The sequence below is a fragment of the Pleuronectes platessa genome, chromosome 18 (assembly GCF_947347685.1).
Source record: "Pleuronectes platessa chromosome 18, fPlePla1.1, whole genome shotgun sequence".
Lineage (NCBI taxonomy): Eukaryota > Metazoa > Chordata > Actinopteri > Pleuronectiformes > Pleuronectidae > Pleuronectes > Pleuronectes platessa.
The window spans coordinates 16229486-16351381 of record NC_070643.1 but is presented as its reverse complement, the minus strand read 5'-3'; the positions used below and the strand labels follow the sequence as shown (position 1 = coordinate 16351381).

Sequence of the window (121896 nt, the reverse complement as noted above, 5' to 3'; positions counted from 1 at the left end):
TTATCATAGTTTATTGTGTTTACATTGTCTTTATTTTTACGTATTTATTACTTTTACTGAGCATTTATTTTTTATCTCATTTTTATCAATACTCTCCAAATCGAAATCATGGCCTAGAATATTTTCTTTCTTATTCTACACAGTTCCACCTGTCAACATTTTTGGGATAGAACACGTTGATTGTGTTTTTCCCACTCACAACTTCAAAAAGCATGAAGACAGAAGTCTGAAGAAAATAACTTCCAGGGAGTGAATGGCCTATAATGTCAGTGACGAGGGGGAGGGGCTGAAACTTATATAATATGTGTGAATTATGGTCTTCATCCTAAATGGTCAGCCGTGATCGTATAGTGGTCACTACTCTGCGTTGTGGCCGCAGCAACCCCGGTTCGATTCCGGGTCACGGCAACATTTTCGTTCATGTCGTCCTGGCAGGACTTCAACCACCTAGTCATTGAACATATCTTTAATGTTAATTAAAAAATAAATAATAATAAAAACAGTAAATATAATAAAAAATGAATGAATTAAATAAATATAATAATAATAAAAAAAAAATAGGGTGAAATGAAATTAATCATGTGCAGTTCACTTCTGCACAGGAGAGGCGCAGTTCGCTTCTGCGCAGGAGGTACATTTTCACCACTTTCAAATTTTCTGCAAATTTTGGTAAGAATTTGAGCATGGTAAAGACCTCAAAAAGACAATTAATTTGCCTGAATAATAATCCTTACAATTTCAAAAGGGCCTCACTGTCTGTCTGTGCCTGTCAGTGCTTGGGCCCTAATAGCACATTTCAAGCAATGTTTTTTTTCCACTGATTTATGATGATACTGCTATTGAAAGTTTGACTGCATGACTTCAACTTGTAATTCATCAAAGTTCTGAGTATATTTCCTCCATCACGTGTTTTTATCTAATCGAGACGAGAGTACAATTTGTCTAAATGTTGTATAATTAAGTTGTTATAGTTTGTGAAGTGTAACCACGTCCATTCATTCATGGGTTTCCTGCTGCAAGGAGCTTCAGGGAGTGTGTGTGTGTATGTGTGTCCCTGCAGCAGCCATATTGGAATGCTGGATAGGGAGAGAGAGAGAGTGAGAGAGGGAGAGATAGAGAGAGGGAGGAGAAGCAGGAACAGTCGACGGGAGAGAGGGTGAGAGGAGGCGGGGAGAGGGTGAGCCAGACGGGGCGAAGTAAAAAAACTCGGACCGTAACCAACCCCAGCCCCCGCGGCCCTTCTAACGGACTATCCAACGACTGTTCGCCGCTTCCCGAGTCGCCAAAGTCGGCAGGAAGCTGCCCGGACGTCCCCCCTCCCCACCTCCACTGGAACAAGTCGGCGGTGAGTGATGTGTGTGTTTTGCGGGACTATCCCACGAGCTGAACGGTGAAGAAAAGTGTGTGTGAGCCGCCGTTTCCTTCACTTTTTAAAAAAAACTAAAGAGAGCTAATTTGACCGTTCGCTCGCTTCCACGCTAACCGGGACAACATCCGGAGAAGTTAGCTCCAGCGGCGGCGGAGGGGCACTTTTCCTTTTTGGTAAGTTGTGGAGAAAAGGAGCGAGGCACCGTCACGGCCACAGTCACATGGAGTCAATGTGGAGTTAAACGAAGGGAAACCGGATAAACCCAAAGCTTCAGCCCAAATCTGCCTCCTCGGGCGTTTTGAGTTCCCTCTGGATCATAACCGGAGTTTACCTGTATGTGTCCGAGCTCTTCACCTTCTATCACAACCACCCGGTTATGTTTAGTTTTCCTCCTTTTTGAGTCAGATGTGGATGCTGCATCGACCCAGTTATGTTGGGTTATTTACCACGTGAGTGTGATAGGCAGTTCGATTTGTGTTTGTAGTTGATCAGGTGTTTTTTAACTGTACGGAATTTGACACATCTACACATTTAATCAAGCTATTGATCAAATAATCAAATGAGCCAATCTGCAGGAAGTTGATAAGCAACTTGCTTGAGTATTTATTGTTTACTTCAGAATCTTTAGTAAAGACTTGGAGATGTGGGCAAAGATAATATGGAGATAATATGGAGATGATATCGATAATGATCACGATTAATGTCACATTGTTATTTCTGTTTAATATAAATGGGGAAGATCACATGAACAGGTCTATATCAGTCTTTCTATTTGAGCAAATTATGTTGTGGTAGTTTTTGTTTTATTTGTACCGCCCATTCCTTTGTTTATTCCACCAAAAGTGCCTAATTTAGGCTTTTTCTAGGAGCCAAATGTTAATTTTATTTAATATTTGGGTGGGTTTGTACAGTTTGAAGCCCTCAAATTTGCATTTCAGAGCTTTGTTATCAACTAAGTGATTATTTTAATTAGTGAATCCATGGAGAACATAAGCATGTGATGCCTGTGATATCTGTGATAAGCCGAAATAGTCCGGGAAGTTCATTCATATTCTCTTTCATGTTGCAGGCTCCTCATGAGGTTTGGTTAAACACATTTTCTGCCTTAATGATCTTCTTTTTGTGAACAAATTTCATATATTAATAATTGGAGACAAACAAGATTCAATGTGCTTTTCAAATACTAAAGTTACTACTCAGACAAACATGATGCTTTATGTTCTGCATATTGCAAAGTGTGTTAAAGGGCTGAGGTGCGGAGCCCTTTCCCCCTCCGCTTCATATTCCACATGCAAGAAAATGCTAATGAATTGCAGTATCCTGAGGCAGCTGAAGCTTCAGACTTGCAGTGTACTAATAAGAGCACACTTATATTTGAATTCTAGGGACGTGCTGCACCTTAAAGTCAGTACACTAATGAGATCTATGATTATTTCTTTTAGACTAAACTTTCTTAGAGGAGGTGGTGTGAAATTCAGATGCACTTGTACAATTTGGTGTTTTTTAGGTAGAGTCTGAATGACAAACTGATTTTTTGGGGGCCAATTGTAATGATTTCTTAGATGTCGATATCAAACCCTTCAACAAAGGAATGGTACAAAGTCTTGCTATTTTACAGTTCAACTTTTAATTTTAGTACAAATAACTCTTAATAAAAGAAAACAGAGACAACCAAATATAGAAATTCAAATGCAAAATAATCATATTTTTAATGTAAAACTCGAACATAAATACAAATATTTTCGGAATTGTTTATTCTGAACAATCAAACATAGCCATCAATACACAATATTTCTGCGAAAGGTACTCATTGACCAGCCAAGGTATTGGACAGATGCATTACAAACACTGAATGTTTACCGACAGTTATTTGTCCTACAATCATCCAGGCCCTCATTTCCTTAAACAAGCAGAATATGATGATGATAGTAGTTAAGTAACCATTAACCGTCCAAAATGAATTCTAATCATCTGTATAACAGCTGTTCTGGTGAGAAGAACGTCTTCACCAGACCAGACATGTCTTCTAACAGCACATCAATCCAGAGTGTTAATGTCTCACATGTTGCTCGATTAAAACACAAACGCTGTAATCTGTAAAACTGAATCTTCTCGCCTATTCATTTAAATGTAATTAGCTGGAAGAGACATTCAAAGAGCTAACCAGCAAACCAGCCTTCCCCCTGCTCATCCACTTGATGAGATCGTGCTTAGTTCCACTCCGGCTGCGTTCATTAGGTCACCTCGACCGAGTGTGACGTCACATGAGAAGCAGTCTCTCTGTACGGGCGGCGATCACTTCCTGTGGATGTTTTTCTGCAGACGATCTTTGTGTTTGTAGAGATAAAGATGTTCTTATTGTGAAAAAAACTGAACTTCATCCAATTCATGTGCCATTGAGCCACATTGTGCAGCCTCAGTCTACTCATTTGACATCACAGGACCAAAATGAATGCTGTGTAATCCATTATATCTCGAGCAGAAACGTATCATTACCGAGAAAAATAAGTTGTTTTGCTTCATTTTCAGACACGCATCACATGTATCTGGGAAATTCCTCCACATGGACCCTCTGCTTTAGTTTTAGATGGAGGTCAGTTGGAAGAAATAAACAAAAGTCATAGAGAATCAATAGCTACACCTTTCTAACTCAACACTTCCTGTGGCAAGTCTAATCTGCAGGCTAATACGAGCAGTAGCAGTAGTGTGTGTGAGTTTGACTCTGCTGAGTGAGGTCTTATTTTGGGAAGGTGTGGACGTTTTGGCCGGTCGCCTCGACCTCAAATTGCTGTTTGACGGTTAAAAGCATTCAGGTTAGAGTCCGGTTAAAGGTTGGGCTTTGGCATTCGTTTATTATTATTACGGTAAAGGTAAGGGGCAAGGGCACGCATTACGTCAATGAGTGTCCTCACAAAGATAGAAGTGTGTGTGTGTGTTTGTGTGTGTAAATTGCAGAGCAGTGCAGGAGGGCTTGTATTTATAGAAACACTTGACTACACTCAGAGATCCTGCAGGAGCCGTCCATTACTTTGCAGACACCTCCACTGTTGTGCCTCTTTCATTCCTGCAAATTTCCTCTCTGTTTTAGTTCATTTGTCATTTTTATTACATGCATAACTCTGCTATGTATTGCTCTAAGGTTTTCTAGTCACTCTGGAAAGACAAGCACACAGCGACAGAGAAAACTGTGGAGAAAGACCCAAGGTTAACAAAGCCAGCAGTCTAGTGTCAGTAGATTCCAGTATGTGGTGGGACTCTAATAACTCTAACTAGTGGTAACAATCAATGCAGAAACATACTGTGTGGTGTGTGTGGAGGTATGTAGAGGGCCTGAATATGTGTGTGTGTGTGTGTTTGTCTGTGCCCGTACTTAATACGGGTGTCTGTCATGAGGAATTCATGATACCAAATCAAGTAATTTGTCCCGTGGGGGAAAGAATTTCTCTTTACTTGTTTCTTTGCAGTCTTAGCATTTTTTAAATAAGTCGCTTGCTCCTTTCCAAGCATCGAATGAAACACAGCACCACTTTTTACCTACTGTGTAAATATTTGCAGCCGTGAGGACGTCCAAGCTGTTTTCTCACATCCTGCACCGATGTATGAATGCTTTTTGCAAACTCACCTCAGGAAGGAAAATGGCATGAATGAACAGTTTGACCAGGACAACTGAGGTTCTATGTTTCGCACTGGCAACGTTATTTGGAAGAGTGGTAAGCGTGTGTGTGCGTGTTTGTGTGTGTGTGTGTGTGAGAGTTCCAGCAAGTGCTGGCATGAAGAGTGTTTGATCGTTTATGTCCTAAGCCCATAAATTTAACTTCTTTCTTCTGTAGAGCTTATTTCCTTGTATCCTCCTGCCTGTGGTTTCAGCTGTGAAGAAGCCGCAGCTGTGTGTGTGTTTGAGAGAGTGTGTGTGTGTGTGTGTGTGTGTGAGAGACAGCGTTTACCGACGGGAGGCTGAATAAGGGTCCATTCCTTTTGCTTCTGGATTGGTTGCATTCAGGAAGTAGCCCCCACACCCTCCCATGGATGCACACACACACACACACACACACACACACACACACACACACACACACACACACACACACACACACACACACACACACACAGAGAGCACTTACTGTACATCCTCAAACATGCTGCGTCCCTCAGGAGCTGAATGGAAAACGCCTTCTTCCTCTCAGAAGCAGCAGTGCTACTCAGGCCTCCTTAAGTGTTTATGTGTGTGTTTGTTGTGTACATGTCTTTCTGTGGTTGTGTCGACACATTTATTAGCCTCACCAGTTGAAAAGGCTGATAAATGGTTTAATTACTTATATGGGTTAGGTTTAGGAGTTGGGGTAGGGCAAGACATTTAGTTGTGATGGTTAAGATTAGGGCAAGGGCTCCCAACATTCTTTGCATGCTTGCTTATGTGTACTGAACTGTGATAATAACTGTGTTTACCCAAGATAACATGAGTTAACATTTTCATAGCTTTTGCCAGTTGAAAATCTTTTTGTACTCCTTAAAAGCTGGATTAGCAATATGTGTGTGTCCTTGTGGTCTTTGTTATAAACACACCTTATTGCATTAATATTTATTTTGTCACAGGGGCCTTTAATTGACAAAAAAGAGTACCGTAAAGTAAACAGATTTTAAAGTATGGGGTCTGTAATCGATATTGGCAGACACCATGATTGGATGTGTGCAGCCCATTGCCACTAACTGTGATTGTGGCACCATGTAGGTGTTTTGAAAGGGATCATTTGTCAGTATAAGGCCCAAACATACTGGATGAGTGTTTCCCAGAGGTCGAGAAGTCATTCAGTTTAGATGTGGGGAGTGTAACATGTAATTTTTCTGGAGCTACAATTTAAAGATGTCCTCCAAACGGCTCATAAGCATGATTTGGTGGACACTAGCTAGGCAGCTGCACACAGAGAAACCTAAAGTATAGTCACTGCAGTTAGTTAGTTTGAAGTAAGTGAAACAAGGCATTTTAATGCAAGATTTATCAAGGTTCAAATCAAGTTAGTTTTATCTACCAGGGTGGGGCTTGGTCTACCCTTAGAGTCTCTAATCAGACCAAACCGAGTGTTTAGAAAGGAATTCACTTCTACACACAAGCACCAGCCATTTAAGAGAGGACAGTTCTGCAGAATATTACTCGCTATTGGACATTCTTTTGGTCCTAACTTATCAGATCGGTGCCACGCTGTGTCTTTTTCTATAACCCTGAAAACATATTGAACTCAGTCGTGGCTGGATTTATTGCAAAATAGATACCAATCCTTTCAAACAGGTGGCAATGTGCTTTACAGTATTCCATTTCTTCTGTGGTCACAAAAGTTACATAACGTTTATTGGTAGGTTCTCTGGGCTTGGCTCAATGCAGTTGTTTTAGTGTGTGTGTGTATGTGTGTGTAGTTTGACCGCAGCAGCGTAGTGGCCTGTGTGCAGAAATGTTGTACAATGGAAGGAAATGACATCATAGTTAATGATTTGTCTCTCCTCTGTGCGCGCACACACACACACACACACACACACACACACACACACACACACACACACACACACAGACTCTCTCGGATTTAGTACAAGCTACCTTCCCTCATGCAGGTCACTGGTGCAGCATGTCAGCTAGTGATGAATGGAATTGGAACACAGAGATTCCCTCTGGTGTGTGGTTGTGTGTGTGTGTGTGTGTGACAACTAAAACAAGCCTACAAACTAATGAATGTTCTCTTCTCTCGCCCAATAATGTTTCTCTGAGCAAAGATTGAACTGCAGCTTATGAAAGAACAATTACAACCATCGATGTTGTAAATAAGTTATCGCTCTCTCCCCTGTGTTTGTGTGTGTGTGTGGGGGGGGTCTGCATGTGTGTGTGTGTGTGTGTGTGTGTGTGTGTGTGTGTGTGTGTGTGTGTGTGTGTGTGTGTGTGTGTGTGTGTGTGGGGCGTTTGAGCGGACATTCGCCGTAATTACATTGCAGTGAGTCAGAGCCAGAGAAAGAGAAAGAAGCACTTGTTTCAGTTCTCTCATATAGACAAAAGAGAAAAGAGGTGGTAGGAGGAGAAAGCTGCGTGGAGAGCAGAAGAGAGAGAATAACAGAAATAGTTAAAATGAGGGAAGGAGAAAGGGTCCTGAGATGCACTACATGATCATCCCTAGATCTTTAAAGTCATGGAGACGTTCTCTTTGTTCCGGTGCATATTGAAAATGTGTCATTAACCTACTGGGCATGGATAAAAAGCTTCTTTTAGCTTCAGAGGCAGGATGTTTAGCAGCTGTTGTACGGTAAAAAAGCTTGTTGCTTGGTGTCTTTTACACCCTGCTGTGTGTGTGTGTGTATATTTGTTCAGCTGTCTACCAGTTATGAAGTCTGAGGATATAACTCAGACACCACATATGCACCAAGCAATAAGAATGTATTGATGAGTGGGAGTTAAATAGGCTTCATTGCTTTCTTGTGGAGAGTTAGATCAGCGCTGTCGTGTCTGCATGGTTATAATTAGGCTGTTAGCTTAGCACATAGCCTGGAAACAATCAAAACCCAAGTGTAAAAACAAGACTTTAACTGCCTGTTAAACATTGGGGGTTGTATGCCGCTATTCCTTTCAAGGATGCTGTAACATCCTGGAGGTTTTCCTGTCTTTCTGATGTCCTGTTTCATATTTATAGTTTGTATATTGATTAGATAAATTATAACGTGTTAAATTATGAGATTGAGAGTTGCTGGTAGGTGATTTTTATTTACTTTAGGAAAGACATAAAAGCGGTGTTTATCTCTGAGCCTGCTCTATTCTTCTAATAGGACATATGTTGGCAAAACATTAAAGGTCCAGGGTGATCCACTGGCAGATATCAATTATAACATTCATGATAATATATTCATGAATGTAAAATCTCCTGAAACTAAGAATTGTGGCGTTTTCGATAACTTAGAATGAGTCCTTCAAATGTACAGGAGCAGGCCCTTTACCCGGGAATCAGCCAGGTTTCCAAAGTAGCCCAGAATGGACAAACCAAACACTGCCTCTAGAGAGAGACCTTCATGTTTTTGTATCACAGGAAAGCCTCCATAGATTTTCCTTTCGGAAGGGGGAGGATGTTCGGTTACAATGTGCAACTTCACTTTTTTAGATGCCACTAAATTCTACAAACTGAACCTTTTAAATCTCCAAAAACTCTCAAAACAACAGTAGTGAGCGTGAGTATGGAAGAAGTAGTAGTACACTGAGAGAATGAGAGCGGGGGAGAGAGCGGGCGCATCAGTGTCTGCTTGGCCAATCATATGACCTCATCTCTTCTCTCAATTCAGGCCCAGCAGCCACAGACACACAAACACTGCACCCACATAAATACACAGTCATAATAGATCACAGGGATCACACACACACACACACACACACGCTCACACAATGAAACACCTGGACACAAGCCATAGGTATGACATCACACACATGTACTCACAGACTGGTGTTGCTGAGGTCGAGAATAGTGCCACATTGTGTGTCTGTCACTGTGTGTGTGTGTGTGTGTGTGTGTGTCAATGTATATGTGTCTGTCTGTGTGATTAGTCACTAGCAGTTGTCTCTTTTAACAATGGTTCATTGAAGAATAGTCTGGAGGTTCGTCTGTCAGTCTGTCTGTTAAAGTCTGAACAAACACCAGAAAACAACGTAACCAAAGATATTTTTTTTTTTCCTGCTTAAAAAAAAAAGTTGCATTTTAAGTTGGAGCAGCAAAAATTTTTTTAACAAGTCACAGAAAAGTTTTGGTAAAAGTAAAAATGCATTTCGTGGAATTGCAGACAATCACACACCAGTTTACTCTTGGAAAGTTTGATATACGGATGTGACTATGTTGTTATTTGAAATAGGAAATATACTCTTAAGATTTCGGGTGCTCAGGTAAAGTAGACAATCATTTAAACACAGGCAGACCCAGTGACAATCACCCCAAACTGCATATCCACCAGAGGGCGATATTAACACATCAACTGATCCAGCAGGGAAATTGAGTGGTTGGGGGTGGGGGGGGGGGGGGGGGGGGGGGGGGGGGGGCAGAGCTTAGGTCTACCTTCTATATGAGAGACTGTGTGTATGTCTGTGTATGTGTAAATGTGTTAGTACTGTGTGTGACATCTTGGCCTACTAATCCAGTGGCCCATTAATCTGCTTTACTCCTGAGCAACTCTCGTCTGTTCCGGCTGTCTGTCTGTTTGTGTGTGTGTCTGTGTGTGTGTGTCTGTATGTGTGTGTTTGTGTGTGTCTGTTCCATAGACCGTATTTATGTGTGGTTATAAGAGAGACCCTGAGATAGTATGGGGGGAGATATTCTCTCGGCGATGGTTCATTTATTCTCTGTTTCCAATGTGGCCAATTCACTGTCATGGGCTGAAAGGCAGAGTCAGTGACATCATGACAGCTCACTGATTTTCATGGCACTTTTGTTGTTAACACATGAGTGGCAGCAACAGTGGAAAAGGTCACTGGGATAGTTAAAGCTCCGACAACCACACATCGCCTCAACTGCCTGACTTTTCCTCCAGCGCCACCATGAGGCTGACTTGACTGATTTGATTTATTTTCATAGTCCCCTGACTTTTAGTCTTGCACAAGCAGCAGATAAACATTTTTACTTTTCCAGTAATGTCTGTCCACAACTTGGTGGATTGGCAGTAAAAGGTGCAGGCATAACGTGGTGATTTGCCCTCTAGCGCCACCATGAGGTTAATATTTCTGGTTTGGGTGAAATGGGTCAACAGCTGTTTGATGGATTGACATGAAGTCTGGTACATGTCCCCTTAAGATAACCTCACTAAACCCTTAACTGGTCTGGTGTAGCATGGCAACAATTTGAATTTATTCAATAGTAGTGAGCTATTTTCCTAAAAAAAAAATCACAACACAATCTTTTTAAAACACAATCGCAATCCACGATGTAAGTTTCTTCCCTATTACAGTTGAGAATATCCAGACTAAACATCTTAAATTGACTCATCTATTTTGCATTAACGACGCTGGTAGATAATGATGTTCATGTTATGTGTCTATCATTGATTTCCAGTCCCCATGGTTCACAGCTCGCAGCGGCTCAGGATCCTGAGATAGAACGTGATCGCCTCGGTCCTCTCTGTCCATCGTTTGCTGTGTTTATTGAATTCTTCTACCGCTGTAATGAGTTGGCCAGAGACAACTGCCTGTTTGTGAGACACGGATGAGCGGGCTTCACACCGCCGTGAGTGAATCACTGTTCCTTCAGATGCTTCCCTTCACATTTGTAGAATAGATTTTCTGTTACCCCCAAAAGTGACAAGCATTGACCAACAAAGTTCACAGATAACGTGGAGAGTAATTTTCTTTAACCCTAACCACCTTCTCTTGTCCCATAATTTTCTTGCTAAGGGCGATTAGATACTTTAAGATTGATGTTTTTTTTATATTGTAACCCTGACTTTCTTGTTTTGTACCTGTTTACCTTGTCTGGCCCTTGAAAGAGAGATTGGTTTTATAATAAATAAATGAAAAGTAAACAAAATGAAACATCCACTTATCTTGAATAAATTTGAGGATTAGTCTGATTAGTCTGAACATTATTGGATAATGGAAGTACACAAGTCAACAAAATATATAAAACGGGTCTTTTATGAAGAAAAGCTGAACATTATCTTTCATTTCTGACAGACTCGGTTTCAATGATTAAGTCCATAGGGTGAATAAACTCCTCTGTCTGAAGACATGTGCAGAATGAGTTGAGGTGGGTTGACTCTCCCCCTGTGCCCCTGCATGGAAATTAATGATGTGCACCCCTAAGCAAAGTCAGTGGAACAACTGACTGTTCTCCCCCCCGTGTCCCTCGTTCTCTATAATTTGTGTTAGCCGTTGTGAAGATGGATGACTTCTGGGGGACAGTGATGAGTTGAGGACGTTACATTATGAATAACCGAGTCGCTCCTCAGGGGTTCATGTGTGTCGTAGAGGCAGAATAGCCAAAGGCAACACAAGCATTGTTTAAATTACCCATACTGACATAATGACCTCTTTTTACCCTGCTGTGTGCATCTGTGTGTCAGTGTAGTAGCAGCAGCAGTTGTAGTAGTAGAGGAGGGAGGAGGAGGAGGGCTTTAAGCTCATCATCATTACTGAGTTAGCTGACTGTAGTGCATCACAGCATTAGCCCCAAAGACGACAGAAGCCCGGGATTTTTGGCTTTTCCCAATTTAGCTGTCTGTCAGGAAGAGATTTTCTCTTCTCTTCTCTTCTCTTCTTCACTTTTAAATGGAAGGACTATATCATGGTAAGGATGATATCACACAGCAACCATGCTACGTGTTCAAGTATATTAATGCAGAAGTTTATTTACGACTTGTGTTCTTAAAGGAGTGTTTTCTGTCTGTAGTTTCAAAACATGAACTTGTGTTTATGCAATGCTTTTCTATGAAAGTTAACTTGTATTGTAATAATGTTTGATGAAACTGAAGAACAGTTACCACTGAAAATATACATGGACAGTAATGAGTTATGTACAGTGTCGTTGATAAATTCAGTTTTGTAAAAGCTGTAATACTAATGACGATAATGGTGGTAAAGAGCTGTAAAAAGTCGTAAATTTAATACATCATCAATGCATGTAGTTTTCCAGTTTTTACTGTAGTGATGGCGCCCAGGATGCTGATGATGAGGAGGATGAAGAAGTAGAAGAGGGTGGCAAACTTGTACAATATGCCTGCATGCAGGAGTCCCGGCTGATTGAAATGATTAGTCACTTAATCGGTTAATTCATTAAGGAAGACATTACTTAACACAACAATGATTTTGTTAAGCAAAAAATGCTCAACTTTGTTTTTGTTTCAACCATTCCATCTTTCAGTTTTGATTACCCCTGAACGAGTCGTGAGTGTGTGTGTGTGTTTGTGTGTATGAGAGAGACAAGATATATTTGGTTGCTTGTATGTAGGAGGCTTGTACTCCAAGTGTGCAGTGATGATGGCGTTACTTGTAAATGTGTATTTTTGTGTTTGGGAGGCTGTGTGTGTGTCAAATTAGTCAGTTGCATTTGAAGTGTGCATCTCCCATGTGCAGTGTGGCTGATGTTGCTCTGTGCGTTGGCGTTGGCGTGTATTTGTGTGTGTTGGATGTACAATTGTTTCATGCGTGTACATACGTGTGTGTAGTTTGTACGCATGAAGTAAAAATCCTCCCGCGGCATTTTGTTTCTGGGTTAGATCATCTATATTTCAGTGTGTTTTAATAGTTCGATCTTCGTTTATAATTGATGCTGATCTGCTAAATTAGAAGCAAAGCTAGCAGCCACACACACACCCACACACACCCACACACACCCACACACACACACACACACCCACACACGCTACATCTTTACCTGCCTTACATCCAGGCAGCTTTACTCATACTCTTTAGATGTGATATTGATCTTTTGAATGCCAGAAGGTTATACAGAGGCACATAAAAGAGCATCTATAAAAGTAAGCTCAGGTAAAATCTATTTTATAAAAAGAAAAGATGCCCAGGGGGTGTTATGATCTGTATAGTTTAAAGCCCCTTTTTTCACTGGTCAACAAACCCACTTGCACCCACTCACATCTGGCTTTTTCTCCAATGGGATTTGATACGATCAACATTCACTCCAGGGTCAAATGACTGCTGTAGACATAGGTTTTTGTGTACTTGTTGTTTTTATACATCTTGGGAGCAACAGGGACAGATGCATGACAGCAAGGTTCCCAGTGAGTTTGTGATGTTGAGCGGGACGTCGAGCGGGCTCCTAACCCTAACTAAAGGAGTCACCCTTTTATTAGGGGGATTACCTCCTTTCAGAAAACCTTCTGTACCTACTCATTGTGGTGTATGTTAGAGGTATAAAACATGCTTTAACCCAGGACCGTTAATCCAGATGAGGATGAACTCCATTAAAATACATAAAATAAAGGAATATCCTTAACGATGAAAAGCTTTCGATTTGTTTTCCATATTTAGAATAGTTAAATATACATGTTGGCATTCATTAGCATATTCTGGGACCACTCATCTAAACTCTTCCAGAGCCCAGTCTATCAGGATTTGCATTTATTGGCCAGTTAGACTCAAGGATTCCTTATTTGCCTTGTAAAACCAGTTCCCCTGTGTTTTTTCTCTCATGCAAAATCAAAGAAGCGTTCAATATTAAATGTTAAGTTAGATTTTCATGTGTAAATTTATGCTTTGACCCACAGCTGGGTCTTCACTTACATTTCTTGTTAGATGTAAGTCATGTCAGACGTGTTCTGATCTACTTATAAAACATTGAGTGGCATCATTTATAAAGATCATTTTAAGCTATCTCACCCGTTCACTCGTCCTCAATCTGTTGTGTTGAATTATACATGGTGTATCTGCACTGGGTGCGATACCTTAAAATGCGTGCTCGCTCCAGTAAGCCAGTTAGCTTCATCGCTGCACCTGAATTACAAACACACTCAAGTCAATGTGTGTGGGTGTGTGTCACAGTGTGTGTGTGCTTTTGCAGATAAATGTGTATGAGCAGTCATGCGTTTATGTGACCTTATTATGTTGTACGCATGTAGGCCTTATCTGGAGTATGCATCATCTGTGTGTGTGTCCGTGTGTGCAGAGCATTTTATCATGTGTTAGTGGTTTTGAATAATTACTTGATGTGTATCTGAATGTGCCTCTGTTTGAACACATCACCTATACAGCTGACAAGTCACTAAAAACACTGACTTGTGCCACCGTTATGTAAAAGTATATTATCTCACGGAAGGTTCAAAATTGAGCTTAAACCCTCACAAGTACAATTTCAAGGACATAACATTTTGTGTGTTTGTTTTCTGTGTGTTTGTGTGTGTGTGCGCCTGGCAGGTGTGATTGATGCCTCGGGCGTGACGTTGTTGCATCGAGGGGCAGCACGCTCCAGTAACACCCCATTGTCCAGAGGGTCAGACACACACCCCCCCACACACACATGCGCGTGTGTGCCAGCTCAGCTTGAAGGTGGGCCATTAAACACTGAGCAATGAGGCAGAACAGCTGGCTGCTCTCCTCAGGTTGAAACAGTTGCTTCTTAGAGGAGACGTGCTTTTATTTAATTTTTATTATGGGAAAAGAACATCTGCCTCAGTTTCTCCTCAGCCACTTTAGATTGTCGCCATTGAACCGAGTTTCACCATTTCTAACAAATATATCGATCCAATGGAAGCTGCCACTAAAAAATATATATAAAAAACACTTAAAATTATTGTAACCTAAATACAGTTACCACAAGTAAGTTACACTTTTAACACACTACTCCCCTTTCACACACCTTCAGCTTCACAACCGCTAAACTTCTAACTTGTAATTCCATTTGGCGTGCTTACCTCTTCTAGAAGCCTCTGCTCTCTGCTCTCCTGTTCGTTCTCTTCCATGTGAGGATAAACTCACAGAGGCTGTAAAGGCCTCCTGAATCTAAAACATTCAGAGCTGTGGTGAAGGCACTCATCCACATTTGTTTACCTTTCCTTTTTTCTGCATTGAGAGTCATGATTCTCAGAGCAGCTGTTTTGGCATGAGACAGTGTTTGTGCTTCCTGACCTCTCCTGTTTATTTAGCTTGCACTCACACACAATTGATTGTTTAGATCACAAACTCTCTGTCGGAAAACTTTTGGAGCTACAGCGAGGGCATCGTGCATCGAAATCATCTTCAGCATCTTTTAAGATAATCACAGGCTAATGCATTTATATAAAAAGTCTATGAAATGAATCTGTTCTGCTCATCCTGACTCGTTTCTGTTCTTGGGAACAGCTTGAGGAGCAGGTGTTTTGGGCTGTCTGCCAGAGTGTGTGTGTGTGTGTGTGTGTGTGTGTTTGTGTGTGTGTGTGTGTGTTTGTGTGTGTGTAAGAAGGATCCAGGTCTCTCTTTGATATATGTGCAGTGGAGGCTGTTAAACAGACTGGTATGTAATTAGCACCATGCTGGTGCTCCTGCAGGATATTCCATGGAGAAAATAAACTTATAGTGAGCTATCGCCAACACCGCTCAGCCCAGAGTTGTTCCCGGATTTACATGACATCAAAAACAATACGAGAAAATGAAAATTCAAGTCTGTTCAATAGTTTTTATAAAGACGCTCCGAAACTCCTCAGGTGCCGTTTAATCTTGTTTCTCAGACATGAGAAATATGCGAGGCTCCAGTCTTCTATGGATTTGAGTTTGCAGCGGAACCAGCATGGCTGCAGATGTCAGGCTTCACAGCACTTAACCTATAACTGCACTCTTACCAGAGAGACGGGGGAAAGACTAACTGAGTGAGCGTCCCGGAGACAGATGGTGTCTGTAGGTTTCAGGTCTATCTAGATGTCATTATGGACACTTAAAGCCTCATCATTATCCAGATCATTGTCCACTGTGGGTTAAAGCACTAGTAATGGATATAGGTTTCAATTATTATAGTGCGTATATCTGGCTTCATATTAAAGGTACGATACATTTAGATTGAGGAAATCTGATTACATTTGAAAATAGATGTGGCTGCAGATTAATGTAAAATACTGATGTGGGATATATAATGATTTATAGGGGTTTAGGACAAGGTCTCACATTATTATTACATTAAATGTCATAAGTTATTTAACCCTTCGTTGCATGTGACATAATGAGTGGATGTTGCGTTCTGATCAATGGGAGTGTTTCCCGTGTTATAGTACAGGCCAACAAAAATGTGAAATAATAACGTTAGATTTGCAGATTAAAAGTCATACGCTCTTACAGCATTTTCATTATAACAAGGTTTATCAGTTGTTCTCTTCCTATGATGATCAATCCTACACTATTCCACATACTGTGGAGCAGTAAGGTCCTTTTCTGTATTACACATGGTTTGTGTACACTCACACACACGCACACCCACACACACACACACTATGAGTCACCTTTCTGGCATTTCCTTTCTCTTTGAGGATTTTCCTCTTACCATGACATCATTTTTGTTGTCGACCCTTGCTGTCATTTCACCCCCTGTGTGTACGTGTACGTTCATGCATGTGTGTGTGGGTTTACCCAGTATGTGTGTGTACATCAGGGTGTCTTTAGCACTTAGGCACTTATCCTCCTGACCTCCTCCTACATACAGCCCCTATCGCTGCTCTAACTCGGTGTCAGATTCCCAAAAGGCTCCTCTTGTGCTTCCTGTGAGAGTTTGGGAGCGGTAGTGTAGATACAGTGTAGTGTACCTCACCACTCAATGATATGAGTATGACCATGCCAGGTTTGCTTTCAGCTTAGAAACCATGAAGCATTTTGTGCTGTATTTAGCATGCAAAGCGTGTTTTCTCCTCACAAATCTTATGTTGAGTGAGTATTCACTCGAGTTTTGCAGTCATGCAACAGAACAGTCCCCTTGCACATTCACGCAGACGTCAGATAAGCATGTTCCTACAATTTGTGCTTAATACCCTGACAGAATGTAAATTCAATATAAACCTATAATAGTACAACCACATTTCTAACATAACCGGCAGGCTTTTTCTTCTTAGCTGGAAGTCTCCTGCCCCCCCAGACTTGATCAAACCAGATGCACAGTTCAGGGCCCATTTAACAAACTTGGCACTTCTTTGTAGACTGTTGTAATTTGATGCACATTCCCAAGATCAGTAGCCCCTCACAACTCTACCATACCCCCCCATCCCTCACTCTTTCCTGTCAAATGGGTTATGCCTCCTTTTGCTTATCATGCTGTGTACGTCATGTGCAAAGTATGTAAGGTTTCTGGGATATTGTATCGTCATTATATAATTTTCTATTCCATCAAAATATCAATAAAACTATATATATATATATATATATATATATATATAAAAATAAATACTACCACCACGTGTCATGTTGTAGTTTTCGACCCAACAAATGCAGGTCAGTGTCACATCCACATCACAAAGCAGCTAAAACCCCTGAACAATAAACCATGTCCCAATGAGCTCTTTAAACAGAGGCGGACATTCAGCCATCGGGGGTGTGGGTCATTTATGTAACAATGCAGGTATTGATTATTAGGGGGGAAAACATCAATATCCTGTTTACATTTCAACAGGATATTGATTTTTAATTTGGTAATTATCACAGAGCTGCTGGCCCTGGCATTCCTCCTGCAGGTCACGTTCAGCTGCTGAAGCGTGAACACCTGCTGTGGGACCTGATACACTTCAGTCACATTTTTGTCATTTTTGATTTCCTTATGCAGCGCCTCCATAATTAAACAAACCAGCTAACCCTCATGTTTTTTCTGTGTTTGTGTTTCAGATATTTCCAGGCTTGCCTACTACACAGGTGAGTGACTGACCCTCAAACACCTATAATACACACTATCATAATTGGCTTTGTCTGACCTTACAAATACGCCTCTTTGATATTTTAAAAACAAATTCAGCTTCACCAAATGTCACATTAGCGTTTTTGCTTCACATTAGTGTGTCATAAAATTCCCTGTGTCATTGCATAACCAGTGTTTTATGTGTGTCGGGTTCATCTTACACACACTCTCACAAGCTGCTACCTCAGCCATATGGAGGACAGAATTAGAATTAAACTTTTATTCAGGCCATGATTAAATGTTAAACAACGACAGTCTGAGCTGTTGGCCATCAAGCAGAGCAGGTGCGGGGTTAAACGCCTTTCTTAAAGTAACAGTGTGTAAGAAGTCTAATTCTGGTAAAGACTTTCTAAAGATCTGTATTTAAGTGAGTCATATTTGTGTGTTCGTGTGAGATAAGTACGATAATTGAGCAGGAGAAAATTGACTGTGAGACATTTTTATCTGTGTGGGTTTGTTCTCATCAGTGCAAACAGAATAGTTTAGAATAGCTTTTATAACATGAGGGTGAAAATTAGTTTTCCTTTGTTCTACTGAGACGAGTTTAGCAGGGGAGCATATTCATGTAGCGTGGCATCATGCCCAGAAAGCTCGCCCCGCTGGCCACTTATGTTTAACTAATGAAGTTGCCAGTGACCAACATATTGTAACTCTCACAAGCAATTCCTGTTGATTTTTTCACACAATAGAGCTCGGCATTTCCAAATAAGTAACACATCTTCTGTTTTCCTGCTTTGTCACTTTACTGCATCATCATCTGTAGATGCGTTTCACAAACCTGTTGCCAGCTGCAAGGAAGCAAGACAAAAACAATGGAGGCAGGATGTGTGACACCAGTGTGTGTTCATGTGTTGTTTAGCTTATTTAAAGAACCGCTTTCCTGTAATTAAGTTTTAATTCTGAAGTTAAAATCATGTATCTGGTATCCACTGTATTTATTTAGTTGATGAGCGAGACCAGGGTTAATACTTAATACATATCCTACTGTAAAGCTTGCAAATAGTAGATTGTGTCAAACTGTAAATACCAGCAATTAATTGCCGCAGACACAGGAAGCGTGTAAATTATAGCTGCTCTCCCTTGGGTCAAAACCCTCCCACTAACACTTGCTAACATCTGGCTCGCCTGCAATGGGAATGGATACAAACGCATTCACTCCTGTGTCAGTTGATTCCATTTAATCGGCTCCGGCTCCGATCGGCCGTGAAGAAAACATGACACCAGGGTGAATGTGCTAATTTGGTAAGACAGCGAGGTGAGAGTGAGCGCCGCAGTTGTCTGTGCTTCCATGACGTCAGATATGATGTACTCCTCGACTTTTTATTCAGCAGGTTTACCCGTGTTTAAAATCCCTGCATATACCGGTTTCATATTTCTCCTATGTTGAGAAAATTGCAGCACAAGAACGTTTCATCTTGTAAATATCACTGCTACATGCATGTGTACTTGATGTATTTTTGACACACATTGGTGGTTTTTTAACATCAATGGAACCTCATCTCAGTATTACAAATTGATAAGGGAACCGTAAAATAGACTTTCAGTAGTCTTGGGGCGCTGACTCAAAAGGTCAGTAGTTCTTTGCTTATCTTCGATTTGCAAGTACACAAAATTTATATTTTAACATTTAGTTTAAACAGAAATGTAGAAATGTTGAAAAAATACTGTATTTATATGGTAAAATATGCCTTTAGTTCAAAGAGCAATTGCATTTACATTTCACAGCGTTAATGCGAATACACTGATGGTTCACTGATAAAACATCAAAGTGGCTTTTACAGTTCAGAGGGTTTCCTGAACCTTCCAGATTTTATGTACATTGTGCAGAATGTGAGTGTTTTCCTCCCCTGATAATATAACCATGTTCGTAAACACACAGCGAGAGATAGAAATAGATAAAGAGACTTTGGCTCGAGCCCCAAAAAGCGCTTCCTAGTCATGGCAACATCCGGCCTCCTGACAAAAGGCTTTCAATAGTACGCACACACACACATGCACACACACACTTCACCAAAACCCCCTGCTCCCACAAGATTTTCTTAACAATGGCCTGTGCCTGAGATGGAGCACAAACCACGTGCACACACAAACACACTGTCAGGCAGCACACACAAAACATTGCAGACAAACCACACGCTTATCTGGGACAAGATGAAACATCAGGATTTCAAGTTTCTGTCTCTGTAACATATGTTCTGGGATTTTTTTGAATACGTTTTAGTTTTTCCCTTATAATTAGATTCTAGTTGTGGTGACAGATGAGCTGCTGGTGCAGATCTACCTGGCCAGTGCTCCAAAAACAGTATTTCCACATATTCAAACATAAAACAGACGATAAAGCACATTATGCATCAGAGCATGAATACCATGTGATTGATTGACAGCTAGTACCAACCAATGATTGCAGGTCACAGGTGTAGGTGGGCGGATAGTGTCCTCAAGCTCTCAGTCAGAGTCTAACCCAAACATGGTTCCTTCTGGTTTATAGAAGCCGCAGCCCACAAACAATGGTCATGGTGGATTGCCATTTGGTTTATAGTGGTCAGTCGGGAATGTCGTTGGTCTGTCAGATTGACAGATGTTTTTCTGAAATAGATTGAAATCACATTTTTTTTGTATAGCCCAAACATGCAAATCAGAACTATGTCTACAATGTGCAGCATCCTCTTTCCTCAACCCTCAACTAGAGAGAAAAATCTAACCACAAAACAGAACACAACAGAAACAGAGAGTCACAAATGAGGGACACGTGTCCCAGGATGGACGGAGGTTTGTACATGTCCTGTGTAACAGAGGTTGCAAATATGAATTGTTGGCCTTAGACGGCCCACAGAGTGGAGAGTGTTGAGTCATAGACTTATGTCTGTTCACTCAGCTCTTCAGTTGAGGATGTGTTCAGCCGTATAAACGTCCATTTGATTGATGGCGGCTGGCATCTGGTCAGGCGTAACCGGCACACCGCTAGGCGCCACTCACTTGTAGGGTATTGTAGGTACGTTGTCCCGGAGACAAGCTCCCAGAAAGCACCTTGAGCGTTCTGGAAACAGAAAGGAAAGAAAGAAGAGCATGACCCGATGTACAATATGGAGAATGATTGATTGGGTGCTCGTGGTTTGAAAGTGGATTGGTTTGTGTTTTTCTTGCAGCTGTGAGTTTTCATACAGGACACAGTCTCCTCCTGCAGTAACAGAGGTGGGCGGGGTTTCTAATGAATGGAAGAGCCCTGATTAGCATATTAATAGCTTCTAGCTCCTCCTGCTCTTCCAGGACTCTTCTGCCCAGCTCTCTTGTTCCCCCACTCAACTTTCTGTCACTTGTTCTGCTCTGTCCTCCGTTTCCTCTCATTCAACTTGAAACAATCGCTGCATTTCTCTCCCGCTCTCTTTCTCTCCCTGCTCCGCTGTCTCTGTCTCCTTTTGTTTTTCTGGTTCCCTCTTTTCTCTCACTTTCTGTCTCTGAGAGAAGACGACAGCTTTCAGTTTTGTTTCTCACCGAGCACAGTAATTGCTCCTCTTCCTCTGTGACCGCTGACTGAGTGACAATCCATTTGGAAGAAACTCTGGAAGAAAGTTGGATTTGAACTTTTGCCGGAGAATCCGTCTTCTTACAAATCACAGGATCCCGAACCCCTTCCTAAGCAGAGTCGCTTCACGCTCCCAGGGCAACTGTGTAACTACGGAGCACAGGCATGGGGGCAGAAATCGGGCAAAAAACAAACAGAGTGTTGTCATCAGAGAGGGGCCACTGAGGAGACGTTCAGAAGTGGACAGAATCAGAGGAGCGGAGACGTTTTTGCATGAGAAACTTTACGTCTCTGGGTGGATTTTCTCATATTGTGCCACCGTGGATAACGAGAGAAGATTAAGGAGACACAACTTAAGGAGAAGAAACTCTTTGAAGGATGGGAGTCTCTTACTTTATCCCTCATTTGTTTTCGGTTGCATCTTCACACTCTTTACAAAGTGACAGCAGAGCAGAACATTGCCCTTTTTGATCTCTGCCCCTGGAGGAAACTGTCGGCTGGTGAAGCTGTTGACAAAAGTTGGAGACAAAGATTTCTGCCTTGGAGACGGAGTGTGTGTGTGTGTGTGTAGCGTGTGTGTTAGTGTTTGGGTTATGTGAAAGCATTCTCACAGTTGTGTCAGCAGCTCAGTGTGTTTATTTATGTAACTTCTGCACAAGAGAAGTTCGTCTTTTTCTGTGTGTGTGTGTGATGCGAGGTTGCGAAGCCGCGAGTTGTCTATCTGTCCTCAGCACAGACAGACACAGGGAGAGACAGACATGTGTTTCCATGGTGACCAGTGGCTGTAGCCCCTTCCCCATGTGTTGGGAAAGAGGTATGAATGACTAAAATCTCCCTCTGCACACACACACGCACACACACACACACACACGGATACACAAGAGTGACATCTGACTCCATGGGAACTGAGTTGGTGTACTGCCAACAATGCCATTACCGAGCAAGTGTGTGTGTGTGTGTGTGTGTGTCTGTGAGAGAGCTGGGAGCAAAGTGATTTGTCAATGAACGTCATTACTAATTGGAATTGGCAAAGTAAGACGGGAGCACATTTTTATGTTGCGATATATCCATCAGCAACTTTAAGGACTCTCCTCTGAGGCGAGTGTGTGTCTGTGTGTCTCCTTCTCTCTCTCTCTCAGGTGTAATTACCTGCTGGAACATATCAATTTTCCTCTAATGGAGGAGGGAGGAGAAGCACAGGAAGATAGCGAAGCAGAAAATTGCAGAGTGAAAAGAGAAATCTCAGTATCTTTCTCTACAGCAGCTCACGTGCACGTAAAAAAATACACGTCTGCAGTTCTCACATGAAGTTGCCATGAATTTCCAGGAAGTGTGTCAATGTCAGGACTTCTTATTCAGGAAAAACGTCATCCTGAGGTGCATTGTCTACAGATACGAGCGCTCACACACTGAGCCTTGACCTGGACTGCACCTCTTGTCGTTTATTAGTTCTCCCTCTGCTCTCTCATTTGTTCCTGTGGGTTCATCTTGCCAACGTATATCACATCAGGAACTTACAGTTTCTCTGCAGTACGAGAGAGAGCAGGATTCAAGTCCACAACAATACAACAGCATCAATCTGTAGCCGACAGCAGAGAGAGGAGGAGTTATGTAACTGAGCGAGCCAGAGCCGCAGCAATTAGTTGAGCGGCAGAGAACAAACTGTTTTGTAAGTTCATTGATCGAACTTCATCTGAGAGTCTTAGAAATTGGGATCAGGGCATGATCCGGGGCAAGGGGGGGGACTAGACTCAGCTTAAATCCGATTGGCCCCTGAAGTGCACTATCCCTGAAGTTGTATCTTTTTTTATTTGTTATATTCTCATCACTCACTAACAATGTATTTGGCAGTTTTTTAAAGAGGTTTCAACAGTAAAAAATCGGCAACTTACTGAACCAGGACTTGTGCGAGGATTTTTGCCATATAATTGGCTCCTCTGTGTAACATGTGGCTCTTCCTCAGCTTTCATGCTAACTAGATGTCACGACTTTATCAGTGTAGCACTTTGTCTGTGGCTACAACTGACACATGTAAATTGATTATATACATTGAAATCCCTGCGCTTAATGGTTGATTGGTTAATTGAGGAAAAGTTTCAGAGTTTCAAAGTTAAACAATCTCCTTCACTTTCCTCCTATTCATCTGTTTATTCCTCCTCATTGTTCTAACCGATTCACTTTCTCTCCTCCTCAGAATATGACAGACACCTAGCATCTGCTGTGTCGGCGAGGAAAACCATGGCGACGGCCTACCTGGACCCCAACCTGAACCACGCCCTCCTCGGAGGCGCCAAGTCGCGGCTGAGCGCGGGGGTGTCAGACCGAACCATTGCCGGCTCCGTGGACAGGGTTCTCAAAGTCTTCCACCACTTTGAGACCAACACTGAGAACAGCTGCTGGTCGTCCAATATCAGATATGGAGACGCGACTGATGTCAGGGTGAGAGGAGATGAACTCTTACTGTATGTGCAAAAAATTTGGGACACTTTATAGTTAAACGCTTAGTAGTTAAGTTTAATCCTAAACCGGTTTGATGCCAAACTGTGGCATTAAAAATTCAATCTGAAGGGTTTTAGATTATTTTCAGCCACATTTGGTGTTTAAGTGCGTAGAGAGCATTAGGACTGTGTGTGTGGGTCAACGTCAAATAAATTACACTTTTCAGACACAACTTGAGGTTTGTGGTAGTTTTTATTTTGAAACTATTAGTGGATCGAAGTCAATCACACTATAGCACCACAATTATTTGTATCTTAAACTTTATAAATGATGTATGTACATACTACGATTTTTCGGTGCACTCTTATTTTCAGACGCAATTCAAACACAGAATATTGTGAGGCTTTTTTGACTATAAGAGACCATTGCAACTCTCACGCTGGCAATCTTTTGTGCGTCATTAGATTCCATTGCATTGTGCAGAAATGTTCATGAGGCTGTCTTCACCTGCAGTATGTTTCCTCTAGCAGTGGTTTTAAAGGTGGATCTTTTTTTTTTTTTTGTCCTTGGCTCAAGGTCCCAACTGTCTGCTTTGATAAAGAACAATGAGACGTGTGAATGCATGTAACCTCAGGACACTGTGTGTGCGTGTCCCAGTGTATGTTTACATTTCAGTGCTTTAAGATCCACTCCCATAAGGCTGAAACTACTTAGTGCTGCTCAAACTTTTGTCATCAACCTCTTTTCCTCTCCTCTTCTCTACTCTCTTATTCTCTCCTCTTCTCTTCTCTCTTATTCTTTCCTCTTCTCTCTTCTCTTCTCTCCTCTCTTCTTCCTTTTCTCATCCTCCTCTCCCATCACTCCCTCCTTCAGTATCTAGGTCAGACCCCCTAGCGTTTTACAAGTCAACGCACATGGTTCTTTGAGCATTATGGGGTGTGTGTGTATGATGTCTGTCAACTTGTTTGGGTGGGAACGTCATGTTTAATGAAATGAAATCAGCAACACACACACACACACACAGACAGACAAATACACACATGGATAGACTGATGCCCTCATTGACCTGATACAAAATGCAAGACATATACTTTAGCAAAATTGGCACAATTACTTCTTGGTCAATGTTTTTGTTCACTGAGCTTCTCTGCTTTAGCACTGATATACTGAACATGTGAAGGGACACTTCAACCAGGATAGCACCACTTCAGATAAAGGGGGGGAAAGTGTTTGAAAATTTATCGCAAAATTAAATTCTTTGCTCTCTGTGTCCAGGGAATCATCCAGAAAATTCTGGACATCCACAAAGTGCGCTGGACGTCTTGTTTCGGTCTGCACCTCAGCAACAGCCAATCCAGAGACCAGGTGCACTGGCTCCACCCCGATATGGGCGTTTCCCAAGTTAGAGAGAAATACGAACAGGCACGACCAAACGAGGAGTGGAGGTAAGAGAAGACGTTGTGCAACGGGAAGATATTCAATAATTATGATAAGTATTCAATCAATGATGATAAGTGTTGTTTTTGGGATTTATTTATTTACATCCCTTGCCATTGGTATTTTAGGTATTGATTGTTCAATTGCATTAACATTGAAGAGATCAGGCAGACTCCTGAGCTCCAGGGACGACCTGTTGGAGTATAAGTTATTTGTCTTCAGATTGTTGTTCACTGTGAACTCTCTGATTTCTCTCTATTTGCCGTTTGGAGGTTAGTGAAGTTATCTAGCATGACCTTTTAAATAAATTATAATCTAGTGTCCTAGATGAGCTTTACCAGAGATTTTAGAAAGTAACTGTTGTTGAAGTTTACTTATAATCCTGATGCACGTGTTGTTTGTCCTCAACGATCTCTCTCTTGAGAACAACTGTGAGCTTACACTTTACAAACAGCCTCCTGTCTCAGTCAGACATGACTTATTTAGCCTTTTGAATTCAGTTACACTGTTTCCTCCAAAGTGCAGCCTGCTCCTTTGTACACCACAGTAGCATTAGTGATTTATATCAAACAGAGTCTTGTAAAATAGTGGGACCCCGTCTGTGGTGTAGTGATGCGAGGGCTCGTGTGTGGTGCAGTGTGTCTGTGTTGGTTCAGCAGTTTGGATGTTAATGCTCTGCTATATATTTCCCCTATTGTGGCGGCCGTGGCGCTAATGCCATTGAAAGGCGAGAGACCTTTGGCACAGGGAGAGAGAACCAGATGTCTGCTTTGTCAAACCAAGTCAACATCTCTCTCTGTTTCTGCTCTTCTCATCTTTCAGTCAGTCTGCTCATTTGCATTCTTGCATATTGTTTTTCTTCTCTCCTCCTTCTGTCGGTCTCGCTTCTTAATTTCCCTCCCTTGCAGTAGCTGACTGCCGACTGTGCTTTTTCATTATCAATTAAACTGGATTATTTTAAAACTAATTTACAACATTTAGTAGTGGTACACGTTAAAAACTTTGCCCCAACTTTCTTTTCAAGACACAATACTGTCGCTTCAAGTCTCTGCTACTGGTTGATTTAAAATGGCGTCAGTGCAGCTCTGCACAACATAACATTCACTCCCTCCTTCTTCTTTTCCACTGCAGGTATGAATTAAGGATCCGGTATCTTCCGAAGGGCTTCGTGCAGCAGTTTACAGAAGACAAACCTACACTCAGCTACTTCTACCACCAGGTACCCACACAGACACACACACTCTCAGAGGCACCCAGACGCAAAGACATATTTCATGTTGTGCCAGCAGGCAGCACCGAGACATATGGTTCTGCAGGAAGAGTGTGTGTGTGTTAGCCTGTGGGTAAACTCGGTCAGTAGGACTGTGTGTGTGTTTGTGTGAGAAATAGATGTGATGCCATTTGTCTCATGAGGAAATAAATGTTTTAAGTAATCTTTTTGGCATTTTTGGATAGTGATGGTAGAGATACAGGAAGGGGAGAGGGGTGACATGCAGTAAATGGTCCACAGCCCTTCTGCACAAGGGCTTGTTTGCCCATGTACGTGCCTTGACCATTGGGTCATCAGGTCCCAGAAATAAATGTTGTAATAAACCCACTTTGTGTAATTGTGTCCTTCAGGTGAAGAATGACTACATGACAGAGATCGGGGATCAGGTAGAACAAGATGTGGCTCTCAAACTGGGCTGTCTAGAAATCAGGTAAGACACGCTCACAGCAGTGACCAGTTAATCAAGTTCAGTACTTATGTTATAATTTGTATGTGTTCTGATATATATATATCAAATATATATATATATATATATATATATATATATAAATCAAAAGATGAAAAGGGTTCATCCCACCTGGTATCTGTTTGTCACAATGAAAGCATCAATAAGTTGGCAAATCTTTGCATTTAAAAAGACTATTTGAGCAATATACTTCTCCAGCTGAGTTGTTTTTGTGTGTTTTCCCTTCAGCTCCACTCATAATCCAAGTTTATTTATCATTTGCCAAAGCAACAGCTATGTTTTACAACAGGAAACAACAGATCTTTAATATCCCTTGGACGTGGAGGTGTATTCAGTGAACGGAGCTGACCTGGTTCTTTCTCTCTGTGTCCCTCTGCTTTCATTTCCAGGAGGTTCTTCAAAGAGATGAGAGGAAACGCCCTGGATAAGAAATCCAACTATGAACTACTGGAGTGAGTATTTTCTGCATGATCCAAATGTTACAGAGAAAACACCCAACATGGCTCCTATTCCTCCTCACATGTTAATGCCAAAAAATAACAGGGTATCTCAGTTTTCGGTGCAGAATTTTGACGGTCATAGAAAAGTTTGGGAACATTTAGAACACCCTCCTGTTTTGTTTTAGTCAAACTCTCTTTAGAAAGTCTCTTTCATTTTCAACACTGATTTAACCTCTCACTTTTGCGACGTCTTATTCCTTCATTTGTCCGCTCATGTTCATTATTGACTCTGTCGTGCTTCCCTCATCTGTCGATCCACCAACAGCTCCCCGATAGATTGATGTCGATGAAGAGCATTTACAAACTCTGTCCCTAAAGCTGCTCATCTCTAATTTGGTCTGATATTAATGAGCTGTCCTCTCCCACTGACGTCTTTCTTTCTGTCCCTCCGCCTAACGAGCGCTCCAATTAACCAAGAGGAATGCACACTGTCCTTCCATTGAGTTCTCTTTGTGTCTCTTCTTCATCCTGCGTCCATCCGTCTCTCTTCTCGATGCTCTCATCCTCTATTTTCGTCAGTTTTTCCTCCCGTGTTCTTCTTCTCTCTGCTTTGTGTCTCCGTCTCACCGCATCCCCTGCTGATTGGAAAAAGCTGTTGTATCATGACTGTTACAAACCAACGAGAAAAAGTGGAGAGAAAATGTGCTGTCGGGGTTTTGGTAAACCCAGTTGACAGTTGGCCGTGAGCTGCTGCGGGGCATGTGTTGAGCATTAGTGGAAAAAAAACAAACACTTTCTATATATTTGGGGTGGTGTCTGTCTCTGTTGGCTCCAATCAGAACTTAAATCAGATATTTCACTAATTATAAGCTTCATTGTTGGTCCTTCCTTTAGCTTTTTCCTCTTCCAAAAGCAAATGTGAACATTTTTAAAGTCCATAATTCCCTTATCATTTCCTTCAGATCTTCATAGTTCTGAACCACTTAAAGGGAAACAGAAATGTCTTTGGCAGATGCATAATTTAACCTTTAAGGAAATATGAAGTCATTATTTTGTTATCATCAGAAACTTTATTCTCTACGTATGTTGGATGTTTGCCAATCGGAGTCAATCGTGTGATAATGAACTAGCCAGTGGAGTCAAGGGCCAGTATTTTGGGGCTTCCGGTGTAGACAGCTTACACTCTTCTGTTCCCTGTACTCTGTTTACAGTCTGACTTTTTTTTAGTTACACAAGTCGAACGTTTGTCCACACAAAACCCAAACCGAGATACTATTTGCAGGTGTTTTACATCCAGTATATATACATTAGGTCAGAGATTGTATTTCTTTGCTTTATTTGCTTCAGGAATACAAACTGCTGACTAGTTGTTTCCTCTTACACAGCAACAAAACCCATGTTCCTGCTCAGCTGGCTGCAGTTGGCAGACATCCCTGTGGTTTATGAACTAATACAAATCGTTTAATCAGTCGGTTTTTCTCAGCAGTTCTTCTCTGTGATTGTAATAATAGTTCGAGACTGATATTTGACCTATGTTGGAGGAGCAGGGGGAGAAAGGATGACGTCAGCATCGCTCTCTTTCTCGGCTTCTCCATCTCCACTGGTCTTTTCTCCAGAGTAGTTTGGATCATTATCCAGCTTCCTGTTTTAGCTCCCTTCTTCCCTCTTTCTCTGTGTTCTCCCTCTTTGTGCTCTTCCCGTGCCTCTCTCTATCTCTATGTTTCTGTTTTTCCCTCGTCCCCGTCTCGTAGGAAAAGATGAGTAGCGCTCTGAAGTCAGCGCTTAGTCACAAAACTTTGTGTTTCTGCTGGTGCTCAGTCGCGGTCTGCCTCATCGTATCTGTCTGAAGCTCCTTTTAGTTATTTCTCAGCGGAGGAAAAAAATAAGATCAGATAAAGACGGCAGTGCCTGACAATTAACATTCCTCAGTGTAATTACAGTATAATAAACATTCTTTATCTCTACTTCTCTCTTTACAGGAAAGATGTTGGTTTGAGGCGTTTTTTCCCCAAAGACCTGTTGGATTCAGTCAAGGTGAGAATGATGAGACTTTCTAAGGAGATATTTTTCACTCATTCACTTTCTCCGCTTGATATATTACTGAAAGAAGTATATATAGGTAGTGCTCGCTCCACACTCAGTAGCTGCTACCATGGGGCTTCATGTAACCCCTCTGGAGTCGCTCAGTAACCACAAGAAACCAAAGCCTGTGGTTTGGACAGCAGCTCTCTGGTATAACTAAGGGTTTCTCTGATACGCTTTTTTCCCCCGAATGTATTACTTGCTGTGTCATCAGACACAGTCTGGTCTGACTGAATATGAAGTTGTCATGAGCCATTTTCAGATATGACCTGTGGGTAACACCCGGAGAATTGGCAACAGTTTACCCGTAGTCTGCCCTTCACACATGCACACCGCAGCAGATTCTCTGAACAGACACAACAAATCCTCCACATTATTCAGGCGAGAGGTGGAGCAGCCGGGTGCAGCAGGCTGAGACAGGAAGTGATGTATTAACTCAGCAGCAGGCATCACAGGATTTTCTTGATGAAACACATACATCTCTTATCAGCAGACAAAATGTAAGCTCCCTGCACTTTATAGTTTTATTCACGTTGTTGAACAGTTATGTTAAATTAAGTGAGCCAGTTTTGATTTTGGCTGAGCGTGTTTGTATGTGATGGCTGGGCATTCTTGCATAATAAACAGTGTCTGTGAGTGAGAAATTAACGGCACGCGTTGAATGGAAGGGACCATGTGTATGAGTTTGTGTGTGGCTGTGTGTTAAAGAAAGGCCTGGTGACCCGAAAAGGTCTTAATGTCAGCAGGCGGGCAGACAGATGCTCTGCAGAGGGAGCGAAACCGTGCGACCCTCGGGTCATGTATAAACCCACTTTCTCTTTACAACAATGAGGAGGGAGGGGGAGGCGACAATGTGTGTCTTCCTCAGGACTACACCCCCACTCACTCCTCCGAGCCCGACTGACTCCCCCCTCATCAGCTGCACATCTACACACTTCTTTTCTTTCTTTGGAATGAGAACACACTCTCCCCTGACGTCACAAAACACACACATGCGTAAAGTCAAGCATGTGACTTGAGGTTCCTGCTGAAATCTTCTTTTAATTTCATTATAGGTCATTTAAATATCATAGTACAAGTACGTTAAGCCAATGTGTGGAAGTATCAGTTACGTTAAAAAGTTTGTTCCTTGATTCATTTATGGAATTACTTTGATAATCTGTATATTTAATAGAGAAACGCTAAAAACAAGAAAATGTAGTAATGTTAAAGCAAATGTCAGGTTTGACACATCTGCTGCTCTTTCTGTGTCTGTATGTATGTGTGTGGAAGTGTGTGTGTGGAGAGAGGGAGAGAGAGCACAGCTGTCATTTACGTTTCAGTCGGTCACTCTGCTGAAAGAGAATGGTAGTCATTTAATGGGATTATTCCCCCTCAATGGACTCCACTTGACACACACACACACACACACACACACCAGAGCAGATGGCTGTGGTAGTAAACAGTGACTGATGTTAGCTGTTATAAAGAGTCAGAGTCTGTTCATTCATATTGACAGGCTGGACACCAGGTTTAGTAAAGCTGACTTCATGGTTGCTTTGGGGATCTGAGGTTGACCCACCGGCTCCAGCTTGAGCTGTTTCTCCTTCTTTTATAAAAATATAATACAAACAAATAAATGTACACAAAACCCACAAAAATATACAAATAGTAAAAACGATATTAAGAAGAAACTTCAAATCCACATTACAAAGTCCTTTACACTGGTGGCAAAATTGAATAGACAGATGAGCCCGAGGATCTCAAAGTACATAATGGTCAAAGATGTAAATATATTCTAGAGCTGGGAGCCACGTATGGGGGGGTTTAGCGCTCCTGAAGCAGCCACAGGTCCGGTTCCGACCCGGCGCTTTGCTGCATGTCTTCCCTAATCTCCCCCCATTTCACACATCGGGCCTGGTCACACATACGCAATTATTTTAACGTTCGCCTCCCATTCACTTCCAATCTGTGCGAGCGAGGAGGCCAATAAACATCCTCCTCCTGTGGCGTGGCAAATCGTAGCTTGGCTTTGCGTGGAGTTCAACTTTGGTGAACTCTAAACCGCCGTATTGGCTTTGCATTCACCTATGTGTGACCATAAACTTCTGCAGAGTGAGTTTTGAGGCTTCCAACGTGTACCAACCAATTTTAAATGTTTAAGTTAAAGTGAGGCCCACATTTGAATGGTTATTCAGGTTGAGTGTTATGGACTAGAAGAGGTTAGATGCGAACGTTCTGACTCCATGGGGCACACTCCGAGGACATATTAGCGGACATTTTGACATTAAAGCACATTTTCTTCTTTTCACATATTAGATGGCTCTAGTCACACCTGCAATTTTTCACTAAATGTCATTATAAAATCCAGAAAAAAGCACAGGAAGCTTTGTTTATATAGTTTAAAGAGATTTAATCCTAATTCACTGGATCTTGGTTGTGTGTAGTACTGGTTGTTTTTCAGCCAAGGACCCTGAACAAGATACAAATTATTCCCACTTATGTGAAAGAGCAACACGAGAGAAATGTCTTAGAAAGATATAAGACTTTTCATGTAGACCCTGAAAATGTGCCACAGACCCCTGAGAACCACTGCCTTAGTAGATCCCAGTTATCCAACTGACAATCATTGGGATTTATGACTCGTAGTAAAAATAAAGGAAAATAATAATAATTGAGGCTTTCACTTATGGGTATATTTTCAGAAACTAAACCAGAAGGGCCACAGTGCAACCGAGGCTCAGGCTGTCTGATGTGTAGTATCGCTCGATTCTGCAGTAAAAGCAAAAAGCAACTTGGTGACGACCGAACTCCAAATTGCTTCCAGGCACTACTGGTACAAATCACAGCAGGAGAGGAAACAGACATGTAACACACACACACACACACACACTCACACCACACACACACACGCAGGCCGACAGTTCTTCAGCCATAAACACACTAGTGGATATCACCCAAATAAAAAAAACATACTGTGTAAGTGCTGAGACTACTGAGTGGTCGGCCTGTGAGGTGATAGCCACTTGATGCACTTCCTCTCAGGAAGGGTGGACAATTGGGACTGACAATATCTGTATGTGTGCCCATGTTGGAATTCTAAGAATGAAAACCGTGATCCTATCAAGAGCACAAGCACATTATTCTCTGTAATCATGTGTATTATGAAATGTGTTGAGACGGCACACAAACACTCGCAGAGCTGAACACACAGCAAGTGTGTGTCTGTGTGTGTGCATCGTGTTAAGTTTTGAGAGTCTTCTGGCTTAGTAAGTCGACAGCTGACAATGTAATTATGAAATAAAGTATAGATATTAAGGCTTTCACTATATTTACAAATGAAGAATGCTATATAAATACACAGTGGCTGAAAAACAATAGATAATAGAAAAGAAAATTGTACTTTGCCATTATTATATGAACAATTCAGCCTCCAAAAATAAACACTGTGTTATATAGATTGAACATTCTGTGATAATTTGATTTTAAGCCTCATTAGACTCATACCAAATCAACCAATTGACTTTTTGCTACACATTTTTAGTCACTAATGCAATATAACTTATTAATTAATATAAATGCTTTGTAATAATCTGAGCTTTGAAAGTGCTGATTTATTTTGTAAGGAATGACCTTAATTTGATGCCCAAGTCTACTGTAAATCTGCACGTTTTTTTAAGCCTAGTCTGTACTGCACTAAATCCCCTCTAATCCTTATCTTAATCTATATATGGAGAGTTATTTATAGATTTGGTTCATCCGTACAGTCTGTGCGCTTGTGTGAATGTGTCTTCTCACTTTACAGATGTTTTCAAACATGAAAAAATTAGGAAATTGGGAAAATTAGGACCAGACATTTGCCAAATTTTTGCCTTTTGCATATGAAGAACTCAGCATGAGATCTGATGCCTTCACAACGAGAGGAAGATGTCCAGAACATTCAGGCGAGAGGTACAGGAGACAGGACATGAAGCATATATCCCTCTAGGGAAATCACATGTTTTTGTTGACAGCACATCAATCATGTTCCAGACATTTAACCAAGGAGCTCACAGGAAAGGTTCTGGAAATGTTTCCATCTGTAAAACTGTCCTAGTTCAGTTCATGTCTGAAAGCAGCTAATGGCTTATGTATTGGGTGTGTATTTGGGTTTTGGATCATTCGTCACCTATAAACTTTTTAATATCCCTTGTTCAGTGAATCTGTACGTGGATTTATTATAAAGGGCTGAGATGGGAAGTGGGGTGGAAAGGGTCAAAAAGGTCTTTAGTAAATCCACATATAAGCGATTGCTCTCTAGACATTCATCGGATATTGAGGATTATATTTGGCATATTGTGCGTGTGTGCGAACTGTATTGTTGTGTCTGAAGTGGTGAGGTGTGTAAATGGCAGAATAATGTTCCTAGAGTGATGTTTATTTCACATCTGTCTCCTCTGCAGTGACACAACCTGAATAAATCAGCTGTGAGCGTGTGACTGTACGTGTCACTCTGTGTTAGAGAGCACTTTGTGAGTTGTATAGCGAGCTCGATGTTTACTATAGAGATAAACAGACGGACTCTTTGCTGTTAAATCGAGTGGTAACTGATGGCACCAATGTGTCTCTGTGAGGGTATTGATCTGAACTGTGAGTGCCCCTACACTGAAGTGCTGAGGTCACTTTGAGCATAGTGGCATAGTGGCCTAATAGTCAATCAATGCCTTCCTCTCCTAGAGCGTTAGTCACTCCACCCACACAGAAAAACACCCACACTAATATCAAGAACTTTCCTCATCCAGTTGAAATTTTGCCTACGATGACTGTTTGACCTTAATTCCATTCTTCTCCTCTGTGTGTCTTCAGGCTAAAACTCTGCGTAAGTTGATCCAGCAGACCTTCAAGCAGGTGGCCAATCTCAACGATGAACAGTGCATCCTCAAGTTCTTGGAGATTCTTGCGCCGGTCTACCGCTACGACAAAGAGTGCTTCAAATGTGCCCTGGGTGTAGGTTTCTTCCATTCTTGCCTTCACTTTACTGCGTCCTCATGTACAGTAGTGTGACAGCTCGGGTTAGTTGTGCAAGGTTGACCCCTGTTGGTAGAATTAGGTGTTGCATGTATCACAGATGTGAGAGGCGTGTCTTATAAGCTGTGAATGAGCAAACAAATGAGATTTTCTTATGTGTTTCCTTGTCTTCTCTCCTCCTTATTCTTTCTTTCCAACTCTCTTTCACTCTTACCAGTCGAGCTGGGTGATTCAGGTGGAGTTAGCCATCGGGCCAGAGGAAGGGATCAGCTACCTCACAGACAAGGGATCCACGGTGAGTTTCTCCTGGGATCACGACTGATAGAGATCTGTATCCAAATAGTATTTAAGCTAAGTGTCAGCAAAGGAACTTAAGGGGAAAGTTCAGGCTTCACTCCTGAGATTAAAATAGCCACTTATAGATTATAAAATAACAGGATTACCTTTCGACATCAACTTGATTTAATTTCTTCCCTGTCTGTGTTTCTCTTCTTGTCCCCAGCCCACCCACCTAGCAAACTTTAACCAGGTCCAGTCCATCCAGTACTCGTCTATGGAGGAGAAGGACAGGAAAGGGATGTTACAGCTGAATGTAGCGGGAGCGGCTGAGGTACGGACAGTCTCTCTGTTTGCTCGCTGTCAGTTTCTCATGTCTTTTATTCAATAAAGTCAGAAACCCGAGGAAGAGTTTCTAAGCATCCACAGCTGTAGAAATATACGGATTCTGTTTCTCTTCCATTTTAAAGTATTGGATTTATTTACTTAGACACCCACTGAGAGAGAGAAGTTTTCCTCTGAAACGAGGAGCAGCTGGAAACCCCCAGTGTGCTCTGCCATGGAAGAGTATGTGTGTGTCCTCTGAGATAATGGCTCTTTGTAACAGGCCACATCTGTGTGTGCGTGTCTGTGTGTGTGTGTGTGTGTGTGTGTACATTCAGCCTCTCACAGTTACAACAGCATCACTTACCATGGCAGAGAACTTGGCTGACTTGATTGATGGCTACTGTCGACTCGTCTCCATGGACACTCATTCCTTCATCGTCCGTTATCAGAAAGGTATGAATCTGTATTTTTTTCTAGCTCCTCTGTTCCTCAGTATCAAATACTACTCACGGACACTGTGCACCAGTGTTAATTTTGGCAGCTATTTTTGATTTAGTCTTAGTCTTTTGACGAAAATGCATATTAGTTTTAGTCACAATTAGTCATTTTTATCCTTCTTAGTTTTAGTCGACGAAAACGAATTACATTTTAGTCTAGTTTTAGTCACATTTAGTAGCCACATTAAATCCTTTTCTTCTCTTCTCAGGCCCAGAGACCCTGTGTTGTGTCTAAAACTGCATAATAGTCTAGCTTGCAGTACTTAGGTTGTCCATTAGATATCCCTACCAGTATAGGTCTATAGCAGGGGTCGGCAACCTCAACTTACTTATTTTGCCCCCTCTTCCCCCAAATAAAATGTGTCTGGAGCCGTAAAACATTTTTGATAACAAAGCTAATAAAGTTTAATATAAAGTTATACTATACTAAACTATAGTTTGTTGCATTTATGAAATTATAGAACGACAATAAAGAAAACTCTTGACATTTTATTGCTATTTGTACCTGTTACAACAAAGGAAAACACAGAACACTTATGAAGAGAAGAAAATACACAGGCAAGTGTCGGCCTACTTTGAATTAAATTAAACACAGACCTTTGTAGGGTTATTTGAGTCCTCCATATATTTGTGGGAAATGTATGAAATAAGAAGAACCCTATTTTGAAATAAATAAAAACATATAGCTGCAGCCTAATAGCTTAAAAATATATATTTAGTTTTAAATGTGAAAACAAAAGTGAGAGCAGGTCAGACTGGAGGCGAACACAGAAACTGAAGCTCGGTACAAACCACCTGCAGCTTCTGCTCTGATCAAGAAGCTGCTGCGCTGATCTCTGAGCAGCAGAGACCAGAGAAACTCTGTGTTTTCACTGTTTCCACTGTTAAGAAGCAGCCGGTTCACGTGAACGAGCTCTGATCTCGTGTCTCTGAGCGAGTGAGCGGGGCGGGGGGCGGAGCCTCGGGACCGGTGCGCTATCTGGGGCGCACACACACACACACACAGACACACTCACTCGCCCGCTCCTGATACTTCATGGCGGCCTGATACGATGATGTTTAAATAAATTATTGTGACTTAGTCAACCACCAACATTTTCGTCTCGTCTCGTCAACGAAAGTTAAAGCAGATTTAGTCATAGTTTTTATTTTCAAAGATCAGTTTTCGTTACGTCTTCGTCTTCGTCATGGAAAAAAGATCGTTAACGAATATTTTTCGTCATAGTTTTCGTCAACGAAATTAACACTGCTGTGCACTAGATACAATATATATTTAACAAAATTAAACTATGAGCTCTGCCATTATCCCCAACAATAAGAATATTTCTCATTTATAACATTTGTCTTTAAAATAATCAGATATTTTTTATTTGGTTTTAAAGTGCTTCTATTTAATAAAGGCTGAACAATTCACTGAACTACAGCACAAGTCCCCTGCTACGGGCAAATTTACACCCAGTGCTGATGTAGCTGTGTAATTAATGTAGTTTATACGCAGAAGAAACTGTGTTGTCATATCCTTTGTACTGTACTGTGTGTAAGGTCTTGTCTGAGTCACGACATATTATAATGTGTGTTTTCATCCTCTAGAGGGAGAGAGAGCGCTTCCTTCCATCCCAAAGTAAGTCCAACTACTCTTAGTACTGTTACACTTAAAATAACAACTGTTTTACATGAGCTTTGTTTGATGACTGTGTGAGAACATTTTCTTTTAAGTTTACAAGACCAGAAACATAATTGTTCAAAAATTTTAAGACAAAAAAACAAACAAACAATCAATTAAATGTATTTGTATAGCCCATTTATAGCATCAGAAAGAACAGTGACAACCTTGTATTTAATATTTTTCCTACAAAATGATCCTTATTTCTGGCTCCGTGTCATTAGGCTTTAGAAAGACTTACAGAGAAAACACTGTGACCTCAGCCGGGAGCTCGTTGTGTTTGTTTATCTGCGAGTCCGTCTGGACGCAGCCCATCAGACGTACAGATTCAACCACTTTTCATTTAAACTCAAATCCCTCTCTCTCTCTTTCTCTTTTCTTTCTTCCTCTCTCTTTCCGTCTCTGGTCAAATAAGGAGATAAAGTTTAGGAGCAAAACATTTTCCACTTAGGGTTTTTTGAGACACTCTGGAAATCTCCTCCTCCTCCTCCTTCTGTCCGTCGTACACTCACTCTCTCTCCGCTCTCCGCCTTTTCTCTTTTTTCTCTCTCTCCGTCCGTTGTAGTCTGTGATGTAAAGATAGCGGAGCTCAGATGACAGAGAGAGGAACCACGGCAAAGACAGGCAGATAATTTGAGCAGTGCAGGTTTGTTTACAGATAGCGATAGCAGCGTTTACTTCTTCCATCCTACACAGCGCTCAATGTGAAAAATCCTTTCCATGGTTTTATCCTTTATTGGAAATCTGAAGCTGGAAATCGCTGATATGTTTTGAAAGGTCGTCGGTATGTTTATGTTGTGTCAACCGAGTGTTCATCTCTGATGCTGATGTGTAATCCTAATCTAATTTACCATATTCTGTTTTTCTCCAGAGTGTCAAACAATGAGAAGAAGTCGGAAGCGGTGAGGAGCGGAGTCAGAGCGATCTCCGTCTCAGGTAAGATAATTAAAAAACAACACATATTTAGAGGTGATATGAACTCCATCAGTTCGCTCTTTTCTTTGTCTTCCTGTCCTCCAACATCTGTTTCTTTTTTTCTTTTCATCTCTCATTGTTTTTCCCTCTTTAGGGACTTCCTCTCTCATCCCATCCTCTCTGTTCCTGCGTTCGTTTTTTGTTTACTTCCTCCTCTCCCCCCTTCAGTCTTTCACACATCCCTCCCCTCATCCATTCACTCTGTGTTTTTTTCTTCCTCTGTCCTCTCTCTCCCCCTCACTTCTTCATTGGCTGAAGACCTAGTGACATCGACGCCTCCTAAGCCAACCAAGGCGCGGCGTTTCCTCCTCCCCTTTGTCTTCTGTTCAGATTCGCCGCACAACGGTATCCTCGGCCCTGATTGGAAAGTTTGTAGAGGAGCGTATCCACAAAATTGTAATGTGGGGAGAATAAAAATGCCTGATTTAATCCTTGTGGTTATTGGGTAACTCGCATCATGTCCGAAAAAACATCCGTGGAAGGGATTTTAAAAGTTTAACTCAGGCTTCCTTGATTGGTTTATGAAGTAATTTGGTTCATTTGGACTTTAAAAAGAATGGCCATTAAATTATTGTCAGAGATTTGGCAACTTTTTTACATTTTTAGTGAACTCGTAATTGTTTTTGGGATCGAAACAGTTTCAGGATGCTCTCCTCTACTCAACTCTCTCTGTCCTCGCTGCGTGGTTGCTTGAACTAATTAAATCCTTCACAAAAGGACAAACAAAACTAAACCACAATAACTGGTGTCCACGTTGCTGCATATAACCAAGCTGATGTGCATTCAAACAACTGGGACACAAATAGACGACTCTGAGAGGTATCATTTGTGTGTTTTTGATGCAGTAGTGATACTTTTTCATTCGTAACTCTCCAGCTGTTTTACATTTTACCTAGGTCAACGTTTGGTTGTTTTATTTCAGTCAATTCAAAGAGGCAGAGCTTTTTTTGTGGCCAAGTAGTGACGCATCGCTCTCTTTGAGGTCTTCCACTGAGCATCTTCCCCTTCAACTAACTCATCACTATCAGCTCAAGATTGTTACTCTGTGATTAAAGAAAAAATGACAAGAACTGTCATAAAAAACGAAATAATGTTCATGATAAACACTTTAAAGTCAATAATAGATGAGTTGAATGCTTCCTGCAGTAAGGTTGACATCCTATGTGGGTCAGAAGATGCCCTTGTGTCTCCGTCTGTGGCTTTGGCAGCTGTCGTCAGTAGCTCACAGGACGACTGACAGAAAAAAAAGTGGTGGATCTGAATGGCAGCTGATTTGTTGTAGAGACGTAGAAACTTCTCCTGCTGCAGAATCTAACCCTTCTTTTCAAATCTTTAAAAGCTTAAATCTACTCTGAGTCAGTTGAGCGGTGGCATTTCTCTCAATTTCTATATTATTTAAGTTCTTCTATTCAATCTAAATTCTCAATCAAATGTAACTTAACAGGGGGCGTCTGCTTTAAAGGTAGAGAGTCAATAACAAACAAACTCATTTTCAGTTTCTAATTCAGGTTGAGATGCTTCTTTACAAGCTTTTACTTCTTAATTACATTATTTCATAATTTTTCAACCATTTCTCAAAGCATTTTAAATGATGAAGCATAAATATTCTTTTGAAAAATAGGCTCCTGATTGGAGATTCCTCTGAGTGAATTGCCCTTGACCCCTGAGTAAACCGGGGCCAATGCCAGAACTAAAGAACAAGTCACACTGCTGCTGTTTTCTTGCACTCATTCATTTCTTTGCCATGTCATCTTCACAACATTAATGGAAGCTGTTAGCTCACTGGAGATATTTGGATCTGTACTAACTGCTCGCTGAGTTTTTGGCTTTTGCAGATCCTGCGACATCTCCCAAGTTGTTTCAAAGCTTTTCATGCTCTAACATCTCTTCTCTCCTCTTCTCTCTCCTCTCTGCTATGCCTCCTGCTCTTCTCTCTTTCTCACTCCTCCTCCTCCTCTGCTGTCCCGTTTCCTGCATGCTCTCCTGGACCCTGCAGAAGATCTTAGTGGGGATGGTAAAGTTATGCTGTTGTTTATCAATCTCTCCGTTGTTCCTTCTTTCTTGTCTTGCAATACACGGCACCCGCCTGCAAAGGGTAGCGTGTTTGTATTGGGGTGTGTGTGTGGTGAGCTGATGTTTATGCATGCATTCCTTCTTCTTTAACAATAGCTGTAGTGGTCTATTGGGTAATAAATGTGTAATATGCAGTGTTGATTAGTATGTGTTGTTCGTCATGTTTCAATGACTGGAAACATGAATCAATCACCAGTAGCGTTACTGGGTTTGATCCCTTAGAAGCTACAGTGGCTCTCTACTTGAGTTTTGTGTTTTAGGACGTTTGTGTGTTCGTATCCACGTCTATTGGTGATTATTTTGAAATTGGATCGCCACTAAATTACCACTAAATTTAAAATATGTCTGCGTATAACCGCAAGAAAAAACAGAACTAGTAAATGAAGCAATATTTTCTCTGTAAGGGAACCTCTCCAAACCTTTCTCTCTGCACGCACACACACTAGCACAAAACACACACTCGTGCACACGCCCACACAACACATGCAAAATCATGCACACGTGTACTTCATTCATACACACACACACACACACACACACACACACAGTGGAGCAGGGAGAGGTTTGCTGGATCTGAGAGCGGGTGCATTCCTGACTATAATGGGCAAACTAGATCACACACACACATGCAAGCGTGCACATACACACACACACACACACACACACACACACACACTGACACACACACATACACACAGATACACACACATACACACACACACACACTCACACACTCACACACACACACACACACACACACACACACACACACACACACACACACACACACATTTCCCTCCACTGGAAGCAGAAAGAGACGGAGTTAGACCAGTCAAACTTAGAAGCAGTTTACTCTGTAGAACAGAAACCACATGAGCCTGAATATGCAGAAATACAAACAATGGACCTCACAGCACAAACGTCCACATCAGTGGGAAATTGTTTTTTCTCATTATGTGGAAGCAGAGCTGCGGATTTTAACAGCAACACAAAGGCAGAGAATAGTTTGAAATCAAAAGTTAAGCATTTCATTGACACTGATGAAACTGACTGAGAAAAACCATCTATATATGAGAGGAGAATTTTAGTATTTATCAGTAACATTGGCTAAAGTTGTTGTGATTGGCCTGATCAGTTTCAGGACGGACGGAAATCGGTCTTGGCGAGAGCAGAGTCGGGCTCTTCTGCGAGAGCCAATAAACGGGCTCTCTGATTGGTCTGATTTCCACGCTAACTCTCAGCAAGTTTGTGTGAAAAAGCATTAATGTCACACTACTTTAATTCTTCAATAATCAGCACTTTTCAGTTTCATTTGCATTAGCAAGGATTCACTGTTTTTTTAAGCCTCCTTTACATCATCATCTAATCCAGTTTATTCTACACGGCAAATTTTTGAGAAATATCTTGAGAAAATCAGCCAGGCGGCTTTAGAAAAGGATTTCTGATCAGTTTGGGGACACGTTCCTACAGAGCCTGATGAATCCCCAACCATAGCAGTGAATAGAGAGAGAGAGAGAGAGAGAGCGGGGGGTGTTCAGAACAGCAGCAGATGTTTGACTCTCGTTTCCAACAGCTGAGTCTGCACACTGATTTTATTTTAAACACCACCATCTGGTTGGGATTGACTCAGTCCATCTCTCCCTGTCTTTTTCCTGCTGCGTCTTTTTCTCTGCCTATCGCTCTGAGTCTGACACAGACCAGATCCTATACGCCACCATCTGCTTACATGACAGCCACACACACCATTTCTCCTCTTCTACCGTATGTGTGTGTGTGTGTGTGTGTGTGTGTGAGTCTCCCTCTTCCTCTTATATCCCAGTCTCTCTCTTTCTTGTTCCGTCTCTCCACCCGTCTCCTTCGAGCTCTCTCCTTTCTGTCTTTGCTTTTCCATCCCGGGCCGGCTACTCCCTGCTCCCCAGCTGCTCTCACACAGACAGATATGCACAACACATGCTCAGCTGACCTCCTCCGCCAAGTGTGTGTGGTGGTGTGTGTGTGTGTGTACCAGAGAGAGGGAGAGAGAGGGAAAGAGAGAAGCTACGTGGGTGTTGCTTCATGCAGGAGTTCTCGAAACTGAGTTTGTTTTAAGAGTTCGCTGCTTTACGTTTTAAGTGTTTTTGTGGAGTTTTATTCTTTGCTGCACATGTTTGACCGTAGTGGACGTATGGTAAATAGAGCAACATGGGCACGACTGTCTTATGTGTGTGTTTGTGTTTGACGTATATACGTGTGTGTGTGTGTTTTCTTTATTGTTTTCCTGTCCCTTCAGTTAATTTTACACCATTTGATGTTGCAGAGACTGATGACTATGCGGAGATAGTGGATGAAGAGGACACGTACACCATGCCCTCCAGTAAGTAACTTCTCCCGTCTCCACTAAAGAAACCTGTTCTTCAGTCAAATGTTTCATGCTCTCAAACAAACAAACAAACATTTTGTTCTACTATCTCTTTAAAAGGAGTGTGGTGTGAATCTCCACCTCACACAAGGAGTTAGACAGTTTGGTAGGGACTGATCAGATTCAGGCCAGTTCTGCCGTCTTAGGTAAACAGTGGAGACTCAGGCTGCAGGTCACGGAGGCTACAACTCAAACATGTGGTTCATGGAGACACGTTACATCTGTCGGATACATTCATGTGCTGGTGCGTTTGGCTTTAGCCTCCCTGCAAACACTTTCAAAGTTGATTTACTTATTTGATTGTTGGGGCAGAGAACTGTGGATTGTTCTTCTTTCCCCACACAGTCTTTTTTTTTTTCTATCGTTCTCCTTGTTGCTCTATTTGTGCAGCTTTATATCTTTTCTTTTTTTGGGTTCTCTCAGCAGACTTCCCCTAAACACACTTCTGACATATTTTCCTTCTGTGTCACTGAGTTTGTACCATCTGCTCCAAGTATAAAATAAACTGTATAACATTCGTTCCTTTTAAACCTCCTTTTATAACCTTTCTGTGGCAGCATCAGCTCAGTTTTTCATCCACTTATTTATGCACTAAACATTTAATATAGAATAAAATTGGTGGATTGTCTTTCACTGTAAATGTGTGTGTGTGTGTGTTTCCTGAGCTATTTTCAATCTTAAAGCAGCTGTCTGCCTCTCCCCTCTCTTCATCTCTCTTCATCTCTCTCCTTCTTCCTCTTTCTCCCATCGCCAACACAGTGAGCTATGGAGTAGTCGAAGGTAAAAACTGTCCGTCTCTGTCGCAGTCTGTCTTACTGAAAAGTCTTTTGATGTTTTGCAATGTTTGTCTTTGCTGGACACTCGTCTAAACTATACGGACAAATTTGCCTCAAGTAATTTTCTTAATTTAATCCTGAGTAACTGTATCAATGATATAGACAACCAGTGTAGGATGGTTTAGTTTTTTCATAACTTGTACCCAACAAGGAAAATGCTAAGATTTAAGGGGATAGAGGATTTTCGTTGACTTGTGATTGTTTTTGTAGACTGAGTTCATTCAGGTCTGGTGTTGGAAATAAAAGAGAGAGAAAGCTAATCCAGAAACAATTAAAAATGTTAAATGAGCTAAACTACCTCACAGTTAATTGCATTGTGTGTCGGCTTGGTCCATCATGTTGTGTGTGACCATTGACTGTTTATGAAGACATGACAGCCCCCCCCCAAAAGTGAAGCCAAAACATCTCATCCACCACTTAGTGGCTGGCTTCTGTGTAGGGCATAAATCCCGTCCCCCTCCATGTTGGTAGATGGGACATGGATCCAACTAAAAAGTAAAAGTACATCTCAATATGGTTTCTGTCATTTTAGGTACTTCTTATCACACTGATGTTGTTTTTCCCGGTAAGGTTGATTTCAGTTTGTACTTTGATGCTATAAAAATGGACTGAAACGCCCTGATGAACAGCTGAGACTGACACGTGATTGGTTGAGTGCTTGTATCAGTGGGAATCTGCTTCCACAGCTCCATTCCCTGATCGCCACAGTGCAGACTCTGGCTCCAAACGCTCTGAACAAGGCTTTTTGTTCGTATTTGGGATATTTAGCTTCATTTCTGGATAGTGGGAGGGAGTGGCGAGGGATCGTCCATTTTTATGCACAGTCTATGGTTGTGACATTTTTATTTCCTTATTTTGATTTGGAGTTATGATTATAGTTTGTTTTGTTTCCCTGTAAATTCCCTGTGGGTTATGTCTTTTCATTTGAAGTGGTATTTAATTTCCTGTGAGGGAATTGCCCTACGGAATAATTGCAATAAATCTCCCTGTAAAGGAATGCAATTGTGCAATGCTGCATTTGTGATTCTAGTGCATGAATCAGTTGGTTATGATTGTCTTGCGTAAACCTCTTGAACTTACTCTTAAGTCGGTTTTAAAGATGTTTGATTTGCAGCAGACGTTAATAGTCCTCTGTATATTCATTTAAATTCTTATGGACACACTCGCACTGGATCTGAAGTATGTTCAGTTTGGTCTGGGCTTGGCTGCACAATTTGTGTACACAGCAACTGTTTATATATAGTGGGGAACAAAAATCGGAGACCACTTTGAAACATTTCGACATTCAACACTTTTTTAAAACACGATGCAGACCCAGGCTCCTTCTGTGTTTTATAAATGGACTCTTGATGTTTAAATGAACAGAGGCCTCAAGGTTATTACCTCAAGTTAATAACTGTGTTTTTCTGCAGCCAGTGTCGATACAGGAATAACAGAAATCCGACTTTTGATGTGCATGTGAACACAGTGTTTATGAATCATACATTTGTCTTTGGAATGGGTTAATGTTATGTTATGAATGTTGTTGTGTTTGCAATTTTGTGTTACAGTGCGCATGGCAAGACAAAATGTGTGTATTTAGATAATTTTGTGGATGGGAATTTACTGTGGATTTACAACCCTGGGTCAATATGTATTTATACATATCAGAAATAGTTTATTTTAAATAATCCAAATACCTGTGGATGGGGCTAACCACAATAAAATTTGAAATAATATTAAGTATTTTTAAGGATGTTCATGCTTTTACTTGAAGAACCTGGTACCTGATATCATCCACTTTGTCTCGTCCTGGTAAGCTCCATCCATGTGGTCTAATAGAGAAGCATGTCAGATATGAAGGGTCTTTTTTCCTGTGCATGAATAACAGCAGGTGAATTTATCTCTGTTCCTTTCCCTCCCCTCTCTCTGCTCCTCCTCTCTCAGCGCGGGACTATGAGATCCAAAGGGACAGGATCGAGTTGGGTCGCTGTATCGGAGAGGGTCAGTTTGGAGACGTGCACCAGGGAGTCTATAACAGCTCGGTACGTACAAATCAAAACACTCTTCTTTTCTTAATGTGCCCCAATAATTAAATAACTACCTTCTTTTCTTAAAAAACGTTATTATCAAGCTAAAACAAACCATTGAAGTCAATAATTCCTCATATTCTCAAGTGTTCATCTTAATAACGAGTACAAATGAAAGATTACCTACTGATTATGATGATCCTGTACATACACCTGCTACAATAGGTCTGTGAAATTCAATAATATTGTTTATTCACTCAGTAAACTATACTGCAAATCCATCCAGGCAAATTGTAATCAAAAATAAAGTAAATTGCTTGTTTTACATGTGGGACAATTTTTAAGTGTATTCCATAAAACATGAATTTGCTGAAAATGTATTTTTATTTAGTAATGTCAGATGTTTGTTGTTAGATATGCTTCACTGCTAATCTGCTGACTTGTGTTGTTTTGTGTGTGTTGTGCAGGACAACCCGGCTCTACCTGTGGCCATTAAGACCTGTAAGAACTGTACCTCAGACAGCGTCAGAGAAAAGTTCCTACAAGAAGCATGTAAGACCACAGTGTGTCCTCTGCGTGTGACTCATTCAAAACTGTGACTCATTTCACACACACTGGGTTTGTAACGCGTCTCCTGTTCCCCCTGCAGTGACGATGCGTCAGTTCGACCACCCTCACATCGTCAAGCTAATCGGAGTGATCACAGAGAACCCGGTGTGGATCATCATGGAGCTCTGTACGCTCGGAGAGGTGCGCCTCAGGCTCTTTGTTTGGGTTTACACAAGGAGCTGTTTGACATATTATCTGTATCCACTCTGGAAACCATCGTCTCTAAATACAACATCCCTGTGTTTCTGTCCCTCGTCCCCTCTCTCTCTCTCTCTCTCTCTCCCTCTCTCCACAGTTGCGTTCGTTCCTTCAGGTGAGGAAGTACAGTCTGGACCTGGCCTCTCTCATTCTGTTTGCCCACCAGCTCAGTACGGCTCTGGCCTATCTGGAGAGCAAACGCTTCGTCCACAGGTAAACAGCATACAGAGCCCTGGTGATTAACTGTGCTCACCTCTCCTCTTCTTTGATGAAGATTTAGCATCAAACAAATGATAAATAACATACATTTTCTTTTGTGTCTCACAGGGACATTGCAGCTCGTAATGTTTTGGTCTCCTCAGTCGACTGTGTGATGCTCGGGGACTTTGGTTTGTCCCGGTACATGGAGGACAGCTCTTACTACAAAGGTAGTGAAACACCATGAGCAGATAGAGTACAAAGCAGGGATGCAGCTATATTTCAAGACAGTGTTTAACGTCCTAATGTTCCACGCTGTTATATTTTACCACCTCAACTCCACAGACTTTAGTTTGTTTCATGTTCTTCATTCATTGAAGTAGCAGCTACCCAGAGACATCAGTCTTTTCTTATTGCTTGCACTTTACCATCATCTACTGGTGACATCGGGCTACTACAGTTTACTTTGAGGGAAATCACCTATTCTACCTTTTCATTGGCGGATGCAGAATTCAACCAGTTAACTTAAAGGTTTATTGTAGCTATAAAAACCTGCTCTGTTCCATTTACTGTAGGGGATCTTAAATCTGCTGGTAGTTTGTCATCATCTGTGTCGCTCTTTGTTTCAGCTTCTAAAGGTAAACTTCCCATCAAGTGGATGGCACCTGAATCCATCAACTTCAGAAGATTCACGTCTGCCAGTGATGTCTGGATGTTTGGTAAGACGTATTAACAGTCTTTAAGAAACAGTGCTTGTCAGGCTCATCAAGTGTGTCTTTGTAAATCACTTCCTGTTATTTCCCGTGTCTGTGCAGGCGTGTGCATGTGGGAGATCCTGATGTACGGCATCAAGCCCTTCCAGGGGGTGAAGAACAACGACGTGATCGGCAGGATAGAGAACGGGGAGCGGCTGGCCATGCCTCCGCAGTGCCCCCCCACCCTCTACAGTTTGATGACCAAGTGTTGGTCGTACGACCCGAGCAAGAGGCCGCGGTTCACAGAACTCAAAACACAGCTCAAGTAAATAACAGGAATTTCAATTATCTGGTTTAAACACACATAATGCATAAATCAGATGTGATCATAGCTTTGTCCTTAATTCTGGTTTATGTCAGCAACTATTAATCAAATTAAAAAACATATAACAATATATATATATGTGTAAATGTATATATCTGACTGCTAGTGTTGTGTATATTTGTGTAGCACCATACTGGAGGAAGAGAAGCTTCAACAAGAGGAGAGACTTCGAATGGAGATGAGGAGACAAGTCACCGTGTCCTGGGACTCGGGGGGGCCTGATGAAGCTCCACCTAAAGTAAGACTCACTGACCGAAACATTTAATGCACGACCGTTTCCTCACTCTCATTATTGTGTGTCTGTGTTTGTTTGGCTGGGTGGGTGTGTGTTGGTTTGTGTGTGTGTGTTTGGAATATGTAGTAAACAGTACGAACTTATATTTGTGTCTGCAGCCCAGTCGACCAGGTTACCCCAGTCCTCGCTCCAGTGAAGGGTTTTTCACCAGCCCTCAACACAACCACTTTCCAGTAAGACGCACACAAACACACACACACACAAACACACGCACACTACTTAGGTACTACTGATATTCTTGATCTGCTCTCTATTTTATACTTAATGTGATACATAGACAGTCATCAAACAACAAATCCCAGACCAAGTTTCTTAAATCCAGTGAAGAAGCATCTAGGAAAAGTGAAGGAAAAGTATTAAATTAAATTCAGGTCTAAACTACGTTATCGGAAAAATATCTCATCTGGTTCTATAAATCAGAATGTCAACTATCGACCTGAACTCGGGTCCCTGACATTTCCAGGTTGAGCATTTCATCATAAGAAAAGACAGGACGATAAAGTCAGGATGAGGAGCGTGAGCTGCACGTGTCAAAGTCAAAGAGAGAAATGTGAAAGAGGAGAAAACGACAAGAGAGGAGACGCTCGGCGCAGTTACTCCTCTCCTCATAAACCGAGCAGACAGCAGGCATTTCCTGTGGTGTTGAAAGATACACACACGCACACACAGACACACTCACACACAAATCAAAGCCGTTCTTTCAGCTTTTATGGCAATAAGCCACTCTGTCTCCTTCTCTCGTGTCCTTATAAGGAGTGATTGTATAATTCGAGCTGCTGTTTAAGTCAAACTTGATCGTATCACAAGAAGAATAACATCTTTGTATTAATGTATCGCACACTAGACTTGTGTTGAAATACTCACAGGAATAATGGATGTTCCATATCAAATCATTACATGCTTGTCATTGAAGTTCTTACTGTTTGCTTCATTTAAGTATATAATAATATAATATTCTTATTAGCCATATTTAGTAAATACTATCATATAAAAGCTTGTCCTGTGTGTGTGTATGTGTTCCTAAACTCTGGGCTTATCTCTGTTATCTGTTGTATTGAAATCAGTTTTGACTAAACCAGGTCTGATTTGCCCAATAATCATTGAATTTGTGCAGCAGGAGTTATTTTTATTCCCCCAGACTGGAGTGAAGTGAAGGAATGTTGTTGTTCTCAAGGGAAATATCAGATAATTTCCAGACTCATAACATTGATATCAGTAATTTGATTAAATTACTTTATTTCGTCTCGTGTGCTGCTGCCACAGATGTATCCAAAAACTCAAAATATCAAACAAATAGAGAAATATCTTGTAAAGAAGGAATTATAATATATACGAAAACAGTATTTTACATTTTAGTTTTTTTTAACATGTTCTCTCTAATTGTCTGTCGCTCTCTTTTTCTCCTCCAGCCGTCAGCTCATGGTGGTGTAGGGGGAGTAGGAGGCAGCTTCCCTCCGGCTGATACCTGGAATGTACACAGACCTGAACACACTGCACTGTGGAACCCCGGGATGGAGGTACACACACACACACACACACACTTACACACACACACACACACACACACACACACACACACACACACACACACAGGAAACAGTAGGTTACATTACATAATGACGGAAAGATTTCCCAAGGTCACACTTAAATTTCATAAACTAGAATTTAATTTTCTTTTCGTCTGAACTAAACATAACAGGTTATTTTACAGCAGTGAAGCTCTGGCACTTCAACCATATGGTGAAGTTGTTTCTTCAGTGAGACCGCAGAGTGCTCTGCGCTGAGGAATAAAGTAACAGCCGTCGGGAACACGGCTACTTGATCCTCGAAATAATTTTTATTAGTCTGAGTTTTTAAGATCAAGCTCTTTCCTTAGGGCACAGTCTAATCAATCATTGGTCAGCCAATAAACATGATTAATGTGATACGTCGTGTTGCTGACATGAAACTGTTTATCCACTTTCTGCTTTTATCGACTCGTTTACTTAATTATGTAGTATGACTATATTTTAAAGAAAGCACATATTAAAGCAGAGATGTTTTCTACAGGAGGGTGGATGTGTCGGCCACGTTCTGATGGAGGAGAGGCTGATGATGCAGCAACAACAGATGGAGGATGACCAGCGGTGGCTGGAGCAGGAGGAGAGCTTCATGGTAACAATCATACACACACGCAAATATTTGTACACAAGCAAGTGGTTTGTTTGTGGACTGCTGCCAGACTGATTACCAGAAAACTGGAGCCTTACATGGAACTTCTGGGGGTTTTCAAAGTGCGTCTCAGTCAAGGGATTGTGACGAGTCTGAGAGATTTTGTGTTTGAGTTCTTGTTTTTAGAGGAGATTCAAGAAATCGTGAAAAACTGCAACAACTATTAAAAGATTGATCTTTCATTCAAATGCAGTTGTCTGTCAACATTGATCGAAATGTTGATACATTGGATTCGCGGGATTGAATAATTTGAAAATATGTGGTTCCCTCTGCAGGGATAAACTTGGAATTGTGAATAAATTGGATAAGTTGCTGCTGTTAAATATAATTGGTCATATTTCAATGTCACCAGCACAATACCTCCACCAATGAAGTTATAGTTTCACTCTTTCCTGTTTCTTTGGTTGGTTGGTTTTACACAAAACTAGGTACAAAAATTTTCATATTATATTTTGGCGTAGATCTGGGCAGATGTAGGAGATAAGCTGGCTGCTCTGATATTTATCAGTGTGTGCAATTTGGTGCAGCTCGATTGAATTTTTGGGTTATCTTTGAGTTTGCAGAAGTTTAACAGAAAAGCTGGAACCTTGAACAAACTTGATACAATATTTGCGAAAGTAAAACATCCTCTTAAAAGCAGCTGTCATAAGAAAAATTCTGAAAATCCCATTTGTTATCTATACAAACTTGTGTGTGTTGTCGGAGCTGCTGGACAACCTGAAGAATCTCTTTTTCAGATATTTGAACTGGCTGAGTCGTTGATTTTTCCCATCAGACACTGAAATATCCAGAAAACGAAGCCAAATCATTCGTCCTTTGCAAAAACAAGTCTGTTTTTCTTCTCTCTTCGCATCAGGTTGTTTTCCCTCTTGCTCTGATGGACTGTTTCTGTTTTGAGCCAGACGTAGGGAGAGCACAGATAAAGAGGGAAAACACAGATGAGGGTTGTGAAGTTAGTTTGTGTGGGGCCAGTCTGGATGCCAGGTTTGAAAGACACGTTTATTGCTTGATAAAAGACCTGACCGACTTAATCACCGAATCTCAATATGTGGTATTTGCTTGTATGACTATTTATTTCAGTTAAGTGGTGAAATGCGCTGGTGCAATACTATGTTGCTGATCCTGACTTTATTTCCCTACTGAACTGGACACATGAAAGGAAACATCCCTCATTGGATTTCATAAAATATCCCATTACATGACGTGATCTCTTTCCTCAATAAAATAAGTAATTTTCAACCACATCTAAGAGAGATTAACTTTCTTTCCACTGTCCTGAATCTACCATCCATTTAAAACCACATGTCCCTTCATACCAACAAGAGAGTCAGTGTGGTGAATTCAAAGCCTCTGATCTAATCTGATAATATCATGGTTCTGGAAGCTGAAAATAGTCGTTTGCCGAAATAAACATCAGACGCAATCAGTTATGACAATCAGCTGATCAAACCACAAAGACGAATTGTGAGTGGATTATTCTATAAGGCTGTTTTAGAACTAGCTGAGTGAAAAGCTACATGGAACTAGATTTTGCCCATTAAATATCTAAATAGGATTTTACCTGGTACTAATACATGTCTCCAGAGTACAGCGGGGCCTTAAAGAGACAGGAACTAAATCAAACCTTTCAGACAGAGGCTGACAAGAGGAGTTGCAGCAATGATATGATTTATTTATTAAGCCTGTAAACCTTTTCAAATTATAACCCAAATAAAAAAAATAAACCTGAATATGAGCAGAATATGTCCGGGGGGGTCATCAGTATCTCCGTTTCCCTAATTTCATGAAGTGGACTATTCAAGTTTATCCCTGAGATAAAAAGTGGAACTTCGACAATTCACTTTTCTTGTTGGAGAATTATGTGGCAGAAGATATGAAGAAGCGAATATCGGCTGGTAAAATCTGGAAGTAAACTTTGTGATAAATGGAAGGAGGATCGACAGGAGGATGAAAAAAGTGCAAAGAGAGAGAAGGAAAATAAGTTCTGAACAAAGCAAGAGATGAAAACTTTTGAGGAGCCACGAGAGTGGAGGACAGAGGGAGGGCGAAAGGAAGTGGGATTGGCATGAGCAGTGGAGAGGGAGGAACGAGTGAGGAGTCGGCCATCAGAGAGAGGAAGATGCAGCGAGATGGAAAGAGTGGGAGGGAGAAATGGAGGAGAAAGTGAGGCGGTTCATTGGATCTTTCCCTTCCAGGATTTTGGGTCTGTGGCTTTAGAGGAGCTTTTTCCTCCTCTGGAAAAACTCTCCCTCTCCGTCTTTTCTTCCCTCCATTCTTCCCTTACTCAATTCATCTCTCTTTCTCCGTTCATTTCCTTCCATCTCTGCAAACAGTCCTCTTCGCTCTCAGTTCTCTGTCTGCACTAGTTCCTCTCGTCTCCTTTTCTTTCTGATTTTTCACTCCATCTTTCAAGTTTTTCTTTGCTTCCATCTCTCTTTCCCTTGCTCTCATACTTGTTCGTTCCCCTTCTCCGCCCTTCTTTCGATGGCCTCCACTTCCTCCTCCCATCGTCTTCAGGCTCTACTCTCCCAGGATGCATCTCTTCAAGGCGTGCTTCACCAAAACGGTACTGAAACTGAGACAGAGGAGGGAGGGGTGAACGGCAGTGGCAGTCACGTTAGACAGTTGTATAACGTTGTGTTGAACAGTCTGCAGCACGGAGGTTGTGTGTATCTGCGGCTCTCGATCATGGCAAAGTCAAATTGTGTTGGTTATTGTGCAGAGTAGATGAAGAGAGGTGGAGTTTAAAAGCTGCAAAATCACTTTCTGCTTAAATTGTGCATTTTTCTCTGGAAGTCTGGTTTTGGGCTTAAAAAGAAACGGTGCATTAGCGGCTTTGCAAAGGCTGTTGATTTCTGTAACCTTGAGAAAGTGTGATATCATTTCACTACAATGGAAACTGCACCAAACCACATGCTTCATTTGGTGTTTTCCTCATTCATGTGGTGTCTCTATCTCTTCCTGGCAGAAGACAGAGTCCAGAAACAGCAGAGGAAGCATCGACAGAGAGGACGGCACTCTACAAGCACCGGTCAGTCACTGTTGTGTGTTTTGTGTGGGATCTTGATGGATGAACATTTTGTTTGTATTTATATTTAAAGCAAAGTCACAATTGAATTTTCATTCACGTAAGGAGAGATGAGGTAAAACAGAGGTGACGTGTAAATTGAAAAAAAGAGGTTATGGGAGAAAGGAAGAAGAAGGAGGACTGAGGTAGCAGTGTGGCAGGCAGGGCTCTGCCTACACACCGACCGCATGACCACAGTGGGCTCATGGGAAAGTTAGACCCATCATTCCATTATTAAAGACTAATGACAGTTAGAAAGTATACCATCAAAGTTTTTTCAGCATTAACTTGTTGTGTGTCCTGTGTCTGCACAGAGTGGAAGCCAACACATCTACCAGCCTGTTGGGAAACCAGGTGAGAGAATTAACACAATGACACTCACAGTTACACTTTCAACAAAGGTTCTAAAAGTTGTCTCAACTAACTATGGTAAAAGTAATAGTATTCATTATACAGGTAATATTCTATATAATGTTTTGGGTAGTTGAACCTTGTGTTCATCAGCCCTTCACATTATATAACATTGTGATCCACAAGCAACAAATTACATCTTGGTAGAAAGTAAAATATTTCACACTGAGTAACCTTAAATGGAAAAACTATTAGTATAGGTTCTTGTTTCATGGAAACCCAGTCTGTAGGACAAACAAACAAACAAACAATAAAGTACTGATCAACATGTGTCCTACTCAGCACGCTAGCCTCCTCCAACCAATGAAACCAGTTGACTCCTTTTTTCCAGAACACGTAGCTCCTCCTAAGAAGCCGCCCCGCCCTGGAGCTCCTGGTCATCTTGGCAACCCGGCCAGTCTCTGCCCTGTGGACAGCTACAACGAGGGCGTCAAGGTACAAACACACAATCACACACACAAACACGTGAAGTAAAGCGAACAATGCTAAGATTATTTATCCTCTTTTAACACGGACGTCAGGAGCTGTGTTAATCTCACATTTCTTGTTTTGGACTCTCCCACTCTGACAAATTCTTTTTGATTTGATTTTAATTGTGTTAATGGTTGTGTGCTGAGCCATGTTTTACCTCGTCTGTGTTTGGCTCTGCCCTAATGTTCTGCCCCCTCCTCTCTCCCCCGTTTACTTCTTCTCCCCCTCTCTCGTTAACATCCCTCCATCCTGTTTCCTCTAACACCCATCGTCCTGTCCTCATTCCATATCCTCCTTTTCTCTCTCTGCATCCATCACCTTCACCAACCCATCTCTCGTGCACACTCCCACTTCACTTCACCCTCTTCTTTCTTCAAACCCCCCCGCCCTCTCCCTATAGCCATGGAGGGTAAGCTGATATGTGTGTGTCTGTTATCATCGTAGAGTTAGTTTCCTCTTAGTTGTCCTCATTTTACATAGAACATCCAAGTTTTTCTTTCTTCACCAGAAACAGAGAAAAGCATTAATCAGGAAAATTCAACGAAAAATGAAACTTTGTTGTTGTTGTTGGTAGCAGCAGTAACAATTAGCAAAAGAGCCACTGGTTACACTTTGGTGACGACAACAATCTTTTTATGATCTGAATATTTCTGGTGAAGAAAAATAAATTGTCACTGTCTGTGGTGTAGCACAAATAAGTAGATGAACAGTAGATACTGCAGGACAGGATAACAGGACATTACCATTGTTAGTAGGAAGTTAGCTCCTGTCATTAACACTTTGTACTAACAACCTATGTGAGGTATCCAGTTTCTAGATAGAAATGCATGTAGATGGTAATTGTCTCAGGTCGGTATGACATGTGTGTAGGTGTGAGAGAGTTTGAGAGAGATAGTGTGTGTGTGTGTGAGTGAATCCTCTAGGTTTCTTCTAGTTTTTGAGAAGTCACATACTGCCTCCTAGCGTTTTGTCAGTATAATTACACTCCCCTCATTGACAGGCAGCTGAAAATGTAACTTTGTCACACAAACAAATAAAATGTCCGTGCTGTCCCGGTCCAGTTGCAGCCGCAGGAGATCAGTCCGCCTCCCACCGCCAACTTGGATCGTTCCAACGACAAAGTGTATGAGAATGTGACGGGATTGGTCAAAGCTGTGATTGAGATGTCCAACAGGATTCAGCCTGCAGCCCCAGAGGAGTACGTGCCCATGGTCAAGGTACGATCCACTTAGTCTATGGAAGAGGCCAGACCTCAGAGTCCCATGAACTTTATCCTGCACTGGTTCACTCACTAGTTATTTTAAGTAATGAGTATTTATTAAATTGTGTGTTTGTGTGTGTGTGGCAGGAGGTGGGTCTGGCTCTGAGGACTCTGCTAGCGACAGTAGATGAGACGATCCCTGTGCTGCCACCCAGCACACACAGAGAGGTAAACACACACTCTAAGTACAAAGCAACACACAAAGTTTTACTCTGCTCGACTTCGAATGCACGCAGCACGAGTAATCATCACAACGGAACCACAACACATGACGTCATCTTAATAAAAGTGAACAAACAGCGTTTCTGTCAAAGCCTCCAACACAAACGACACAACTCTATGAATATGTTTCATTGACGTGATTCATCAGCTGCTGTTTCTGTCGTCACAGATCGAAATGGCTCAGAAGTTGTTGAATTCCGATCTGGCCGAGTTGATAGCGAAGATGAAGCTGGCTCAACAGTATGTGATGACGAGGTGAGCACACGACCACACACGCTGCTGGACGCTCTCATAATAAACCATGTTGTTGTTTCACACTCGCCTTGTGTTTCCCCCGCGCAGTTTGCAAAAGGACTACAAGAAACAGATGCTAATGGCGGCTCACGCCCTCGCAGTGGACGCCAAGAACCTCCTGGACGTCATCGACCAATCACGACTCAAGATGATCACCCAGACACGCCCACATTAGCCCCCTGGGGATCCAATCAAGCCTGGTTGCTGATGATGATGTTGCAGTGGCGACGGAAGAGAACTTTTAGATGGATATCAGTGACGGACGGATGAAAAATATCGACTGACTGAAACAATCATCTCCCTCTTACCTTCATCACGTCGTTTCCCCCCCGGCAACACTCTATTGGTCGATATTGTGTTGTTTTATACTTTTTGTCGTATTATTTTTTTTGCTTTTGTATCCAGATAAACGCTCGTCTCTCTCGTCACGTATCCTGAAAACACCAGTAAAACTTTTTTAAACCTTTGAGTCAAGCAGAGGCTCCTTCTGCAGGACCGTACGGATGTTTGGGGGAATTGGACGCACGCCGTAAACACAACACTAACACTCTCCGCACCGGCAGGACGTAATAACTGGAACTGAAGAGCCAGAACGACGAGGATAATGAAGACGATTTCATAATGTTGTTGTTTAAACATTCTTTTTATATCACTATTGATTATTACTTCTCTTCTCAGCCTGGACTCTCGCAGTAAGTCGACAGCTACTTCAGCCTTCTCTAAACGTGTACGTGCACAAATGGATTTACACTACAGCTGCTCGTTGTGATGTCATGATTTCATCTCTTCTTCTTTTTTTATTATTTCCAATCTTCCTCCCTAAATATTTCTATCTCAGGCATCGAGGCATAAAACATGAAATATGAAAGGTGAATTTTTGAAGAACAAACTAAATGTCTTTTTAATGGTTAAAGAACATTTGGAAAAAACTGCCACAGGCCACTTTTTAAGTTAACTACTTAGTAAATATACAAAGAAACTATATTTTTAACACATTTCTGAGGCGCAAGTGAAAAAGGGAGATGGGTGAACGGGGGTGGGAGTGGAGTGGAGAGGTGGAGGAGGGGTTTTCTTTTATTTTCATGGAGGTGCTAATTGTATCAGTCGTCCTGTGCCAAATGAACTGATACCGACTTTAAAAAAAGGAACATTTCAGTTATGATACTTGGAAGGTTTGTCAATGTGTATTTGAGTCTTAGACTGAAAATAAAGATGGACGACATGACAGCTTTCCAAAAGTGAAGCCAAAACGCCTCGATCGCTCCCTGCTGGCTGGCTGTAGTATAGTTTGAAAATACTGCGTCCTCCATGTGAGTCTATGGGACATGGACCAAAGTCAAAGTCGATTGGACAAGCTGGTGTATCTTCAGGATTTCGCTGCCGTGACTGCTTCTAGACTCCAACTGAACAAGATGGCAGCGATTTGTGTTCGGGATATTTTGGCTTCACTTCTGAACAGCGGGAGGACGTGAAGACTTCTCGTCCATCTTCACAAACAGTCTGATTCGAGCCTAATGTGTCGTCATGTCCATCATATTCTTGGTTCCTTTTGTCTTCACTTTCATTTTCGCTCAACAATATGCATCACAACATTTCAGTTTCCTTAGTTTAGGGTCTTTAAAAACTTATTTTAGGGGTGAAATGCAGTTGCAAATTCATTTATGATTGGCTAAAAGTCAATTGAACTTAATTTGTGAGAAGTACCTATCTGCCAGAATCAGGTTCCAGCAGTTCAAGTGTTATTACACATTAAATACCAGCATTTATCTCCAATACTCAGCAAGGAAACTTAAAATATGAAGAATTCTAAACAGAGTTTGGTGGATCGGTTATACCAGCAGCTCATCTGGATCAGGAAGCCGGGGATCATGGGTAATATCCATCTTTCAGTTGTGTCAGCGATTAACAGGCTTTGTTTTTGTCTGTGATAACAACTAATTAAGTAATCACCATGTGTGGCTGCAGAGGGCGCTGTTGCTCTGTTGAAGTCACGTGTCTCTAAAAACTTTGGGCTGGAGACTGAAATAGGATTTTTGTTTTTAAAATTGTGTCCAACAGGATTTGCTCTTATTTCTACCCTCCATGTCTTCCTCTATCTTTCTACCTCCTCTATTGGAGTTATTTATACCCTTTTTATTCCTTCTCCTCTTCTTATCTGCCCCCCTTCTTTTCTCCTCTTCCTCTGTCCCCTGCGCTCTGTCCTCCTCTCCTCCCTCTCAGATTCTCTCTCTCCATTCCACTGTTCCCTCTCCCCTGAGGTGAGCGGTATTCTCAGGAAGGAGCCACATGTACAGTTGCTAAACCAAGCAAATAAAAACACTGTTATCATGAAGTACTTCTATCAGCTGTCGTCTTTTATTAAATTTTTCATATTTTTGTCTTTTTGTGCCCTTTTTGCTTCTGAACAATGTGTGGAAACCTATTATAAATATATAAATATATTTCTTTATACGTATCTGCTGAATTACTTTCCAAACCCTTTATAAGTTTGAATTCAGACTTAGTTTGAAATACATGTCACCACAGTTATGTCAGAATGACCAGAAGGTATAGATTAAGAATTGTATTTCACATTTATTATAGTAAATCTATCAATTTGAAATATAATAACCTATAATGACAGTGTGTTTTTAGAAACTTTGCTATTAAGTCAATAAACTGCAATCTCATTTCTGGAAGGTTTTTCAGACCCTTTGAGTCAGAAGCCAAAACTGTGGCCATGTACGTCCAGTGTGCTTTCATTAGAACTTGATTCTCAGCTGTTCTCCATCAATCAAGCCTGAGTGAATAGACTGAAGCTCCCTGGGATCAGAGGAACAAGACCAGTTTAGCAAACATGAGGGAAATGATGCCCGAATTTGGCTCTGTGCAGTGAATCAGCCTCCAGCTCCGAGACGGGAGGCACCAAGGTTGATACTCGGGGCGATGACCCACACATCCAGCACTAGAACAAGCTATCTCTCTCTGACTGTCTCAGAGCGGCTCAACCAAAAGCTGGACTCTAACCCCCGGTGAGCATCTGTGACCAGCTCGATCCTTCTCCCCTCATCTGACGGAGCTCCAGAGGATCCGTTTGGAAGTTTGTTCAGAGCAGCAGAAACACAAAAGATCACTTTCCTCCATCTTTTATCGAATTTAAACACACAAAATAAAAACTAAATGTGTTTCCGCCCGGTCTCGAACCGGGGACCTTTCGCGTGTGAGGCGAACGTGATAACCACTACACTACGGAAACTGATGACACTGTGCAGGTCGTCAGTATACATATATTTTATGCTAGCATTGCGATACTAAGGTATTTATTTATACATTTATTTAATTATTCTTTTATTACTATTATTCTTTTATTATTATTATTATTTAATTTATTTATACTTAAGTCATGTATCGTCCTCCATACCATATTGCGAAGGTGTATAAATGTATAGTACAGTGTAGTGATACGTTTATTCCTTTGCGGCGTTCTAAAACAGATCGTATTTAATGAACACTTACATTTTAACTTCCTTCAAAAATGATGTTGCCGTGACCCGGATTCGAACCGGGGTTGCTGCGGCCACAACGCAGAGTACTAACCACTATACGATCACGGCTGGCCATCGGCGCGGATGCGGCTCAAGTGATCTCAGAGGTATTTTCTACACAAATTGCTGTTATTAAATAATTCGTTAATTAATAAAAGACTATTGTATATTTAATTTCACACGAACAATTCACAACAGCTCATTATTTAATTCAAACATAAAGTGTAGGAGTAGGAGTGAATTTAAATTCACTCTATGGTTTGAATCCAGCGTCTCGGTGACGTCCCGTCTCGCGAGACTCCCGCAAATCCCGTCCAGGCGACCCAACCCGGAAGCGAATGACGGAACTCTAACAGATCCACCTCTCGCTCCACGGCTCGTTGTGTTTCGCCCGCAGTTGCTGTTGTTCGGCCTGGATGGAGACCGGAGGACCCGGGGCCGAATGTGAACGAGAGGGACGATGTTGAAGAAACGATGTCGTCGCGTTTAACGACCTGGAAGACGCGCGTGGAAACCGGCCGAGCGAGCGACTGACTGACTGACTGACTGGTGGATCGAGCACCGGTTTGTTTCCCATCTCTTCACAATACGAGCAGCGATAGTGTTGTAGTCTTATAAACACCTGAAAACAAAGACTTTGGTCTACGACATTTGAAAAGCGAAGAAGCCTGCGAGTGTAAATCATCCCAAGGCTTTTTTAGAATTGTTTTCTAACGTCCCTACAATTTGTAAAATGGTGGTAAGTCACCTCCAGCTGTGAATAACTGCTGGTTATGATCTGTTACATCAGGAATATGGATGAAAAGAGTTGTCTATGAGTCTGACAGCTATTATTATTATCTTATCTTATAACCGCTGCAGGAAATCATGTCAGTGTCATGTTTCTGTCAGGCCTCTGCGCCCATGACTACACACGAGGACCCGCTGGTATCTCGTCTGTCATTGCTTCTTTTTAAAAGTCAGTGTCCTATAACAATGACAAAAACCAGTGGAACCAGTTCTACCCTCTGCTTAGTGTCAACCTTCACCGTGGAGAAGGAAAGAGAGAGTGAAGATAAGTTTTGTCGGAGGCACATACATGATGAGAACTTTATTTGTTGATAGATAGATAGAAAGATGGATACTTTTTTAATCCCGTGGGAAATTTAGGTCATACATAAACCACATATACATAGGGAGAACATATTACAGATACAGGGATGGGTCTGACCCTATGGTACAGAATGCAATGATTGTGTCAGTGTCCAGTAGGAAAGTGTTCCTTGTGCTGCTGGAGTACAAAAAATATATATATATTAAAAACACAAAAAAATATATATATATAGAAGATGGATACTTTATTAATCTCATCTCATCGTCATCCGCTTATCCGGGGTCGGGTCGCGGGGGGAGCAGCTCAAGCAGGGGGCCCCAGACTTCCCTTTCCCGGGCCACATTGACCAGCTCTGACGGGGGGATCCCGAGGCGTTCCCAGGCCAGTGTTGAGATATAATCTCTCCACCTAGTCCTGGGTCTTCCCCGAGGTCTCCTCCCCACTGGACGTGCCTGAAACACCTCCCAAGGAAGGCGCCCAGTGGGCATCCTTACCAGATGCCCGAACCACCTCAGCTGACTCCTTTCTAAGTAAAGGAGCAGCGGCTCTAATCCGAGTCCCTCACGGATGACTGAGCTTCTCACCCTATCTCTAAGGGAGACGCCAGCCACCCTTCTGAGAAAACTCATCTCGGCCGCTTGTACCCGCGATCTCGTCCTTTCGGTCATCACCCAGCCCTCATGACCATAGGTGAGGATAGGAACGAAGATCGACCGGTAGATCGAGAGCTTTGCCTTGCGGCTCAGCTCTCTTTTCGTTACAACGGTGCGGTAAAGCGAACGCAATACCGCCCCCGCTGCTCCGATTCTCCGGCCAATCTCACGCTCCATAGTACCCTCACTCGCGAACAAGACCCCGAGGTACTTGAACTCCTTCACTTGGGCTAAGGACTCATTTCCTACCCGGAGTAAGCAATCCATCGGTTTCCTGCTAAGAGTCATGGCCTCAGATTTAGCGGTGCTGATCCTCATCCCAGCCGCTTCACACTCGGCCGCCAGCCGATCCAGTGAGTGCTGAAGGTCACAAGCCGATGATCCAATGAGGACCACATCATCCGCAAAAAGCAGTGACGAGATCCTCAGACCACCGAACTGCAACCCCTCCCCACCACGACTACGCCTCGATATCCTGTCCATGTATATCACAAACAGGATTGGTGACAAGGCGCAGCCCTGGCGGAGACCAGCACCCACTGAGAACGAAACTGACTGGCTGCCGAGGACCCGAACACAGCTCTCGCTTTGGGAGTACAGGGATTGGATGGCCCTGAGGAGAGACCCCCTTACCCCATACTCCCGCAGTACCTCCCACAGTTTCTCCCGGGGGACCCGGTCATACGCCTTCTCCAGATCCACAAAACACAAGTGGACCGGATGGGCATACTCCCAGGCCCCCTCCAGGATCCTTGCGAGAGTAAAGAGCTTTATTAATCCCGTGGGAAATTTAGGTCATACATAAATCACATATACATAGGGAGAACATATTACAGATACAGGAATGGGTCTGACCCTATGGTACAGAATGCAATGATTGTGTCAGTGTCCAGTAGGAAAGTGTTCTTGTGCTGCTGGAGTGGATAGTACAAAAAAATATATATATAAAAACAAAACAAAATATATATATATATAAAAATATGTAAGTGGTAAAGTCTGTGCATGGGGCTAGTATAGCCAGATGCTCAGCAGGAAAAAAATTGTTGAAATACAGATGGAACTGCCTAAATGATAATGGAGATAAAGGAACCCCAAAAAACTGGCAACCCACATGAATTCAGGAATATGTTTTTATGATATAATTATGTTTTAAGAAGATAGACAGAGTCTCAGACATACTTTTGGCTCGCTGGAAAAAATACAAACCAGACCACCCATCACTACTTCTCTGGGAGCAAACGTCCAAAAAGCTGGGGGAAAGCCTATCTGGAAGTGTCCTTAAACATCACACCTCACTCTAATCCTCCATCTCTGACTCCTCCTCCACAGACGCATGGCCTCTCTCCCCTCAGGTAGCATCTCAGCGCGGGCATCATGTTTTTGAAGACGTCGTTCACCACCCTGGTCGTGGGCCTGTTCGTGGTGTACGTGCTCCACACCTGCTGGGTGATGTACGGGATCGTGTACACCAAACCCTGCGACAGCCCCAGTGGCGACAACTGCATCACACCCTTCCTGGCAGAGAACCCGAAACTACAGGTCAGTGAAGTAGACGGATGGTCCCAGCGGTCCATCGGCTTCGATTCCACTTTGTGTTCTATTCAGCTGTGTGTGGCTGGTTTGGTGTAATTGGCAGTGTAGGAGTAATGTCTGAAAAATAGAAAAACAAATGAAATATGTTGAAATAATAATGTATAAACACCTTTTAATATGTCTGTCTGTCTGTTTATTAGTTAAGTATCTACACTGCACTGCGGCCCAATGCAGAGGGAGGACACACCCTGATCCACAAGGAGGAGAACTTTGACGTCAACAGCAAGTTTGAAAGGTTTGTGGGAAGATTTGATTAGTTTATATAAAATCCTCTATTATATAGTTCTTTTCATGCTTAATCACAAAGTGCTTTCCAAGTGGGAAATATGTAGAAATTCCTATGTAATATAAGTGTGGCTAACAAGATAATAAGTAAGATAAAATATGGCAAGAAGAAAAATCTGAGGGCTAAATATTACTCAGGGGCTGACAGGAGAATGAATATCCGTCATATTTATACAATAAACACTTCATTCATCGTCTCTCCTCTCTTTCTTTCCCTCAGGATAGTAAATGTCTCCCTCCCTAAGAAGACCCGTAACAATGGAACGTTATTTGCACTGATATTCGTGCATCAGGCCGGCATCACTCCTTGGCAGGACCCTCGGCAGGTCCACCTCGTGGCTCAGCTCACCACGTACATGATCCCCAAACCGCCTGAGATCTCTCTGATATCCGGGCAGGATCAAACACTGGTATGCATGATCAGGTTCTCTCACTAAATCATTCTCTTTATCAGTCCGAGAGATACTGCACACGTGTGAGTCCTATCTAAAGAAAATGTTCTTCTTCACGTTACAGGGTCTGAATGAGGAAGGCCAGGTGAACAAACCAGGTAACCGTGCAGCAGGGGGCCGAGCAGGAAGTGGAGCCTCTTCCATGTCGGATGACCCGGTTTCCCACTGGCGTACGCGCCTGACACTTAACATCGTCAGCGACCACTTCGTGTTCGAGAGGGAGAACCTGCCGAGTGATGTCCACAGATACCTCAGAGCGTAAGATAAGAAACTAATGTTGGTCGCGTTTTGGATTCCCCCGACCAATGGAGACCACAAAAGTCAGTTTTCTTTGTCTATGTTCCAGATTCCAAAATGGTAAGAAGATGGTGTATCTACCTCTGCTGTTTGTCGATGAGCTCAGCAACCGGGTCAAGGACCTCGCGGTGAGTTCTCCCTTCTAAATAAATATTATGTTACACACAGCAACTGACTCGCTGGTGGTTAAGGTCACAGTTCACTGGGTCATTCTTTTTAATGGAGACATTATTCAGACCTATATTAGTTTGTTTTCATCGAACCTCAGCTATGAAATGCTTCCTGCCTCAGAATAATATCAATAAAAAGTCTTTGATGAGCTGACGTGTGTGTGTGTTCATTTGTTTGTGTGTGCAGGAGATCAACAGCACCTCCACCGAGCTTCCTCTGACCATCTCTTACGACGCCATCTCTCTGGGGAGGCTGCGCTTCTGGATCCACATGCAGGACGCTGTTTTCTCCCTGCAGCAGTTCGGTAGGTCCCCCCCCCCCCCCCCTCTCTCTCTCACTCTCAGTTTGATTATTTCTGTCTTACCACCTCCATGTTTCTCCAGGTTTCACAGAGAAAGATGCTGATGAGATAAAAGGGATCTTTGTGGACACCAACCTCTACTTCCTGGCTCTGACCTTCTTTGTAGCAGCGTTCCATGTGAGTCTGACTTCAGATCCTCTCCCACATGAGAGCCACATTCCACTGGACTAAATACAAGGGAAGAGAGCTCAGAGACAATTGACCTAATGCACAAGTCTAAACATTGTATGATTTTCCATTCTCTCCGGATATAAAATCAGTATAACAGACCAAACAATAACGATTTAAACAATCCTACATTCGTATTCTGCCCCATCATCAGTTATTGATTCTGATTTACTTGCGTTCGTGAGAGAAAATCTTTTACCCTCTTCTCACATTTGACCCTGAACTTTTGCTTTTGTAGCTTCTCTTTGACTTCCTGGCGTTCAAGAACGACATCAGCTTCTGGAAGCAGAAGAAAAGCATGGTGGGAATGTCGAGCAAAGCAGGTGGGTCACTTTGTTCTCTCCGCCAATATTAGACTGGGAGGAAACGCTAAACAGATTTCAACGTTGTGAAATCTGGAGCTTCAGCTGCAAACAACAATTTTGTTTTGACTGATTAAAGTTGCAGCGGGGCCACATGTTGTGTTTGTTGGCTGACTGCTAACCGCAAACATGGGCCATCTGCCAAATGTCAACATGACACAGTTTAGCTTAGGAATTAGTTTATTAGGTGGCAGTACTTTTATCTTTGCTCTATTAAGTGTTATCCATCGACCACGTGATTCATCAGTGGTGTTTCACTAACAAAGTGTGAAATGTTATTTCTTTCAGTGCTGTGGAGATGTTTCAGCACCATCGTGATCTTCCTCTATTTGTTGGACCAGCAGACCAGCCTGCTTGTCCTCATACCTGCTGGTGTCGGCTCTATCATTGAAGCAAGTGCACGCGCGCACACACACACACACACACACACACACACACACACACACACACACACACACACACTATTTCACAACTGCGCAGAGATTCAGATCTATTCAAAAACAAATGGGACATTTAAATATGTTTGTCATTATTTTGACTTTGGAGTTAACAAAGTTGGGGGAAAATTTTCCAACTGCTGGTTTAATGATAACCGTCTTATTAAATATTCTGTGGATTGAATGTCATCTTTGTTTAAATTCTTTGTTTTGTATATGACACCTATACGAAAGTTTAATATTTACAGAATAACAGTTTAGATGTCTTTCTCCTTGATTGAAAGAAACAGTACTCGTAATAAAGGAGATATTAAGTGGGATTTAAAAATGGTTAATTTTGGATATTTTATTTTTTGCAGGTATGGAAAGTGAAGAAGGCTTTTAAGATTCAAGTTTTCTGGAAAGGAGGCAAACCAACATTTGTGGTAGGTGTATGTGTGTAGCGTGTAAGTGAGTGTTGGTCTTTTATTGTCTGTCTGTGTCTTTTTCTTTGGATCTTATGATGTCACGGTGGTGCAGATTGTTTGAAAATGTGGTCAGAGGATTTTATTTTGTGTTCTGTTTTAACAGTTTGGCAAAATGGATGAATCTGAGAGGAGAACAGAGGAGTATGATACTCTGGTAAGACAAACATACATAGATAACCATGACTTTAACTATTTAATACAGGTTTTATAAGCTAATCATCACATGCTTTTTGTTTCTCTATAGGCCATGAAGTATCTGTCCTACCTCCTGTACCCACTGTGTATTGGAGGGGCTGGGTATGCTCTAGTATACCAACGATACAAGAGGTGTGTGTGTATGAATAACAAGCACAGTATTTACTACACAACTAGTAAGTGTGTTGTATTTATGCCATTGTTTATCTCTCTCTCCCGGTCATAGTTGGTACTCGTGGTTGATCAACAGTCTAGTGAATGGTAAGCCCACACACACTTTGAACTGATCAATTCATAACGATAAATCAATGCTCTTCATTATTTAATTCTAAAGAAAAGGCTAATAATCGTGTTTTGTAACCTCTACAGGTGTATACGCCTTTGGCTTCCTCTTCATGCTTCCTCAGCTGTTCGTCAACTATAAGGTCAGTTTGTCCCAGATACTGGATTTTATAATATTTCAGAAAGAGAAGAGCTTTCTGAAGGAGACACCTTGTGAGTATCAGGCAAGATAAAAATGAGGCGAAATCTTGATTATGAGAAGTGTACATTTTTTGCTTTATTATGAAACTGTGACAGAACAAATCAGAATATGTCGAGCTGCCACAGTCTTGATAGTTAATGGGAAATTGATCATTCATGCTGTTTTAAAAAAGAGATAATAGATTGAGTAACAAAATAAGTAACATTTTCCAGATGTTCGCTCTCACTTCTTAGAAACAAACATTACACTAACTTGTTTTTCTCTGTTTTATTGTGCAGCTGAAATCTGTGGCCCACCTGCCGTGGAAAGCCTTCATGTACAAGGTGAGAACAAAAACCTCGACAGTCAGTGAAATGACGGATGAAAGTGGTTTCAACACACATTACTTATTTACTTAATGAGCATGTATAAGTACAACAGTGTTTATGAAGTGGGCTTCATTTACAGTTATGTTCTTTTCATATGTTAATGATGGGATTTGGGACAGAATTCCGTTTTTATCCTTATCCTGTTTAACAAAGGAGGATTTGTTCGCTGTTGTGTAAAATATATTTGTGTTGATATTTATCAATTGATCTTCTACAGGCTTTCAACACCTTCATCGACGATGTGTTTGCCTTCATCATCACCATGCCAACGTCTCACAGACTGGCGTGTTTCCGAGACGATGTTGTGTTTCTCATTTACCTCTACCAGAGATGGTAGGTGGACACACACACACACACACACACACACACACACACACACACACACACACACACACACACACACACACAGACTCAAACCTGTACTTCTGTCTTTCTTAGGACCCTCTGTAACATATTCCATTTCTCCTCTGCCCTTACCTTAACTCTGAATCTCTAAACCTCTGCCCCTGTCTCTCTCCTCAGGCTCTACCCAGTCGACAAGACAAGAGTCAATGAATACGGGATTTCTTATGACGAGAAACCCAAAGAAAAAAAGCCTCACAAGGACTAAAGAGGAAACACAGATAATTGTTTTCCATGAACTGGAACCTGCAGGTTCAATCTTCTGTCCTCTGCTCTCTCCCGATCTCATCTGGTGTCAACTGAGCTGGTTCAATGGTCCAGGTGCAAGTGGGGAAACGTGTGTTTTGTGTCATCAGTTATTTGTTAATGGACCAATTGCCTCAAAACGCTTGTTGGTTCTGATTCTTTTTTCATCTCCACGCCGTCCCATAGTGCGAAAGGTTCAAAGGAAAGTTCAACATCTGCTTATCTGGCTTTTGCCGTCTGGAGAGGTGTTGTTGTTTGTTTTGCAGTGTGTGACAGGTCAGTAACATCGATAAGTTAATCTTTAACTCTTTTTGAACTGACGTAACAAAAGGGAACATTTTATATGCAATGCTGCAAGAGTAAAACAAGGTGCCACACCTTTTTTAAGATGAAACTGCCCCTTGAGGAGCTTTAAATATGATATGGAATCAAACCTAAAACAGCCTGAGACTGAACGTAACTGCTTCGAGGAACCAACAACTAAATACATCCAGGAGTTTTAACACGAGAGCTGCTGAGTTCATCAAAGAAGCGTCATTCATTCAGACAGCATTTCAATGTTATATCAATTCAATTTGGATTAAACCACTTTGAACTGTGGACTAAAATGAGAAAAGGCGTTTTCACATTAATATTAATATTCCATATGTATCAAGTCTGATACATTACAGCTTTCAGAAAAATCCATTCCCCAGTCATAATTACAGCTTAGGTTTCGAAGTGAAATCAATTTACATGTCAGAACCTGGTAATAAGTGTGACTGATATAACATGAAATCAGGAAAATGAGTGACAATGAAACATAAATGGATTTTTTGTTAAAAAATACCCGATGTGCTTTCCTAGATATTGTATGAAATTGTCCCAAAGGGCTTTCAACAATTTATTTTCCTCTTAGAAAAGATAGATATGTAGAAATTTCACATGTTTTATCCAGAATTATCACATGAACAAAGCAAACATAAATTCCAAATGTCACCTACATTTTAGAGTGATAATATACAGAATATGTTTTTGAAATGACTGAGGCCTAACATGGGAAACAATAAATGCATCACTTAAATAATATACTTTTAATCTATGCACGTAAAAGACGGCTGCAGATAAGAAGATTCAGATTTTTTGCCACGGTGATAAGGATGGATTCCTGTAAAGTTTTTGGAATCTTAACATTCCAGAATCTGCTAAGTTGAACGTGTCTGTGTCTCTTGCTCTGTCCACATGTTAAATGGCTCTGGCTTCCTCTGCACTGTAACAGGAGGACACCTCTGAGAGCCAGGCTGTCCTTTACGTCCATTCTAGTTTTGTAGTTGCACCTGCTCAAGTATTTTTCACGTGTCAGGGCCAAGAAAATCTGATAGTGCCAAAAGTGAAATGGATTCTTTGAACTGCTTTGTACAGCCACCATAAATAGACACTCACATTAATGGTGGGGAACGGGTAAATGTTCGAGACTTGTGGAAAGTATTACTACATCTGGATTTACACAGTCACATTTTAATACTTTCTTCCATAGTTGAATTATCAGAATATATTTTGTCTGTGCTCGGAGATTCAGTGCAGATTTTCCTTTTTTCCTGTGCGAGTGCATCCAGGAGAGATGCACTGCACATTTGCCTTGAAAATGATTTTGCTTATTGTGATGTTTGTGTTTTTGATTGAGATGTAATAAAATAACTGACTGAATATTACTGGTTATGGATTTAATACCGATGGACATTGTTCATATTCTCCATAGTTTAGATTTGAGTGCAGGGTTGTCTGGCACAGTTACAATACTGCATCTACACCCAAGGTCTAATTGGAAGAATATATATAAACATGTTGTGTATATATAGATTTGAATTTAATTGATGAAATTAATTTAAAAAGTAAAAATGAAAAGAAAAGAGCAGGCAATTGAAGTATTTTAAATACTTGTTAATTATTATCTTGTTTGAGCTTGTCACAAGTTGTGAACTTACATTTGTGGATTTGGAACTTGGCAAGAAACAATATCAGATTAATGATTTAAAAAAAGAAAACAATAATATATATTTTACACTGATTCTATAGTAAAAAACAAAGTCAGAGAAAAAGTTATGAACTGACGAACGTCACTGTGTGCGTGCTGACGTCAGAAACACGCAGCCCTGACGCAGAGTATATAAACGCTGCTCCCGCCCTCCGCTCCTCCCTTTCCGCTGCTTGACGTCAACGTGTCTGAAGGTGCTCGGTTCTTCACCCGAAGCTAAGGCCCACAATCCGGCAACTAGCACCGCTAATTTCAGGCATCCGACCCCGCAGATACCAAACCCAACATCTACAATGGCCTCCGTGTCCGAGCTCGCCTGCATTTACTCCGCGCTCATCCTCCACGACGATGAAGTCACTGTCACCGTAAGTGTCCCGGTTCCTCCCGCTTAGCCCCGGCTGCATGTCTGTGTTTCACCCCGGGAGAGGCTCCGTGCTGGTGGTGAACGCCTCTAAAATCTTAAATAGACCCGTAACAGTTCCGAGGAGACACCGGGTCTTTAACCAATCTGTTAAAATGACTTATTATAGTGAACCGGTGTCTGTAAACAGTCACTTAGCTGTCAAAATGGCGGCATGCTAGATGCTAACGTCAGACCGGTTCTTGTGTCAGGATCTCGAGTCTGTTTCTGTTAAAATCTTAAATTAAGTCGCTATGGTTTTTCAACAAGTGTCACAAATATGTAAATTAATAGTTGAAGTTGTTTACATCCATTCTTTCATGACAGGTGCTAGGAAATGCTAATGCTAAGCTTCACACCAGACCACTACAACTTTAACATTAGGAGTGTAACTTGGCTGAGTTCAGGGTTTAACCGCTGTTATAGAACATTATTAATTCAGGTTAAATGAGTTTCATCCATCTTGTTGCGTCAGTGACTTGTGTAGTGTTGATACACGTGGTAGACTTACTACAGAGCTGCCGCTGCATATATTACACATGCGCACTAAACCCACGTGTGTGATCATGTCTGAGGCAGCATTAAATACATATTCTGTTATTATCTCACTTTCACTGTCAGACAGCTGTGAAATGTTATTGTCTTAAAGTATGTTCAAACAGTGTAGACCCAAAAGTTTATTTTACAATCACAGCAGAGGAAGTGCAGTCAACTTACTCAAATTGAGTTAAACTGATTATTTTATTCTGGTAGTATTGCCAATAGTTTTTAATTGATGACAGAAAACCAATCCGTAATTTAGCTTGTAAAATATTGTATGCTCATTATTTATATTAGGACTAGTACCTGTATATGTATGATGTGTTTTGTAACTTCTTGTCTTGTGTTTGCAGGAGGACAAGCTCAATGCTCTGATCAAGGCTGCAGGAGTCACTGTGGAGCCTTTCTGGCCAAGTCTCTTTTCCAAGGTGAGGGATGGACACACGAGTCGTATATGAAGTGCTGCTGTATCGTGACATGAACACGTGGATTGTTACATTTGAGGGTTTAAACATGTCAGGGTTTTCAGAGTCACCTGAGCTGAGATAAATTCTAGACACAGTAGAATATAGACAACTGTCAGCAGGACAGAAGTGATGTGTAAACATCCCAGAGTCGGTTAACTGCTTAATGGATTATTGCAGGAGGGAATGTTAAATGTGAGGACCTAAAGGTGGAATAGGTCACTGACACTGTAGGTAAAGTTTATCGTATATGGAGGACAAAATACGAACCTCTGCTCCGACTGAATTTCCTCTAATGGGAGTCATCACTTTAGGTTAAGTTTGAGAGGAGTGAGCATGAGGTGCAGTTTGAATTCCACAGCTTGGGACATAAAGAATGAAACGTATGGAGCCTCTACACTCAGGCTCCATCTGCATCACTCACACAATGTAACATGAAACTGACCTGTGACTGTTTCAATGTCTCAGGCTCTGTCCAGCATCGACATCGGCAGCCTGATCTGCAACGTTGGAGCCGGAGGAGGTGGTGCCCCAGCTGGAGCCCCAGCTGCTGGAGCCGCTGCTGCTGCCACCGCTGACGCCCCAGGTAACGAGAGCCTGGGATCATTAAGCTTTGAGGGATCACCCTTCTCACATTGTGGATCAGATTGACAGCAAAGGCTAGCATGTGTAAACTAAATATTGAATGTTATTAAACATAAACCATCTTTTTTTGCCCCTGCAGCTAAGGAGGAGGAGAAGAAAGAAGAGAAGGAAGAGTCCGAGGGGTCCGATGACGACATGGGCTTCGGTCTCTTTGACTAAACAGTTTTTGTAATGAAACAATAAAAGTACAAAAACTGAGAAATAACTTGTCTGACTCTTAATGTTCTATGAATGTCTGGTAAAGACAAAAGTCCCTGAAATGTTTCTTTTGTGGTTGTCAAGCATTGACTGGTGAGAATAGAGACAATGGGGGGGAAACACTGGAATGTTCAAGCTCCATTGAGTGTCCAATATAACTTCTACCTCTACCAGGGCTCCACAGTCCACTAACCAATATATATTAACTATATAACTATATTAAAATTCACTTATTTGCTGCACGAAATTCAGAATCCCTTAAATTTTAGTATCCTAAACATACTTTTAAGATCCATGAATTCTCAAAAGGACACTATTGATACTCTATTATTGCCACCACTTTATTTCAGCATGACAAACACTAAATGTGACTACATTGAAATGGATTTAATGTGAGTGTAATGTCCACCAAGGTGATTCAAACATCCCAACTCGAGTAAATGTGTCTTTCTGCAGTTTAGCTACTTAGTTGCGTTTTTGTATTTAAAATTTTCGTTAGCACTGGTAAACAGTAGTTTGTTTCCTGTGTGCTTCAGTGGCTGTTTGATTGGGAGTAAAGAGACTTAAACTTTTCTCTTTTTTAAGGACTCAGCCCACTCTCAAATCCAGCCCTGTCAAACTGACTGAAACAGAGTCAGGGCCTGTTTCTGATGGGCTTATTTTTTTTATACAGAAATTTCCCTCAGAAAAATATCAAATCATATATTTATATCCATATATATTGCTCTTAATTATGCATTTCAATTGCAGGGGTAATTTGCAGAGGTTGTGTGTTAAATTTGATTGAAACAGAGAAAGAAGTGGGAGTCCTAGGGGGGGGGCTTATTTAATATCTAACCAATTTGTCCTGACATAACCTCAGGGCATCAAATCTACGATATTATAATTGTGAATTCTTTGCTCTGCTTGTGAAACAGCCGTTCACCTGTATTTTCCAGAAGGTAAAAGAGTCACGGGGACGTTTCACCGGCTTCTTTTTGTCCCTAAATGACGTCCAGCCACTTTAATCCTGACTCATTGCTGAGCTGGAGGTCAGCCGCCCCTGTGCGAGCTCGGGCCTCTGACCTCCATCTTGATGGAGTCCCTGCGGTTGCCTGTGTTTTCTTATCTTGGATGGATCACTGCCTCGCTCCTTGACCCGGCGAAGTGTCCGCCTGCTCTGCTCCGGCCCGGCAATTTGTCCGAGCAGTTTGTCTGCAACCCCCGGTGACTCCGCCGTCAGGACAGTGGAACCTACAGCTGGGAATTGAGCAGCCATCATTCTGGAAGTGCTCCGTGGGCAGATTTCCCAGCTGAACGTCCCTCCATAAATCTGCCGCATGGTGTCATTACCACTTCCTGTGCCAGCCGTGACCCCCCCCGCTGACACCACATTCTCTTCACAATTGACTTTGTGCATAGATTTGACAACGGGCCTCATCAGCAGTAACATGACGGACAGTGTCGTGTGTTGAATGGCAGCTGGAAACAGACCAGAGGGCTCGAGCTGGATTTGATGGAACCTCTGTTTCTTTTATCACTGTGCTTTCAATTGAAAAATACCTGTTTATATAAGAAGCTCATCATTTTAACAGTGGGAGTTTTCTACTTCATTTACCTTGACAAAAAGTAGCTCAGATCATTGACTGAAGTGTGAGACTTAAGTGTAATTTACAATCTACAGTCTATGTTTGTGACCAATTACAAACTACCCAAAGCCCTTTGTCAATATCCTTTAAGTATATTGGACTTTTACTTGTAATGGATTTCTCTCATCCTCCTGTATTTGCTCTTTTACGAGTATTTCCCGTTCATTTATCGACGGGATCATTCATGGTCTCTTTTATTATTCTGTCTAATATTGTGAGTTTATTATTTAATCCGTTATTAGAAAGATTGAAACTACAATAAAAACTGCAGCCGGAGGAAAAAGTGGGTCTCCATTACAACCGAGCTTCCCAGAGTAATGAAATAGTGAGTGTGTGTTTCTGAACCTTTGGGCGGAACAGGACGTCCAGACCGGCACCGAAGAGAGAAATGTAAAGGGGAAAAAATGGCAGGGTTTTAAATATATGACCAAGCGAAGGGCAGAACTTTCCCCTGATGCGTTCCACGTCCATTTACTTGTCAGAAGTGATTAAAGGGCTTCAGCCTATATCCCGCACAAGTGATGTGCTCGTTCCCTTCCCTCAGGAAACCGGAGTCTCATACATTAGCTAGATTGCAGAGTTTCTGGTCCCATGTGATCCAGGAAGCGGGCCGAGCTCCTCAGGCAGCTTCATTTAACTGTTCCTCAGCCCCAGCTTGAGAGAGAAGGTGACCGGACTTTCTGCTTCCAGGGCATCCGACCTCTGAAGCACCCGGCCGGGGGAATTTCCTACAACTTCTCTTCTCACTTTTATTCATGAAAGGTCATTTGTTAGTGTCACGTTCTGCTTTAATGCTCCTGTTTTATTCATTTCAGATAATGCAGAGGTGGAAGTCCATTTATTTTAACGTATTTCATTTTTCTGCGATATTATACTGTAGCTATAGATTTCACAGAGAAATATACTTTTAAATTCATTACAGCTATTTTTAGTTTATAATACTAGGACAAAACGTGAACACTTTACCCTCACACTTACTTAAAGTAATTAAAATTAGCATTATATTATTCAGATGACCCTTTGAAACATTTCTTACACCTTTATGAATACAAATAATTCAAATAATAATGAGGATTCAGTGATTAAATAAACTCTGTGATAATATATAACTATGACAGGGGTGAGTAAAGTTTGATCCTTATAAACAACTTTTACTTATTATATTTCTGTGATCTCCTTACACAATATATCACATCAAAACATAGTAGTCCAAACTATGAATTATATCATTCTGATGCACTATTTAAATAACAAAACAACTTAATTTAAATGTGCTATTGAAAATGTGTTAAATACCTAATGATAATGATAATAATGATAATAATCATCATCATTCAGTGATATAGTACACAGTATGATAATTTAAATATTACAGGGTACATTCTGCTGTATATGACTTCAATGTGATCCTTTCAGTAAAGAGTGTTATAACCTTGGTCTCAGTAGTGAAACTTTTCACCTCTCAGTGGCGCAACAGCTCCATCTTCAAGAATCAGACGGCTTCTGTCATTAACCACACTGCGCCCGCTCTCGTCTCTCTCTCTCTCTCTCTCTCTCCCTCTCTCTTCCTCCGCTTCCGTCTGTCTGTCTCTGTCCTTCCTCGATACTCTGTGATGATCCATAATCACCACTCCGTGTGTCTCCATCAACATCCATCACTCTTTATGGAGTTTCACAGTCAGGGGCTCGGAGCAGAGAGATGGGGAGAGAGGAGGAGGAGACAGCCTTCCAGTCAGGGGCAGAGAGAAGGCTACTCAGCAGTCTATTTCCAAATGACCTCCCAGTTACAAAGAACGTGTAACGCTGTGCACACGTTTCCAGTCCTGGGATACACCACACACCTTTTTGCTCTCCGGCTGGGGAAGCCCCGCTGATTTGCTCATTTCATTTGAATAAATTGGCTTTTTTCAGTTTTTTCAGATCGTTCTGGAGATAAATCACATTTCCGAGGGGTTTTTTTTGCTGAAAAAATAGAGATGAGATTCAAATATTTCATCGAGATGAAGAGACTTGGCAACATCCTGAAACATGGGTCCAGAGACAAATGTCTGAGTCAGTTGCTCCAGACTTTCTCTGGACTTTTTCCCACCAGGTCCCTTATAAAACTGTCCGAATACAGCAGGATTATGTCCGGAAAATTCACACCAAGCTAGTTTGGCACATTGATGATGTTTTTAAAACACGAAAAACAAGCCTTTGTCAGAACTGCAATATGTAACATTTAAAATGAGATTTTTTTTTAATTCCTGTCTATCGAGAGGAGGAAACACCAAAACCTAAAATAACAGCAACATTTAACACACATTTTGAAACTCTGGTGCAGTTTTTAAGCTCATCCCATCACAATCTGCTGGTTCTTCACTTGTTGCTTCATTCAGTTATGTGTTGTATTGTTTTTGTAATTTGTTGTAAAAGAAAAAGCATTGAGGAAAAGAGGAAACATGAGTTTATCGTAATATAAAGTGTAATATAAACAAACAGGCCTATAAATGAGGTCAACGCTAGATAACTATACTCAAAATAACAACTAATCGAATGAGTGTTAAGTGAACAAACAGACCTGACATGATGAGATACGAGGGAACATATAAACTGGTAAATAACACACAAGGGGACACTCAAGTCCAATCAGTTGAATCCCAGCCTTAAATGGTCCTCAGCCATTTAATGCTGCATTTTACTGAACCAGGAAGTGACCTACCGCATGATCACAGGAACTCAAGCACAAAGAAAGAAACAAAACCTAAATCAAAAGCTCTTGAATCTCATAAACATCTTTGTCTGCGTCTCCTACGTGTATTTCTCCTCTTTTGTGTTTGGTGGTGTTTCATTTCAGTTTAGCAGAGCAGTCTGATGGGAGTTGGACAGTAATGACATGAAGAAGAGTGTGTCCTGGATAAAGAGGAGATACCTGAAAGTTGATGATATTCTAGTTCCGATCCATTTGGGGGGTATTAACTTGACTTGTGTCTGTAATCGGGGAAAACAGTGGGCTCGGGTTCAGACATAAAAACAAGTCTTATGGGATTGGATTAGTTTTCTCTCAGGCTTGGATTAGTTCAGCCAGAAAATGGTGGCCCAAGTGGATTTCTTGTTCTAAAGCTGCACTGCTGATCAATTAAACAACTTATTTTGGCCTTCAAGCATTAAATAATCAATGCTTACCCACTCGAATCCCCTTGTTTAAATCCCAGCCTCATTTGAAAATGTCCTCAAATCTGGGCTGAATCGTTGATAACACTTTGCCCTCGAAGAGTCCAGATCATTAAACGTTAAACCTGGAGGAGATGCTTTCTCTCCACTTATTAGCCAATGACTGCATCATCCTGTGCAGGATTCAGGGGAAGTGAACAGAGCCTTCCGACAAGATACAGCGTGTGCCGCCAGGTGCACAGGTGCGTTCAGGTTCCTCGGTGTGACTCGCACTGTAGAGATAAGGTTGAGAATCACTGGAGTGGTCCTGTAGGCAGGACAGCTTGCATCAGTCAAGCTGCTTGGTGCCAAACATTGTTGTTTTGTGGTTGTAGACGAGTGAGCCGCAGCTCTCAGCTCGACTTTGTGGGTTTGATGCAGGGGCGTTGCTGAAGAGAGCGAGCGTGTTCACTCAACCTGTTCCGGGTCAATAACACTAAAAAAGCCGCCGGTCTCCCTCGGCTCATCTCAGTCAAAGCCACTGCGTTGGTAATTTAGAGCGGGCGTAAAAAGGAAAATAACTTGCCTCATTTAAATGCTAATTTGTCTTCAGCTGAAGATTCAGTGCTGTGGCAACAGGTTGGCAGAATATGGGATATTTTTGTGCGAGGGCTCATAGATCAGACACAAAGACAGTTTTCCAACCGCGTTCCACCATAAAAATCTTTTTATTCCTTCATGCATCTTTTGTGGCGCGGCACTGCTGCATAAATATACACGGGACGCAGCGGTCTGCTCTGCTGCCGCCGCCGTGACTGGAAATCATTACTGATGCTGCTTTTATCAATCACCTCCTCCGTCAGCACAGTGTTCGTGTTGAGGTGAAGTGCTGCTGCTGCTGCTGCTGCTGTGAGTTCTGGCAAATCAAACTGGTTTGTTTAACTTGAGGTCATCATTCAGAAATGATTTCTCTGGGAATGATATATGGATTTACAGCAGCTACAGTACATGCACATCACATGGAGACTTGATGATGAAGAGTAAAGTCTGCTCACTGACTCTAAACTATCCATCACACACTGGACAGCTACTATAGCTATACATGTGTTTAATTCATGTAGTTAATTCAGTAAAGTTTATAGTATAGACGGATCATCATGTCATGGGTGTTAAAAAGTTTCCACTACACCCATTTATTCTGTTTTAATCACAGAGTGTAAATAAAGATGGATGACATTACAGATGAAGTTATATACATTTTTCTCTGAGATGGGTTTTTCGGATTTACTGTAGTTGTTATCACACAGATATGGATTCAAGTGTCTGATAAGTCTTGTTTGAATTAATAACCTGATTCTTTGGAAATGTGGCGAAACGTCATGATTGACAGCTGAGACTGATTCACGATTGGTCAAGAATGTGTATGGGCGGAGCCTCGCTGCCTTGCTAAATGCCCAAGATATGGCAGCGTTCGTATGCTGGATATTTGGCTTCATTTCTGGATAAGGAGGGATGTGTCGTCCATCTTTATTTACGGTCTATGGGGTTAACAGAAAAGAATGTGATGCTTAGTTGTGAATATTCTCTGACATGAGGCGTTACCTGGTTGACACACTTATAAGGACAAGTAAGTCAAAAGTCTCTGAAACAGGAAGTTCAAAGACAGGATGTAGGGATATACAAACTATAACAGGAAGTGGATGTGGATGTCTATTTCCTCTGTACTTCTATTATCGGGGCTTTCTGACAGCTGATGGATGTTTATCACACTGAGCTGACCTTGATTCCAATCATCAAACCAGCACTCAGTGTAAATCCTTACTTACTTTGTTCTGTCCATCCATCAATCCTCTCTGCTTCTATTTTCCCTTTTCATTATTCCTCACTTTTTTCCTTCCCTCCCTCCGCCCTCTCATCCATTTGACCTCTTGATGTCATCATATGCTAATATTCTACATTCGTTGTCTTGTCCTTATACAAACCTTCCTCGTTCCTCACTTTTATGCTCCTTGCTTTCCCCCCACCTGCTATCTCTTCTGTTCTTTCTTTCCTGTATTGTTCCTTTTCTCCTTTCTTCTCTTCCGCCCTCCTTCCATCCTTCCTACTTGCCTTGTTTCTGCATCATCCACCTCCACTCAACCCCCATTGATTTTTGCTTAAATTGCAGATAGATATTTTTTTAATCCTCCGCTCTTCAATCCACCCGACTGCTCTTCCGTCCTTCTGTCCTTCCTTCCTGTATTCTTTCTGACCTTTTTCCTTTCTTCCGTCCTTCAGTACCCCCAGTGTGTTTTCTATGCTTCCTTCTTTCTTTTCTTTCCTTTTTCTCCTCAGTTCCACCCTCCTTCCTTTCTTCCCATCTGCTTGCCTGTCTGTCGGTTCTTCCGTTTATTTTTTAATGCGAATCCTTCCTCTCTTCGCCTCCTTGTTTTTCTTCCTCCTCCTCCTCATCCTTCCTCCTTTCTTTCCGTCTCTCTTTCCTCCATGTATTATTTCCCGGTGATTAAGCAATGCTATGCTGAGGATTTCTTTCTCACTCTCCCACACTCTTCTTTCTTAATTCCCCCCCCCCCCCCCCCCCCCCACTCCCTCCTCGCCTCCTTTCTCACACTCTATCTGAATCTCTAACCTCGTTCAATCAGTCCCCGCGTGTCATCCTCTGTCTCTGTCACTCTCTCTCTCTGTCACTCTCCGTCTGTCTCGCTCCATCTTTCTCTTTCTCTCCGTCGGTCTGCAGCCACCCTCGCTCCGTCTCTTTGTGATGAAGTGAGTTGAGAAGTTAGTTGGATGCCCTTCTACCATCATCCAAGGTTACCCCCCCCCCCCCCCCCCCCCCCCCCCACACACACACACATATCCACTGACCTCTTGTCACTGACACTGGTGAACATCCAATGCAATCTGTGTGGTTGTGCAGGAGTGCGTTTGCATACACGTGCACATTTATGTCTCTGCATGTTTCTCGCTAGTTTAGATTGTGGACCGTGTGAACTTCCATTACACAGGCTTGACAAGGAAATGGTCCAGTTTTTAATTGGTGGGGACTCACCTGAGACACAAGGTCATTGGCTGATAAAATGTCAGTCGCCTGTCACACGGCCGAGAGAGCGAACGGAGAAAGAGAGAGGGAGAGAGAGCGGACAGAAGAAAGGGAGAGGACAGCAGAGGATGGACCGAGCCTCATTTGACTTGTCAGTTATCCATCTCAGAAAGACAAGGACCGGCACGACACACAGACACACACACACACACACACACACACGCAAACACACAATCATGCAAGACAAAGTCACCTCCAGCCACAACACTGAAGTCCAGTCAGCTCTTTCTTTCCCCCTCGATGTTGTCCACCTAAGACGATTGTTTATAATGTAAGAGACGGATTACATCTAACCCTAACCCTTATTGATCTTTATCAATCAAAATCATGTTATTGATTATTTCATCATAATACCGTCAAAACATTAAATTGCCAACATCTATGAATTTCATCTTAGGCCTAGAGAACTGGATCCTCAAAGTTGTTCTTAGAATTCAGTCAGAACCATCAGCTGCACAAACCTACATATTTGAAAAGTTTGTAGCTTGTGTCCGTGTCCCACTGTCAGTGCTGGTAACGCATATCTTACTTTGTATCATCAGTTGTGGTGTCGTAAAATGTTCCTTAATTCCTCTCCTATCTGTATCGCTCCTCTTCCTCACCGGTAAAGTGTGACAGAGAGGTATTGCATCATCTGTCCACGAGCAATGGGGGACAGGAAATGGACAGACCTGACGACGGTTACATCCAGGTCACCATCGCCTCATCGTCCTTCACTCGGTCTCTCGTCCTCATATGCAAACATTGACATGTCAAGCAGATGTAGGTCAGAAGTTAATAGATTGTCTCGTCTTACTTTTGGAGCTTTTCGAGTGACAGGGCGTGTGGCAGCAAAACGTCAGCGCCACACCTTTCAGGACCAAAAGGAAAATAAATTGAAGTCCACTTTCCATCAAACTTTTGCCCGACCCTCAACTCAAACCTGTACTATGTGAGATTTAGGTGCAAATTCCAAATGTATATTTAAAAAAGTGGTAGATGCAAGTTCTCTATCTTCACCCCTTTTCTTTCTTTCTTTCTTCCCCTCGTTCTTTCGCTCTGCTGACTTACATGTTATTCTTAATCTATTCACATGCTTCTGTAAAGCACTTTGAATTGACTTGTGTCTGAACGGCACTTTGAGGATAAACCTACCTTCAGCACTTTCACAGCCCGCTGGCCTCCGCAGAGCTTCGATTGTTCCTCCTCTCTGTTCTCCTCCTGTTCTCCACTTCTCCTCTTTCACCTTCAACCTGTCCTCTCTTGTATTCCTCACCTTATTCCTCTCCATCTCACCCCAGCTTCACCATTCCCTTTTCCTCCCTCCCCTCCTCTAGCTCCTCCTACCTCCCCCCCCCCCCCCCCCCCCCCATCTGTTCATCTCAACGTGTGTCAATTTGGATGGAGGGCCTCTCGTGGCCGTGGTGACGCAGAGATGGGTGGATCGTGGAGGGAAGGTGCCGAGGAGGGCTGAGGGGACAGATGCACCGGGCGAGAGACGGCGGAGGAGAGATGGAGAGACATCTGACGTTCTCTCGCTGGGGCAGCCATGAGTGTAGTTGCAATCTGTAAACACACACTTGCACACGCACTCGCACAGTTGGGAAAAGAACACAGGGGAAATCAGTACCCTCTCGAACAGAGAAAATTAACACAACAGGAAATTGGTTTCAGCTTTCTGCGCAAATGTGGCGGCGTCTCTCCCTCGATGAATGATATATAAATGATAAGTGTAATTTATTTAACCACAAAGGAAGATGGAGGGATGATGGCAAGGATGGAGAATGAGCAAGAGAGGGGAAAGAAAGTTAACATTTACATTTCGGGACATATGTTTGTTTGCTTTTTTGCCAAAAGTTAAATGAGAAGATTGATACCACTCATGTGTCTACATCAAATATGAAGCTGCAGTCAGCAGCTGTTGGCTTCCACAAAGACTAGGAAAACATAACTCAGCTCTGTCTGAAGGTATCTGCTGACTGGGGTTAGCTGTGGCTCAGGGGGTAAAGCGGTCGTCCTCTAACCACAAGGTCAGTTCGATGCCAGTCTTACCATCTGCATGGAGAAATGTCCTTGGGCAAGATGCTGAACCCCAAAATGACCCTCAGGAAAATAAGTGCTGCCCGAAAATAAACTGTATGAATGAGTGTGTAAATGGGTGAATGGCAAAATAAAAGCTGTACTGCAAAGTGCTTAAAGTGGAAAAGCCACGACCTCCAAGGTTATAACTTTCACACTGAAAATAGGAACTTTGGATAAAAATGTATATAGAAGATGCACTTGTATTAATTTCATTTTTATGCATCATTTAATTATATCTTTAGGCCTATCTTCTTATTTTTCTATTTTTAAACATACGAAAATGATAGTTGTGTTTTAAGAGACACAGTACGACACACCTGCGGAGTCCAGCCAGAGATTTTATTTTCAACAAACCATGTACGCTGCATGTAACCCCTTTCTTACAATATATAGGATGAGGCTAGCACATGTAACTTCCTGAAGAGATACTACAGCTGTTTGCCTGACAACTTTAAACAGGTGAAATATAGAGATATAGCCGTGGATAGTTATGGTCACCTTTGCTCAGAGCCGGGCTAGCTGTTTACCCCCGTTTCCAGTGTTTGTGCTAAGCTAAGCTAACCAGCCTTTCATTCAGCGCGGTTAATATTGGTCCTCTCATCTTCGTCTCCAGCAGAGAACAAATTAACATTCTCCCTGAAAATGTCAAACTGTTCCTTTAAACTCTAACAAACGAACAAGTCGACTCGCAACCCCTACACACTGTTGTGTTGTGTTTCTGCTTTCTTTTCCCTGCCCCAGATCTCGTGGGTTGTGTCTCTGACACACCGTCTGGGCGACCTCGCCAACCGGGAGATCAAACACCACGGCGATGAGTGGCTCCTGTGATCTCCGCTGATCGGTGAGACAGCAAACCACTTTGTAGTGCCTGGTTTCATGTAGTAAACGTGTGTGTGAGTGTGTGTGTGTGAGAGCTTAATTAGTCGTACAGGGTTCTGTTTAAGTGTGTGTGAGGGATTGTGTTATCTTTGAGTGTGTGTGAGTGGAGAGAGAGAGAGAGAGAGAGAGAGAGAGAGATAGAGAGAGAGAGAGAGAGAGAGAGAGAGAGAGAGAAAGGATTGACGCATGTGTGTGTCTTTATCGATTGTCTATTAACTTGTGTGTGTTTGTGTTTTCCGTGTGTCCACGTGTGCGACTGTCTGCCGCTGAGTGTCTCCCGAGGCTCTTCTCTGATAGACCACCACTGGGCGTTGTGGAGATGAAAGGAATGCTGGGAACTCATCTCACGCTATGAATCCTGGGTAAGTAGCGTGTGATGTGAGTACATCCTCATCACTCAGTGAAAGAAGGCTTTCATCTCTTATCCGTTCCCTCTATCATATATCCCCTCGTTCTGTCCCCCGTTTTCTTTCTTCTCTCCCCTGTCTTCACTTTCTTCTGTTTTTCTTTTGTTGTATTTCATTTCCCTGTCTTTTCTTTTCGCGGCTCATTTCTTCTCCTCCTCATTTTCATACCTCTTTCCCTCTCTCCAATTCGTTCAGCTCTCCCCCTTCACTTGACTCTCAGCTGTTCGAAATTCTGTTCTTCTTTCCCCCCTTGTTTTCTCTTTTTTTTAAACTTTTTTCTCAGCTCTCCTTCTTCCTATTTCCATTTCTCATCTCTTCCCTTCCTCTCTTTTCTTTCCTTTTCTCTTCTTTACATTTTTCTAATGCCCTGTCCCCTTCTTTTCATAGTTTCTCCTTCTTTCCTTTCCTTTTTTCCTTTCCTCTCTTTGCCTTTCCTCCCTTTTCTTTTCCTCTTTCCTGTGACCCCCTGTTCCTTTTTACTCTCCTTTCCTGTCTTCCCTCTTTCTTTTCTTCCTTGCTTTGGCTTCTTCTCCTCTCCTCCTCTCCTCCTCTCCTTTCCATTTACTTTCGCTCAACTCATCTACATTCTTGTCTCCTGTGAACACGAAATGATCAAAGTGTCCATTCTGGCCATGACAGTTCAATTTTACCAGTGTGCTCTCAAACACGATTGCACACACACACACACACACACACACACACACACACACACACACACACACACACACACACACACACACACACACACACACTCTTCTTCTGCATGCATTTTCAAAGGATGTACGAGCGGTCAGCGAGCATGTACGTATCTAAAGTTTCCATTTTCAGCTTGAGAAACTTGTCAAACATGTCAAGTTCTGAATCTTCCTCTCGTGATCATTCTCATGGAGGCGGACAGGATTTCGATCTTTTCTAAACTCAAACATCAAAATCTTATGGATGAAACCTGAACGACATCTTGAAGTGATTTATGGCACCAGAAGCTTACCCATGGCAATGTGACGAGGGCATTAAAACTGCATTAAATCCTTCATGTTGGGGAAAATCCTACTTACGGATGCTGGACAGTTGAAAGTGAATGAAATAAGAAATATATATATATATACTGAAGCTGTTGTTCTGCTGCTGCTCTGCTTTGTCCATTTAAATTTTTTTAATTAATTGTATTGTTGACTGTTGTACGGCGACCTTGAGTATCCTGAAAGGCGCCTTATAAATAAAATGTATTATTATTATTATTATATATTATAATAACTTAGACTCTACTTTTATGTCTAGTTAAAAACTTTTAGGGTAGTTTCCCCTTAGACCTACCAAGCGAAAAAAACAACAGAGATACATGATGTGACACCAGAGTACCAGTGAGTCGAGATGTGGACATCGTGTTCTTTTGTAGTTTTTTTTTAAGTTAACCTCTCTCTTGGCTTCTTCACCTTAATAATTTATGATTCCACTCTGCAGCGTCTTTACCCTTCAGGTCTTTTTCCTTGTGTTTACATTGTGTGCTCATTAACCTGAAGAGTAGTTGTTGCTCTTCTTGATAATTAACGTCATGAACTCACTTTACTCCACCGTGCGTTATAGTCGCTCTTACATGTATATTTTGTGAGTTGTTGCTATTCTCCAAGGGACAAGGACGTATCTGTGGGCCAGTTGTGTTTGTGTGTCGGACTCCAAGTGCTTTTTGTCCCTGTAAGTTACACAGTTTGCACGGGGGCTTTGTTCTGTTTATCATTTTCCAATGTCGTATTATTGTGCCTGCCCGGGATCCACTGATCCTCGAAATGCAAAACACTCGCTCACAGGTTGTTACACCTCGTGCTGGCTCTCAGGCTTTGTACCCGTATTCATCTAAAACGCTCTGTTTAGAATCTGCAATGCCACAATCACACACACACACACACACACACACACACATTTCCTTTCTTGTGGCTTCTCCATGTTGCTTTTTCTTTCTGTCTCACACAGTTAGCTCCAGACGGGAATGTGGCACCTCTTATTCGGCCTTGCTGTTCTGTATTAAAGCTACAAACATGGAATTGCAAGGTGGACTGACGCAGATGCAGTATTGACGTCTATGTGAAAGAGGAATCCAGCACGACAAGCGAGTTGTGTTACACGCCTTTGCCTCTGCTTTCGAAATGGTGGTCTGCTGTGGAGAAATCACACACTAGATGTACGTTATGCAAAGACACCATAAACACGGGTCTCCATCTTTCTCTCCTGCTTCTCCACATCGTGCTCTCGTCCCTGATATATGACGCAATGAAACAAATCGTGACAGTCGACTCTTTTACCCCTCACTCGATTCCTCTCTTCATCCTTAGTTTCTCCTCCTCTCTTCACATTCTTTCATTCTCCTCTTTCCTCTGTTTCCCCCCCTCCCCTCCTCCCCTGATCTCTGTTCTTCTCACTCCTCCCCTCTGTCTCCAGAGTCCTCTTCTTTCCGTCTGTTTCATTTACAAGATTTATCTTCTCTAGTAATTACAGTACACACACACACACACACACACACACACACTTCCTGGCGCCCCCGTCCTTGTGAGGACACTCATTGGACTAGTGCAGTGCCCGTTCAAAATGTGCCTGTCGGTATCGGGCTGATTGCTTGGCCTGTGTTAATCTGTCTTGCAGCTTCCTGTGCAGAGCGTCGTCCAAACAGCTTCACAGTGGATGCTGCTCCTGCTCTGCTCCTGAGCAACACACCTGCCATGATGCAGTCGGGTCCCCCCCCCCCCCATTAAGGAAAATATTCATTGAATCTGTTTTGATGATGCAAAAAACGAGCAAAAAGTAACAATTCAAAATGAGAATATGTGATGTGAAATAGAAACCAATCGATAACGATACAGACCAATGAATGTGCGTCTTATTCAACATCCTGCATCTGTGGAGTCTCTCACTGTAGCTCCTGATTTATAAAACCATTTCCTCTGCACCGTTGTCGTTCCGTCATCTAATCTGATGGTGTTCGTTGAATAAGCAGGTTGTGCTCTAAATTCATTCGGGAGGCAGCAACAACACGTTTAAGAGACACTACGAAAAAACATGCAGGTGAGTATACAGCTTATGTGACTATCTAGGTGCTCCTACTTGGCTTTAATGATCCTATAAGAAGGAGTGAGTTGGAGGAATAACGTGGGTGACTCATATAAATAATAAATAATCCTTTAGAAGTTCTTTAAATCACAAACATTTCAAATCAAACCCAGCTCTGCAGTGAACAGGGAAGGAAGCAGGAACTAAATGAGATTTGATCAGGGAGAAAGTTTTACTCCTGCAGAACAGAGGGACATAGACACATTACAAGTGAAACCAGGAACCAGCCTCAAAATGCATAGAAGTAATACAAATTGCGAATGAGACTAAAAGGTGACTGACGACTAAAATGTCTAAACTTACCTTTGAGTGTGTGAGCGACACATTGTCCAGGTGCTGTCTGCTCCGTGTAGTTTATACTTTTACTTCACATCAAGAAAATCAATGAAGTTTTCTCGAGAACTGCTCGTCCCCAAAAAAACTTCAGAGTCAACACTTTGGGATTCAGCAGTTTTCAGAAAATCGAAAATCGAAAGACAGAAAGACAGACGGAGATTCCTCAATTTATTGTGAGATGTGTTTTCAAGCCCCCTACCTTAACCTCAACCTAATTCTCAAGATCACCTAATTTCTTCACCCACCCACACACACACACCCCCCCCACACACACTCACACACCTACTCGCACTGCAGTACAATTTGTTTCTCCATCGTGTCTTCAGAGGACATTCCATTGACTTGCATTGATTTCCTGAAGACAGCTCCCCATAATGTGTCTGTGAAACAGCTTTAGGTCCTCATAACATTAGATATACCTGGACCACACACACACACACACACACACACACACACACACACACACACACACACACACACACACACACACCTCCTGGTGCTGCAGTACACCTTTTTACCAGTCAGGGTCACTGTGGTACTGTGATGAACACATTGAGTAATAGAGGATAGGAAGGTGTGTGTGTGTGTGTGTGTGTGTGTGTGTGTGTGTGTGTGTGTGTGTGTCTGTGTGTGTGTGTGTTCATTTGCGTATGTATGACTGGAAACTTGCATCAGAATGGCTCCTGGACGCGTTCACAGAATTAGAAATAAACAGCATCCATACTGAATAATGACATTCTGCCTCTAACCTCCTTCCTTTATTTTTATGTTCAGATCCATAATGCACTCGCTCTGCCTCGATCCCTTCCTGAAGGCCACACCACTGCTTGTGTTTGCATGTGTGGAGATAAAACCCATCAAGGTCCAAGCTGGTATTCTCTTTGCGTGCGAGTGCTCTAGATTCAGAAACAACAGGCTTTACAGCAGCAAACATTTGCACAGTTAGATGAGCTGGATGAGATGTTAATGGAGACACTTTTTAAAAATCCCAGCATTTACCCGTCTCTCGCTCTGTTGGCCCACAGGCCCGGCGAGCTCCGATATCATAATCCCTCTGAAATAATGAGCCCCTCGCCGACAGAGCCTGATTGATGTGGGTCTGCTCTCTCACTGCTTGACATTGACAGAGGGGCTGACAGAGGGGCTGACAGAGGGGCTGACAGAGGGACAAAAGCAGAGTGGCTGCCGCTCGTCATCGTAATGTCTCGGACTGATACAGAGTCAGATGGTGGTGTTTTTCAAATATATAAGCTCACCATCAAAATTGTGACGAATATGTATTTTTTAAAATTTTGTAAAGTTTGGATTCTATAAAAGCTTGGTCCTTGTTAAGGTTGAAATCATGGACAGAAAAGCTCTGTAGAGCAACATCAGAAGACAAAGCCTCACCTTGTCCCCACGTAGTCTTCTCTCTTAATATAGATTGACACATTTAAACATCAGACAACTTAAATGTACGCCTCTTAATAGTTTAGAATTAGATTTTTGAAGTATTAAATTATGTAAAGAAGACCCTCTTAAGGATGAGCAGAACTACATTGCCCAGTGTTTTAGGCATAATGTGGATGTGTAGCTTATGTGTTCAAAACAGCATGGAAACACGTTCAACTGCATCAGATGTCGAAAAACAATTGTAGGCATTTTAATATGTTGAAACACACATTTTCATTATCTACCTCAGGCCGCGATTGAAAATATATATTTCATTTCATTTTCTTAAAAATAAATCTTGGAGCTATTTTCTAACCAGCTTGAGCACACGTCCTGCTGCTTGCATCAGCAGCCGTTGATTGACAGATGGCTGGTCCACAGTCTGACGGCCCAGTCGGGAACCTTCTGGGTCACGGAGACACACGGACAGCATGTGACGTGAATAACATGTCTCCTCCCAGTGGCTTCACACTGTCAGTCCCACTCTGACAGCGCTGGACTGCACTGCAAGTTCCCTGCGTGTTTAGAAAGTTATCAGTTTCCACCTGTCCTGGAGACTCGGCTCTAAAGAGGTGTGTAAATGTTGTTCTCTCCATGTCTGATTTTATTTTGGTGTGTGTGTGTGTTTGTGTGTGTTTGAGAGTGTTCAGTGAAGTGTGCCATGTACACAAACCAGGAGTGTATTGTTGTTCAGACCTCCAAACAACATTTATACAGTTAGCATAATATAGTAGCAAGTGTCTTCCTTGACAGTGTGTGTGTGTGTGTGTTTGTAGTAGTGCACAAATCCAGGTGTGTGTTAGTTGATAAAGTTTATCAGCTCAGGGCAACCAGTGTTGTGAAGGGGAAAGGCCATGCAGACAAAGTGTGTGTGTGTGTGTGTGTGTGTGTGTGTGTGTTTGGGGAGGAGGATGGCAAAAATAAGTAGTTGTAGCTGATTACCCTCTCCTCATCTCAAGAATCACAGACACAGAACAAGATCTGAATCCATTTTGAAGAGGAAACACCATCTGCATATTTATAGGTTGATATTTAAAAAACACCAATGTCTCCGGTGCCTGAAAACATTACTCCCTTTGTAAGTGGAGGCATTGAAACCGATCTCCATGAAGTGGCTGAGCCGAGACACAGCAGCACTCTGTTCCTCGATTCCTGTCGCAGCCACATTTACAAAATGTTGGCAGATCAAAACTCAGGCATCTTGTTTTGTAAGTCTGGTATTTGATGGCGTGACCTGCTGTGACACCACGGTAAAAAACAGATACAACGTTTTACTCAGTCCAGGGTTGAATGTGGATCTGATGCTTCAGTGAAACTAAACTCTGCCCCAAGATTCACCTCAGACACTCATAACACACAGAACTAAATATAAACATGGCTAGTATCAAACTAGATGATCCAGATAAAGAAAGACCCCACTGTTTGACTGGTCAGTGGCTGAAACCTTTCAGACCTGCTTGTAAACTTGAGCAGGAAACGAGGAACACCCTTTGCCCTCACAGCTGCTACTGAAGTGCCTATGGGCCAAACCTGCAAGTGCAACAGCAGCTAAAAAGAGAACGACCAGACCGGGCAGCTCCCAACTGAGGGTGACAAAAAACTTTTGAGAAACTTTGAACATGAAGGTTCCAGGTTGCTGGTTTGTGTTGTTTCCCTAAGTGAAGGTGATTTTTAACAACGGTATCAGGTCAGAGGCGGAGGGAGAGAAGGAGAATCCTGCGTGAAACAACATGTCTGTGTTGGCGGGAGAGAAAAGGTTGAGGCAGTGCATCCTTGAGAATAAACTGAACATCTATGGATTTCAGACAGTAAGTCAGATAAGTCAAGTTTTATGTGAATAGAAGATTAAAGATTTAGTCGAATAAAACGTATTAGTTATTGAAACAGACATAAAGATGCATATGAAGAGCTACATAAATAGACTAACCATTGCAGTGCAGGGCAAAGATATTCAAATAATCATAATTTAAACTTCAATAAATCAATTTATCAGAAAAATGGTGAGTCAATTACTTGACTCAGCCCTTCGTTCATTAGTCATACTTCTATTAATCGAAATCTTCCCGTCTTTCCTTCTGCTCTGTGCATCTGGGTCTCCCATCTCGTGTCCCTGTATGTAATGTATGGGGCACCAGTACCTGACAGTCGGATCCCCTGAGTCACAGCGAGAACAAATAAATGAAAGAGTGTCGGCTTGATGTTTATATGAAGCTGTATGAACCCTTAGGTATTGTGAAGTTTGAACATCTAGTGGAGAATAGATCTTTAAATATGGTGTGTTCAGGATCCACGCAGGAAAATCCCATTTAGATGTCTGAGCATCCGTGAATGCACCATGAAAGACAGCTGACGTACAGTATCCGCTCACAGCTGCAGCAACAATAATGGAAAATATTGTGATGGATTTCCCAGTTTTATTTCTGCAAGATTCAAGTATCTGCAGGAAGAGTCATCTGCATAGAAAAAACAAAAGAGACAAGTTCAGTCAAATGACACTTTCCTTGGGAAGTTGAGTGTTTGAATGAAGCTCACAATGTTTATCTGTGATGATCCAGTCGGTGTGTTTCCTCTCACACAGTGGACACAACTTTAAAACGATCCCCCAGAACGAGAACGTGCAGTAGATGGCACTGTTGCCATATCTCACTTCACACACACACACACAAAGAAGCAGAGATTGGCAAACACAACGCCACCTCAGGCTCGGGAGATGGAGAGGAGCATTCTGTCTGTCTCTCGCTCTTCCTCCCTCTCCCCCCCCCCCCCCCTTCTCTCTTTGACACACATACATACGCTGTCTTTTTCTCCGTCGGGTCGTTTTTCTCCCTCTCTCCTTTACTCACACTCGCATTACCTCTGTCTTGTCATTCTGGGTAATGTATCGTTTATTATTAAAGCAGACACCCCATAATACTAAAAACGCACTGTCACAGTAGCCGAGCAATGGAAAATCCAAAAGATTTACAGCACTCTTAAATAGTATTGTGAAAAAAATACTGTACATCCTGTAATTTTAAGCTGCTGCAGTGGAGACGAGCTGCACAACCCGGCCTCAGAATCACACACTTGCATCAGTTGCATTCTCGTACAACTACAAGCTGCACAAACTGTGGTTGTCCACTGTCGGCGTCACTGGATCTTTATTTATATTTTTATTTCTGAAGTCCTTTGCTGAAGAGCACTTCAGGAGAGGGGATTACCTCTCTGTCTCTATCCTCCCACGGTTTATTATTCCTGAGGGGATTTAAAGTGTCGTTTGCCCGGTCACAAAAAATCACTTCTGTTCTGTCAGAGGAGGCCGCTGCCACCGAGAGAGCAGAATCAAATATGAATTTGTCGTCATCTTCACTTTGTCGTACAGAGCACTTCATCCGGCCTCAGTGAAGTGTGTGTGTGTCTGTGTGTTAGGGCGGGAGCTTGAACGACAACCCGTATTCAGTTAACGGCAAGAAAATCCAATCATCCCTCCGTTTTAAAATCTGCAGACTAAGAGGGAACTATGGTCACAACTCATGCATATACAGCAAACTACAGCTTCCAGAAATTCCATAAAGTTGATTTTAAAGCATCTGAAATAGAAAGTGAACTCACAATCATAGGACTAGTTCACCTGATAAACTGGCAGATGAGCGTATACAACCCGGGAGGACACAACAATGACGGCCAGCTTTAAGTTAGTAAAACATTTAATCAAGATGTGCGGAGAGGCCACGATTTATCATCACAATTTGAAGATTGACCTCTGTTGATGATCGGTGAGCGGTGCCAGACGCACACACACACCTCGGTAACACAACGGCAAAACAAATTTGCTCCTTTGTGGAGCTGACAGATAAAACACATAGACGCTTGCCAAGAGACTTAATATTGCTGCGGGTCAATAAAAGCAAACGAGTAAATCACGGAACCCATGATCGCGCTCGGGCCAAACTTTCCAAACTGACCAGAAAACAGTTTGCACGGGGGGGGTGGGTGGGAAGTAGGAAGCGAGGACAAGTCTGACTGACTGCTCGCTTACAGCTGGACACAAAATGGCTGCGAAGTTTGGCCGCGGACAGCGAACTGTGACAGCTCAGCCATCACATCTGATTTAACAGAGGTTGCAGCTTGACTCCTCACGCCGACAGTAGCCAACACTGCTCCCCCCCCCCACCCCCCACACAAAGTGGATCTAACTGCTGCACTGCACTTACACAATGTTGCCTAAAGGATGGATATTAAAGCAGCTGGATGTGAATGAAATGTTTTGACAGATATGACTGGTCCTGAGTTGTATCTGTTCAACTCCGTGTTCCTTGTGGTAGAAGTACATTTACACAAGTACTGAGTTTAGTTTAGTACTACTCTGCCACTTATTTTGTATTTACTCTCACGTTTTTGCAATCCTCCCACATCTTAACCCACCAAACTCAATGCAGCTTAAATGAACCCCTTTGGGCTCGGGTCGGGTTCGGACACCTGTTGGGCTCGGTTGGTTTGGTCTCAGGCTCGGTTGGGTTCAGACGCACCCTTCAGTTTAACCCTAATAATCCGATAATTATATATAAATAACAAAGTAAGAAAGTCACACTGGGGTCTTAAGGTTGTTGTTTCATTCTTTACATATGTATTCTGGTAAGTAATACATTACATTCTACACCAAAACTAGTAAACACAGGCAAACACATAGTTCTGTCAAACCCCCTCCCAAATTTTTTTTTTCTCCTTTCCTGCAGTTTTCAATACGTCAACAGTAACCGTCTCAGAACCTGCTGTTTGACCATCTGCAATCCTGCAAGTCAGGGATTCTTCAGCTCTTCAAGCTGAGATCCAAATCAGTATTTTCTTTTCTCCTCTACAAGAGCCAGCCATCTTCCTTCCCAACACCTTGTACTGAAGCCCAGTACAAAACCGTCCTGACCGCACGGCCAAGGCCTAGAAACAGAACATTTGTCATGCTCTCGGTGCCAAGTGTTCCAATGTTACCTCCTGCACAGAGATCAGTTAACCTGGAGATTAAATGACCCTGAATTACATGAGAAAAATAGGAAATAAAAAGTGTGTTGGTGCCCATAGAGTCTTAGTGGAGTCGAACGAGGCTGGTGGCCAGTATTTATCAGTTCATTGCACTGAGAAACCCTGTGTAGGAAGAGTCCATCCTCATCTTCTGAATTAAACATTCAAATTTGAAGTTAGACAACCCCTAGCAATCCGTGTTTCCTAATACCGCTGAAGAACTGCTGAGTAAACTCCCCCAATGTGCACTAATCTGCTGCGGAGATGGAGGATCCTCCTCTGACACTCTTAGATAAAGATGATATACTTTCTATTTTCATGTGGTCGGAGGTCTGCTCCTCGGAGGGATGCAGAACAGAAAGGTGGGGAGCAGATGGCACTGGAGAGAGGCCGAGCGGAGGGAAGGGAAGAGAAAAGGGAGGAAAGCAGTGTGTGTTTCAGCTTGTCAACACTTGGATATTACCTCCGCAGCACTCTGTCTCTCTTCATATCTCACCCAAGTGTCAGGGGAGTGGGCGGCGGGCCCTGTCTGCAGAGACCACACACACATTTAGCCTTCAGGAAACTGGCCTTGGCAGTGCTGGTTGTTATCATGAACAGAAACTCACACTGGAGTTGTGCACAATGTGCGCTGTGTTAAGTCATTTAAATTCATATTTGTGTGCAGCAGGGATTCCATACTTTCTGGTTGAGTGAAGCAGCGATGTGTAGTTTCATAGGCTCCGTTCAGACCTGACATCAACATTCATCTTGGATCCTTTTAGATGCAAGTACAAATGTGGACGCACCCAAATGCAGGAGGTGCTAGAAAGGTTTCCATACGAATAACTGGCTTGAAGAGACGTTGCTGAATTCACAGAGTGTTGAATTATTCACCGACTGAAAGGGAGCTGGGGTTTGACCGTTGTGAGACAGGTTAGTTCTTTAGACATTGAAGGACTGTCGACTCAGCAAGACTATGTTTGTTTGTTTTCGTTTGTTTCTTTGTTAATTAGCAGTATTACACAAATAGTTCACTATCTGTGGCCACAATATCAACATCAACCCCCCACATATTCTGATCGGAGCAGTTTTGACAATTTGACCAAGGCCAAACAACTTGGTCAGAGCTTCTCCTAAACAGCAGGTCCCTTGGGTTGTGTTCCTCGTGTGCAGTGGCAAGCTCCTGCCAAAAGTGATCCAAGGATAGAGAACAGGACAACTGGCCACGAGGTCATGGCTGCCCAAGGCCCCTTCATACCCATGGGAAGCAAAGATTCACCCAATCCATTAAAAGAGCTACTGTAGGATAAATGCTGGGTTGGATAGAAAGCTGTGAAAACATGCAGTGGATTGTGTTCCTGTGATAACCAGTGTCCATTGGCGAATGTGCACGAGAGCATCAGAACTGGACCATGGAGCACAACGTCCGATGAATCACATTGTCTATTTCTTTTTGTATGATTCAGAAAACACTGGGAAACAACAGGCAGTGTGATAATGTAGCCTAATGAAAGTTTATTGAAAGATCATTTTGTGCCTGAAACGGCTTTATTAAATGTATTTTTAATGCCCTCATAATGTGACACTGCCTCAGTGGGTTTGGAGAAACACAGATGCTGGTGATTCCTCTGTTCTCATGTCACTTGATTATTGGTGTTAATTGCGACAATGGATTCAGATGACATGCATCATTTTTGGCAATCTCTCAGGACGTAATAAGCAGGAAACAAACAAACCAGGGCAGACATGAGAACAATAATGAATACAGAAATGTTTGCATGAGCCTTAATCAAGGATTTTATTATACGAAACTCAGAAACATCCCTTACAGCAGAACTTTCTGGCTGAATGTACTTTTTATTTCTACATTCTTTGACTCTGCTGCCACAAAGGCGGTTGGAAGATCAAATCCATCCTGGGTCCTTTACCGAGTGTCATCCCCTGCATTTAGTATTCAACCACCAAATGCTTTTCAGAGCTTAAAAGCTAAATCGTAGTTCTTTTCAAATAAGGAAATTATTTGCTGTATGGAAGAAGAGCTAAGAGTTTTAGCACTCGGGAGAAAAAGTACACAAAACAGCTTTATTTGGCCCAAAGAAACCACAGAGGGCTGAGTGCATTAGCTAAAAGACTCTGTGCTCTGATAAATCCAAACCTGAACCCGCACTGTCCTGAAAAGTGTTATATCTGTTAGGTACCAGACGCAGGTTATCACCCGCGTAACGGCAGCTCCAGCTAGAAGCACGCTCGTGGTAGTATCGTGCTCCCGGCAGCTTTCAGAGGCAAGAATGGAAGATTTGTATAGACAGATGAAAAAAAGAATTAATGGAGACAAGATTCTTTGGAAGAACCTGTCGTATATTGACAAATATCTTGGGATTAAGATGAGGAAGCAAGACCAACGTGTAAGTGCATTAAAACAAAGTGGAAACGGAATGAGTTCATTGAAAAATTTGTAAAAGTTGGAAAGCCAAGTGTCGACTTGAAAATAAAGGTGTTTGGCCGTTCTCTTTATAGTGAAATGGGATAATACCCCAGATCCTGATATTCCAAACTGATAAAAAATAACACCCATATAATTTATTCCTACTTCAGGTGTTTGTGCTATGACCTTAAAATACATCACCTTGTTTAATTTATTAATTTCAAAATTATTTCTTATTAATTGGGAAATTTAATTTGTTACTCCACATTAAATACAGCCTTCAAAAATTTTAATTTTTGTCTCCAATTACCTATTTGTTCAGCACAGCGCTGGCATGCAGGGTTAGTGGTTATTTTTTGAATATATATCTGTAGTTATACTGTAGTAATACTAGGCTCAGGAGAAAAACTGTAAAGAAAACAACTTTAATTTATGGAGGTATGTGATATAGTGAAGTTCCAAAACAACCCTATAGACAGCAGAGAGAGAGAGAGAGAGAGAGAGAGAGAGAGAGAGAGAGAGAGAGAGAGAGAGAGTGCTCAGCATCAGCCTCCCTCGTGTTGGGGGGGCTCCTCAGCCATGTCTTAATAGATTGTCTGGTGTCCTGTAGTGACATTTGAATAGATTTCCATAAACCCAACAGATCAAAATAGGAGAGAGGCTACATTTATCAATGAGCTATCCATCTGCAGCAGCTTGTCCCTGGAAACAAGGTCTCACTGAGCTGCTGTGAATAAGAAATGAGTAAGTAGAGAGAGATTGTGTGTGTGTGTGTGTGTGAGTGCGTGTGTGTGTGTGTCTGTGTATGTGTGTGTGTGTGTCACTGCCTCATTCAGCAACACTAAGCAAATGACGGTGAGCTTCTCAGGTGACCTACACGTTCTGTGTTTTGTCTTCTCTGATGTGTTTTCTGGATCATATCTCAACCAATCAATCAGTTGAGTAATTGTAAATTGATCAAATCATCAAACTGGGAGGTTTATCCTCTGGTTTGTATAATAAATCAATGGTCTGACATAAAACAGTCATGGATATACAACATTGTCGACAATGGTCTAATCTATCTGCAGTTTTTCCAAAGAGATAGTGACCAGTGTATAAATGGTATGAACCTGTGACGTTAACAGATGTATAATATATTACCCCTACTGTATATAATATGTATGTTGGGGCATTAGAATGAAATTAGATTTGTTGTGCACTAGAGGAAACGACTTTCCTGCTCGGACCCCGGCAGGAAGTGGAACACCATGGAAGCAGATGACTGCTGAGGAGCGAGAGGGAACTTAAGAGGCCTGTGTCCTGACTGAACTTTCTCCAAGCTTCGTTTTTTTTTTTTTCATATTTGCGCAATGGGGGTTCTAAACCTGCCTGCATTGAATGGGCTGTTTGCTCGGCCTGTGGTTCTTACTGGCTGCAGCTTTCTGTCTGATTGAGCTGGGGCTGTTTATTAAAAGTTTCTTTATATTATATCGCATGTCCACATCAGACTGAATTTGACACTTGCACTTCAGTAGGCTCTTAAAGGACGGGGTGTAAGATTTATGTGAAAGGGATCTATTTGCAGAAATTGAATGTCAATTATCCCAGTGATGTTTTTACTAGTGCGTTTCATCTAAATTGTACAAATTGTTGTTTTCTTTTCCCTAGAATTGTCCCTTTATATTTAAATACTTTATATTTGCATCAAGGGCTGGTTCTCCCTACGGAGGCTGCCATGTTTTTTTCCCCACCTTTTAAGTTTCTATGACAATTGAAGGCGACCACAAGTTCTCATGTTTTGAAGTGGAGGGTAAGGTGAGGTGTATTCAGCTGCAACATGCACCACTAGATGTCACTAAATTCTACACACTGCACCTTTAACAATACACATGCCAAGTGTGAAGCCGCAAAGATGAACAATTGTTGAAATATAAATTCTAGGAGACACTGCCATTTTTACACCTCTCCATATAATACGTTTCAATCCTAACTGGCCTGAGAGGGACTACAGGCTTCTCTGAGGAACACTGAACACTAGCCTGAAGGAGAAGGGGGTAGAAAGTGCAGAAGGTCAGCTCCAAGGACACTGCTGGGGTGAAACTTGTTGGAGTGTCACAGGAAGTCTATTTTCCACTTCAGGAACTAGAGCTGATTGGACTTTGGAGTCGGACTTACCTGTGACCAATGAACAATAAGGGCACGGCCCGTTTGACCTGTCACTCACCTGGAGACCTGGACTGCTCTGAGAAACAGGGACTGACCACCAAACACACATATCTGTCCAACACTGTTAGCTCACGGGTCAGCGACAAGTGCTTCTAATGAGCTGGAAATCAGCCAGTGCTTAATTAATCTATTTTTTTAAATAATAAATCTGATTTAGTGGTTTAGTGTTAAGGTTGGTCGGAACTTTTACTCTACTCAACACTGAGGGATGCACAAATGTCTTCAAATAATCACTTGCCTCAGTTGAAAGGTGATATGTTGTGAAATCAAGGATGTGCATCTCACTGAATCAGGAGTTGGATGTTTGGATAATTGGCTCTTCTGTGTAAGTTTTGGCTCTTTCATGGCCCCTGATTTAAAAAATAAATCCTAGATCCACCACTGCAGAGAAAAACTATTTTCACGGAACTGCTGCCACAGACATTACACTGCAGACGAGTATTATTCAAAGTGGTGGTTGTTATATTTTGGCATCCTGAAGTTACCAAACAGTTTCCAGCTTCCTCCTTTCGTTGTTTATCTGCTGCTTTTCCATATTATCGTTGCAGTGACTTTATAGAAAGTCAAATTTAGGCGACAACCCTCTGCCTACGTCTCCCTGTGTGTCTTCCTGGCCCCCTCTTTTCCTCCTATCTCTGTTCCACCCTCTTTTTCCATCACCTCCTCCCTTCTCTCTACCCAGGTTCTTGGCAGTGCTTGGCAGTCGCCCACCTTGTCTAACTAGCAGGTTGATGTGTGTCTGTAAATGTGTGTGTTTCCTGTGCCTCTGCTCAGTGTGTGTGTGTGTGTGTGTGTGTGTGTGTGAGTGTGTGTGTGACTAGCAGTAGTCTAGACGTGGTTTCCTCTCCTGTGTTTGTCTTTCTCCTCGGGCCAGCTGATCTGTTCAGCCAGGAATGTTACTGCTACTGCTGCCACACTGTTCACACACACACACACACACACACACACACACACACACACACACACACACACACACACACACACACACACACACTCTTTCTCGGCAGCTCCCCCTCCCCTGCACCCCCTTTATCTCCCCACACAATTTATTTTTCTCTCCTCCTTTATCTGCTCATATCTTCCATTTATCCATCTGTCTGACTCTTTCCCTGCAGTTTTAGTCGGCATCTTCCTCCCTCCCTCGCTCCTTCCTCTTCCCTTTTGCATTAGCAGAGATTCACTTATCTTTCCTCTAAATCATCTTTGATTCCCGTCTTTCCCCCCATTTTTTGTTCGCCCCTCTCTCTTTTTCCCCTTCTCCCTCTCTCCTCCCTCATTCCCTTCCTTCACCCTTACTTCTCTTCCTGCAGACAAAGTTGTCTTTCACTGGATGTCCTCTGGCCTAAGACCAGCGCACCTCCGAGTGGATGTGTTGGTAGTTTTATGTGTTTTATATCAGTACAAATACTGATATTTTCTAACATTTATTCATTTGTGTGTGTGTGGGTGGGTGTGTGTACGTGTACCGGCCACACTGGCATCAGGGTGGCACACCTCAAGCACGGGAGACAGGCAGAATTAGAAACACACACACACACACACACACACACACACACACACACACACACACACCCTGTATAAATTTAGGAGCCCTGTTTTTTTTTCCTCTATTTTTTTTCTATTTATTTATTTCCTGCTGCTCCACCACCTTTGAGGAAACTATGACCATGTTTCTGTTTCCGTGTGCGTCACATGTACGTATGAAGTATGATGCGTGTACACAAGGTACAAACTACTTTGAAAACGTTCAGAATAGTAATATTTGTTTGCATTTGCATGTTTAATGACATGAATGAATCCCAAAAGGGCAAATGAATGCATTCGCATCTTTATACAAATTCACACTGTTAAAAATTTACTTCTAATAACAAAACAACATAAAACTGAAGCCATTTAAAATATTTATGAATATTTAATAATACTGCTAAATATTTACATCCAGCATTAACAGATGTTTTATTGATGCAGTGTTTTTAAAAAAATAAAATAATACTGTGTATTTTTTTTCAAAGGACCACTGTGTATGACTCGGCACATCGAACAACCTCATCATGTTTTCATTATTGTATATAATCACCTGAAACTACAAATCTGTAGATCCAGTTCTCTTAGCAAGGTAATGACAATCTGTACCCTCACCACTAGAGGCCACTAAACCCTACACACTGCCTCTTTAAGATGCATAAGAACAGATGTGCACCAGAAAGACTGTTACAGTGATACAACAGTGAAATTAATCCGACTTTCAGAATATGCCCAGTTTCCTAAATGTCTAACTATTCTTTTAACTAGAGGTTTAAATGATTTATAAATGGTTTGTATTGTGTTCCAGGCTTTTTTGTGATTTTTGGACAATCCTCTCCAACTTTCTCATTCCTCCAAAGTTTGTTTTCTCACTTGCCAACGAGGGGAAAATATTTGGGAGGTTCACACTGTTCCCACCAAATTTAGTACAGGTGCCTCGAACACCACTGCAGACATGGTTGTAATGATCGTGTTTGCCATTAAAGCCCTGATTTGTTCTAAGACCTGTGTCTGCCGTCCCACCTGTTCAACCATCGAAATCAGATTTTCAACGTTTTATTTCCTTTATGCCTACTTCGAATCCTTTATTCCTTCCCTTTGCTCTTTTGTGTGCCCTTCCCTTCCTCCCTTCCTTTCTCCCGTATGTTTCTTATTTCCTACTTCCCTCCCCTTCACCCTGAGAGTCTCTGCTCTCCCCTCGTCCTCATGCTGGAGGCCTTCGGGTTGTAAAAATTAATCTTCATAAAAGGATGAAAAAAAGTTTCTTCTTTCATCTCCCCTGGTCTTTCTTCACACACACACACACACACACACACACACACACACACACACACACCCTCTCACTTTTAAATTAAACTGATAAAATTCTCTTTCTAGTTGGCCTTGAAAACGACCTAAGCTCTCTGAAACACACACACACACACACACACACACACACACACACCTTGGCTCTGGCCGCACACCTCGAATAAATAAGCAGCAGGGAAGGGGAATAAAAGAAAAAGATGCAAAAAAGATGGGGGGGGGGGGGGGGAGAAAGAAAGAAAAAGTGATGAGGAAGATAAACGGGAAGGTTTTATTTTCTCAGAGTTCCTCACCTGTTCCCCAGCGTCACTCTTCCTCCAAGAAATTAAAAGGCTAAGAAGAAGTTGAACAGCCGTCACACACATACACACACAGACACAAACACACACACACACACACACACACACACACACACACACAGACACACACACACACACACACACACACACACACACACACACTCCAACCATCTGGTTAACTTATCAGTCCTCTCTCTTGCTGTTGCCGTAGCAACCAAAGCAACAAGCCTCACAGCACAATGCCTCCCTGTCTTTCTCTCCTTCTTCCTTCTCTCAGTCCCTTAATCCCTCCATCCCTCATTCCCTCGTCCCGTCACTACCTTCTCTGCATCATTTCTTCTCTCTCTCTCCCTTGCTCCTCTTCCTCTTCCCTTCATCCCTCTCCCTGCTTCCCCTCTCTCTCTCTCTCTCTCTCTCTCTCTCTCTCTCTCTCTCTCTCTCGTCTTTTCCTCCCCTCTATCTTCCCCAGTCTGGATCCCTTCCTCCTCTTTCTCTGCTTTGCAAAACTTTATCCTGCTGTCAACATGAGACAGAGAAAAAAGCGTTCTGTTTTTCATAAAGAGAGAGAAACGGAGGGAATGTGCAGCATGAGTGTGTCTACATGAGTCCTTTGGGGGAAAGAGAGCTCGACACGAGAGGAGAGAAAGTGTTGGTGTGGATGTGGACATAATTAGCATTGATCTCCTCTGTACTGCTCCTCTTCCTCAGTGCTCCTGTAAATACACTTGAAGTCCAAAAGCTTTTTCCCCTCGTGAGCTGGTTCAGGTTGAGGGAGACGTGTTAGTTTGGTTTAGTGGACGTTTCATGGACTGTCGCAGTTGCCTCATTGGCTTGGATTGTAGCTTCTGCTGCCAGTGAAGATCAACTGGAATGAAAATAATAATATAATAAATATTTGCTGTCTTCCCTTTTCTTCTCTTATTGTCATATACCATACACAGACTGCTTCACTGTTCTCATGCAGACGTCTTCTTTTTGAGGCTGAGCATCACACAGGATTATGATCCAATCGTATGAAGATCACACGGCTCGTTTGAGTTTCTGAGAGAAAAATATATGGGGGAAAGTTGCTCTGACAGCACGAATAAGAAAGTTTGCAGAGGAGAAGGCTTATGGGATGAATGTCTCTGTGAATCGGAGTGTGTCACATTTGTACTAATGAGTGTGCTCGGTGGAAGGTGTCATGGTCTCTAAACGCGGTGCCCACGGTCGTGGCAGCCCTGCACCACTGTGTTTTTTCTTATCTGCATGTACAGGTGGGTGTGTTTCTCCACTGCCCTTCCCTAAGGCGGTGTATGTGCGTGCGTGCATGTGTGTGTGTGTGTGCGAGTGATGGATGTGTAAGGTGAGCAGGTTAATCTCTTGCTAATGTAGATGAATTGTACACACAGCCTATGTTACACTAAAAGTGAAAACACAAAGGCCCCAGCACACACACACAGATGAACTATTCCTGTGGGAAACAGAAAGAAAAAACATTAGACGGACACGAGCACGTAGTTTTCACTTACTGGGGAGAAATTGTCAGTGCACCACGCAGAGAGCAACACAGGGTGAAGGGTACTGAACACACAGCAAAGGGATGCGTGTGTGTGTGTGTGTGTGTTTGTGGGTGTGTTTGTGTCTTTGTGAAGAGAAAAATAATGTGAAACTCACCTTCTCTGATCCACTCTCTTTCTTTTTGTTTCCTTCATAGCTTTCATTTATTCTTTATTTTTATCACTCCTTCATATGAAAATAACGCACACACGTTTGTGCGGCTACATCCGTTAGCGTAGCCACTTATGTTGGACTATGAGGGTTAAACTTTGGTGTAAATGACCTCGTTTGGAGTCATATATGAATATCGGGGCTTGTGGACACTTGGATGACACCACATGAGCAGGATGGAGGCATGTTAAGTGTTTCGTGGACTCAAACACTTCACCCACCCCTCCATCGGCACAGTGGTGAGTAGATAATGAGTGATTTTCCATCTTTTGGGGAACTATCCCTTTAACCATCCAAACTAAATGCCTAACCCTAACCTCAAACAGCCCTTTGAATTTGTTAGGACCAATCAAAATGTCCTCACAATGATGGCACACACACACACACACGCGCTGACTCATTGCCACTCGTTTTCCTCTGTCAAAGTGCACCCACTCTGGGCTCTGGACACCGTCAGTGGTCAGCTGCATGTGTGTGTGTGTGTGTGTGTGTGTGTGCCAGCGTGTCATCGGCCACAGAAGTAAGTCCTAATTTAGACACTGACTCGAGAACCTCCAGCTCCTCAGCTTCGGTCTTTGAAGTCGTTCTGCTCGGCTGCACGGAGCTGCAGTGCGAGCGTTCGTCCAGCCACCTGTTGATGGCTCCCACTGAAAACCTCATCAGCACCGCCGCAGCCTGTGTGAGTGAAGCCAGGAGCTGCCGGCCCTCAGCCAATCACTGCAGGCGAACACACGGCCCTCGTGTAACTCGGTTTGTGTGTTTGTTGAACAACACTCTGTCGTCTTTACAGGATGATTGTGTCTGAGTGCATCGTGTTAAACTACTAGAAATAAGATGGATAAAGGGTGTTTATAAGGAATAAAAGCAGAATTTGTGTTGCTTTTATTGTAATTGTTTTGCACACAAGTTTGATAAGTTTTGAGACTTTACACTGGTGACAGACTGAAGAATATTCGATAGATTTTACTTTAGTTTCCTGAAATATTTCACCTTAAAATAACAAATTGAGTCCTTTAATTTGACACTGCATACTTATATATTAAGTATGCTTCATGTAGGTTTAAGAACAGAGCTCTACACGTTCCTGCAATGGAAAGTGTAGATTCATGTTTCAGCTGCTGTGTGCAATCTTTGCTTCGATGGCTGACATGTTTTTTACTTTAGTACAGAGAGCCAGAAAGAATCAACTCCTCATCTCCTCCCTCCTGTCTCTCCTCTGTCAGGAGTCTGCAGGAAGCTCCTGTACATTCAGAGCAGCGGTCGGCTCCTACGAGAGCAGCAACACCATCATTTTGGAGCCATCCTGACTTGTTTCCTTCGGGACAGAGTTAAAAATTCTTCTTACTGTATCAGAGAGCCTATAGCAGAGCTCGGCTGCCTGTAAGAGCTGCTCGGCCCCAAACTCCTGGAATCTACAGCCTCACTTCTGAGGACTTTCTGACCCTTTGCTCCCCCAGCACCAAGGCTGCCCCCCAGCTCTGAAACGCAGCTGCACCAAACTTTGGATAGAACAGGCCTCAACACTTTTTTAAACTTTAACTATTCTCTGTTTTCCCAGGCACTTTATTTGAATCCCATTACTTTTGGATTTGAATGCATAATTTCCCCCTTGCCTCCCATGTTGTTCGGCTATGCAGATGATAATGCATATGAGCCGAAGCACTTTGAGATTTTATTTTAATGAAAAGTGCATTTTAATTATGTAAAATGATGTGACTTCCAAGATTTTGGGGTAAGAGCAATTTTACTTCAAGTTTAAAGGTTGGGTGTCTAAGTTTATTAAAAAAATTATATGTATATGATTTATATTTTTATCAAATGTATTATAATGTAGTCAATAGTTTATTTTGTGTCTAACTATAGAAAAATATATATAATTTGATCAGGCAAACTTGCATCAGGCAAAACCCAATATCACAAGATTTAAGAATTAAGAATTAAGTGTCTTATATTTATCTATAACTCTAATTTGAAACTGTACACTGTATAACATGCTTTCAATTCATCCTCAAAATAGTTCTGTAGATTCAACCCTTTTATTGAATTTTTTTTATTTTATTGTAATGTTGGTTAAAAGCTTAATAGTTAATAATAACTCAGTTCCTGCTCAGAGAGGCTGGGTCGCTCCACCTCCTGCTGGTTCACACATGTACTTCAGGCCCACCGGCAGCATGTGCATCCTTCACTGTCGAATGTTGCACCATAACCACGCAGGCATGTATCCCTCCCTTCTTCTCTCCTGCATCTCGCTTTGTTTTTCTCTCTACACCCCCCCCCCCCATCCCTCCCCCTCTCTCTCCCTCCCTCCCCGTGGCTCTCCTTCTGTGAATAATTTATATATATAGAAAAAAAGAAAAGCTACAGAGCTGAATTTTATTATCTGATTCAAAGTTTTCAACAACTTTCCCCTCGCTCCCTCTTTCTCCATCTGTCTTCTCATTTAATTTCCATTTTGGATTCTGTACACACACACACACACACACACACACACACACAGAAACATACATACACGCACACACACTTTGTGAATGTTTTTATTAGTTCTACTGTCCACATGGGGACATTCTCTAACATGAATTACCATTGATTGTTTAAAACGTTAACCAAACAACTTTCAACACACACAAACACACACACACACACCCATCCACACACACACACGCATACGCACACCCATAAATGTAAGCAGTAAGTTCTCGGTCGAGGCAGCAAAGTGACAAAGCAGTAAATCAATTCAATAGCAGTCCACTAAAGACCTGAATGACCTACAAACACAGTCACACACACGCCCGCGCACACACACACACACACACACACACACACACACACACTCTGCCTACTGTTATGTGCACGCACATACACTATTTATACACAGAGACATAATGTTGTAGGGGGGGGGGGAGGTTGTACATAATAGAAAACACAACTGTGGGGAAGATGCATCAATAGAATATCAGTGAAGCTATCGACACGCGCCAATGAGCCTCTGCAGTAGTTGTGTGTTTGTGTGTTTGCCTCCCGACTCCCCGGCAGTTTGACCAAGGTGAGTGTTGTTCACTGTGCACTTAAAGACCATAACCGATATCTCATCGCAGTTGGTGTGTGACCAGAATCACTTCAGTACCTTCCATGTTTTAGCCACTCAGCTCCATCACATCCATGCCCTCTCCACACTGACGCAGTTCTTTTGCTGAACAAAGGCTTTTCCTCTACGTTTTGGCCTCTTCTCCGAACGCAGACGCCGTTCTAACTCACTGAAACGGACATTGTTACAAAGGCCTTCTTATGTGCATACATTTTCAATTCTTGAAGTGCTATGTTATCGCACAAGTTAGTTTAGAATGTTCTGCCGTTCGGAGCATTTCAGAATAAAAACGTATAAATGGGGAAGGCAATCGGTCCGTGGTGTCTTGGTACTTGTGTCCAGCGATGGAGGTGTCCACTTCGGCCTGAGGGCAGCAGCTAGTTAGCATATAAAAACTGCAGAATTTTATCTTTATATTTAGCTTAGAAACACATTATAAATGACGACGTTTCGAATTGAATTTCCTTTACTAGTTTCTCTCTGGCTGATTAAGACTGCTAGTTAACTCTTAATCTAGCATTACTACACCACATTACCAGCCTTCACAGGTGTCCTCCTCTGCCAACATGACCCCGGTAATTCTCTCTGGTGTTTGATAGTTGATGTGTGGACCATCGCCACCTGCTGACCCGGCATGCTTCCCTTAGCCTTCTCTTCTGGATGGAAATAAACAACAGTTGTGCAAACTGAGTTTTTTTCCCCCAAAAACAGAAGAGGGAAAATATCCGTAGTCGTGTGGACGAGGCCTTGACAGCAATCTGTCTGTGATGTGTGGAGGACGCTTGTTATCTGCATCGAACAGGCCTCGGAGAAAGAAGGGGTGTCCGATTGGTCCAGCTGCACCGCTGAGTCATTCATATAAACACTGAGTATTGCTGGACACAATGATGGACACACTCCTCTCTGAGTGAAGGCTGCATGGACAAGAAATGTGATTGCACATCTGTTGTCGGGATATTTACTGTAACTCACGCCAGGATTAATCAAACGTTTCTCTCTTTTTTTTAATCATCTGCACAAAAGCTCAAATGTCTGTGTGCTCTTGTTTGCTGATGAGATTGTGTAAAGTAGACGTGGTCAATTGTGCAACACGCCGGATGAGAGTTCTTTCGATTTCTACTCAACACGTTCTCATTAAGGATGTTGATCGGCCTGTTGTTTATATTGCTTCTTAATAACTTCCCCAGACTGTTGCTTGCACATCTACCTCAGTAATTACTCAGGTTCACTTGTCTCCAGTCTTATAAAGTGGGGATGTAAACCCCCGATGCCAGATGTTGAGAAAGAAAGAAACAAAAATAAACACTTTCACAGAATGCTGGGTCGAATAACGTGAGTGTAGCAACATGCTGCTCATAAGCATCTCATTAAAGTTATGGCACCCACTTGCAAGCTCTTGTAATAACTGGTAAACCATAAAGAAAAGGACTCAAAGGCACAACTCACCAGATGCAAACCGGTGGGTAAACAGGCCGTCCAAGCAAAGGAAATAGCACGGACGAGTAAACCTGAGATACTGAGACATGAGGAGATGCCGGGATGTTTGGTGCTAAGGACAAAGACAAAGTGGCACAGAGGAGGAGGGGCACAAGGAATAAACACACAAGGAAGGTGACGACAAGGAGACAAGGAGACGGAGGTGAAACCAATTAGGGCGGAGCAGACAATCACACAGGCGGAAAACAAGGGCAGGAAGTGGAGGTCTGAAACAAGCGGCACAAATAACAAGAACAAAAGCAATAATGTCTCTAAGGAGGAAACTTACGGCCCAGACTGATCAATGAAACCTCCTCTGACGTCCACATCCGAAATCTAACTGGTGGAGATGGACTGTATAGAGATGGACGACATGCGAAAAATGTGCTGCAGTATATGTCTTAAATCCTTTAATTAGTTAGTTAGTTATGTACTGGCTTTGCTACCGCCGCTCCATCCCCCATCACTATCTTCACAGACTCTGGCTCCAAATGCACAAGATGGTGACGCCCGTACAGGGACATTTTCAGCTTTGCTTCTAGGCAGCGGTAGGAAGAGCAGACGTGTCATCCATCTTAATGTCAGTCGATGGTGGAGACCCACAACCTCTCCTCGGGACCGTAACCTTCCCAGTCCACCAGGTACCGACAGTAACGCCCCTGATGACCTGCCAGGAGTCGAGCTGGACCTTCATCGATGATCCAGGAGGTGATGAGGGTCTCAAGGTTCTGTCAGACCCTGATAAAAAAACCCCGCTGTGAGCATTTGCGAATCCAAAGAAATCTTCCACATGAAACTTTTAAAACTTGATATCCAGTTCCCCCGCATTCCTCCAGTCTGCCTCTCTTTTTCTCCCTCCTCCTCCGCCCTCTCAATACCTATTTTTACTATGTCCAAATAATATTTCTGTTTGAATGCGATCCAATGAGCAGACTTGATATTGAATACTCATGAGGTCGTTAATGGGAGAAAGGGAAGGGAATTAAGTGAGTGCGACTGAGAAAAGTGTGTGTTTTTCATTTTAAAGTATCAACTTCACATTTCAAACCAGAGTTGGGACGAGATTTGACATATATAAAAAAGCTTGTTCTCCTTCACATGTCGGCTCACGTGTGCAACAGGCACCGCTCTTAGTTCAGGTGTGAAGGCTTCCCAAGGTTCATTGAGAAAGCACTTGAGTTGTGATCACTCAGAGTGTATGGGAAGGTGGACTGGGACAGGGACAGTCTCTCTCAGCTGATCCACTACACTTTCATAATGAACCCTGCTTTGAGTGAATGCAAGAATGAATCGAGACTCATGTGGACCAACATTCTTTTGTGAGAACTGATGAACTTGCCAATAGACTCTGTCCTCACAAGCGTTTTAATTCCACATGGTTCGCAATAATTTTCCATACACACCAGAAAACCACTATTCATGTACACTGGGCAGGTGAAAACAGGAATAACAAACATGTCCTTAGAGAAGAAAATACGATAATTTAGTTTTAAGCTGCATTATAGTTTGCAGCAGGGTTAAAAAGTACAAAGTCAGCAAAACATCATACAAGTACCTCAATTAAACTTTCTACACCTGGTCCCTCCTATTTTTTGATTTGTTAGTCTACTTTTTCTCTTTGGTCATTCTGTAAACCTCAAACTAAACTGGAGATGAAACGGCTGAAAACCACAGCACCGAGAAAGCAAACAACAGAAAGACAGAATGTAATTGACTGAAGACACTGGATGAAGAGGAGAGAGTACAAACTGAGAAGGATGTGGAATTGAATTCAGACCAGAAAGTGATAGAAGTGTGTGAAAAGCACTTCAGCTCTTTAAGCTATGTCGTTTTTGCAAATTTTCAGTAAGTTAACTTCAGTAAGGTTGTAGAAAGCAACGGCTCAAAGGAGAAAACGGTAGGATTCCTTCAGCAGACCGTCATGTCTCCAGAATGAAACCACTTTGTCTCCTGTGCTCATGAATAACTGACGACTTTCTTTGAATAATTTATATCAATGAAAATCCAATTTTTTTGATCAATGGAGAACAATCACATTCGGAATCAGTGTAAGTCTGTAAATGTGTTGTCATTTTGTGAGTGAGAAAGTGATTCTACAACAACTCACCTCGTTCAATTCAGTGAATATCTCCTCGTTGTCCACTGGTGATGGAAAGACTAATCTTCAATATCAGATTTTATTGATAAGGTAGATAAACAAGACACACCTATATTTGTTATATTTTGTGTGTCCTTTATTTTGACACTGATATTTTTTATGAATACTAAAAAAGAATTGCACCACACTTGTATGGTCGGCCTGCAAACCCAAAACCCAACAGGAACAAATGTTACCGTTCTGAGATTTTGTTAAGTTGAATCTGATGTCAATGTTTATTCCACCAAACGTTGAAAACAAATGGCAGCACTGCAGTCATAATGAGAAAATCACCTCATGTTCTGATTATACCTGAACATAATTTGATAGAAGCTTCACGCTGACGGGTTATTGCATTTGTTCATTACACGATTATTAAGTGTGACTAATGCGTCAGGTGATTTTCTCATTTTGATTGGAGTGCTGCCTTCTTCAAAAACAAATTCCAACCAGAATGGTACTTAAAGAGGGAACACCTCCACCAAGGCTGAACGGCCACTTCATCAACATAATACACACTTACAGTGCTCATAGATATCAGCACTATGCATATGCGTGATTAGAAATTCACAAATATTGCAAAAATCTCACAATGTTAAAGGGAAAATCTGCCCTCTTGATAGAATCCTCTCCAGAAGTTAACTGGTTCACTGGTTAACTTGTACAAACTGCCTCAAAAAAGAATTACCTCGGCCAAGGGGGTTATGTTTTCATTACTCAGAGCTCATTGGTTTAGGAGGAACGCACCTGGGCCTTTTTATGACATCACCGCTGGTCGCCCAGTTGTTTGCTTGTTCATCGCTCAAACCTAATTAAACGTGCTGCCATTACTCTCTCGTGGCAGATATTTTAGACAAGTCACAGTCGGACCAACTCAGGTGTTGATATTCTAATGTGAGACGTCTGGATTCCTTCACTCGGCAGCAGTTTCAAGGTCCCAGTATTGGACATGTTGGCTCCCTGTCACATTGTCATGGTGCACTGGCAACCTGAAAGAGAGCAAAGCCATGTTAATGGTTTTAGTAACATCTGTGCCTCTCCAACTGTTACCATTTCCTACTATGTTAAAATGGCTGCTTCCGAAAAGTAAGTTGGATTTGGCGCACACACTCAACATTCTAATTTCTCTCTTTCTTCTCTCTCTAGTTTCTTCTCTCACCCCAGAAAGACAAAAAGTATGTTTCAACCATTGACAACACAAATGCATTGGGTAAACGAGTAATAAACTACTAGACCGTTCTTGGTTGTGTAGAGATTCCTCACTGTATACAAACGTGTAACACACCTGTAAAGCTGTTTTTAGGTGAAAATTGGGTGCAGACATTTTGCATTTCATATATGGAAAAACTGAGACTATTATTTGGGTAAGGTGTTTTCCCAACAGGAACATTTTGGAACACTCGGGTGAGGAATGGCCTCTGGATAGAGCCAGCAGGGGGCAGGATATGACATTTAAATTGCTGCGCAGAAAGCTTGTTTTTGTTTTGCATTCTCACATGCAGCCCCCTTTTGGAAAATATCCAGACTTCAGTGCATGTCTGAAAGCAGCTCATGACACCGGCTGACCTTTGTCTCACAGTTATAATAAAAGCCCATGAAAACTGTCTCTATTACATGACTTGCACTTCTTCGTCTGTATTTCTCCACACACCACCACCACCACAACTTTGTTCTCCACAATTGAGCTTAATGTCATTGCCGAGCCAACAGGTGTGAACCAGAAAAATGTGCTTGCATCTCTGGAAAATCACACTGGGCGCTGTCACCGTGACCACAAATTCAGTCTCCTTTTCACCGCCGCTCAAGCAGCTCAAGGATTTGTCTCCGGCTCGAGGATTTATGTCCTGATGGCATAATAAAATAAAGATAGCCTTGTTCTGCAGTTTCCAAGCTTGAAGAGAGACTGGCTCATGCTCACATTTCTCGAATGAGCCAAGATCGTTCATTGGATAGCGGACGGCAGTTCTCCTGTCAGTGATGTTCCCCGGTGATATGTCGGTCCTCTCTCAGGACGCGTGTCAAAGGTCAGTGTGGGCTCGCCTGCAGCTGGGAGGCAGACTCTGCCGGGCTGACAGGTGTTGACATATCAGCGAGTTGGATCTCATTGGGTTTCTGATCTCGGTTCCCTGTGCTACATATTAAATCCACTACCTCTACCTTCAGCACTGACTGAACCAGTGCCTCGGGAGGGGCTTCTTGACCCGGGGGTTGTTCCCCAGCGGCATCGGCACAGAAGAGGGAAAGAATCACAGCTCCCAGTTAATGCGGCTGTTGCACATTTGTAGCCAACGACTCACTGAGAGAAATATCTATATGAAGGTTGTACCCGATGTCATACCATTTAAATATGATGAAGGTTGGTATTAGTCTTCAGGGTATGTGGTGTTCATTATTTCTGTTTCTGTTACGATGACAAAATCGCACTGTATGCAAAAGCCGTTAAAAATGATCAGCTAATAAATGTGATGAGGTGCAGATTGTGCCTTTATTACAGGATTGAGGGAGATGACGATCAATCTGCACCATAGAGGGTTTATACAGATAGATTATGCATGACTAAAATTATAATCTAAAAAAATCCAGGTTATGTCAACTGCGATTTAGCAGTTTAGACATAATTTGGAGCCACAGTTCGCTGTCAACCAAGAAGTTTCTTCCTGTCTTCATAGCATTAAATCATTTTTTAAGATGAAACTTACCAGGAGGTGGTGGGGTTTATGACCTATACTGCAGCCAGCCACCAGGGGGAATTTAAAATGATTTTTGGAATCACTTTTGGGAAGCTGTCATGTCATCCATCTTTATATCCAGTCTATGATCTGCACAGCCTGTGGACAAACCTGATTTCAGTCTCCATTTCAGAGCGGAATGGGATGCGTTATATCCGCTGGCTGTCGGGGAGTTGACCACTTCTCCTTTAGTTTGTTTGAACTCTGACCTACAAAGGCACAAGGCTCCGGTATGTCCTATTCCCCTCGAACTGGGGGTGCTTTACTTCTCGTTTAGGAAATATTGATTGTTTATATCTTTCTGTATATCTAAACCAGCCTTGTGGAGAAGGCTGCTTTGCAGTAACTCCCCCCCCCCCCCCCTCGCTAATGATATTGAAAGGACGCGGAGTAGAAATGTTTTTCAAATGCTGATTATATTTTTTCATGTGGTTGCCTTTTGAATAGACAACACAAAAAACATTTCAAGCCTTTTGAGCCTTGATCAGTATTTTTACAAGCTCAGAAGTTTGCATCGACTTTGCTTTTGTTTTTTTTCTTTCAAACGCATACAAACACTGGCCGAGCGCTCTGATGTAGTTTGCCATGACAAGCCACAGGCCTTCAATCAACCACATCAACCATCAAAGTGGATGTGACGAACGAGACGAGGCTAAAAAATAAATCTGCTCGAATTCATCCTCTGGGCTTTTTGTTCTGAGCTGAAGGATCATGTCTCAAATTAGAACATTGAAATGGATTTTTCTCTCTGGTAGAAAGAAGGAACACTGTTTGTGTAAACTGTTGTTGTGCTGGCTCGGTTTGCCTTTATAATACAGGAAGGCCTTCTGCACAATCGGGGATCGTTACCTGATTTGGGGTCAGATTCAGCTCTCCTGACATGAGCTGGTCATTCGGCCAAATAGTCCTGTGGTGTGACTGGTTGAGAGACGTCAAGTATTTATTGAGAACCTCCATTGTGAATACGAACCCAGGCGGCCAACAGCATAAATTAGGCTTTTGTTTCACGCAGCAGATGGACAGATTAAAAGGAGAACAGACTCATCGAATTGTGGATACAGTACAAATCCTTAATTATTGTGTCCTGTTCATGCAAAACCTTATACAATCACAACACCAGCAGTCCAGCTCCATGGTTGCTTTTATTCCTAAAAACACGTTTGATCACTTGAGTCTCTGGAATCACCACACAGAAATTGTTATATAATATTATAATATACAATTATATACTTTGATTGAGTTTCATATTGGAGAGGAATTCTTTTTTTTAATGTTCACATTTATGCTTCAAATGACTTTTAACTATCCCCAGTCTGCGTGTTTCAGACAAAAAAAACTGACCAGCAACCGACCGGTAACAACCTGCTTTATGCACCTTGCAAGCAATCTCACAAACAAGCTATGTGTGTGTGTCTGTGTGTGTGTGTTTGTGTGTGTGTGTGTGTGCGAGAGAGAGAGAGGGAGAGGGGGAGAATTGTCGGAGCAGTTAATTTGGGTTGTTGGGAGAATGTGTGTATAAATATCTTGGTACCTTGGACAGGGTGACGCAGTTAGTCACAAATTATAGTGATGGCTGTTTGTGTTACTGACTCACACTGTCCAACGCACACACAGTATTTACAGTTATAGGATGAGGTGAACAAAGGACACAAAGCACGCACACAAGAACACAAACAAAGTTAACTATACATTAAACTATCTTCACTCACCATCGCATTCCCTCTCTCTCTCTCTCTCACACACACACACACACACCCACTCACACACGCACATGCAGCAGAATATTTTACAGTTGGCTAATCAATACCGTCTCTATTGGACACATACATCATTGGCAATGAGCTGGACTGTCTGTGTGTTTGTCTGTGTGAGACTTTGTGCATGTGTCTGTTGTAATGGAGGCATAGATCACTGACAATGGCCTGTGTGAGTCTCTGTGTTTGTGAGAGAGATTGTGTCTGAGGCATCCTGTTAATGTTTGTGTAGCTCAGTTCTCTGTGTGTACTATTCTTACAGAGCAACACGACTAATTACCATTTTTCACTGTTGATTAATAATGAGTTTGATTCAATTAATAAATCATTCAGTCAATGAAATGTCAGAAAATGGCAAAGTACTTCAAACTGCTTTTCAATCTACAATGTTGGAAATTCCCCAAAATATTAATGTTATTACGATGGAAGACAAAAAAAAATTCCTCAGTGATTTTCTGTTCATGTCTTCAATCAACTGATACAACATCAATAAATCAGTTCTAAGTATTAAAAGCAGTGTTTATTAAAAACCTGATTAATCATTTATGTAAAAGTGGGATGTGCTGGTTAGCACTGTCGCCTCACAGGAGGAAGGTTCTTGGTTTGAATCCTGGTTTCGGAGAAGGTCTCTCTGTGATGAGTTTGCATGTTTCCAGTGTTTTCAAAGGGTTCTCCAGTTTCCTCCCACAGTCCAGAGGTGATGAAGTTAACTGGAGATTTTGATTTTTAACTTATGAATATGAGCGTAAACGGTGGTTGTCTTTAAATGTCAGATCTGTGATACGCTGGCGACCCATTGTAGCCATCAGAAGATCAGCTGTACAGATGATGGATGTGCCATGTGAAATATAATCTTGTTTACTCTCTCCATCCGTTCCCTTCTTGTGAACGAATTATATCTGGTACCGCTCGAGGCAGTTTCTTTAAATGTGGCACAAACGTTCACAGATGAACTGATAAGATGGTCAAAGGTCAAAGGTCATGATGACCTCATGTTCTTGTCAACGTGATATATCAGGAACCTTCAGAGGGAATTTCTTCACATTTGGCCCAATCATTCACTTGGACTCAAGGTTGACCTGATTACATTTTAGAGGTCAAAGGTCACTGTGACCTGTGACCTTGGACTGTGAACTTGTTATCTTGAGATCACCCAGTGAGAATCCTTTCATATTTCGTATAAATGTTCACATAGACCCCCAGATGAACTGATATGATTTTAGTGAAGGTAGCAGTGGCTTAACAAAACAGGATTTTGGCCTCTTGAACAGGATATTTCCAGTTTGCCTTTAGGGAATTTCTTCAAATTGGGACCAGTTGTCACTTGGACTGAAAGATGAACTGATTTGATTTCAATGGTCAATATCAAAGAGAGCTCATATGAATGTGGAAAAAAATCTATATAGACTTAAAGTGCAGAGGTATAAAAGCGCAGTGCAGTATTTCCATTCGTTACATCTTCTCTTATTTCTTATTCTGAACATCTTTTGGCTGCTCTCAACCTTCTGTCTCGCCAGGATCTGCGTTAAACCCATTCATTCTTCTGATGCAAAGAAGCACTTTGAGTTGGCACTATGCACTATTTATGTGGTTTTGTGTGTGTGCTCTGCTGCATATATATTTTACCTTGTGTATTTGGGTTGGCAGAATCGATAAGTGAATTATGTGTCTGTATTTGTGTGGGTCTGTCGGTTGCACATGGAACTAGATAAACAAGAAGCAGCAGTTTGGATGCATTTATGTAACTGATACGGGATCGCGTGTGTCTTTTTATGTGTTTACCAAAAACCTATTTCCAAAAAGCCTGCAAACAAAACGCTGTCTTAGGCCTGCGCCGCAGAAAATCACTTTTGTCTGTTTTATTTGTCTTTGCGGTTTGCGTCGCAGGTTGAGCAGTCAAACCCGATAAAACTCACATTTGTGTACATTTTACAATTTCGAATTATTGGCACTTAGCTCCCACTGTTATGCAGCTTGACTTCCAGGGAGCCGAGCAGTAGAATAAGCTTCAATTCTTAAATCATCATTAGCAACAACCAACACGACTCGGCTCGCTGCCCTGAAAATCCTCCCCTGACCCTGAAACGGTCCTCGGAGAGACAAGCGAGGAATAAAAAAAACAGAAAAGGAGAAGAAGCAGAGCGATGGAGGGTACTTTCACCTCAGAGAGTTATTTGTCTCAGAAACAACAGGCCTATTCATTGTTTTTTTTACCAATTGCTAAACAATTTCACCGAGCAAGACGGACAACAACAACGAGCAGTGCCATTTTTCACAGATGCAAAAAGCAGATAAATAAAATATAGGATAATACAATACCTTACAAGACTCTGCTGCCGGTGGTGGTGGAGTGGGAGTGATGAATGCTCCAATATCCCATAATGGTTATAGTCAAAGGTTCCCATCCAGTGTGTCAATTCCATGTCGCACTGTTTACTTTCCTATGTAATCAAACAGCACCATTTTAAAGATGTATTTAGGAAGCGGGAGGTCCCTGCTGTCCCATCATGCATCATGGTTGACTTTGAAAAAAACCTTTTCACGGCTGTTTATGACCCTTTTCTCCAGCGACAACATTTTAAACATCGGAAAAGTGTTACACACAATAATTCATTAAAATGGGACTGAGTTCAAACCAAGGCCCAACAGTCCCCGGTTGAACCAACATTTAAATCCAGAAGAACTTTTATTTGGATCTCGACCAAATGGCACACACTCAAAATTATTGGTCCCTGAAATATACATTTTTTTTCCCATTAAGCCTTTATTCAAGATTTAGTTGGCATCATAACACATTCAAAAATAAATGTTTTTTCCGATTTCATAGTAATTTGCTAAAATCCTTTTACTGACATCTGAATAAAAGAATGTTTTTTACTTCTACCATTAACTTTTTCTGTTTTGTGTTGATTAAAAAATCTCTGCAAACCTTGTGTAAATTGGTCCATGGCAGTTATTCAGGATACTGGGCTTTAGATTTAAACATCTGCTCCACGATGTATGAAGGAAAGTTTAATTTAACAACAACATTTGTTATCAACACACTTTGCCACACTCTCTGGTCCCAGGAATCTAACCAGCAACCTAACCACCTACTGTACGACTCCTTAGCTCTCTTGCTTTTAGTTATTTACTTTCAATTCAAAGTTTTTTTGGCTGAGTTAAACTCCCACTACATTCAGATTAAGGCATTGTAGTCCAAAGTATTTATTATCCCTTGTGGAGAATGGACAGATTACACGACAGTGGTCTGGACCGAGCTTCTGAGATATATATTTCCTTCCTGAAATCTCTTAGAAGATAATTATCGAACGCCACAACGTCTTTTAAGTCCGTTTGACTGTGTCGGCCACAAGAATGATGCTGATCATTGGAGTGGTTGCTGCTGGAGGCCCATTGTCTCCGTCCTCTCCGATTCGGTTGACCTTGGCTCAGGAAAACTCTTGTGCCGCCTTCTGCAATATTAAAACACGTTTTCGTCAAAGGGAAAACTTTTCGGTCTGACCCCAAATCTTTTTCTGTTTTAAATGTGGTAAATGGTGTCAAGCTGAAGAAAAAGGCAGAGGTGGAGTTGGGTTTTCTACGGGAATGTGGATTACATGAGTAATATTTCCAAATCTGTCTGTCTCCCCATAACAACCCAATGTGTATCCGGTCTGCTCGCCTCCACAACAGGAATAATAAATTCAATATTCCAGCGAGACGAACAGACCGGCCATTATTCACGATACCTGTGCGTGTGTCGGTCTGTGCGTGTGTGCACATGCTGCTTGTGTGTGTGGCGCCCGAAAACTGCTGTTTCTGATTGTATTACACGAGGGCCCTCGCTGTATTTGAACCACATGTTACATGCCTGCTGTTCTAGTTTTACATTAATAAAATGTGTGTCCTGCTCCTGCGATGGAGTGTTATAGTAATAAAATCATCACACAACCTCATTGTTTCTGACATTTAACCAGAAAGCGTTAGAAGAGGGGAGAGGAGACGACATCCAGCGGGAAAATATCCCCCCGTGGTTAAAGGTTTCAAGTCATAGCAATTATTCTCCATGTGGTGGCAGGTTTATTTTCATACTAATTTCCAAGCATCACCCTGTGAATCCGATAGCTCTGTCTACAGGCGATACACAAGCAGCTTCCTCCCGGGGAGGATGAGAGGTCTGAAATCGGGCCAGTATATTCCGATGTCATGAGATGATTTGTGGTGGTTAAACCTCAGGATTTTACTGTGGACAGTGCAAACTATCAATGTCAGGAGTGCTTATACTGTAGAGCAGTAAATACCGGAGAAGATATCGGATTTATTCTCCCACAGTGAAGCAGTAAATTGACGACATTTGAGAAAATAGTCTTCCAATTATCAGTCCGGGAATAGGAATAACCATCTTCTTGACACTAACGGGAAAAACCACAATAAAACTGTTAAAGTAAAGAATAAAGAACCAATTTATTTTACACCGGGGTCCATTTTGTTGTTGACTGCTACTTTTCCTAATACCTAAAAAGTCTTATTTAAGTGTTTATTTGCATAAATTCTAATTTAACAGATGTAGTACAAAAAACAATTAAAACATTTTATATCCTCTCCCTGCATATTTGGAAATATGCAGGGAGAGGAGATATCCCAGGGAGAACTCATTCATGATATTGACAAAAGTACAACAATATTCAGTGTCTTAAGGATTTATTCAGGAAGATCTACCTCTGAATTTTTGGTTCATCCCACGTCCTATTCATTAACACGGAGGAGGCAGGATTCATGACCTGGTCATCGAGGTGCTTTGGCTTCACCCTAGGGGAGCTGTCATGTCGGCCATCTTTATATAAAGTCTATGGTTGTGCCGCTGAAACAACTTGAGTATTTATAAAAACCTGGCTGTGGCCTTGTTGTCTTTGGGGAAGTTTGGAAAGACGATGATGAAATGTTAGTTTGAGGATTAACTTGTTAAACATGACATTAAATGATCCCTCTCTGAGCAGTGTCTTGTACATAAATATCTGGAAAATCGAAATATAAACAAATTGAGGATGTCATCACATGACGTGAGATATTTCCAGATACAGGAACTTGCTTTGAATTTCTCCGCCCACTGGTTTGCTTGTAACGAACAGTCCATAATGCATCGCGGCCTCCGGACATCTTGCATTTTCACAGATGAAGCGTGACTCACTTTTTCTTGATAGGAACAAATCCCTCTCTCGCTTCTCACCGCCGCTCTCTCTCTCTCCACCTACACACCGACAGCAGAAAGCAACAAGTTCACTTCTGATCCGAGGGGATTGGTTGAAGTCGGTCTGGGAAACGCAGGGAAGCATTAACTGGAGTCGAGGACAGGCTGAGAGGGAGTGGGTACAGCGAACGAGTAAATTGCGACACTTAATCACAAACTAACTGCTGGAATGCGCTGAGCATTCGCAGACTGATGAGCGAGCGAGTACCTGAGGGTGGAATTTTCCTTTAATCATGCAGTCGACATCCACTGAGTCACGGCTCTGAGTCAGTGGGCAGCACAAGGGGACCGCTGTCCAGTTGTGTGCGCTGTGCCTCTGTGTGTGGGAGGGCGCTGGTGGAGGTGGCAGCGCGGCCTGGAAACAAACTGCACCTCTGAAAGATCAACAAGCTGTGACCAAGCTGCAGCAGAAGAAGTTGCAGTGGTCCCCCCCCCCCCCCCCCCCCCAAAAAAAGAAAAGTTTTACGACGCCGGTCCGAGACACAAACAGCGCTGGGATGAGTTATTTCCATTTTCGCCTCACAAATTTCTCACAGCACCCAGCAGGAAAGTTTGGAAAGTTACTCTCCATGCATAATCCATTACAGATTAGTGATTGCCTGTATGAAACGATAATCACTCACAGCATACGGAGGGGGAAATTTCCACTTCATTGACTCCCCAGCCTATATATAACAACCCTCTGAGACCATCATGCCATTCTATACGTTTTAATTCTCATGGCAGCAGAGTATTGTGCAGCCAACGTGTGTGAGCTCCCTCTGGTTTGCTCTTGTAGCCTCAGCACTGTCTGTCATTCTGCCTGTTTTCTGTTTCCTGGTCAGCTTGGTGCCCGGAGTTGCTCAGTGTGAAGTTAGCTCCACGTTAAAAAACAACAACACACACAAACACACACAAACACACACTCGGGGAGCAGGGTTTCCGTGGGTGTGTTGCTATAGGTACTGGTGAGCAGATGAAACGCAGTGTGGGAAGTCCAGTTTAATTACTGAGCTCATCAGAACCAAAACACTGAGTCAGATAAGGCAGGTTGAAAATACTTAATACTCGACAGGGTTTTATGGCTTAAAGCAACAGGTGGTTATTGTTTTTGCCGGATGACCATGCATTCTTCTCTCCTGACTCTGTCACCACGAGTAGTTATATCATGGATGTCAAACAGGAGGCGGCATTATTTTTGATACAGTGTTGTTGTTGTTGTCTTTTTTGACTTTCTGAAATCAATTATCCAACAAGCAATGCACTTGAGCAGAGATGAGACGACACGCAGGATTTACAGCACCACATTGGAGTGATTATCATATCTCTCCTCTCTCTGTGTTGCCCGTAGACTGTATTTAAATATGGACTTTGGAAAGTGAAGCCTCAAACCTGCATTCTCATGAATATCCACCAGAGGGCGACTGCATAGAGCTTGGGCTGTCTCCTGACAAAAATGTTGAAAATTGAGGTTCAGGATTGCTAGTTTAATTATCTTGTTTTTTAATGCAGCACATGCTGTAGTCGGGAAAACATTGTGTTTAAGACATTAAAGACAGTTCATGATAAAGCACTGTATGCATTGGGGTGTGGATACTATGTGATTGACAGCAGGTACTGTCCAATGGGTGCAGGTTGCAGGTGTAGGGGGGGGGGGGGGTGTGCCGCCTCCACCTCCTCTTCTATATATGGTTACCAAAGAAAAAACATTATGCACAAAGTTTTAAAAGCCAGCGTTTTACTAATTCAGCGTGGTTCCTATTCTGAGAACACGATAAACTCTAGACCTTGTTGGAAAAGTTTTTGAACCTATTTCCAAATATACCCTGTCTAGAAATCAACTTAAGATTCAGTAGTTCTTTCAAATTTCATTAAATTGTTTGTCCCAGCATTACTCTATTAATTTTTGTCCCACATCGTTGTTTTCTCTCTGTTCTCTCCGGCTGTCCGGTGCATGTGCCTGAGTGTAATGCAGCATAAAATAAGCAGCAAGAGCCATCAGGTCCTAAACAACGTAAATGGCCCCGTTGGGTTTATTACAGTTTTATTTGATTCTGGACTCAAACAGTGTCTGTGAATTGTGTCTGTGTCTTCATCACAGTGTGTCTGTGTTTATGTTTGACACATCTTACAGGTATTTTGTGGGATATTGGATCATTTCGTTTCTGTTTCACTAAGTAATTTGTTTGGCTAAATGATCAGATTCTCCTGACACCTGCTGGCCTCTGCAGATTACTGTGTCCTCATTAGGAGCAAATGTGATTTCTGTCTTTATTTTCTTCTGCGTGTGAGAGCAGGGATACAATACAAGGAATATTTTTTGAACAATGCTTTTTGCTGCTTTTATTGCATGCCTTCATTAAATAGTGTCTTTGTGGATTCTTGGTGCATTTGTGTGTTTCATAACAGCTTCGGTCTAAATTGTTATTACATTTCATATTACTTTTATTATCCTCGACAACAGCAGCTGTCAGGGCGACACAGCTTTGAGTGTCTGGAGCTGAGAGGGTCTAATGGCTTTACCGTGTGTGTGTGTCTGTGTGTGTTTGCATGCATGTGTGCATTTTACATGAGTAATACAGCAGTATATATGAATTATTGGCACTCATCCATGACTATGCACTGCTGTGCCACAAGGGTCTTTAACGTGTGTGTGTGTGTGTGTGTGTGTACTCATTTCTCTTGCGTCTTATAGGCCTCTCCAGCAAAGCCTTGTCAGGACCAGTTCACCTTGTGGGGACCCGAGTCCTGTCCTACCCAGATCAATTAATTACTACGGTCCTGGTTAATGTTCGGGGTAAGGTCTAAATTGTGGTTAGGTTAGGGTTAGTTATGAATTCATAGAAAAGGTATTTGTGAGGCTGTCTGCAATGAATGGAAGTCAATGCAAAGTCCTGATAGGGATAGCTGTGCAAACCTGTGTGTGCGAGTGTGTAGCTCCACAGCTTTTTATAAACTGGCCAGCACACAAAAACAACACGCCTGAAGGTAAAAGAGACAAATCTGATCACACAACACAGGGGATAGCAATCATGGACACGCACACACACACACACACACACACACACACACACACACACACACACACACACACACACACACACACACACACACACACACAAACACACACACACACACACACACAAACACACACACATGCACAGGCTCTCTCTTTTTTTCTCCCCCCCCTCTTTTACACATACATGAATACCCACAGACTTGGATATATGACAACTGTGGAAAGTCTGGGAACTGGCTGGTGTCAGCTCGCTGGACCGTTACCATAGTTCACTCGGGTTTGGCCCTGGCTCCTGCCCCTTTCCTTTGCAAACCGTACCAAGATAAATAAATGTGCCTATGTATTTTAAAAATTCATGTATTAAAATGTATTTATACCTCAGGTCAACACTTCTCGGTTAAACGCGATG

The 121896-nt window shown here is 42.1% G+C and overlaps 3 protein-coding genes and 2 non-coding genes across 12 annotated transcripts; 3 read left to right on the top strand and 2 right to left on the bottom strand.

The window, feature by feature from the left end:
* Nucleotides 1-1094: 1094 nt before the first annotated feature.
* Nucleotides 1095-58073, top strand: ptk2aa (protein tyrosine kinase 2aa). Of its 8 annotated transcripts, XM_053446021.1 has the most exons (34): nt 1095-1345; nt 14238-14369; nt 17655-17681; nt 23442-23686; nt 24962-25131; nt 26255-26342; nt 26744-26823; nt 27249-27311; nt 29279-29333; nt 34206-34346; nt 34585-34662; nt 34870-34977; nt 35306-35423; nt 37058-37088; nt 38002-38066; nt 42475-42531; nt 45339-45436; nt 45889-45973; nt 46071-46171; nt 46326-46441; nt 46556-46656; nt 47056-47145; nt 47242-47446; nt 47633-47744; nt 47900-47974; nt 49211-49318; nt 49851-49955; nt 52981-53043; nt 53394-53433; nt 53822-53925; nt 55023-55178; nt 55310-55390; nt 55614-55699; nt 55787-58073. In XM_053446021.1, the coding sequence occupies exons 4-34, from the start codon at nt 23486-23488 to the stop codon at nt 55911-55913; spliced, it is 3108 nt and encodes a 1035-aa protein (XP_053301996.1). In that variant the 5' UTR covers nt 1095-1345; nt 14238-14369; nt 17655-17681; nt 23442-23485; the 3' UTR covers nt 55914-58073. The 8 variants fall into 8 exon arrangements, with proteins under 8 accessions (XP_053301996.1, XP_053301995.1, XP_053301997.1 ...); XM_053446020.1 differs by lacking the exon at nt 14238-14369; XM_053446022.1 differs by lacking the exons at nt 1095-1345; nt 14238-14369 and adding an exon at nt 1434-1542.
* Nucleotides 58074-58900: 827 nt separating this feature from the next.
* trnav-cac (transfer RNA valine (anticodon CAC)) lies at nt 58901-58973 on the bottom strand. The gene has a single exon. It is a non-coding gene; the product is annotated as a tRNA-Val (tRNA).
* A 286-nt stretch (nt 58974-59259) lies between these two features.
* On the bottom strand, nt 59260-59331 carry trnah-gug (transfer RNA histidin (anticodon GUG)). Its single transcript has one exon. It is a non-coding gene; the product is annotated as a tRNA-His (tRNA).
* A 246-nt stretch (nt 59332-59577) lies between these two features.
* Nucleotides 59578-68982, top strand: clptm1l (CLPTM1 like). Its single transcript, XM_053446029.1, has 18 exons — nt 59578-59826; nt 62338-62547; nt 62742-62836; nt 63107-63296; nt 63403-63596; nt 63685-63763; nt 63993-64110; nt 64190-64284; nt 64574-64658; nt 64986-65089; nt 65494-65559; nt 65705-65755; nt 65846-65928; nt 66023-66057; nt 66166-66221; nt 66559-66603; nt 66866-66981; nt 67171-68982. Exons 2-18 carry the CDS (start codon nt 62383-62385, stop codon nt 67256-67258), a joined length of 1665 nt encoding a protein of 554 aa, XP_053302004.1. The 5' UTR covers nt 59578-59826; nt 62338-62382; the 3' UTR covers nt 67259-68982.
* A 477-nt stretch (nt 68983-69459) lies between these two features.
* On the top strand, nt 69460-71564 carry rplp1 (ribosomal protein, large, P1). Its single transcript, XM_053446036.1, has 4 exons — nt 69460-69675; nt 70604-70678; nt 71183-71300; nt 71439-71564. Exons 1-4 carry the CDS (start codon nt 69604-69606, stop codon nt 71516-71518), a joined length of 345 nt encoding a protein of 114 aa, XP_053302011.1. The 5' UTR covers nt 69460-69603; the 3' UTR covers nt 71519-71564.
* Nucleotides 71565-121896: the final 50332 nt, after the last annotated feature.

What these genes read in the sequence shown, in the direction of transcription:
- rplp1 (XM_053446036.1), top strand. Translation starts at nt 69,604, where the DNA reads ATGGCCTCCGTGTCCGAGCTCGCCTGCATTTACTCCGCGCTCATCCTC. An exon ending in ACGATGAAGTCACTGTCACC is followed by an intron (nt 69,676 to 70,603) that starts GTAAGTGTCCCG and finishes TTGTGTTTGCAG; the next exon opens with GAGGACAAGCTCAATGCTCT. An exon ending in TGCCACCGCTGACGCCCCAG is followed by an intron (nt 71,301 to 71,438) that starts GTAACGAGAGCC and finishes TTGCCCCTGCAG; the next exon opens with CTAAGGAGGAGGAGAAGAAA.
- ptk2aa (XM_053446018.1), top strand. Translation starts at nt 21,938, where the DNA reads ATGCGAGGTTGCGAAGCCGCGAGTTGTCTATCTGTCCTCAGCACAGAC. An exon ending in CAGTGATGTCTGGATGTTTG is followed by an intron (nt 47,146 to 47,241) that starts GTAAGACGTATT and finishes GTGTCTGTGCAG; the next exon opens with GCGTGTGCATGTGGGAGATC. An exon ending in CAACAGTATGTGATGACGAG is followed by an intron (nt 55,700 to 55,786) that starts GTGAGCACACGA and finishes TCCCCCGCGCAG; the next exon opens with TTTGCAAAAGGACTACAAGA.
- clptm1l (XM_053446029.1), top strand. Translation starts at nt 62,383, where the DNA reads ATGTTTTTGAAGACGTCGTTCACCACCCTGGTCGTGGGCCTGTTCGTG. An exon ending in GTATACCAACGATACAAGAG is followed by an intron (nt 65,929 to 66,022) that starts GTGTGTGTGTAT and finishes TCCCGGTCATAG; the next exon opens with TTGGTACTCGTGGTTGATCA. An exon ending in AGCTGTTCGTCAACTATAAG is followed by an intron (nt 66,222 to 66,558) that starts GTCAGTTTGTCC and finishes TTTATTGTGCAG; the next exon opens with CTGAAATCTGTGGCCCACCT.